The sequence below is a fragment of the Tyto alba genome, unplaced genomic scaffold (genome assembly GCF_018691265.1).
Source record: "Tyto alba isolate M040663 unplaced genomic scaffold, T.alba_DEE_v4.0 Super-Scaffold_26, whole genome shotgun sequence".
Taxonomy (NCBI): Eukaryota; Metazoa; Chordata; class Aves; order Strigiformes; family Tytonidae; genus Tyto; species Tyto alba.
The window spans coordinates 4,973,873-5,118,051 of record NW_024881300.1 but is presented as its reverse complement, the minus strand read 5'-3'; the positions used below and the strand labels follow the sequence as shown (position 1 = coordinate 5,118,051).

The 144,179-nt window shown below is 43.2% G+C and overlaps 1 protein-coding gene and 1 long non-coding RNA gene across 3 annotated transcripts; one reads left to right on the top strand and one right to left on the bottom strand.

The window, feature by feature from the left end:
• Positions 1-53,403: 53,403 nt before the first annotated feature.
• LOC116962961 lies at positions 53,404-70,796 on the bottom strand. Its single transcript, XR_004407894.2, has 5 exons — positions 70,640-70,796; positions 69,689-69,744; positions 64,443-64,608; positions 64,090-64,222; positions 53,404-56,672 (listed from the first exon to the last, which is right to left on the bottom strand). It is a non-coding gene; the product is annotated as an uncharacterized LOC116962961 (long non-coding RNA).
• A 1,853-nt stretch (positions 70,797-72,649) lies between these two features.
• Positions 72,650-108,322, top strand: IRX5 (iroquois homeobox 5). Of its 2 annotated transcripts, XM_042797829.1 has the most exons (4): positions 72,650-73,018; positions 74,339-74,744; positions 75,034-75,786; positions 108,251-108,322. In XM_042797829.1, the coding sequence occupies exons 1-4, from the start codon at positions 72,770-72,772 to the stop codon at positions 108,286-108,288; spliced, it is 1,446 nt and encodes a 481-aa protein (XP_042653763.1). In that variant the 5' UTR covers positions 72,650-72,769; the 3' UTR covers positions 108,289-108,322. The 2 variants fall into 2 exon arrangements, with proteins under 2 accessions (XP_042653763.1, XP_042653764.1); XM_042797830.1 differs by lacking the exon at positions 108,251-108,322 and having other exon boundaries at positions 75,034-76,444.
• The last annotated feature ends 35,857 nt before the right edge of the window (positions 108,323-144,179 follow it).

The following is a 144,179-nucleotide window of genomic DNA, read 5'->3' as shown; positions in this document are numbered from 1 at the left end:
AGCTACCTTTAATTCTCTTCCGTTTATAGGCTTCTCTAACAAGTGGTTTGAGAACAGCTAGAAGCTACATCAAGGGAACTTGTATCTGTAAAACAGGAACATTTTCTATGAATTAAGAAAACATATTCAGATGTCACTACAAGCCTCTGGGAGATGGGACCCCAAGCAAATTAACCCCAACTTCCCAGGGACTTCAGCCAAATCTTGCCAAGGCAGAGTCAAGCAGAGACCATGTCATCAAAAACATCTGCACAAACCCCAGTGAGTGGCATCTGCTGCTGGACACGGAGAGCTCTCAGAAGAGTACCGTTACCTTCTCCCTCCCCTCTCATGCAAGCCTAGTCAACAAAAGGATTGTTTTGCAGACCCTGGGGTTAAACTGAGGAACTCTCCTCAGAACTGTTGAATGAGGAGCTGGACACCACTGTTCACTCCCTGGAGCACCGAGAGCTGCTGTTTAATCTTCTAACACGCTCCAGGCAAGGTCATTTTTAATCCTGAGAACAAGATATCACACAACTGATTGGCAAAACCTTTCTAGAACTGCATCAATTCAAAAAGAATTTTCCAACACTTAGCCATAGTTAAAAGAATAGTAGCTATAACTGATTCGGAGAGATTAAAAGGATAAATCACTGAGGATGTTGAAGAAGATAAAGCCAGTAAAGTGAATAAATGTTCTGGGTGTGGAAGGAGACAGCCTGGTTTATCAGCCAACAGCATGGAGTCTCAAACCTAAGGCTATTAGGATTAACGTTGCTCTGTCCTTTAAAAACCCTCTAATCTATTCAGTAAAATGAAAGAGGAAGAATGTGCCTGAAGTGAGGGAATGTTGTGACAGCCCCAGTCTGAGAGCCCTGGAAATGTTGGGAACCAAATCCTTCAATTTGGCAGCACAGAAGTCAAGAGACACCGTGACTGTAGATGGTCTGGAGAAACATTCTTCACACTGTCATGCTTTTTAAGATGATTCTAGTCTGAATAGTCAGTTGTTCAGGTACAGAATTATTTCATTTTGTCTCCAGAGATTAGTTTTAGCATTATCGCCAAAATCAATAGAAAATTTTGTGGACAAGACGGCTGAAAGGGCTACATAAGGAAATATAGTTGACTGATATTAATTTTTGGGGTTGTTGTTTTTTTTTGTTTGTTTGTTTTTGTTTTTTTTTAGGCAATGCAATTATAAAATGTTAAAACTCTGAGTTTGTGTTGTTTCAAATCTACTGATAAAAACAAATCACTTGCTTTCTGCCTTGAATACAGGGAAGGAATTCCAGCACATACCCCTTTGTGGAAAATAGCTACATTTGTAGGAGATGGAGAGCCAAGATTGGCACTTCCCTTTGGTCCTGGAAAAAAAAAAAATCCTTTAAAATATGTCCATTTTGGGCTTCCATATATCTGGAAATTCACTAATCACTTCTGTGAGTAGCTCAGCATGAAAAAAAAAATACTATTACTCCCTTCCACAGCTTTAGCAAGACAGGTATCAGCATGGCATATTCATATATCCCTCCGTGGATTTATATGTAAATACGCAAACATCTTCTTGGAGGTCTCTTATTTTCTAAAGAGCCCTTTTGGCAATTTGCTATTAAAGCTGTATCCGTACATATAATACTAGGCTGCCCTTTGGTCTTCGTAGAGAAAAGAGGCTCTCATAAAGCTATCTTCCTTTTTCCAGAGGCTCACACAAAGCAGCAATGCTTTCAGGGGTAACAATATTCTTTTTAAAGCGACTTCTACAGATAGTAGCTACTTTTTCCACAAGTAGCTTATACAGCGCTTAAAACAGGCTCTTTATGTAGAAAGATGGAGTGTGATAAAAATACCATTCCTAATCTGAAAATTTAAGAGACACTGGATGAGCCAGTGACACATTTGGGGGTTTCACTGCCAGGGAAAAGCACTCCCCCTCATCTCCTGGACCACTAAGAATGGTTTGGGAGACTAGTCATTATTTCCTTTTGTTTTTGACTCCTGTTAGATCTAGTAGAGCTCCACTTGGCATGTACAATTTCCCCCTGGGTAAGCAGAGAAAGAAGCAATTAAGCACAAAATGCTAACAAGATGTCTGAGTGAGTCAACTGTGTTTCTAAAGTATCTGTGGGGTTTTGTACACCTATAAAAATCATTTCTAGGTCAGAGAAAAATAAAAGTTAGGGTAAACCTAGAAAAAAAGTGTTGTATTAGGATATTTATATAAACTGTCATTCTTGTGTTTTCCCCAAACCTCATGTGCTCTAAGCAATCAATCAACAGCCTCCACAATCAGACTTTGAGTCCTGATGGAGTAGGAAGATGTCATCCAGGGAGGAAAACATGTGGAAAATCTGTTAGCCATGTGTGTCATTACTGATGTCAACATTTAAGCAAATATGCAAGAACTACCTAAGATTCCTACAGACCTACTGCAACAGAAATAACAGAGAAAGCTTTGCCAGACTAAATTGTGCTACATTTATCTCAATCTTTTCTCCAGTTACTGGGTTTTATAGGTCTGTAACACAGGTATATTTTCTAGGATCAGGAACAGTTTGCACACTGCTGTAGCAAATATTTCAGGAGCAATTTCTTAAATTAATGAAAGTTTTCAGCTTTAATTACTGCCACAAAAAAATGAAAACAAACTTGTATTCTTATTGCTTTCTGAATGTGAGCCATTATATAATTCATTCCAAGTGGCAAAAGCAGCATTCAGATTCTACGGATTCCTAACACAGTTTCACAAAGTGAGAGTTAGAACTGCAGATAACATCAGCAGCGATGTTGCATTTGGATCACAGAGAGGTTATAGCAATTTTACAAGGAGGGGGAGGAATCAGCCACTTTTCATCAAAATATTACACAAATATTGATGAAAGTATACTCTAGTTAGAAATAGGATTAAGCATGCAAAAACTCCACTCATTTACAGCCATGTACAAGACAGCAGTGAATGTTATAGGATATATGTTAAAACTGAGAGATTAGAAAACCATAAAATTTGGATTAAACAAGAACAATGTCCAAAGCTTGGAAATAAGTTGCCCTACACAAAAGCTTATAACAGGCTGCATACATCTCTCTTATGGTAACACCCAAACGCACAGTCATTAAGTTTTTAGAAATCAAACACAGAGTCCTGAGCAACCTCAAATTTTAAGCCACTAAATCTCAGTAATAGTTTTTAAGGAGAGTTCAAAAGCAAAACAGAAAAGTCGAAGTCCAAAGGTATCACAATGGCAGATCAAAGTGTGAAAAGGGATTAATGGCATCTTCAGCAAATGAAGTTTAAAATTCTAGTGTATTAGAGAAGGTCTTTTTTGAAATGGTAATAGCCTATACCTGAGCTGAAAAGACAATTAAGATAGTGTTAATTTTTTTTATGGTATCTGGCAGTAATATTTTTATCCTGTTAATTATACAGTAGACAGCAAATGTATATAATATGATAGCTCCATGCTGAGATGACATGCCTGCTGCCTAGTTAAGTGGCTACATTTATCCTATAATTAGCTCGCAGGAATGTGATTTGCATTGCATACCTAAGAGTATATATAATGTCAACTATGCCACAAAAGCCTAAAATGGAAACTGACACTCTCTTAGCTTTGACCTCTGGATCTAACAAGGTGATGCCTCTCGTGACCTCCTGCTCTTTGTATTCAGCCACACACAAGAAACGCATTGAAGTAATGCTAAATGTATGACAAAATGTACAGAAATTTAAAGTCAGGGCAGAAAATCAGGTCTGATGCTTCAGCCTGAACTCACCCCTTTCCAGGTAATAAGGATAATGATGGTTGAAAGGCAGCATTCTGTGATTTATTGGCATCAACTTTGAATATGTTTGCTCTTGTAGGTAGAAGACAGCTTTTCAAATTTTAGCAGCATTTCCCATATATATATTTAACTAGCATAGGAAATACGTAGCTTTTACTACATAACTACCTATATAAAAACTTGTTATTAAAACTCTATGTTAATATCTCCTATATTTTCTGAAAATTCCATAAGGGGGTAAAGTGTAGAGGACTCCACTGCTATATATACTGCACATCTGGGTGAGCAAACACCTGGAATGAAATCTTGACCATCTAGTTGAAGACAACTTTGTCAGCAATTGTAGTTCTGCTAATGTCAGTAAGGGACAGATTCTGTTACTCTCATTTCAAGCAAGCTATCAGCCTGTTCTGAGTTATCCCACCGATTTCAAACTATTTGTCCATATGTCACAGCTTTTTGCTTCTGGTCCAAGAACATATAGCACCACATTGTTTTGAGAAGGAAGGGGAAACCAAGCAGCCCCAACTCTGGGGCTTCACTGAGTGGCTTAAAGCCTTATCCAAACATGGCACACCATGAATTCTAGTTAGCTTTGTCATCCTGCAACATCATTAGAGGCTTCAAGGTCTTGGAAGCTTACTCCTAGCTTAGCCCTTCCCACTGCTGGGAGAATCTAGATAAGCAATAAAAGAGGTTGGTAACCTCACTAGCCAGAGCCCAGCCTAACACTAGCTCTGGAGAGAGAGTACCTGGGAGATCCTGCCTTTGCATCGTGGCCAGAAATGTGAATCTTCACAAGCAGAGAATCACCAAATCAGAAATAACAAAGCCAGGTGATAGACACCATCTCAGAGGAGCACACAGAGGAAGGAAGGATGAACACAGGGCATGCTCAGGGGTTGTGGGACTGCATGAAATCAAAAAGAGAGGGGAGGGTGAGCGACACAGTCACAAGGGAAATGCAGAAGGGACCTGAGAGAACTCCGACATAACCACTCTCCTGGGCAAAAGCCTTCTCCATGAAGTGCTCCCTGCTTGGGAGCCCAAGTTCCTGAGACAGTGCTGTAACAGCTGCTACTAATAACAATAGCTACATAATATTGGCACACGCAATAAGATTTTTACTTATATCTGTGCAAATAGTTATTTTTGATTCCAGAAAATCCATTCACCGAATTTTTATTTACTTTTCCACCAAAACACTTACACCTTAACACAAGGATTTAGGTGCTTTTTGATGCACTCCCATTTGATTGATACTAAGTCACTTAGAACTCCTCACACCAAAATTTCAGTCTTTTCACTGCTTCCAAGCTGTGCTCACTGCATTTCAACCAGGTGCCTCACAGGTTTTGATGCCATATGAAAATTTACAAGGCATTCTCCATTAAACATTTTGCCTTTTGATATTATTTGATTTCTTGGCTGCACAAATTCTCCAATGTTATGTGCCTTTAACAGTTTGGCAATTTCTCAAATATCTGTTATTTAACTGTGCTTCGGGAATCTTTGTTTCATAAAAAAGCTTACCTTGGTGCGGTAGGTCTTCTCCGATCAAATGTAGCTTACTACAGCTCCCAGGACTTGGTCCGATACAAAACTCAGGGCAGCTTTTACACTCTAACTGAAAATTTTGCTTTTTGAAATAAGCCTATTACTCTGTCTCTTTCTTTTTGTCCATGATGAAATGATAATCTAAACTTCTCTTTTTAAAGTATATAACATGCTCTCAAGTATGTGTTACTACATCTGTTTGCTTTATTGAACAGCTGAAAAACATTTAAACTATTATTCACTTTTTTATTACTATTCACTACATTTCTGTGTATGTTCTGGCCAATTTTTTTTTTTTTTTTTTAATAACAGCAATAACGTTGATTGTTACAACACCACCTGGTGTTGCTGGCAGCTGTGTTCTCTAGGACAAATCTGGAGATATCTGGGGTTTCATTTAAAGCCCCAGTTCCTCAAGGCATGTGATTAGATAATATTTTTTTTGGTTTGGTTGATTTTTTGTTTGGTTTTGGTTTGTTTTTTTTTTTCTTTTTTGTTTTTTGTTTTTGGTTTTTTTTTTTTGGGGGGGGGGGACGGAGGGCAGCAGGGGAAGGGAGGTGTATGTTTACTAAAAAAAAAAAAAAAAAAATAGAAAAACGAAAAAAGCTTAGTCTTGTGAGAAAAAGCTTCTAAATGTGACCCCAGTGTATCCCCACAGAATTAGAAACATCAGGCAACTGAAGACCTCAGTGTTTTACTATTCTTCATTTCAGACTTGTCTAATGATTTCAGTGCATCCTTAGACATGGAATATTCCACAAACTACACATGCATGCTTAGACATGCAGTCACATTGACTTCACACACATTTTGATGGGCTACAAAACCCAGTAATTTAGTAATTGTCATCAAAAGAATGCTTATAATATAAATCCTCCTTGCACCTTCTGTCACCCCAGCAGCTCCTTTGAACCAGCAGCGTTTTCGAAGAGTAAAGAAAAGCTAAGATGCTACTGTGAACATTCCTACTGACACTTTACCTACTTCAGCAACTGATCCTGAAAAATGCACAGAACCACTGCCTACAGGTTATCTTTTTGCTGACAGGCAGCTGCATAAGAAGTGACACCCTTGAAGAGAGCCTCGAGATCCAGAAAAATCAATGATGTACACAATACTACAATTCCCAACGTATCCAACAAGATCAGGTGTTGAGCTGCAGCCCCAGTTCAACATGAGGCATATAATAAGCAGTGAAGTTTGCACTGACTTCATTATATTTGATGCAAATGACATACAGAAGAATCAGTGGTCTTTCATATTCTCTTAGGACCTCATTCTATTAAAATACAGCTATATTTTTCCACATCCATACCTTTTTAAGATTCTAATTTGCTCCTTTAAACAAGTCTCTTCAGTTAACCCAACAGGTAAACCATTTCCAAAATCCCATAACATTGTTATCTAAGAATCAAACAGCAGGATGCTGAAGGATTTGTTTAAACAATAGCTACTTCTTGTCTTGATGAAGCACCTCATTTTACATGTTGAAACACAAGCAGCTTGATTAATCTTAGCGGGCACCAAAGAATGTAGCACAATTTCTACCCTATGGGAAGGCATTTGTGCCAGGTGGTAGAAACATTCACCATGAAGACAAACGGATGGTTTTCAATAACGTCACTTTTCTCTGGACCTGCAAGAAAAAGCGTGTGAGACTTCAGTTCTGAACTTGATTCTCAGTGGCTGAAAGTCAGTCTGACAGGGTTTATTTTTTTAAAAAAAAAAAAAAAAAAAAAACAGCAAACCAAGCTACCCACATGCCCTGAATTAGGCACATCCATTTAACTACACAAGCCTTGTTTCTGGCTTGTTACACAATATTGTGTCCTCAATACCTACAGGCAGCCCCTAAGCATACAGCCCCTCTCCTCAGTGGAGTTCTGCTGGCAACATCTGGACCTCAAACAGAAGGAACAGTCCCCCGGCTTCATGAATTTCTCAGTTTCCCCACCAACCAGTTCACTGCCCTGTTGCCATCCAAGGGCAGCTACAAGTTTCCTGTGGAACGTTTCCCCTTGACTTTACTTGGTAAGCTCCTCAGTCCTCCACTCTGCCTGAAAGTCACCATTTGGCCATTAAAATGGTTTATAAAGAGCAACTTTCCTGCAAAGCCAGTCTGGATGTGTATAAAGGACATTGTACGTCAGTGCCAAGGTGAGGTACCTCCAAGTACAGTTAAGATGGGGATGGTATGGATAGACATCCCCAAAATGATACTTCCCCAGCATGCCCCTGCTAGCTCTCCATTTTCACAAGGGTCACTTTCTGTTCAACAATGGGGATAACAAAATATCTGAAATTCAGTGAAAAGGTGTACATCAAAGTATCATTCTGACTACCTAGTTTATACTTATATCAATATTTAACTGGAAATCAGTCTCACTTGACAGTGGGTGAAATATATTTTGTGCAGTATGATACTGCCCCCAGGAAGTCTGAAAAATAAATGCCATATAACATGTTTCAGATACAACGTGCGCACACACCATGTGGGTAAAGAGCGAGGAAGAGGTTACGGGAAGCTAGTCTCAGTTTGTAGAGCACCTGAAAAAATGTTGGTTTTTGAAGACAACCCCAAGGGGAAAGCTTGTGGGAAATCTTCTAAATGGTGTGAAAGAAATACAGCTTTAAGATCTGCTAGTTTAAACAAACATTTTTGTTTTGTCTTTAACTGGAGCTAATGAAGTGCCCCACTTAGTCTGAATCGCTAAAGGGTTATAACAACTAATACCAACATAGCCTTAGGTCAAGAAGCGTGAGCTCAGCAACTACCTTTTAGTATTCAAGAGCTGCTGCAAAACAAGCACGGAAATCCGTTGAAGCTGAAGAAATAGATCCACCTTCAGCTCCACTTTGAATTCGGCTGTGTTTGCTGAAGAAACAGGAGATGGTAGGAGCTACGATTTATCACAGCAAACACTCCAGTCATTTATGTAGCTGATGCTGAGATATGTAAACAATGCTCAAGATGATAACTATGTGTGTGTGTATATATATGCATATTATACATCTTTTATATATATATATATATATATATGTTATCAGTATTAAGCAGTCTAACAATTTTCTAAATTATTGGTCTTTTTCCATGAGATGACCTGGATACTATGCTGGAGAAGCAAATCAACTGAACAGACACAAATAACAAGCAGTTCACATTTTAAAGATGTTAATATGTTATTCCAATATGAAGCTGAGGACTAGCACTGAACTTGCTTTAGTATTAAAGTTCAGATGCAGATTGCCTTCCTTACAGGAGAAATAGTGTTGAGAAAGAAGAACAACAGTTTTATTTCTTCCTCCCAGAGAAAGTTTATAGCAGTGATCTCTAGCTGATGAAGGATACTGTAAGACCAGCTTTGGTTTTTGTAACCTAACATGAGGGCTCCCCCATTATAAGCAAAATTAACATACTATTAAGTATCCATTTAACATTTTTTACATGCATATACATTCACCATCGAAGCCCAGTATAAAAAGCCGCTTTTAGCACTTGCTGTACAGGAGATCATTTGTGATCGCTTGTTCGATCTGAAGCTATGGTGTAACCAGGGATCCTAAGGCAGCGTTTCCACTGATCGAAGTCACACATTGCTTGTTAACAGAATTAGTGTTACCAGGACAATTCCAGCAAGTTGGCTAGAGGCTTCCTCAACCCTCCAGTGTTTTGAAACATTCTCCCTTGTTGCACTTTGCAATTTGGAGCAAGAGGTGAGGACTCCCAGGCTTTGCTTAGAATTGATTTAACTACACTTTTACAAACACCATTTCAGGAGCTCAACTGAAACTATATTTGCTTTACAAAGTCGTACCATCACCCAAAGCAGACAAAAATCATGTAGGACAGTTCATATCTAATAACAGGACTGCAAAAGCCAGCGTAACGCTGGGAGAACCACAACTTGGTGACGGAGAACTATCAAACTAACTGCACTGTCTTCCCTAGATGGGTACAGCATATGTGTATAGTTGAGAAAGCTTCATATAGATTGGTGGCTGATGCAAATAATGTCCAAACTGTTACCTTTCCATTATTTAAGAGGATCACTTTCCTTTAGCCAGCTGACTGGCATCAAATAAATACAACCACACCAACCAGAAACTCCTGCTGCCTTCTGAGCACATTGGCCACAATCTCATGGGAAAACCAAGCAGTTACATTTTTGCAAAATGTGTTTCAAAACTACCAGCCCATTTTATATTTTTTTCACATAAGGAAAACAAAACAAAAAAAAAACCAAAAACAAAAAAACATTATAATTACTCATTGTGCATGTGCACAAGCTCAGCAAAACTATATGCACAGTTGATAAGGCAGAGCTAGGGCACCTCAGGCAAATATTTCGATTATGGCATGTGGCACACACAAGGGTGTGCAGGTAGTGGGTATTACTGCATGGAGAAGGTGCTAACAGAACAAAGCACTGCAAAAGCCTAATTCTGGGCTGGCTGCGTTTGTGTCTGGGAAGTGGAGAAATGCCTAAATACAGTGGTTTTAGACGGCACCAATAGGCAGCACATAAAACGCTAGAAACGCCTTTGATCTTGGCAAAATTAGGAGATAGGACTGTATTTGGGTCAACCATCCCTTCCTTTTGCACCCTTGTAGAAGGAAAAAATCTGAAGGAAGAGCAGCACAACAAAGACAGTATTGCTCCTTTGAATAGAGACAATAGAGGCAAGCATCTCTAAAATAAAGATATTGTGATTAGGTTATACATTCTTTTTTTAAAAACCTGCATTAATTTTGATTTATATTTAAATAAAAATGATTAAATTTTATCTTCTAAGATGGAAATGTTGTGATAAATACTGGCCCATGGCCAAACTAATCTCTAAAGCCTACAGCTTACAGCCCCTGTTGTCTTGTATGGATATTTGAATGGCAATGGGTTTTATCAGTATTTCTAAAGGCACTCATTTAATTATGTGGTTGTAAGAATTTTCAAAACCCCAAAGAATTAACACTACCAATACATATTCATATTTCTCAAATTAATTCAACCTGAACATTTGAAAATATTAATTTAAAAAACACATTCATTTATTTTTATTTCTGTAAACACTCAGAGCTCTTTTCTGGTCTCGTTTATGCACTCATTTTATTTTTGTATAAATACGAAAAAATGATGTAGTAAGTTCTCTTTATGTTACATAATGCTGGCAATTGATCTATTTACAATGCAGTACGTTATCCAGGAAAATTAACCCGAGAGTGAAGGGAGCCAGTAGCTCACGACAACGGGCAAGTCCTGCTTGCTTAACTCACATGTGTGTGCACAGGGGAGCCCAATTCTGGTCCCACTGGTGTAATTCCACTGAATTCCATGCTGCAGCTACCGATTTACAGTGCTGCAAGACCAAACCTGGGTCAAGCAACTTCCCTGAGACATTTACACATCAGGGATGTAAAGATGAAGGTTACTTTTTAAAGGGTTTAGTGACACAGGAACATGGACTCCTTCAGCATGCTTGCTTCCTGGGGAGCTTTTCCAGATGATGGTCATTTCTGTGCTAAGTGCAAGAACAAAGACGAGAATGCAGGGCAGAATATGACCATTACTGCTCTGTTCCTGGTTGACTTAAGAGCAGCTGCAGACTTCAGATTTAAAATAAGTCCATCAAGGGCAGTGTTACTTTTATACAAAAGCCAAACACAATCCTATTCAGCACAACAACCAAGTGCAGGATCACCAACTCCCAAACTATAGCCCATGCAGCATTGTATTTTGTCACAGAGAAACGTCAACAATACACTGATGTCCACCCTGCCCTACTTGCACAAAACAAGGGCCCCGCACAGCCACTCGCTCGGCTCCTCCCCACTCCCCGGGAGATCAAAGAAAAGTAAAGCTCACGGGTCAAGAGAAGTAATTTAATAACGAAAATAAAATATCATCATCATCACAATAAAATATAATAATAATTGTAATGAAAAGGAATATAACAAAAAGAGAGAGCGGGATAAAACCCAAGAAAAGCCAAGTGATGCCCAATGCAATTGCTCCATACTCGCTGACCGATGCCTGAGTGGCCATCCGCCCCTCCCAACCAACCCCCCCCAGTTTATATACTGAGCACGACATTCTGTGGTATGGAATATCCCTTTAGGTAGCCCAGGTCAGCTCTCCTAGCCGTGGTCTCCCCCAGCTCCTTGTGCACTCCCTCACTGGAAGAGCATGGGAAACTGAAAAATCCTTCACTTAGGATAAGCCCTACTTCGCAACAACTAAAACATCAGTGTGTTATCAACATTATTCTCACATTAAGCCCAAAGCACAGCACTGTACCAGCTACTGGGAAGAAAATTAACTGTATCCCAGCTGAACCCAGGACATGGCCTCACAAGACTGGAACCACTGCCCTAGACTGTGTGGGATATGCAGTTAATATACAGGCTTTGCTCTGCTGCATCGACTCAAATTCAATCCCCTGCATAGCACTGCAAAACAATTTGTTTGTTTCGCTGAAAGCTATTAAAAAAAAAAAAAAAAAAAAAGATTACGTTGGTCAACGTAAATAGATTTTTAGGGGTCATGTGTGTATTTGATTTTTGAATAAAGAAAACAAAGTTTCAATGTAAAACAAAGCTTTGCTGCGATTTGGAAAACTAAACATTGTGGAGGACCCAGAAATTATTTTATACATAAATGAAAAAGCTTTATAAATAAAAAATATTCTCACCGAACAAAACAATTGATGTGTTTTACTTAAAAATGTTAATCAAGTCTAACTGAAAATTTGGGGGTTAATTTTTTGCCAAATTGTTCACTCTGTATAATTAATTCTGATTTCCCATGTTCTACACATAGCCTATAGCAATATGGAGATTATCAAAACTGAAGCCACAGCACCACTCTTTGCAGGCCCCTCTACACAACAGCAGTCTTATATAGCTGATATGTTAGAAAATACAAACTTTCCTGCTTGAGCAATTATCTCTCTGACATCACACTCCAGGTATGCGATGTTGTGTCTTTTGACAACTGTTTGCCCAGTTTGACAGGGCACACAGGTACCTTAATTAGGACTCTTTCTTCTCTACAAGCTCGTGTACAATTATGGCATCATTTTAACATATTTAGTACACGCAGGAGAGAAAATGACATTATCGCTTTTTAGTTGTCACTTAAACTAAACAATTCACAGGTATATATGGTTATTTCTAGAAAAAGGATTAGCATTTCTATTAGCAAGCAGAAACAGCAAGAAGATTAAACATTTTCAGAAACACAAAATCTTCCCTATTCTTTAGGCATCTACCCTATTTTAAGTTCAAGAGTATGTCAAGATAACTGATTTTTTTTCTAGGCTTCTTATAACCCACATACTTCTATCAGTTTAACATAAGTAATAACAAAACTAAATTCCCTATACTACCACTAAGGCTGCTTAAAGGACTTGCTTTGCTGCAGAAGCCATGACATAGGGGACTGAAATCTCTAATGAAATGCCTCGTACATTGATTTATGCAGCTTTAGTAGTACCATTAACTGAAAATTGTTCTTTTCATGGGCTTATAGAAAATCTGGTGGCTGTCATTGTTCATGATTCAGTGAGAATACTGGGTCTAAAATTACCAATGCATTTGGGTGGATATGGGAAGGATGGAAATCTGTCCTCATTTTGTGTTAATATTTCATATAATAACAAATATAAAACTTCCATATCTAATAATATACTAGGTTCCATCACTAGCACAGCTGTCATTAAGTAATCTCTTTAAAAGTCTTCCCCTTTTAGAAAAAAAAAAAAAAAAACAAAACATTTTTTTGAAGTAGTGGAAGTACTGGCAAGGTATATTTTTTTGGGAAAAAAAATATACGCATACACATGTATATATATAAAAATATTTATATAGACACATATGCGTGTGTGTATATATATATATACACACACACACAAGAATAACCAGGCACTAAGCATTTAAAATTGTATTTCAGACACTAATGCAAGCAGCTAATCCTATTTACATTCATATTAGCCCTGGGTATCTTTTTCCCTAAGATTTACACATTTGTATGCTTGCATGAGTTGAACTGCTTTTTGCATGATATCAGTACTTTTGTAATTTAAATCTATAAAAGGCAATTTCTTTTAAATATACTTCCTAACAGTGGGTGAAAGAAGCACTAAACTTATTTGAGAGCTGTACACATCAGTAAACATGTGCACTGAACTCCAGGCAATGTGCTGTGGGAGAATTAATCTTATACTGTATTAGCTAAACAGAAAGATTCTGGGACTCAAAGTAACAAGCACGGAAAATGTCCAAACGTTTTCTTCCTATTACCTAGAAAATGTGTATATTTTTAGGATTATGATTTTAAAATCCAAGCCCTTTTTTCAGTGAGTGGTTAATTTGATATTTCCATACCTTACTCATCTTAAAATTTCTAACAAAGGTAGTCCATAAATAGCACTAATTATTGTTACTGGTCTCTGACTACCCTTCCTCCAACCTATTACCTTAATTCTGAGCAAAATCACAGGGACCATACTTTTATTTAAAAGTCTATCATCTGCTTGTACTCCCTACAAATATGTAAAGGCCAGAGTTAAGGATAATCTCAGTGAAATTAGCAGGAATTAGAGGGAAGTCTTTTTCTTAGAGACATGAAAAATCAAGACATTTGTATGAGAAGGTCTTCAGATATGTTGAGTAGGACACTACCTGAGTTGTAAGACTTGAAATGGATTGTGCACAGTAACCGATGATGCCTTTTTGACTATTTCCTTGATTTTATAAATTGTTTTCTTATGAAACAACAAAATTCAAGCATGGGGGGAAGAGACTGATTTTGAAAACCCCTTCATAAAACAGTCAACAAAATGAATTTTCATCTCCTGTTGACATGTTCCCCAGAGGCTGGTGAACAACACATTTCTGCCTTTCTTCTGTAGGTCAAGTCTATCTACTGTCCCTGGTCTCCTCTTCTACTCTCTCCGGCACTCCTTCCTTTCTTCTTCCTGGACTCAACGCTCTTCTGCCCAAGCACCCCTGTGCTCTACCCACCCTGACATATTTCTGTGAACCTCCTGGCACTCTTTCCTTTGACTTTTGGAGCCTCTCTTACATGCCTTTCTCTGCCTCACCCATCTTACTTGTCAATGCCATTTGATAACAATGCCTTTATAACTGTTACTGTGACTATTTATGCATAAAAAAGATGTTGGGAACACATTGGAGTCAAGTATTCTCAGATTCCTAATGACCTTCTCTAAAAAAACCCCAGACATTTGCAAAAAAAAAAAAAAAAAGAGGGGGGGGGGAGGAGGTGGTGAAGATTAATTGCTCCCCCCGCTCTAAATTATACCAGCACAACCTTCACCTCAAAACAAACCAGGATATATTCCCCAACATAATCTGATAATGTGTTACCACACATAAATGCATACGTGTGTGCTTCTATTTCTTTACACCCAAAAAAAGAAAAATAAAAGATCACATTGCCTACAAGAGTACAGTTGACAAACTTTTCATGAGTGAACAATCTAAAAGTAGATGTACATTTCAAATATCATCTCGTCATAATCTTCAAAATAACAGACACATACTGCAAGGACGCAGCTCAGGGCTGCAAGTCTCAAGAACTGCATTTAACCACAACAGCTCCGTGTTATTTCATGTCCTTTCTTGCCTTACCCGTAAAGGAGTCAAGAGCACAATTCTGGAAAGAAATTCATACATTAAGAAGGGCTCTTGCATGTTGCCTTTGAGGAATATGGTGCATCCAGAGCTGGTTTAATGTGACTCCCTTTCTATCTACCCTTTAGGAAACAGCTCCTCAGAGCCGTTCTCTTATTTTAGTCCTAGCATTTTAGACTTGAAAACTGGATGCAAATATTGTTTTAGCAATTCCCCAATCACCCAGTGAGATCAACCAGAATTGATCTCAGCTCTTTGAAATTAGTGAGTTTTACACAGTCTTCCTTGTGTGTCAGACTTTTTTTATTTTTTTTACTCCCCCCCCCCCCGCCTTTTCTTGGGTGAGGAGGGAGACAGAGAGATGGGAGGAGGTGAAGAGGAGTGGTGGTGAAGGGCAAACCAGCAAACAATGGACAGTGACTCTTGCTAGTTTCAGGTGTCTGGTTTTCTTCCAGTCTGTTTCAAGTACAGATATGGATATGAAGTCACTGGCAAACTAACACCCTCAACTTTAGTTAAAAGAACTATAAATCTGAAATGAATGTATAAATAATATGCAACTGTCTAGACAGTATAGGTCACTTGCAAAGAGACTGGGTCAGGAAAAGATTGTCCATCAGTCAGACAACCATAACTGATTCTGATGCTAAATAATGCTTTAGATATTCAGTATTCTATATATGCGAAAGGCTTCACTGAGCATTGGATCTTCCCAACCAAAGTAGCCTTCTACTTATACGTATCTTTATGCAACCGTAAGAAAATGCACATGCTATTTAAACATTAAAATTAATGCAGAAAGAAAAAGCTATTTAGCAAGGGACTGGAACCAACCTATGTAATTGGCTTTTGGTAAAGCAAAAATAACTATCACACTCTACCCTTGATAAACAACCTAATCTTACGATACTGATAGAATCTTAAAAAGGGCAAGAATTAAAACTTTAGGCTGACAAAGAAACTTATTTCCACTTATAGAATCAGTTCACAGATATGTTCAGGGAATTGTGTGCCGTATAGCCCTACTTTGCACTCCCGCATTTCAGAGCGTGATAACTCTCAGGTATCTCAAAATGTAACCATGCTGACTACACATGCTTTTGGAATTATTCTGTGTGTTGTAATGCATTTTTTGCCACTGTTTCAGCAAGAGAAGTAGGTGGTCTTCAAGGTAATGATACTGCCAACCTAATGCTTTCAGGATATACAGTAACTTTTGGCAGCAGTGGGTATATAATAGCCAAGACCTAACAAAATATTTCATTTATTGGCAACTTATAAAGCACATTTATATATTTGCAAAAAAGGAAAAAGGAAATACAGGGGTAATAAATCTGGCATATGGACCAGCTGGCACAGCTGAAAAGCAGGTGTTCTAGCTGCAAAACACAACCAGGGGCTGGATGCGAGTCCCAGTCCCAACCCAATCACATTCCAAGCAGGTCCTGTAGCTCAGAGGATGCAGCAGATCACAACCTCCTTCCAGAGGCGGTTTGATGTCAAGGAGGCTCCACTTGGATGCATCACTGCATGCCTGTGCAACATGCTGCCAAACACATCTAAGAACATATCCAGGTACTCGGTAATAGACTTCCATCAAACCAAACTGCAATATCAATAGTATAATAGCTCGTTATACTGGCCATATTACAGTGTACCTTCTAAACCCTACTGGTGTTTATTCTGAGTGGAAACACACAGGTTATCCTGATATTCAATTGTGAAACCTGCCAGTATGTAGTAACTATATTTTTCAATGGATATAACTTGATTTCCTATGGAAAAAAAATTCAATTGTCTTGCTATGTTTATATCTACAAATGCTATCAAACATTTCTGCACAGAAGCTACAAATTTGTGGTCTGATCTTAGGTTATGCAGACTTACCTTAGTTCAACTTGAACACAAGACATCAGCCCTAATAAGAATTTTAAATGCTACATGCAAACAGAAAGAACAAAAATCATGGAAGTTAAGCACAAAGCTTAATCCTGCGGTGACGAGTAGTGACGGTTGTACTCAAGTAAGTGGCTTTATACCCAGCAGCAGTAACAACTGGCTTTGAGTTGCACATGTGAATCTTGCAACTTATGCCAAGCGGAGAAAAACTCGGCACTTCCAAAAATCTCATCTACAGAGCCAGGTCGCGAAGCCCCTCGCACATGCACGCTGCACTCTGAGACCTGGCAATGAGTGCAAAACCCTGATCTGCAAATCTGAAGTGAATTTCTCATGTTTGAGGATAAATATGTTGGCAGGAAATACACAGTAACATGCCCAAGTTTCTTCTAGGGCTTCATTGCAAAATCTTTGCCCATTTCTATCAGTGGAGTATCGTTAGCCCTTTCTCTCTCTTAACTACACTTCTGTATTTTTCTTCTAAAACCAAAAATGCTTGGAAGTCAATATTACAATATTTGAAAATGAAAGACCTGTTTTTAATCAAGGGTAAGAAAATGATGAGTACATTGAAGTTATCATTTAAACTGTATGAGCTAATCCTGTCCTTAATTAAAGAGACATCTTTCATGTTAAGAAAAAATAAAAGCAAGATAATACACAGTTAAATTAAAATGTTACATTTTGGAAAGGTTTTTCTGCAGGTTTTGGAAGGAAGAGATTTCATGAGATATCCTATTACCTGATACTACGGTTTGTTTCTCCATTAGCAACTTATGGGCAGAGATTTAAGGCTCTAATGCAAATAGATTATGCCAAAATAGCCATTTCTGAATAACTTCACATGTGAACACTTCTATTCTGGAATAAGAATATAGTTTTTCAGAATTACCCTAGCCCTACTTTAAATTCAGACCCTGCATTAATCCCAATTAGCTTTCAAACACAGCCATCCCTTAGGCTATTAACAGCCTGATTGTGCCTGGTATTACAAACTTATGTAAGAGCCCTCTCCAGCCATTCTGCCTCTAATCAAATTTATTCTGAGTTGCACTGTGGGGAAAGCAAACTCGGGCTTACATTGTAAATGATTCTGAGTCTTTGAATCCCCATTTTTCTTGTATCTTTTTTATAGTGATCTCTGTCAGTTGTTCAAAGTGGCTCTGTCACTACCATCAGGTATCCCTACTCCATCTGATTGATTTCATAAACCAAGGTTCAAACGTGCACTGCTGGATTGGAATTAAACGTATTTAATTTGAGTCTGTAAAACACAGCTCTAACAATTTAGAGAGTATTCTGGGGGCAGTAGAGAGTCTTGAACACTGCAGTGCAAATGGAAAGGTTTTTCCTTTTGGACATGTCGCTATCATTTCACTTTTTCAAGTATTGTCCAGTCAGGCACATAAAGAAGGTTTGAGGTTTTTCTGGCAGTTCTTGTTTTGTTTTGTGGGTTTTTGTTTGGTTGTTTTTTTGTAAAAGTCAAGTAGAAAAACAATATAAATTGTAGTTGGGCTTCTTTGGAAAACATCACTTGTCTTAAAGTGTACTATTTTCTCCCAGATGACATAGCTACTTTATAAACAGATTCTAGTAAGTAGCTCCAACCTTGAAAATGAAGATGAATCAAGACAGAAATGTGAATTTACAGTACAGTATGTTTTTATAAAGTTGTTCTCTTCACAGTAAGCTTTCAGGCCCTTTTTCATAAATGGATATTCCTTAACAAAAAGTACCTTGGATCACATATACAGCATGTAAAGCAAAGAAGCACATAACTTTTACACATTTTTTGCTAAATATAGACAACCTCTGGAACCCAAGTTCCACTTGAAAAAAAAGGAAAAATAAAAAGGAAAAAAGGGAAGAGTCTGTGTTACTTTACTCAGTGTAACATTAAACAAGTTTCAAGTAAACTCCCTCCCTCAATACTTCTTACCCATCGCTATATCAGTATAAACCTAGCTCATTACTGACAGCAACTTTAAAGTATGCTTATTTCTTAAAAAAGAAACAACAAAAAACCAAGCAAAACAAACAAGGAAACAAACCAAGAAAACCAAAAAAAAAAAACATAACAGCCACTAAGCAGCCGGGAAAGCAAAATTTTGCAATCTGTTGAGAAACAAGAGGCGGGAAAAAAAAAAAAAATGCCAGAATTGAAGAGCTAGCTGCAAAGAAAGTATGCTGGAAAAAATTTACATTATTAGACTGCCCTCACACAAGGGAGGGAGAACACAATCAGAAATTAGGGTACATTCCTGTGCAGTCTCTCAAAGAGGGTTTTCCCCTTCAGTGTAAATTGTACAAATTACAGAAGTGTACTGAAACATTCAAAATTCTAATGACCGACTATAGCATGAGCTGTCAAGGCATTTATGAGACCATCCCCTTATCCTTACAGTCTGAACTGTGGTTTAGCACTTTCAAAACACACAGCATCAGCTAAAGGCACTCCTGTTCAATGGGAACCAATGCCCAGCACCTTTAGAAGACCCATGCACAGTTAAGAACAATGATCATCAGCTTCTGTGCTGGGAAAAAAAAATCCCAACCAACCAGCCTTAACACCAACCTCTTAAAATACACTGTCCAGCTTAGCCAGAAAACCAGCGATTCCAGCTCGGTCCTGTGACAGAAAGCTCAGAGGTGCCCAACTTCAGGAGACAGATCGGGGCCCTGGACTCGGAAAGATACAGGAACTTCCTTGCAAAACAGAGGAAGATGCCTCCTGTTCTCTTCTGGATTTTTGTACCAGCAAGGTGCAGGCACTTATTTTGCCCCTTTGCAAAGCACCTAACTCCCCCGTGCACGCAGGGGTGGCCCTGAGCAGATGTGACCACTGCAGCGGCATCAGTCCTTGGGAAGAAAGGAAACCTAAGATTGTTACTTCTAATAAAGCTATTTCCAAGTACCTCCTGACCACACAACCCAGAGCTTAGTCCACTCCACATGTGTTAGAGGCATTCCCAGATGCTTACACAGAAAGCAATGCCCTAGTGGCATTGACTCACATATTTTCACCTATTCCTTACTCACAAATATCCTATACTTGTGTACACATTGGCACAGAACAGCAGTATTGCAGTAAGTTCCTAAGTATAGAATAACAGCAAACACTATAATGTTATGAGCAACTGAAGAACTATTCACTTTATGGTTTGGCTTCAGTTTATCATCAGCTTAGAGCTCGCTGCTGGCCAGAACACCAGTGCCACTGAGCAAGGGGACAGGAATGGGCAGCTGAGGGTGGAGGACCACGGCACACTAGAACACTTCAGCTTAAACTGTTGTGAAACCAGACGCAGTGGTTGCATCATTGCAGCTTCTGGCTCCAGAGGCAGGAGCAGCTTCCTGCTTCATTTGCGGTTTTGTGCATGTCCCTACATTTTCTCCCACGGGGCACCACAAGTGTGCCATACTTGCACTGCCAAAGCCACTTACACTGCTGTTACTTTATCCCAGAAGACTGAAAAGAGAGAGCCAGAGCAGACAGGGACACAAACTTGATCCCTGGCAACAGTAATGTCTGTTCACATTGTTGAAATCAACTCTACTCCTTTAGGAATGTCAGGGCATGTGTGTGCATATTTGTATCTGTTCTCTCACTATTCAAACAGGGACAGTTATCCCAAAGGAATCAGGGGATAGGGGATGGAGTTAATGGCACTGCTATTCTCTACTTGCTTCCCAAATTACATTTAAGCAAGCTGACCAGTTAATTGTTTAAGCATTAAAATTTGGCAAATGAGAAGCTCTTTTTGAAAGAAAATTTTATTGCCATTTTAAACTAAATTTTAAAACAACACTCGGGGTTACTGTATATATGCAATTAATTTATTTCTTCCTAGTTAATTTAGTTACCTCTGCCAATACTGGTTGGTTGGTTTGGGTTTGATTTTTTCCTCCAGATCTATTCACATTTGATGTACGTGGGGACCAACCTACCTTTATGATCTAGAGTTTCTTAGAGTTACTGTTATCTATCAAGAAGAAGCAAAGCAACATTTAAAAAGTCAGTGTTCTATGCTTTCTTAAGATTAAATTTTTCCTTCTAGTTCAGGGAGGAAAAAACCTTTAGCTTTAGTATTTCTTTCTATATATTTTCTTCCTCCTCAATCCTAATACTGGGGTGCGTTCTACAGTCTTTTGGGGAGGGGGTTGCTGGTTTTAGCCAAAAAGGATAACAATCTCCTACAAATTCAGTGGTGGAGAAAGAGGTGCCAACTTTGCTGCATGTAAAACATAAAGGCAATGTCACCAGGTGACCTTAAAAAAAGAGAAAGATTTATAAGTGACAGAGATCCACATAACCAGAGGCATAAGAGGAAACTCTCTGGCAAAACTGCTTTGAGTTTAATGGTATATGGAGCATCATGTTGTACAGTCATTTAGACCATGATCTCAAAAGACTCAGCGAAGTTATTTTACGCAGTATGCCATTGAAAGTCAACACATGCAACGTAAAATTAAACATGAGTAATCCTTTGCAGAACTGAGGCCATATTTAGTTAACCTTTTGCAGGGAGAAAAAAAAAATCTTTAGGTTATTTTCTAAGATTCTATTAAGTCCTGCTGTATTTTAATAAAAATGAAGATTTTGTTTCATTTTTGCTACTCAATATTTACATGGTTGAAAGGAAAACAAAATATTAATCCAATCTAATCTTTTTAGGATCAAAACCCCAAACAACACGTGAGAAATGCTGAGGAACACATAAGCAAGAAGGAAGGTCTTTTATATACAGCCTTGCATACAGTCAAATCCATTTTAAGAGTCTAACCTTAATGAGAGCTTTAGAGATTAAGAAAAAAAAACATTTTGCATGTAGAATACATTGAAAAAGAAGTTATCTTCAAATTTATGTCACTATCAACAATTCAAGGATAACATTAGGAAATCACGATTGCAGAGATGCCAGAAAAAATTAGTCAGAATGCATTATGCTGGCAGATCAATCTGCTTCCCCAAACCAAGAACGTGATCTGGACAGCAGAGGAAAGGAAAAACACAAACCATATTTTTAGGACAAGAAACCAACAACAAGAGACTATTTTGTATTTTTAAAAATGTTACAAGCTTTCGATTTCTGTTTTGTTCTTGGTTTGGTTTTTTTTTTTTTTTTTTGTTTTTTTTTTTTGTCTGTCTGTTTGTTTTTTTTAAAAAAGGAGAAAGAAAGAAAATGCCAGCCCAGTAATAAATCCCAAAGTTTAAAACAAGGAATGCGCATTTCACCTCAACTGGCTGTCTTGGAGCAAAGGGCCTCTCCCAGGGACTACACTGACTTGTCCTCACACCGCCATAGGGCAGTTCATCAGAGTCAGATGAGTTTTTTGGGATTTATCTGAATGGTCACCTCTACAGCACCTCTGCTTTGGCCACCGAAATACCACTCTGAAGCACAACTTCTGAGGACACCATAGTTGTTATTCTCTAAGAAGAAAAGTCCTATCAGGATGCAGGGTCCATCTCTTCACCACTGCACCACCTCCTGAAAACAAAGTTGTTCATCAAACTATCAAACTCTAGTTAACATATGTCTACAGCTACAGCTAATTTATTTTTTGATGTTTATTGAGCTACAAACAACAATGAAAAACATGACAGAAGCTTAAAGACAATGGCAGTAGCATTCTAGTCTGATCTTCTATCTATCTGTGGAAATCTTTAACACATGAACATAAGCTGGAAGAGCTCAAGGAGGTCTCCAGAGAGCAAACTAATGGTGCATAGACAAAGGGAGGCTTTATGAGATTTAAACATCCCTTTCCAGTTTGACTATCAATTGTGCTATGTCAGTTCAGTAAACAGTCAATGCTCAAGGTGAAAGGTACTTAGGAAGAATATTGTGCATTAACATTTTTAATAATATGGAACAAGAAGTTTTACCAAGATGCCTTCAGGAAACCACAATGAGTGATGTCAGTCAAACAGAAGGAATATCTAAAAATCAATGAACACAAGGGAAATATTAATTAAGCAAGTATAGGCAACAGAAGGGAAGAGTCCTGAACCCTCATGTTCACATGAGGTTCCCATAACTGATCAAGACAACAAGGGGACCCTGTCCAGAACAACCCAAGCAGTTCTGGCTCTCAGCCTGACCCTGTGGCCCATCAGTGATTCCACTTCAGCAACCAAAGGCATTCAGGGAAAGAAGTAAGTCCAAATTCATCTCCACTTTTGGCTTTCTCTAGGCAAATCAACTAAAGCAGGCTTGGTCTCAAATCTCCATTCTTATATGGGAAATAAGGTACAATTTTAAGTCAGGCATCTCAACAAAGTGGTAGTAAAATAGATAGCTGCCTTTGTCCCTGCTACCACGCTCCTTGTCATACACTCTTTCTGAAAAAGTTACTCAGCGGCTTTCTGACAACAGGCTCTGAAAAGAAATGTGTGATCTAAAGCAAACTGAATGGAGTGCTGTTCTTGTCAGAAAGGGATCAAATCCCACATCAGTCAGAGCACAGCAAACTACCTTCCACGCTGTCAGCTACGATTTGCCTGTTTCCTTCCAGCCAACTGTCCTCAGAAAATAAACATCACTGCACAAAAAGAGATTTGAGCTGCAGCACCAACTCAGATTTAGCTTATTCCCAAGCCACCTGTCCCAGATTCACTGGATGCTGGATAATATGATAGAACCCACACAAGCCACCACACAGAAGATAACTGCATCCACACTGCCTGCTACAATGAACAAAATTATGTATGGCAAGTTTAAAACTCAATAAATTCATTCTCTTTGTCCACTGACACAATGAGTTGGACACTGCTTCTCTAAATTTCCTTCTAAATGAATGCATTTCGCAAATTACTTTTCTCCAAGTTGTTCATACACAGCTAATTATATTTGTTTCAGAAATACATGTGTAGAATGGTCCTGTAGATTATATGGCATTGGTCTTGTACAAACTTCCCTTTTGATTGAAAGAAACAAGAGGAAAAGTCATGAGAGCTACCGAAAACTCTCAGCAGGAGGGAACCAGAGCTGACAAAGACACTAAAATACATTTAGGGCTGCTAAATCTTCTGCTCTTAGGACAAAAGTGAATGTCCAATTCACAAGGGATCAGACAATTAAGTAGAATTTATATTTAAATTCCTTGTTACCTTTACAACACCACAGTGAGTGTGCATGGACATAGTTCTAGTTGTGAGATGACTGTTTTGCTGGTTGGTTTATTTATTTATTTCTGTGCAGGGAGCGAGGCGTGGAGCCTTTGCAGACTCTGACCTATCTATGTTGCACATCATCCCTCTCAGAGTACAGCTAGTGCTCATACAAATACTCGAGTACAGGGGAGTACGTGGAGACCCAGCTTGCCATCCTGGGAACTGAGCTCTCATGTTTAAAAGCACAGCCAAAGCAGACACATTCTTAACTTTAGGAGAAAAATCCAAGGGGAACTTCATTTTAATTTTGTAGTATTCATCCCAGCATCCTATACTGTCTTTGGTTTGTTCTCATTTTTACCCAAGACACCATAGCTCTGATCAATGCCACAGAAACATCTAGGAATCACAGCTCATATGGTAAATTGTCAAAATAATAAACCAGATCGTAGCTCACCAAGGTACTTCTGCATCTTAGTTGAAGCAGGAGGTTCCAGTTCCCATAACATCCAAACACTCACAGAACTGCAAAGTTCAGGCAGTGCTTTTTTGGCAAACAGACACTCCACCCACTGGCATCCATTAGATATGTTGCTCCCAGAAGTCATGTGGTTTGCCCATAGATAGCCACTTCAGTTTATGAAATTAACACTAAAAAAAAAAAAAAAAATCTCACTTCTAGGAGAAACCCTGAACAAATCTTCAAGTCTACGATGGGGAAAATGTGTTATTTATTTGTCTTGATTCTGAACACATACAATTAACGCACTCACACTCGTCTTAACACACATCATTAAAATGGTCTTTCTTATGAGCAAAACCATCAGCCTGAGCTTCTTCTCTATTATTTTATATGTAAACATACATAACTAACTAGATATTTGGAGTCTAATAGTCACTCTTGTTGATAGAAGACCTGTATGCATATATTGTCTGAGTGACTAACAGATTTTAGAGAATGTGTCCCACTTTGACCTCTCCAAACTTCTATCAGTCCATTTCAGATGGCCATGTTATTGCTTTTATGAGTAATGGAGAATTCTGGTACATTCACTTTTATTAAACATATATAACTCCCTATACAGAATACACGTATAAATACAGGGCCAGTGCCTAAAGAGCATTCTATTTAATGACAGTGCTGTAATTCACAGTCCTATTTCTTGCATCACTGTTGCAATTCAAATAGGAATAAGTCTTCATGCAACAAATACATATATACTTATTATCAAGATATATATTAGAATGCTGAACTGTTTCTTGGTGGGATCTCAACTGCACTCAGGAAGCCAGGACTTTGCCCATTCTCCATAAATAAATGGGCATGAATTATAGACACCTGTCTCCTTCCACCTGCCCATTTAACTGGAAAGGTTCACAAAGCTGGCAACCGATCCATATGGTTCATGTTATTGCCAACAAGATGCTAAAAAGTTTACTCAGTGACCAACCTAACCGTTTTTGTTTGCTTTCTCATCTTCAAATCCTTTCTTAAATGACTCAATATTTCTTCTATTATTCACATTTTGCAACGGTACTATACTACCATTTGTTTCAACTTTACACTGTTATATCAAGCTAATTTCACAAAGGTATTTGAAGAAATGTTCTTTTCCCAGATACTGAATATACTAAGCTACCTCTCTGTGAGCAGAGATAATAAGGTATCTGAGTAGGTCAGCTATTTTACTCTTTTCTGTTACATTTCAGAAAAAAAAAAAAAAAAAAAAAAAACACCCACAACAAACCAAACCCTACAACACAATAAATGCTAAAGCTGAGTGCAAGGAATAAGTTCAAAAGTAAAATGTTCCCCAAATCCAGTAGGTATCTGTAACAGCAGGTTTCACTTAAAGTGGATATCACTTTACTGGTTTTAACAAACTTCAAAGTAAGTGTCCTAATGCTACTCATTTTGTATGTCTGTTTTACATCAGTCACAATTCTGTATCACGGTTTCACTTCTGCCTGATACTTATCATAAATTTTTGTAACTGGAAAGCACACTTAGTGTATGGATTAAATTAAGAATGGTTTTACAAAGCAGCATGATAGCAGACATTTATGTTATTAACTCACTTTTTTACATATCTGCTGATATGTTGTTAGGGCATGTTAAAATATAGTATGGTAATCCATACCACGTACATCAGCAAGATAAATACACTTAGCTGAAATAGAACTGATTTCTGGTGCTCTGATTCTATGGGGCTCAGTTTCAAATCATTGAAATATAGAAAAAAAAAAATCAAATAAGACTATTAATTTTTAATCCACTACACCATTTTAATTCAATGGAAAATTACTAATTTTAATAAAACCAAGTGTCAGTACTGATGGTGAAATCTTATACACACAGAAAGTTAGTCTCCTAGGAATGCAGCCTGGAACTGATATCTTGAATACTGAAGAGATTCCCCAACATGGAAATTTTACACAGCCTGCACACAGAGTGGCCTGGATGATCTCACAGCTCTTGGTCTTTCTCACTTCAAGGAGCAAGACTGTGTGCAACGTCAGCATCCGCCAGGCAGTTTAGCAGAGTTAAGCACACACCTGCCAGTGAACTCTAGGCAGCAAAGTTTCTCTGTTCCTTTAGAAAAAGTCAATCCTGGAAGAGATGTTGTGGGTCTATTGTCTATAAGGATAACAGATAGAGAAGGATCTGGGAGTAGGGGGCTGCCCTGATCCTTTTATAACTCTTTATTTTTGGAAGAGGACTGAGGCATAATAACACTGTTGTGTTCCCTCAGTGACCTTACTGTTTGGGGACAGAGAATGGCCAGCACAAAAAGTGCGAAGTGGATTTAAGTAGCTGTCATTAGAGATGAGAGAGCTAGCACATCTGCCCACAAGACATTTTGAGTTCAGACGTAGCCTTGAAGTGATAACAATATAATGAGCCATGGGGAAAAGGCACACCATACACCTTGCTGAAGGGACACAAAATCATCCCATTTTTTCAGTCACATTCCTTCAGGTGCCAGCACCCCAGAGGCAGGGGAGAGCTGCAGAGGTACATTTTGCTCCATTTCCTATGCCTTTGATTCAGTCTGGATAGGATATTCACAGCTGTCATTCAAAAATTTCCCTTGCTTCATCCTGAAATCCGGTTTTTCCGAGATTAAGGAGCATGTCACTCTAAGCAGTTGCTCGCTAAATAGTTTCAACCTGGAGACCTTTTTCCCCAACCATCTCCCAAAATGTAGGCTCATTAACAAATGGTGTAATTAAATCTATTGTAAAGCCTTTAATTTTGCTAGAAATACTTGATTCTGCGCCTGGGCTGACTATCCTGTTTCCAACTCCTCTAGGACACACACACGGTATACACACAGTTGCTGGTCACCAAGGATCAGCAGCAGTCATTTGTAGAAGGGAGAGTAAAAATCTTCCTGGCGATCCTAGGAGCAAATGGTCATATCAGATGCATTTCCAAGGCAAAATTAAATTGTTCCTTAAGGCTGTAATAAAAACCAGCCATTGAATCTTATTTTAGGAGCATTTCATTGATCCAAGAGTATGAAAAAGAAAGGCTGAACTCCATTAGAAGGAAAAAATTTAGCAGGCGCACAAGTATTTGAGCTGCAGGACTGAAACCTGTTGTATTCCCCTCTCCTCTTCCTCCTCACTACACAGGTCTTGCCCCTGAAAGCAGACAGAAAGGCTGAAAGTCTCCTGTCCAAATGCATACACCCTGCTGCAGTGTCATACATATTCACCTGCCTTTAAATAGCAGTCATGCCTTCAAGGACTTACGTCGAGGGACCCAATAAATAGCAGACTGCACCGAGGCTGCAGCGTTTAACACCAACTCTGACACTGGCAGAACTTGACCACAGGCCGGTTGTCCTCCCTCCTTCATGTACAAATAGGGAGGGAAAAAAACCCAGCAGACTCTTCCCTCTTTGCAGAAGTCCAAAGTGCTGCAAAGTCACCTCTGCAGTACAGGTGAAACAAGGGACTTTACCTTTGAATTCAAAAAGCTAACAAAATCTTCTAGGTAGCCATCACTGCTGTTTGCCTCCACCCAACACCCTTAAACTGAAGTTGCTGCTTGACCACAGGTTGATGGTACAGCAGGAACATCGCCACGGTGTGAACACACAGAGCGCACAATAGCAGGAACTGAAATTATTTTCCTATAGCGTCCTCCAGGTAAGCACAAGTATAGTATTTCAAACTGTCAGCCATCAACAGTTAGACATATCCAGGAGTCATAGTTGCCCCCATACAGGAGGAATTATGATTTATTGTAATTTTGAGATCATACAACAGTTATTTAGTCATTTTAGAGTACAAACAACTACTTTAATAAGCTTACAGATAAGTTATTACTGCGGTGGAGAACTCCTTTGAAACAGTAATTTAATTACTCCCTCCCTTGAAACATCTACAACATCTAGCATACATAAAAGGAGGCAACTCACGTAGTAACTTGTCCAACAGTTATAAAGATATAGGGAGACATGAAAAGAAGATACTGAAGCATGTATAATCACAGAGTTCAACAATAATAGGAGTCAAAATGATAAGATATCAAGGATCTTCACAGTCTTTAAACACCGCTAGAGGCCACATTATTAAAAAAAAAAAAATATTTTTGACTGTCTGTATCAGTACTTTGACTCCTATTTAGACTGTATGTTTTTCAGGGGCAGTTTCATCTGTCGTCCATGCATGCTGTTCCACATACGAGGCCCCTAACCCATAACTAACGCTCCTAAGTGAGTTAATGCAATATCTGTATCTACAGATATCTGTCTACATAAATAAAAGAACACTAATAATAAAGAGAAATACAGCTGCAGGTTGTACCCCCTTTTCTTACAGCACAGCTACACCACCAGCAACTTGCCTCCAACAGACACATCCCGCGTAAATGTAAACCACCCAGAAGAAGTGCCACAAGGTATGGAGCTGCAGTAGTGCTGGGCTCGCCGTGCACCAGCCACCCCGATACAGCGGGAGTGGGAGCCAGCGCGGCTGTATCCACACCACCTGTCTGGCCAGCACTTACAAACACCATTTCTCAGCTGCCCTTTGAGATTTTGTTTCTGCAGCCTGTTCCTAGAGATGACTTTTTCCCTGCCCCACACCGAGCTGCGGAGCCACGTGAACAGGTGGGGACATACTCCAAGAGAGAGGACAGAAAGCTTGCACAACTGACATAAGGTGCAAGTTCAATTCAAAGAGTAAAGACAATGCTTTCAAAAGATGAAATTCATCTACTTCTACAGTCCCATTCAAGCAAAGAATTTCTACTGTTACACAAGTACTGTTACACAAGATGTTTTTTCCACATAAGAGAATGACTTCCAGTCCCTTTTAAAATTCAACACCAATACCAGACATATTTATTTTGCAGGCTGGTTTAGGAAGAAAGCAATTGTCATCATCAGCATTTGAATTCATTCCAATAGAAGTCTGTGAGATGTGCACCCACCCCAAAACACGGCTGAATTTCTCAGCTACATCGTGGTTAGAATTGACAGACAAAACCTCACAGACAATCCTGTGTTACATAAAACACAATCTACCCAAATGCCCCCCTCAAAGGTTATACCCTTGTGCCACGTGTACAATCTAATATAATTTCCTGGCTCACACACTATTTCTGGTGCCCATAAGTTTTGTACTAATCACCCACACCAAGAGACTTACTGTTTGGAGATACTGCTTGCATGTGTAATTCATGACATACGCTACTTCAGTAACAGTTAACGTGTACAAAGCGCATAAATGCTTAACAAAGTAAAATACTGCTTTGTGCCCAGAATGAGGGAGACAAAAACACTTGGAAAGCAGATATGTTCTTCTGAAAGACAAAACCATGTTACAGTAAATATCCATTCCTATTAACTAGGAATGCTATCATTTATGTGTCCATAAGAATTTGAGTAATTTACGTGCAAATTTACATTTTCCTTTAAAAATAACAAATGCCATTGTCATTCATTGCTCGGTCTTGAATAAAAACTACTGATGATTTGGGCCACACTTCCTGCCTAACAGTACACGTGAATAGGAAAAGTAGTGCTGGACAAGGAACTTAGCGACTGCAGACTACATGATGCACCCTCGCATTGAGTTCCTCAGCCACAGACACCATAGGATACACAGCCCTTAGTTTCCCCATGAAAAATCTCTGGGGAACAAGAACCACTAGCTTTTAAGAAAAGCAAGGTAAAGCGATGCAACTGTGAGACAGTAGATATCAACTGTCCAGTATAATTTTCCCTGGGCATTCGTTATCTTACAGTCTACAAACCTTCTATCTTGTTCTTACTATGTATGCACCAAACATGGCTCACCAGGAGCCCTGAAGGACTCCAGGTGACCAGCGTGAGGCAATACAAACTGCTACCTCTTTAGGGATAACCCTTGATTTCAGTATCTATTTTGATCAATGCACCAATAAAGGCCAAGTCTTAGACTGATCACTGCAACAAGTGCTCTAGCTGTACCTGGACTCCAGGAAAGCCCCAAATTCAGCATGTTAGGAACCCCATCAGATATTCCAATTGCCTTCCTTAATCAGCCACTGTCGACTGGACCCCATTCATATCGATCATTCATTCATGACTCAGATGCCATCAAGCAAGAAATAGGAAAAGCAACAAACTTCCAGTGACTTGGTCAAACAAGTTAATTGCCCAGACTGTGATAACTTTATCCTTAGAGATATTATTGCCAGTTCTCTCAGGGGCCCCATAAACTTAAATGGCTCTTCAGATAAGGATCAGCAGACTTCCACATGATGCTAACCTCAGAGAGAAGCATCTCGGGAACGTGGGTCAATCACAAGCCTCTCTCCTCCCACCTACAGACAACCCAATACCGCAAGGTACAAAGAATTGGGCAATAACAAAAGTTACTTCTTGCCCCAAACACCCATAAAATAACAGAGAAAAGGAAGCCATGCAAAGGGAGGTGTAGCAATTTTTTTCCATTCTATTTTTATATTTCAAGTTTATGGCGGTGAAATGGAGAGCTTACGCAATTATTTTGGATGTAGGGCCTCCATCTGTCCCAGAGACAAGAGCCCCGTTTAGCAGTACCTTGTAAGTTTAGGTACTTGCAATATTACTTCAAAGAAATTCTTGACACATGTTTTGTCAACATTTCTGAATGCAATATTTGAAATGAACCTTCTGTAGAAACAATATATAAACAAACAAACCTGGTAGGATGAGAAACTAATCTTAATGCTTAAAAAAAATAATTGAGGCAAGGAATTCTGGATTTGTTCAAAGAACTAAACATTAAAAAAAATATTCTACTTTTCAGGTGAATTTTAGTAGTAATTTTTTACAAATTTGCAGTTTTCAAAAGTCTGCAAACATTACCTTGCACGATACAGTAAAAGAGAAATACTAGATTCATTGGTGGAAACTAAGCATTTGATACACATTTTAGTTTCTTTTTTTAAACTCAAGTAGGATAGTTCACTGACTGTGTAATAGTCCCTCCCAAAGTAATTTGCTATGATGCTAAAGATGGTCCCAGAATATCAGAGGCAAGATTTTATTTTATGATAAAACTAAAAAGCGTATAAATTATGGCTGGCAAAATAACCAAGGATAACACTAATTTATGTAAATATGTACTACACAATACAAAGAAATATTCATTTTTGAGGAGCATATAATAAGATTAAAAATCCTGCTGATTAAAGCAAATGGCCTTTTTAATGTATTTTGGGTTAGATGAGGAACCTTTCCAACATGAAATAGAATTTTGTTAAATTCAAAATATAAATAAAAGAAAATTAAAGAATTAATTAGAAACAACAAGCTGTATTTCTGATCACAGCCAAGAATACAAATCAGATAAGATAAAAAGGAATTTTATATCAAATATTGTCTATCACCCACCTCATCTGCCTGTGTGATCACAACTTCTGGGATGCTCCTGTCATCTTTTCATCTTCACGCTGAGCTTCTTTTCCTCCATGAACCGATAGATCCGAAGAACCACAGTCTAGCACTTCACCAACACACTCCTCCTCATCTTCTGGAAAGTCAATGCTGACTGAAGTCTCAGCGTCTTCTACAAAGGCTGACAGGGACTCTTTGTTAGCACCGTGAGCACTGTCAGAGGTTACCTGAGCCTCGTCAAAGGTCTGGTGTCTCAGGATGACAAACTTTGTTCCCTGTTGAACAAAGAAAAGACAAGACATAAAGGGCCTTTCAATAGGACACTGACTTCTTTAGCTTTGCCATGAACTATATTTGATACATAAGGGATCCTAAGCATGTATGATGCAGGAGACTATAACATTTCAAAGCTTGTACAGTATTTTTCTCAGGGAAAGGATCCTGCAAAACAAAATTATTACAGCAACATTCATCTATTTCCACAGAGAAATCCGTCACACACAATCAAAAAAAAAAAAAAAAGCGCCTGCATACGTTCTGTATGAAATAAATAAGCAAGCCTCAGCAAGAGGAAGAATTTTTCGAATGCGCTCGCTGCTACCAGGAGGCTCGGACCAGGCTCCCGCGTCGGCGTGGCGCGGGGTTTGCTCCCCCGCTCGGGAGCGCCTGGAGCGGGCTGCTGCTCGCAGCGCAAGCGGAGCTGCAATCCGCCAGGGAAGCGGCTCCGGCTCTCCAGGAGGGATGTCAGAGGGGTATTGGCTCTATACTTAAACCCATCTTATTAGCATTGTGTTTATATACAAAATATAACACATTAAGCATCCAAGTAATTCAAGCTTAGGGCAGTGTTAATAAACTCCTTCCTTTCCCACATATTTGATGTTCCACCTCCCTCTAAATTCCAAGTTTCGGCACTGGAGGGATTCCCACCTAGAGCATGCAGCGTACATCTCTTCAGCCTGCAAACTTTTATTGCTGCATGTGTGAGAAAACGCAACCCATGCTATACAACCCTGTTACCCGACACTTGATTATAAAAATAAATGAATTCATTGCAATTATTATTCTAACTGCTTCTAATTCTGGCCTTGGAATAAAATAGCTTGACATGACTTATTTTTTTCCTTCCAAAAAAAAAAATAAATGGCAGAGTATGACTTTACAAATGACACCGGACATAATTTACTACAAAAGGGAAATGTTCTTTGACTAAAATGACATAATGTTGATTTCCATGCAAAGCATGGTCTCGAGGATTTACAGAAAAGACAAGAATGACCACATGTAAGTCTAGAGTTTCACTTAATAAATCTGCGTAGCAGATTTACACTAGCCAGTTATGTGCCCCAGTAAAGTCGTGATGACCTCTGCTCACTCACGGAGACCAAAATTGACATCTGCATTTGGGAAAATTTCAGATCTTGGGGAACAGCAGAATAACCTCAAATACATGCAAAACTCACCCAAGAGGAGCTTCACCACAATATAATGAGCAAGTTCCCCCTTCATAACAGTAAATTAGCAAGGTATCTACGTTCACTCCTTTATGTGTGCTGTCCAGCATCAAAGTTACTGGTCAGAAAGCAGCTTCGTTGATTAAAGTCTGAACAACAGGTACCATTGATCTACTACATATCATCATGGTACAGTTTGCAATTACGTCATATCCTGACCCACAAAATCAGTATGAACTCAGATTAGATCCATACAGTATTTCCTCAGGATGCTGCAGATGTCCAGACACTTCTGACATGTTAAAAGCAACATACAAAGAAACAGGTCCAGTCCAGTTCTTGCCATCCACCAACACGAGTACTGGAGAACAAGGTCTCCCTGGGCTGTGATGTGCAATAATAATGTTGTAGCTGTGATAGAGTGAGGCTATGAGTAAATAAAATCTTGTAGGAAGAATTATTGTCTTTTATTGATTAACTATTCAGCAAGTTCTGAACTGGCAAGTTCCTGGTCACAGAAGTCCTACTCCAGCTCTGGATCCCAAAGGTCAAGGTGAAGACGCAGAGTAAGTACTGCTCTGAAGGAAAAGCTTCCTGAGGAATTGAGGACAGATTACTGCTGTGTTGCCACCAACAGGTTTCCATCCCTCCTCACTCTCAAGTTTAAAAAAAAAAAAAAAAAAAAAAAAAAAAAAATATCAACGAAGCAGGAATGTTTAAGAAGATCTCACAGCAGAGGAAAATGAGGAAAAAGAAACATTATGCCAGTTAGCTAAAAGTTCTCTCTGCTGAGCACTGCCCATGGCCTGACCAGCAGCACATAGCTGCTTGAGCAGAGTCCTCGGCTGAGCTCTCTGTCCAGGTGGCCTGGCAGCACCCCGGTGCCCAGCACTGCCACCCAGCATCACCACCTACCCGCTCACAGGCAGTAACTGGTGCAAGCTGGAGAAAAAGTAGCAGTTTCCCTCTAATTAGAGACAAACTACATCCATCAGGTTCAAGGGAGCATGATGCCTGACAGATACTCTGCTCGCATACAGGAACAACGGGCACCTGCCCAAAATCTCCCCTTGTACAGGGGAAGAAAGGGAAATAGTGATTAAAACTGTGCTACGTTTGGATCTTTTAACTTTAAAGAGATATTTCAGCCTCACCACAGACAATCAGGTAAGAGCTGTCTTTACATTTGACTGTAACTTTAGAACAAACCAGTAAAAGCATCATCAGTGAGACTTTAGTAGATAATGCATTGATTTTTCAAATGCCAAAACCCTAGACTGTTTTTTTTCTAGGTGCCAAAAATCCTAAGTAGAATGTGCTTCTGCATATGGACGTGATGCCACACCTAACAATCTGGAACAAACAGCACCTTATTTTTAATCATCCTGGTGAGGAAGTATTTTCAGACAGAAAGCACACTTTTCCTAAAGACCTATTCAAATGTACCAGAAAATGCCTTCCTAATTACAAGTTATTTATTCTATAGTTTGTTTTGCACATTAATTTCTACAGAAAAGCATCACAAAAACCTGCACTGGGCACCTTAGATACATGGAGTAGTTTAAACTAAATTCCAGGCTTGTGTAAATGTATTATTTACACCTATTTCAATCACGTAATCTGTTTTGATCGGCGAGTTCACTGTTAAATACTAGCAAATCATATGCCCTTACATCTTTGCGAACGATCCCATTTGCTGTCAATTGTGTAATACGGGCAACTTTCTTACTAGTCAAGCGGAAAAGACGGGGAGGGGGGGAAATCCTGCGCACCCAGTGTGTCACGGCACTGGAGGAGTGAGCATTAAATTAGAGTGAGAGGTTATAAGTCTGACAGAAACCTGATCTGTATTCCCTAATTATGGAGGCTCACTTCCACAAAACTGACACAAATGTTAAGCCAAATTAAATGTTGTCTAATTAACTATCATATACAAGACTTCAAAGTGGGATGTCTACATGTTATTTAGCGAAGTAACTGGAACACGAGGACTCGCGAATTATCAGTCAAGGCAGACCTGCCATCCCAGCTAACTGTTACAAGGTTAAGCCATTTCATTCCCACACATCCCTCCTGTTCGCCCACTGCTCGTAATATTTACAGAAAAAGGCACAGCAGTAAACAGTGTCGCACAATGAGGTGGGGGGGTGGTAGGGCACGATTCGATGGCACTGATCTCCCCGATGAGCTGCCAGAAGCCGTTATGAATGGCCCGGCTGATGGGCTGATGACTGATAAAGAGAAAAAAAAAACACCACCAGTGCTGGTAATTCATGAAAAACTACAGCCTGCCATGACAACTACAAGTGCCAAGTGACAGCTGTCAAGGTAAGTGGAGTTTGGCGATCCTGCTTTCTTAAAGGATCACATTTGCATTATTTTTGGGGGGAGGGAAGAATTTAGCATGCAGATTTTCAGATCTATTCCCTCTCTTGGGACTGAGAGGACAACACTGATTTACGATGCTCTTAATTTGAGTGTAATCATTCTGCATTTTGAATGGAAAAAGAGAGACAAGTATTTACTTCCCTCATTTCTGATACCTGTTCTTGTGCAGTGTTAAGTAAGACCTTCGCATGGCATCAATATGAGGAAGAGCCTCAAGCACGGGTGAGGCTAACTCGGTGACAAGGTACCGAGGGCTCTGGCTGGAAGAGCCCTGGGCGCAGGAAGGGAGAGAGGTGGAGGCAAACAACGCTACGCCGAGGTACGGGAGAGCAGCAGGAGATGCCCTTGGCGGGGGCTTCATCATCTGTAAGACAGACATCCATCCAGATTAGTCTCAGTACTAATAGATCCTTACCATAGTCTAGAACTGGAAGGAGCTGAGCAGCAGACAAAGCAACATCTCAGGGTGGGTCAGCAGGCCTTGGCACGACTGCTTTCCCACCAGAGGGGGGAAAAGCTCGGCTGCCCCTCTGCATGGGTAGTGGGGCTCAGCCAGCATGGATCCGATTGATTTGAATGGGTTTGGTTCGTATCACAGAAGGAAACAGCTGCAGCAGTCCGAGCAAATCAGCCACCATTTCCCATACAAATCACTTCTCATCCTGTCTTAGCTTCCCAAAACCATGATTTTGTTTGTTTAGGAGCAGCCAGATTAAAATGCAATAGCCAAAGCACTGGAAAATTGATTTGTGAACATTTTAGAAGATCTACATCAAGCCATGGTTTAATGGGTAACACTGACCATGCACAATACAAAGACACAGAGCTCTACTGTTTACATGCTCTCAGAGCATGGTAGGAAAGGCATGTCACAAAGAAAAAAAAAAAAAAAAAAAAAGGCAAAATTGGGCAAGGAAAGTGTGAACAAAGCCTGTTATTAAACATAATTCTCCCTAATTGTTTTACAACTGTTAAATTGACAGCATAAAAGGCTCTACTATTATTACCAGCTGTAGTCTATCTCTCTTTATCCACCCTAAGCTTCCAAACACTCTAGTTACTCAAAACCAAATTGAGCTAAACATTCAAGCTCAAGTCAAACAAAAAGGAGGATCTTGGAAGTTTAACACCCATCTACCCCCAAGAACAAATACAACCTTGTGAGGACCTATCTTTTCCTGTTATCTCCAGTAACAATCTCCATCCAGGCTGATTAAAGTTTGCACTGAGCAGTTTTTTGAACTGCAAGTGGTAAAATTCCTGAGGTCTCATTCCTACCCAATTGCAGCCAGAGACAGTCTTTCCACATCACTGTCTCCAAGAGGTTGGTGTTGGGAGCTCGTTCTCTATTTTCACTAACCGTCCCATAGCCTGATGGAAACCAACAGCGCTGCAGGACCCGGCTTTAAAACTAAGCACTTGATCTTGCCCACTGGCTGATGCGGTTGGATCCTGACCCACAGCTGCTCCCCCAGCAAACCCCGGCTCTTGCCCCTGGACAGGAGGGTGGTGTCCATGTCCAAGTTCCACCGGCGCCATACGATCACTTCACAGAAAGCAAAATATATTATATTAAGTGCAACACCAACATGGAATGAAAAGTGGTCGAGCACAAACTATGAGCAGAGGGGAGCCCACTGGCTCATTACAAAAGATGAAACTCATCTCCCCTTCCCATCAATAGTTCAAAATAGCTTCAAATGTCTGTCTATGGCAACCTGTCTGAATGGGATGCTGCAGACAGCACACAAATGAGACCATGCCCTGGGGGGCATCTGAAGGGGTTTTTCATTCTCTTATGCCCTGCAAAAGAGTTATTTCCCTATTGTTGGTAACACGGGGATAAAGAAGTGGTGCAGGTCTGGGCATTTTTACATATGCTGCTGCAACTTTCCATTTCTCAACATGTCATGCTTACCAAAAATAAATAAATAAATAAATTAAAACCACTTTGCTTTTAAATAGATACTCTAAAAACCAGTGTCTGCAGAGCAGAGCGAGATGGAATAAGGAGAAGACATCTATTTGGGGAAGTGAAAAAACAATGGAGAAACAGACAGCATAAAAATGAAAACAGGGGTCCATTTTTCCACTTTCACAGCCCTGAGACTTCCAAGATCAACACAAACACGCAAGCTTTTTACACCTGAGTATCGGCATACATGACCTGACTTGTCAAACAAAAGAAACATTAAAAAAATGAAAGCATTTTCTCAAGGGAATCAAACACACCCTTGTTTCCCCTTTCACCACAGCCCTCTGCTCAGCTTCAGAGCCTTGCCACAGGGACCTCTCCTTCCCCTTCTCACACACACCTCCCTCCTCCTCCTCCCCACCACCGCCGTCCTCTGCCGACCCCAGCCCGCACAGCCCCCCCGGGCACGTACACCCTCACCCTCCTTCCCCCAACCACAAGTGGATCTAAAAATCTTCCTCTGTTGTGTTTGCCAACCATGCCAATCACTTAAATTCTGTAAAGGCAGGGATAGCAAACAGACTCGCCCACTGTTCTCTCCCCCGTGCTTGAGATCCTACATCTCCACTCTATTGGAATTCCTTGGGAGAACGACAAATAATGCACAACTAATAGTAGCATAATCCGACATCCAAAGCGCTTTGGAGAGCGGCCTGCTGACAACTCTCAGGATCCCTCTGGAGCCACCAAATACCTTTTGTGTTGACTGAAAACACTGTTTGCAGCCCAATGAGCAACTTCCTGACATTTGGGGGTTCCCTGGCTGCTCTTTTCCTTCACCAGAAGTTTTTATCCAGACAGAGTTCCTGGACTTTGTAGCTTTCTCCAGACTCCCCAGATATCCAGCAACCTGGTCAGGACCCAGATCAGTTCAATTGGGTTCAGGTCAACTCTCCCATGTCCCTGTAGTGCCCAGGGCTTTCGGGAAATGCTCTGCTCACTGCTAACATTTCTTGACAAAACAAGTAGGCACTTTTCTGTCTAGCCTGTTGCAAACAAACGTGACAACCCACTGCTGATCTGCAGGTTACAGTTGGAAATGATGAGAATAACTTTTTTTTGAACGGAAGTGCCGGAACAGGTCCCTTCCCCATTTGTAGCTAATACCTTCTGAATGATATCCCAGTTTAAAATATCCTTCCTATTTGAATTAGAGATCCAACATAAAATTAGTAATAAGGTATTTGGAAGTATTGCATAAAGACTCAAATTGTAGTACAAGAAACTGTGAGAGAAGAAAAGAAGGTGCTCTGATCATTAAAAAAAGTTTTTAAACAGAAAACCTCTAGAAATATATAGCTGAGAGTTTCTTTTTGCCAATGAGCATTAAAGAGGGGAAGCTGAAAAACTCCCATGCATTTGACTATTTATAAAGACACAGCAATCTACTGAAATGCTGAAACAACTTTACCAACTTAAAGTTTGCACAGACGATACCATACACACATGCTTGTGAAGATCTAATACATGTAGCATAGCACAAACAACAGAAGTCTTCTGTAATATGAAGAAAAAAATGGACGTATGAAAGCCTTCCTGCAGTGAAAAACTGCTAAGGTCACCAGCCACCAGTATTCACTCTGTAGTAGACAGAGGAAACACACTGCAGCCCACAGCCTGCAGTCCTCGTGCTGGTACCTGGTAGCTGAAATACTCTTTTCTCTTCAAGCAACAAGCAAATAAAGTGTGTCCCTTTTAACTGGCTCTTCAGAGCATCATTGCCTTACATTTTATGTCAAGACAGCAACATTACTGAGGGATTTCCATATCCATAGTATTGCGTTACAAAGGAAGTCCGAGGCCAAGTTTAAGGAAGGCTGCGCACTGATCTCCTGTAAAAACATCCTTCCCAGCTTCAGCAGTCCTGCCAATAAAGAGCATTTTGTACCCTGAAAATGTATTTTCCTAGTGGCCATGCAATCATCCCCTCTTTGGCCCCCTCCCTCCATCTTCTCCCCAGTCTAAGATTTCTCAGTATTGTTCTGTGCATTTTTCTCCTCCTCTGAGTGCTGTAAACAACAGCCTTAAATTATCATATTTTTCAAGACATACTTTTTTTTTTCCAAGTTATTTTAGAGAAACATACCTCAATGTTTAGAAATTAGTATTCTCAATTTATATATAGCATTTCAGTTCTCCTTAGCTTGAGCTCAGAATTTCTATGGAGAATAACGTGCTAATCCATGCATTTTCATTCTTGTGCAAATGATATGCCTCTCCTTTCCCATCCTCCCCCCAAAAAGATTTAACAGCAATCTCAGCCACCCAAATAAGTTTGTAACATTTTATTACAAACTTATTTCAACCTACAATTATCAAATAACTTAATTACCATAATTATATATGAAGCTTTACTGTAAATTATGATTAAACTGGGGTGCTGAAATAAATGCTAATATACTTAATTGTGGGATGAATTATCTTGGCTTCATTGCTATTCCTCAACAGCAATTCTTCCAAATAAGCATGACTGAACAATGTCTTTACATAGAGTTACCCAAGCTCATCACACAACAAACAAAACAATTTAATGTTTCAAGCAGAGGGCACATTTTCCCTGTGTACCTCAACTTCTAGTGAGTAGCTATTGATTTCCAGGGGAAGCTAAAGGTTCTTCACTTTGAAAGTAAAAGTTTAAAATTAACCTAATAATGGTTGAAACCTATTCTCTTCCAATGCATTACTAGTAGACATGAGATCCTCCTAGAAGCGTGGATTGAAGCAGAGAGATTGGAAGAAAGCAGACGCGTCATATTTCGTGTTGCTAAAGTTGAGAAGTTACAGCCCTAACAAAGCAAAAGTCAACAAGAGACAGTGATCAAATGTGCTACCCCCACTTTGTCTTGTCCAACTCCGCAGCAAGCTGCCTGTTCCAGTATTTATCTTTCTTGAGCTGAAACTGAATTCTAATGGAAGTTAATAACAGATATTACAATGTATGTGGGAAGAGGTAACTACCAAAGAGCTTGACCCTCATAATCTGTCTCACCTGAGCCCGGATTTCTGCCACTGCTGCAACACTCTGTATTAGCCAGTGCCTGATCTATGCTGTTAGACTGTTTAGTATATGTTAAAGGTAGGTATGGTAAATTTGATTTGCAACCCGTCTCATTTCATTTACGTGATGAAGCCATTGCAATAAAATACTTCTGACATACTACACTGGCCTATGACATGATGCCAATGGAAAATGACATGCCCCACCATGCTGAATATGATAACATTTATCCGAATAACTAATATCTCCTAATAATTCTAAATGTAGCCAAAAAACATAGGAAGATAAAATGTGGATTGAAAAAAACCACCCCTTTTACCAGCATCTTCCTCAACTCCCTTCAAAATCAACACAGGGCTCAGCAGGTGGGGTCAAGACACTTTCAAAAGGCATTGGGAAGTTTTTATGTATCTTTTTAAAGTAAACATACACGCTCAATTCATCATAAACTAGAAACATTTCAATACTTATTTTCAGTATTATTAATGAATTTCTTTTCTGCAAGTCCTGGAACAGCACAGAGTACATTTAGGTCCGTGATAAAAATTAACTTGTCAGCCACAGTCTTTATCACAGCTCTGAGGAGTCAAGGCCCAGGTCCCAGAAGTTGTACATGAATCAACATTAAGACTTCATGGACATGCAGCATTTTCCCCTAAAAGACCTGAGAATACTTTATAAGCACTAATGAATTAAGTGTCCAGCATTTCTGCGAGATAGGGAAACACCATCCTTCTTTTACGGACTGTGGGCAGAAAGAGGTTAAGTGATTTGTACAGGGTCACAAAATAAATCTGTGTAAGGCAGAGCAAAACTCATGTATTCTGTCTCCAAGTCACGAGCTCTGGTGTGAGACCATTCCTCATCTCCTCCTCATGTGAGAGCTAGTGCTAGAGTCGCCAGGTGTTTGAGACAGAACCTCTCATGCACACAATCCCCATCTCCTTCTAATTATTCAGATTTTAGAAAGATGCACATTTTTACATACTTTCTTCCACGACAAAATTTTCCTAGCCTTAGAATTTGCAGAAAGGTCAAAGTAATTATGTGTAAATGTGTCGTACATGTTCTAACACCCTACAGAAACCAGTCGGGACTCTTGAAGGCCAAATTGAGGAGGCCTCTGTAGGAAACTGGAGAAGGCTCCATCGGAACCATTGCAACTGGGTTGTCGTCTGCAGACAATTCCCTTGGAGACACGCATGCTTGCAGACCACTTAGTGGATCCCAAGAAAGCAGCAAACCCCGATGCTGATAAATATTTTGTTTTCTTCACCAGTTCCAGTAATGAGATTAAATTAAAGAAAATTTTAAATTGAATACCCAGGGCAAGAAACCAACTTCCTGGTACTCCGATGTATTAAGCAACGTAATCTCCCAGAGGAAGCGGTAGAGCCCAGATTGCTCAGAGCGCTTAAAACCAGACAGGACCAAACAATTAGTTCCCTTGTCCTAACCGAGACAGACAATTTCTCACCTGCAAGCGGGCATTTTTCCAGCAGACAAGCTCAGCCTTTAACAAGATAGGATTTTTTTTCTCCTTTGTGCACTTAGAAACATGACGAGGCAGGCACAGCCAGTGGAAGGGCGTTTGGACTGCCAACAAGGATCCTATTAGCTTCCCCAGAGCACCCACTCCAGCACATACCAGGAGTAGATAGGTTCACACACTGGGAGGTGGGACACACTTGTCAATAACAAAACTGATTAGAGAAGCAAAACAAATCCACATAACCTTAAGTGAAAAAGCTCATCTGTTAAGTGCCTCCATGACGGTGTGCATGCAGTCAAGCTAGATTCTTTTAAACAATTTTTATTTACTATCTTGCCATATTTAATCAAAAACAATTTGATTCATCCAGTTTCATTAAACCATCCATTATCTAGGAAAGGCCAGTTTAGACTTACATTTCAGTTTGAAAGCACTGAAGAAATCTATTTGTGATATGCTAGAGCAAGCAGACTAGAAGAAAGAGTGACAAAAATCAGAAGGGGAGGAAAAAAGCAAACAAACAAACAACACACCAATGCTGCTTATTCTCACTCCTGGCAAGCCCAATATATTTAAAACACATGCAGAAATTCAGAACTACTTACAAAGTGGACTTGAGCTGATGCTGGTGAATATCAAATGAACTATGAATGGTTTTGCAGTATGTAAAAGACATACTGGAAGACTGCTACGATCTGCCAGACAAAACCAGCCATAGTAAACTGATCCCGAGAATCTCAAGGACCCAGCTGCAGCACTAAACCCCACCGAGCAGTGTGGGTCCTGTTACACCCGGCTAAAAGGTTGTGGCTTCAGATGTTCGGTTTTGCACCAGATTTTAGAAACCTGAAAGAATTTCTCAGATGCTTTTTCCAACAAATGTTTTAGCTGAGGAGGAAAAGGAGGGGTAACAATTTATATGATGTTACCTGTTCAGGCTGTTGAAGGGTCTTTTTAAACTTAAAAATGGCCACTGTGCATTATTTACCATGACCTTTTCATCACAACGTTTTGTCACACCAATTGTTCTCAAGCCACAGGGACACTTGCACCACAGCAAGTCTTTGCTAGGGAAACACACTTTGCCTGCACTGCCACACGAACTCTCCTGTAAAGGTAATTCTTGTCTGGGGACTGTAAGGAGAGGAAAAGATGACATAAGACCAACTATGAGACTTACAATAATGGAAATTTTCTATCATGCTCTTCTTGCACTTTCTGCTGGTCACATTCCACAGATTACCTATTCAATCATTATTTTATTTTTTTTTTAAAAATATTCACTGTTAGATGTCAAAGTTCAGAAACAAAATCTAATAACTGCAGAGCACCCTGCGCTGTTAGTGTCCAACCCAACTGGAAGGTACCCCGGTGCACTGCCAGAAAACATCACCTTTTCTTCTGCCTAAACAACACTACGTAAGGCCAAATAAAATGCAGGACCAAACAAAACCCATGACCACAAATAACATTAGCCAGACAGGGAAAGGCAACCCTCTGCTTTGGCAACATAGGCTGTAAATAGGTCCTTCGCATGTGGGCTGTCTAAAACAGCAGGTTGCACCAGAATGCTTAGTGGCCTTAGAGACACTGAAGTGCAGCAAATAAATGACATCAGAGCAGACAGCACTGTTGAGGGAGCTCATCTGATTTCAGATGTAAAACAGAGGCTGTAAACTGAATCCGGCAAAAGCCAAAACAGGAGACAAACCCAAAATCTTTTTACATCCTTTATTCACAAGCTATTGAGCTATGAAGTAGGAAGGGCGGCTTCTTTCTGTGCATTTCCAGAACTGTGCTGAGACACAGACCCAGGGCACTGTGCACGCAGGTGCTTTTCAATACCTCAGACAAACAGACCCCGACCGCCTCCTCCAGCTTCAGAGGGGCCCTGAACTGCAGCTGTACTGAAGTCGGGGTCCTCATCTGGAATCATCCCAAACTGCTCAGAGCAGAACGATGAGCCCAACAAATGGTCTTATTGTCTCCTCTCCCCCACGGGCACCTAACCCTCCGTCAGAGCGCTCGGCACACCCGCACGCAGCCGCAGGAGGAGCCAGGCTTGCTCTGCCAGAGCTCACCAGAGGATCTACACCACAAGTACCTATCCAACAAGCCAGGGGTTAAAAAAAAAACAAAAAACAAAACAACAAACCTCCTTCTTTTCCCCCCAACCCCCAAGCCAACCCGACACCAGAAAGTGATCCTGCGTGACATCAGCAGGTAACCCAGAGGCAAAAGCCCAGCCAAGCCTTCCTTTCAGTTCTCTGAGACTTCATCCGTTCTGTTTTCTTAACTCAGGTTGGTTGCATGATTTCAGCTATTTCAAACTCCAGCAACAAATGTGCAATGTTTCTTTCAGGCATACTAATTTCCATTGCTATAATGTGTCTGATGGGTCAAACCCCTACTAAATCATGCTCATCGTAAAGCGATACTACCATCACATAAGTTCAAGCCTTTTAGCGCAGGCCTTTCATCAACTCATAATGCTGTCCGTGCAGCAAAATCTAGACATTTTGAAAAGCCTAATTCTAAGTTAGGGCTATGAAATGCTCATTTTTCTCTTAAAACCTCTTTTTATCACCTTTTCTTGTTGCCCTGTGGTGTGTATTGATTTTATATATTATACAGCAAGAGAGATAATTGTGTGCAAAGAGCTGTGTCATTTAAGAAAAAGGAAAATAAATAAGTCTATCTGGCAAAACCAAGAGACAAGCTGAGTGAGTAGATTTCGCCCTTCCTACAATAATACACAGCGGTTGCAGACTCTGCTGTCATCCAAATTATAACAATTACTAAAGTAATCATTAAATTACAAAAATACATCAAATTCTCAGACTTCCCAGGGACCCCGGGCACTTGGCTAAACAGTCATCTAGCATTCGTCCATCCTCCACAGTAAAACGAAAGGTGGGTGTCCCCTTTGTCAGTATATCATGAAAACTGGACCAGGTGGCTAATCCTCCTCAGGGAACTTGAACCTTGGCAAAGCATCTACCAGAGGCTGAACAGATGCTTAGGCACTCATTAACCAATTCATTTCACCGTCACACACACACGATGGGAGTGTAACATTAAGAGCCTCACAACCCTGCTTCCACCCCCACACCCGGGAGCCGAGACCAAAAACCTGCCCCTTACATGTTCAATATGGCCCAGGCTGGTAACGCGAGTTTAACTTTTCCAACTGTCTGGAAACACGTAGATCAGCCACACAACACAGCAGGAACCCAATTTCAGAGTTTTCCGAGCAGTTGGATGCAAGTTTTTGAATGTATTTTTGTGGTCCAGCTTCCCCCTTTATAATAAAGCCGTAGCAAAGGCCTCTCTCCCTGGGCCCAATCCTGCAAAGCCCAGTTGGGCGAGCTGCCAGCCCCGTTGCACTGGCGGGCTCATCGCTGCAAGCGGGACACCCGGCAGCAGCTGCAGAATCGGGCCCTGAGGACTGCAGATAGCTTGAGGGTGACCTGAAACTTCACAATACTCTTCCATGGCAGGGTGGCTCTAATGCCCCTAGCAACCACCTGGGGATGGGATTATTAAAAAGAAAAAAAAAAGGAAAAAGAAACTCACAACAAAAGACTTCGGAGATATTATGAGGAGATCTAAAATACTACAGGGTAGTGTGTGTAGAAAATATAATTTCAATAATATAAATACAACAGGGGATACAGGCAGCAAGTCACAAAGAGCCAAGCTGATTTTTCTGTGGCATACATCCATCAGTACAATGCTGTGATGTTTGGTTTGGTCAGTTAGAAACCTCTGAAAATCTTAGCTATGACTGATACCACATATTCACCTCTGGGATGCACATCTACTTTTAAAAGGGGAAACAGTGTTAGTGCAAGCTCATATTGAAAAACTTAGATTGAATATTTTTATCTATTTTTATTTTCTGAAAAAAAAAAAAAATCTTAAACAGTGAAATACAATGAGGTGTGCTAAAGCTAAATCCTGCCTTAGACATCAGAGGCTGCTAGACCTGGTGAGGCTGGACTGGCAGCAAGTCCTAGAGAAAACTTTTGTTTCACTTCTGCCTGTCGATCTTCTTCCTACTAGGCAGAGAGCTCACAGCACACTGCTGTACTCGCCAGGCACCAGCCGAGGTTCTATAGAACCTCAGAAGTAACTTTGAATGTCCTTTGGCTAGGACTAGCCTTCTCTAAAGTTTTTATATTTTAGTCTATGCTTTAAGGTAGAAGTTGGTGATCGAGTAGCTTGTGACTTGCTTCCAAAGATATGACGCTGGTGGATTTTGGAATAGGAAAGCATTTTATCCTCTACCTAAAGGATGAGAAACCAGCAAGGGTCAGAGATTGCCTTTGTGTGTTTTACAGCACTGGTCACAGTGGGTACAGAGATGACAAAGAACAAAAACAAAACAGAAGGGGAAAAACGCCTTTACAGCTGCCAATCTCCAGGCAACTAAAGCCTGCAGTCCCCCTCCTTCCCCCCCATCCTCAGAGAGAGACCAACTGCTGCAGGACTTACAGGAATTGATCCTGGCAATGACAGACAAGATCCAAGCCTCAAAAACCTTAGGAGAGAACAGCTTTGTAGAAATGGACTTTAAAAAAATAAAACCTAACTTATCCCAGGCCAGAGCAGAGACTTCCTAGATCGCTGACACGATAGTCAGCAATGGTGCTACTATCACACCGGTGCAGCTGTTTGCTCATCCACACAAGAGGCTCTGCACAGCTTTTAGAGGGCAGGACAAGAAGCCCAGCCCAGGTGCAGCTCATCCTGCTGCGAGGCAGGACCCCAGCAGGGTCCCCGTGCCATCTACTTGCATCAAAGGAAAAGCGACAGGGAGAAATGCCGCGATTATATGCCAATACAGCTGATGAGAATTATTTACACCCAGAAGTAACTCACAGTTACATCAAAGCCTTGGGTACCCCAGTTCTGTGCATCACGTGAGAATTACAGAGCACAAGGGGTTTCTGGTTGTAAGTCTCTGGTAAGCAAGGCAAAGCTCAGAGAGCTGAAGCAGCTGGGCACTGGCATGCAAGCCACCAGGGAACCTCAGAGATGCCCCACATGCCTTTGGTGCACACAAAGGGTGCGCCTTCCTATACTTGGAGCCCAAATTCATAAACCTGTTAAAGAAAAGTTCTTTTTCTCAGAAGTACAACCTGTTCAGGAAGCATACAAAATGGAAGCTCCTACTCCCATGGCACCACTGCTGCACCCCAGCAGATCATCAACAGAAGAGAGGTGTTTATTTGTAACCTTGACCTTAACTATTTTTCGCTTACCTGAATAACTCCCACAGGTTTTAGTGGCTGCAGCCAGGTACCTGCTTGCTCTTCACTGCTCCCTGTTACTCAGCTCCATCGGTGGTTACTCATCACTTCACTGGAGTTCAGTAACTTCAGCTAACACCAGACACTGAGGGGAACCTTCGGCTAAAGAGTCAAAACTACTTCCAAAAGCCACACCAAAAAAAAAAAAAAGAGCATTGCTTTTTAAAGCAACCAAGGGAAGCTCTTTCCTTCCAAGCCTCCCCCAGAGCAGGCAGAGGAGCAGGAGCCTGAAGCGTGCTGGCAGGTGCCATTTTATACCCCCGGGGCGTGGGACAGGTGCAGTGGGTGCTAAGTGTGTGCAGCTGGGAGGCTCAGGGCCTGGCTGATGGCAGAATTGCCAACACCTGGGCAGAAACACCAGCACCTGGGCTGGGGCAGCTTCACCCCTCCCCAGCTCAGCCCAGGGGCCATTTGTCCTGTAATTATTATTTGAAACATCTCAGGACAAAAACCCGTTTAAATTTCAGAACCAGAGATGAGTCTTACAGGCTTTGACACTGTTTGCCAAGTTTTAGCGCAAAGCAAAATTATTTTTTCTTTCCCCCCGCAGCATTAAAATAAACTTTCTCTGCAGAGTGACCTGCAGCAGAAACAAGTGGTTGCAAAGCAGCAGAACGGCAGCTGGGTGCTGCACTGCAGAGGCATAATGCCGGTCCTTACCTGCTTCCATCAAGAAACAGGCTGTCCTGGTCCAGTGCTGTCTAGACAGAATGTCCTTGCTACGTGTTCAGCCTGGACACAAAATCTATCCTGCGAGCAGGTGCCAAATGAAACAAAAGCATCTTCAAAAACAAGCGTTCCATCTCTCCTGCCTGATTGTCCCATTTCTAGAAAACAAATCGGTGCTTTAAGAAGGAAAAAGCATGCCTTGCTCAAATACAGCTTTTCTTTATTCAAAAGATACGCAACTGGCTTCAAGCTCTCCTCCTTCCCCTGTCATCCTCCCCCCCCCCCCCAAAAAAAAAACCAAACCAGAACAGAAATGAAGTCAAATATGTTTTATTACTTATTAGCTGGTAACATAATACCTTCTGACAAGCTGAACAGTTGTAGCAGGCGGCTGTGGAAGTCACTACACAGCCTGTTTAGAACGAAAACAGGAATGAGAGACAGCTCTGAAAGGGAGTTTTGGAGCAGAGCTCAACCATCCTACCGTGCCCAAATGAAGTACTTTTATCCAGTTAATTTAGTGAATGAATCCCTCTGGGTCTCCAGCCATCTACCACTACAGCTCATTAGAGCCCAATATCCGACTTTTCATGTTGTATCACTGAAAGCACTTACGCTTAAACCATAATTAAACTTAAAACAAACAAGCTCTCTTTTCCTCCCTGGGCAGCCCCGGGAGCTGCCCCCCAGCCCCTGCCCGTGCTGACAAAGGCACGCACCTCCACGGCGTTATTTGGGAAAACACCACACACTTCCCCCCGCCGACAGCGTGACATTTGCCCAACCATTCATCCTGCGAGCAATTAGAAATCTAAATACTGGGTGTAATGCCTGGCTATCGGGATTTAAACTCGCAGATCTCCTACGAACGAGTAATGCGGTAAGACTTGCTGTCCGACGAGGTGTCTTATTGAAATATCCCAGGCTGGTTCGCTTGTCACAGCTGTCGTTTCAGCCATTTGCACTTACACTGTATTGCTTTCATTACAAAAATAGAAATTTGTGTCCTAAGTGCTGTTACATTACTAATGCTAAATATTTAATTCCCCGGGGTTCTAATTATGGTTGAGCACTGGCAACACTGATTCTACTTTTTAATAACAACTGTAAAAGCAATTTGAGCATTTTTCAATTAATTAAATACATAGTGTACGAGTAACCTCTTGTCATTTTGCCCTCCAGGACCTGAGCTAATTTGTGTGGAATAAAATGTTTTGAAAATTAACTGATATACTAGCCTGATCACTGTTGTTCTATTAAATTATAGTCTGCCAAACAAGTGGTGTATAATAGTTACATACCATACTGTTTCCTTATTTATGACGGCGTGGTGGTTTCTTGAAAAAACTTCCTGAGCGCATTTCTCGAGAGCACATTGGAGAGGCCCTAATTAGCAGGCAGGAGATGGTCTGTGTACCCAAGCATCAGCAGACTTACTGCATGGTGAGTCTCCAGCAATGAAAAAGAAAGCCTCTCTCCATTCTTCAGACCTCATTTTCACCTTCTTTCACAGCTGAAATTAAAAGTGTTAATTAAATGACTTTCTCCTGCATAAACTCCTATGGATTAGTTAGTAGTTTACACTTTAACACATGGGAATTGACTCGCAATATTAAAACACACAAGTAGTTTGGAAACCAATTTTTCATCTTCAGCTTGCAGAACCCAATACGAAAAGATCTGCCCGCAAGATGAGTTTGTTGGAATACATGGACAGTTAAAAATACCTACCCTGCTCACGCAGACATCCAGGCATAAAACTAACTTCTACCGCATACCTAACATGATGTTAAAATTAAAATATGTATTTTCCATTTATACGGTCCTAGAGGTTTAGAACACCAATACACAGCAGTGCCTTATGTATCCTGGTAAGGGAAACTAACCTCTTCTTTTCCATGCCTCGCATTAAAAATAATGCAAAATCAACAGGGAAGAATTAGCAAAAAAACGAAAATTTTGAAAATATTTTTTCCACATTTTTATTCGTAGCTGATGAATGCACTTTCTGCAGGTATTTTAACAGCGCATTTTATTTCATAGCGTGCAATAACAGTAAGTCAAAGATATTGCTTGAAAAGTGCTTAAGGTTTAAACATCGCAAAATATACACATAAAAGTTTGATGGTTTTAGCCAAATAATTCAACAGTAAATGCGAAGCTCTACTCTGGAATCATACAAAATATGGATGATAGATAAAGTCAGTCCAGAGTGCACTACTAAGACTTTAACACTGACAAAGCATTTGGGGAAGAAAAAATGTCTTACGTACGCTGGTACCACAGACTTTCCAGGTGACAGTTGCCTGCGACTTCATTACTGCTATTTAAAAAGATTTTGCAAAAAGCACCTCCAGCCACTGCGCTACCGTATGGAGACTTTCTCTCTTAGCAGGGCCACGGAGACAGCCGCATGCTGAACTGGAAGCATTCACAGGAGAAGGAACAGCACGTTGCCAGCACGTCGCCTGGCTCCTGCACCCCACTCATCCTCGGGCTGCCCCGCGCAGCGCCGCTCACCGCAGGGCCACGAGCCGGCTCGGCCTCCGCGCAGGCTTGGAAGGGGGAGACCTGCTTCTGTGGTCAGGCTCCGGGGTCACTCAAAAGAAGAATCTGCCCCTCCGATATTTCCCAAGGCTGCCCCCTCTTTCAGGAAGGTACTTTGTGCCTGTGTCAGCTCCGAGTGCTCGGCTCTCACCGAAGCCCAGGGCACTGCAGCGCACCTGGCAGAGGCCTCCACACCACTGGGCACGTAAACCAAATACATGTTAAGTGAGGTTAAAAGTGTTCTGATCTTGAAACTTGAAGGTTTGTTAACTCTGCCTGAAATGCGTAATTATAGCTTTAAAAAAGGAATATCCAAAGTTCTCTAAAGACATGAACTGTTAGCAGGAAAGGCAGACTAACTGAACACGCTCAAACAGACATAAAATTGTTCCAATACACTGGGAAAAGAAAGGAAAAAAAAAAAAGAAAAAGAAGATCATATCACTAAAAAATACAATATTGGTAATTACAGCTGTTTAATAGACTTTTTGAGGATATTAGTTTGCAACGTGTTTGGATACTGCGTGTTGTAATTACAAGTCTATTTTTTCACAACTGGGAAAGCATTACGCATGCGGAACACTGCACTCATCATACTAGTTAAAATGAAGCCAAGCCTCAGTTTGCATTAAGTAAGATTCCTTACTGGCCACACCAAGACACTCACACACTAAGAGCTGCAATTCAAACTAAGTAGGATTGCATTTCAGTTTTAAGAAAATAATTAAAAAAAAAAAAAAGAATCAAAGAACTGCAGATTTCTTTTGGCACCAAGCAAATTCAGATTCTCAGTCAGCATTACAACACTATTTTTTTTCAAATAAATACTAAATAGAATATACAATCACTGTCAAATAGAAGTGTTCAGGTCTTAAGCATTTGTGTGTAGGTGTGTGTGCATACATAAAACGTACACATGCACAAAACTTGAAGACCACAAGCAATATATTGCAATAATACCTCTCTTCTTAAAAACAGATTTATATAACAGTGTAAAACTTGAAGTTATCTTTACTACTACTAAAAGCTCCTCGGTATCTCTAGGTGTCTGAGTTCCATAAATCCTGGGGACATTCTGCTCACATACTGAGTTTTAAGAAATGTGCAGCATGTGTCAACTTCAATAAAAGCAGTACAGTTCTTTAATTACTCCATTCACCCAGCAGCTGCTTTAACAGAGTATTTTTCTGAACATGTAAAAATGTAAAATACCCCAAAAAATCAGTCATCTATGTGTAATGACTACTCAGCATCTAACAATAATGGATATACTGAAGGACAAAAACGTGAGTCCTGCCAAGCCCATAATTCTCAGTGACTGACTGCAAAGCACTTATAGTCAGCATTAAGCTTTTAAAACTCTAACCCTAATCAGTCATAAACAGAGAAATAAAGACCTCATGGTTATTTAAAAATCTTAAACACTAGCACATAGCTTCAAGTAATTGTTCTGCTTTTTCTGATTCATACAGCATTCTTCCCAGGTAAAATATGTATTTCTGCATGAACACAGGCTAGTACATACAAGTTAAAAAAATAACACCACCCATTTAAACACATGAGCTAATTATACCTGGCATTTTGGACTTCGGTGGTAACATACTGCTTGCCACAGAGCAGAAAACATCCCATTAGCCAAAACCAAAGGTGCAGAAGATTCAGAACTGTCAGTGCAGACAACCTCTCCCCTTCTCCAAATGCTTATGCCCCCAAGTCTTTTCATGGTACAGGAGAGCCAACGTCATCTCCCCAGGCTGTAGAGAACTTGGAACCGTACGACTTCCACACATTTATTTCAACCTTGGTGACAGCACAGCAACAAAAAGCTCATTAAAAAGAAACAAGGCAGATAACCGGATGCGATCAACCTGCGATCATTTTTTTGTAACGTCCTAGTGACTGGGTGCCAGCTAGCTAATCTTAGTAGAGAACAAACCTAATTTATACACAGCAGGATGCTGTCAGATTATTTAAAACCTAATAATTATTTCTAGCAGCAAGGCAACATTACACTTGGTAGAAGTATATACTTTGTAGAAGACATTTGCTCTTAAAAAAAAAAAAAAATGTTCACATGCTGTTTGATTAATTTGGTGTGGGGGGAGGATGGATGAACGAAAGAAACCCACCTGAAGCCAATGAAACGTAACCCACTGCAGAACCAAGCAGTCAGGTGAAAGAGGATCTTTGAAAAAGGCACGGTGTTGGGAGACAGGAACCTGGCCAAAGTGGTTGTTAAGCGATGCCCCCCCCTCCCCGATCCCTTTTTAAAGAGAAGTAACTTTGAGTAACTTTTCAGTGGAAGCTGCTACGCTGTGAAGATATTTGTTACACCGAGATGCCTTCCTCCCTTCCAAGCCAAAAGGATGGCTAAAATGACCCAGCCTGACCCCAGGGGTAGCAAAAGGCACAAAAGCCTGAGAGGAATTCCTCTACCCCACCCAGCCGTTTGTTTAGGCATATACCTCTATAAAGACATTTAATCTTCATTCAAAAGATGCAAATTCCACTATTCCCTTTCTAATAATTTCTTAATGATTCATTGCTCTTATTTAAAGTTTGCACCTTAATCTTTCTCATTAACTGATTTTTATCTCTGTACATTGTCAACACATACTGCCTTGAAAAGGTTTTGCTCTGTCTGGAGTATGAAATCAGTCATATAAAATCAACTGTCATATCACAGATGCAAAGATTATTGTTCAGGAATGCCCATTTTATTCAACCAAGTTTGAACTGAAGTTAAAGGAGTTAGAAAGTAACCGTATGGTACCAGTTAAAAAGGTAAACTATGTTTTGTCCAACATATTTGTGGAGAGCACACATAGAAATCATAGAAATTATCATAATAAACACATGATCCTGTGTGGAATCCTGAGAGATTCATACTGAATGCAGCAATCACCAACAAGTCAGGAAGTCTAATTGAAATTAACCTATTATTTGGGCTATTTATATATAAAAAAAAAATCTGTCTGCTCTGAAATTGTATTTTGTTTTCTTTTTAGCAGTACATAAACAGTATGACAGCCTTAACTATAGTATTTGATCATTTTAAGTGCTTGGACATAAAATTTTACTCATTGGCATAACATATCCATGACAGTGCTCTACATAAGACATATGTTATTTTGCAATACTGGTTTAACTATGTATTACCACTTAAGCAGGCAAAAAAAAAATTATTAGGCAATCACAAGTATTTCAATAAGTATTTTAACCTCAGTATTACAATAGTCTATAGTAACATAAAAGAATTATATGAATTACGGGCCGACTCAGAGAGCTGTGGGAGCTCCCTTCCCCTTAGCTGACGGTCAGGGGAGGCATCTCACAGCCCCTCGGTGGCGGGGCATCGCTCCGGTGCTCGGCCCAGGGCACGGCCCTCGCACCCGGAGCCGCACCCGCCTTCACCACAGAGTTGCAGAGACCGGATCGGGGGCAAGCTGGGGATTTTGGAAACGATGTGGTTGGCGCTTTGCCTCCTTAATCTATGCACGCACCAAGCAGCGCGCTGCAAGTACAGGCTAACAAGGGTAAGGAAGAGTTCAAGTGAAGTCCAACACTTTCTCAACATACAGCAGTGCAGAGCCAAGTTAACTCAAAACCTGGTAGAAAAGCAATAGGTTTCACACACTGTCATATCATAGCTACTTCTTTTTTACATATAATTTTAAAACATTAGCAACCTCTTAGGTTATGTGCATTCCCAAATCTCTTTAGAAGCCTAAGACCTGCCGTGCCTCATCTCTTCATGTCCCTATTTTTCAGACCGATGGTTCAGGGAGCAGCAGATGCGGGCTTCGGTCTGAGAGCACTGTGATAAGGTCACGCTGCTGAGGATAAAGCAGCCAGGGGAGGCAGGTCTTTGCCTGCAAAGCAGCACCTTCCCCTTACACACCAATTTCTTTGCAGACAGAGTAAGTTATTTTCCTCCCTTACATATGGCACGTAAGAGAGGCCGGTGCACGCTTCCTCATTCTTTAGCACAGGGCCAGCTAAAAGATACAGCATGCAATGTCAGGGGAGCTGGAGGTTCAGTCCTTTTTGTGACTGAACCGAGTTCTTTTCATCCAGCAGTGCCCCAAGAGGAGACACAAGCAGCGCTGCTGCGCTCAGGTTTCGGATGGATCAGAAAGCCTCTTGTTCTTTGTACACTCAAGCCAGCTGCGGGATGGCAACTACACTCCCCAGCCTTCTCGCAAGAGGGTCAGTGTTGAAGGAGCTGTTTAGTGCACTGGTTTTGCTCAGTATGCCTTCCAGTAATAGAGATCAGCCGTACCGTTCTGATTTCGGCACAGGGAGCATTGAGAGCTTGGATGCCTCACCAGACTCCAGCATCTACTCATGCAACGCCAGCGAGGCTGCAGTGGACAGGGTGGCCTCTCCTGCTGGAGGTGTTCCCCCCTCTTTGGGGAGGCAGCTCAGAGCACCACGTGTCAAAAACCTATCTCTCGAGGCATGTGTTGGCTGAGGCAGCCTCTTTGATGAGTAAAGCACAACAGTGTGTTCTCCAGATAATGGAAACATTTGTACCATGGACCAGATACACCTTCCTGAAATAGGTGTCCTGTCACATACGCACACTCACACCGTCTCTCTCCACTCAGACTGGCACGCACAAGAAGTCAAAGAGCACAGGTTTATTTTATATTATCCAGTAGGTCTCTGAACTGTGAATATTATACACGACAGAACTACACAGCTTCCTAACATGTCCAGTTTTTACCATACCTTAAAGGTGTCAACTGCACCTGCTGAAAAGACTGTGCCACCACCAGCTCCTCAGCAACCCTCTTGTCAACACAGCACCTCTCCCAGACCACACCGGCCGTAGAGCTGGTCTAAGCATCCCCCGCCCGTTCCTCAAAATGACCCAGGGTGCTAGTTAACTAATATTTGATAACATGATTAACTCTGGCTGAAATCAGCCTGGGTGTGCTCAGGGAAACAGTTCAGTTTGCTTCCCTAGCAGGGGCAATAGCCTCTGGGAGAGAGTGAGCAAGCAAGCGTGCATGAAGCTGCCTTCTTTAACCAGCACAGCTGCTGACAAAGGAGGCTGTATCTGTTGCCTTCTCTGAAGTTAATCCCAGCAGTTTAAAGCAGACTTGTGAAAAAAACATGAATCTGAAGTTACTCTAAAATGCTACTCCAAGGACACATTAGTTCCACTAGAGTCAAAGTATAAGCCAGATGCAGTAGGTCGAGTTCTAGTCAAAGAGATTGGAGAGAAAGTAAGAGCTAATAATTCTTAATTTGGCATAACATGACATTCCCAACAGCTTCTGTCTCTCCTTCCAGTAATTGCATCTTGGCAGTGTACATATTTAAAAAATCACTGCACAAAAGACATTTTCTATTGGGAAAAAAAAAAAAAAAAGCAAAGCACCTTTCTTTGTAATAGTGTCATTCTGAAAACTGAAGACGCTTTCACTGAAAGGAAAAATACGCCGATCAAAACACAGAGAGGACAAAACCTCATTCATTCCTTATTTGTTTAAGGATTACTAAAAAGAAACATTTTTGCAAGGGGCTAAGGCAACAGTAATTTAGACAATAATAAATTGAGCATTGTAAGAATAACTGTTCCATTGAATAAAAGAACTCTGGCAAGAAACTTTTCACATGGCATTCAACAGACATTCAAATAAATGAATGAAGTATGCAAGTTAAATTACTTCAAAAATAAAGACTTTCTAGCAGTTTACCATAATGACAACATTGTATAGAAAGATACAATAGCTCTTTGTAGCCTAAAAATTGTCAGTTTTATTTTACAAAGATGACTTCCAAAAGCATCTTGTCACGACAATCGAGTTTTGAGGAAAAAACAACCTGTCATTTGATAAATAGATGAAATTTACTGTCGTTAAACCCACTTAAGCACTCCTCCTTCCTGTTATCCTTCTCATCTCAGCGGTAACTGATAAGATTTCAGGGAGGCTCAGTCATTGATGGCAGGATCTAGAAAAGAAACAATTTTGCATACAGTTATCATTCACATTCACAGCTTCTAGTTATTGTATTTTATTAACCTGCACTTAATTGTCTTCTTTCTGCCACTGGCATGAGCACAATGGACCATCTACTTCATACAAATCACCACTCACTTCTGCAATTACACCTTACACCATGAAAATATTGTAGTGGTTCCATCCTGTCACATTAATAGTGCATACAAAGGTAACATTAACAGGGCCCCGTTATCTCACCAACTATGAATTGTTAATACCAGCCAGTGCATTAGCCAGTAAGAATCAAACATTATTCATTATCGTGCAGTTCATTACTTATGGTACAAGGTTGAACTTGAAACCAGTAGATTTCTCTGTAACTTCTGCCAAATATACCACTTGCCCACAGATACATACCACTGAAACAGGTGAAAGACCACATGCAACAGTTAAAACAGATTAACAAAGAGGGAAACTACAACTGCATGTTTTCCCTAAAAAACATTGTCCAAGATTTTGTTTGGCTAAGCAAGCAGCTTCTTTAAGAGGAAAGGGGAGCACAGATTGGTCAAAGAAAAAGACCTGGGCCTTGCATAACCCCCATGCATCCCTGGAAGGCTGTGTGCATGGCAACCCCACTTCCAACATACAGAGTAATTAAATGTATTCCCACATTAAAGCTACCATGGCACACCTCCACCTTGGCAGATTTCTAGCTGGCTTTAATCTTTTCCATCCCCCACATGCCAGGTTCCTCACACCAACTGGCCTCAGCGACAGCTCACTTTTTAGTGCCATACAACACCTTGACGCAAACAGGCTTTGCCCTTTCTTCCACCTTTCCCTAGACTACACTGCCATTTAGTCACCGCGCTGACGTAGCGACTACGCTTTCTTCAACTGTACTGCAGCTGTGCATCTACTGATGTGACAACAGGAAACGAGGACCTTCATCCCTACAGGAACATAGCTGCCTTTTTGGTTAGCAACTCGCATCCTTTTTCATGCCGAGGACAGAGCATATGGTCCTTCGAAGGGACATCAAAATAAATCTGACAGGTCAGTGCAATCATCATACCGAATGAATTCAAATGATGCCATATCTAAAATGAAATGTGTGCACATAATAAAGATTCAAATGACAAAAAAAAAAAAAATCCCCTACCCTTTATCCCTCTCTGAATTATTTATGAGTTCTGCAACTCCAGCTGTTGCCACCAGCCCAAGGACATTACTTCATTTTGGGAATGACACTTCATATTAAAAGATAAGTTAACAAAACGTAACAAAGGACACTCTGGACCCTCCTTAAAGGCCACTGCAGAGCATAACACATCTTTTCCCAGTATTTACAAAGGAAAATAATCAACAATCAATTCAACTTGTGTTTCTCAACCTGTTTCCATAATTCCAGACACAGTTTTCAACACTCACGCATTAAGTCAGCCATGCCTTTTTAACCACTGCAGTTAGGCAAGACTCTCAAAGCATCTTGGATCCTCCTCATATTTTTGTAGGGTTACCCTCCTCTAACCGTAAAATACATACCACCATACCAAAGACTCTGCAATAGTACTGGCACTCAAGTTAGTGAATCCTTTTAGTATACAATACGGTCATTCCAAAAAAATGTGAGTATTCTGCATACGTGGAATTGCTTTTGATAAAAGCAATTGTTTGTTCATAAATTAAAACAAAAAGAAACAACAATTTCAACATGTTTAGTTTAGGGCAGAAAGAACTGGTTTCAACTAACCATGACATTTAGATTAGCAAATTCACATAGTGCTGTCTGCCCACTTACAGACTGCTCTGATTCTGGTTCCATCACATATTAGTTCTTAGATTTCAAACAAACAAATTGAGGGGAGGAAAGCTCAGCCAGCAAGCATGATTTCCATTACCTACATTTACACGTCCTGCCCTCCACCCACAGCCCTTCCATTAACTAAAACAAGTTCATAGTTTATCTGCAAAGCAGAGAACATAGAGGAGGAATAAATAGGAAAAAGTAAAACAAAAAAAAAATTAAAAATCAACCATTGGTTTTGCTTGCCACCTTATTCATAGTGGAATCTGACAGTTAAATAGGTATAGAGATCTGTTCTGTTACACAAAAACACCCACACCATTAATATTGCACCAGCTTCCTACTACGAGAACATACTGAGACACTGTCTTCATGTCAGGCCCAGAAGGAACTGATATGAGTCAAAAGTGGCAAGTCTCCAAGTGTCGAGGGACATACAACCCCCTAAATATTAGCCCTTCATGATTTACCAGCAGCCTCTTCTCCTCCACGAAGCGGATTACTCTGTTCTTACCCATGACCTTCATTTCACAGTGTTTTCTGCTTTTACGTTTAGCTAACTGAACAGCAGTCGAGCTTATGCTCTGCTCCTAGGAGATCCCAAATGCCACAAGAATTTTTAACTGATTAATGACTTGGGATTGTTGTTCGTTTTGTTTTGTTTTTTTCTCCTCCACAGTCACCTGAAAGTGGAGTAGCAATTGTAGCAGTTCTAACTCTAGGAGATGTGTGAATAACAAGAGCTTCCAAGGTATCATCACCAGAAATCTCCAGTATCACCCACAAAGCTTGCAAGCCATTTGTCAGCTTCCCGCAGCCGAGAATGCACCATTTGCTATTCGTGCCGTGCAGGCAAGTCAGGCCTGAACCAGAATGCCAGGCAGGCGGGTATTTAATAAGCAAACATATCTTTGGGAAAGGTAGCAATGCAAGAGGTGTTACCTGCCCTGCAAGTGAAACAAGACAGTGGTTTGCAAGCAGAGCCCACTTTGGTTTAGCTGTCAGCAGTACCTCCAGCAGCATCTGCTTTTGTTCAGCTTGGTACCACCGAGCTCATGCATTGTTATTCAGGAAAAAGGAGATGTAGTTAAAGCAAACATTTATTTGCCCTTCAGTTTGCATCGGAACTGGCACCCAGCCCTGAAGAGTCTCTCTCTTCCTCACTACTGTGGGAAAGCTACCGAAAGAGGACCTTCCTTTCCCATCTCCTGCTGTTGGCCAAAGAAACAAAAGGTCGAGAAACAATGAGAACAGGCAGAGAACTTGGGTGTGTAAAATACCACCGAGTAGTTCAATGTTACCATTTGAACCTGAATTTCTAAGAGCCCCCAATTCTCCTGTTGTCACTGCTATATACTTGAGATTATTCCTCCCTCACCATTAACCATTCTCTAGGTGTTACACACAAGCCCACTCAAAACTACAATTCTTTACAGTTGTAACCCACTCAAATGTACAACACATAACATTTTTTTTTGTAAGATAAACAAATTAAAACAGGAATATCTCTCACATTCCAGGGTTGCCATTTAACTCTCAATGCCACAGGTTCTCTAGTGCCTCCTGAAATACTTTATAGCTGTGCTAAAGGAATGACATTTGCAAAAATCACCTGTGTGCTGACAGGAAAACATCCTTCTGAAGATTTTCACAAGCTAGTGGGACGCAATTGAAGTCAGTCCTCAGAAAATAAGGAAAGTCATCTTCGTGCCCAAACATGCTCACTAAATGCTTCTGGCTATGACATTATTTCATAATTGACACATTATACACAAACACCACCTGAAGAAAGTATCTTTTTGCGTATATCTGGATTACACAGCTATTTCTACTCAGTGCTTTTGCAGAGCCTTCCCAGGTTTGCACAATGCTCCTGAATACAAATGACAAATTGATCCTTTCTGATGAGAGGGTTTTTTTAGCGTTCAATATTTTTAATGTTAAAAAACGTTGTACCCCAACATGGTCTTTAATCTAATCCTTACCCTGAACAATTGAAGTTCATCCGTATTAATCTAGTAGATGTTTTTCCACACCATACCTATGCCACTGCATAAATTACTGTAATTTAAATGAATTACTCCTTGAAAATTCTCATTTGGTAAGAAACATGCAGTGTTACAAGACACTGGAAAGAAAAATGTGCACTACGGTAACTAAGTTTTATAACACAGTATATCTAGGTTCTCATAAACCATCTATTCTAAATTGTTAAAGGACAAGAATATTAGACCGATCACATAGAACACACATCAATATGTCCAAGAAGTCAATAATATGAAATTAAATCTACAGTTTATTTAGATACATTTCCATGCCCATATATGCAGAATCCACTTTAAAAATGCCATTAGGCTGGCTGAAGAATATTATTGCAAAAGGCATTAACACCAATAGTAATTCTATCTCTGCCCTGGATAACTCGCATTTTTCTCTTTAAACATCTGATCTACTGAAATGTGTTGAAGAACAAGAATTTGGAGGGGGAGGGAACAAAACCCAAAACCAGAAAAAAAAATGAGTTCTTTTGTTACGTTATTCCACATATTACTACTGTTTAAGGATGACTTGTTTAAGGCTGCACATTTCAACTACCTAACAGTAAAGAATGAAAAGCTTCTTGCTACAAGCTAAAAAGAAAGTCTTTACCATGCTCCTTGAAGAGCTCATTTTCACATTACTCAGGCTTCATTATGCTGAATCAATATTCGTTTAGTCACTGGGGTTATTGACATATTTTAAAATAAAAGTATACCCTTCAGCTACTGCACTCATTACGGGTAATTTGTCTTGTCAGGGAGCAGGGAATATTATCCCAGTCTTTCAGGGGCTGACAGCCCATGGAAATACCTCCCCTTGGTTACAACTGTAAATAATTTTAAGGTAAAATATTGAAAAATCAATGACTGTTTCCTGCAATCTGTCACAAACAAATCAATCATAATCTGCACAGCCAGAGAGTATGATTTGAAGGAGATGAGAGCAGATGTAATTCTTGGCTGGAATCTCTCATTTCAAAATCACTTCACATAATGGTGTCATCATTTAAACACTTAGCAGTCACTGCAACTGCCACTCATAACATCTAGTTGGACAAAACCGCAAGGAAGAGGAGGAGAAATGCCATTGATGTTATGTAAACAAACATTTCATTTAAATGGTTGCAACATTAGCAAATTTCACAGGTATAACAGTTAGGCTTGTCCCTCCAGGTAAATCCAAGACACTTTTTTTTTTTTTCCCCCTCTGTGGAAGATGGTCTATAAATTAGCCTCCCAAAATGGAAAGCATTTTAAAACACAACTAGGCTTCACAAAAGGTGAGCAATAATATCTGGTACTAATCCTATTTCTAAAAATATTTAAAATTTCATTCACTCCAAATTGCTCACAGCAGAATAATGCATTGAATTCTCAAGAGATTAAGAAAGGAGAATTGTCTGAGGTACCTTTGTCTTTTTAAGAGCAATAAGGATTTCAATGCTTCTTTGTCCTCCACATATTACATTTCACATCTAATTTTCATTAAGCACACACCTACCATACTTTAGTGTAGGTAACCACTGCAGAGTACAGGGGAAAGAAAGTCATAACCCACATAAATTAAATGATAATATATTTTCATCTCATACTCAAAGAGATTAACTGTTGTATATGGAATTACATTTGTATAAAGGATCAATTTATACATAAAGAATTAACTACTGTGCAGTCAAAATGCTATAAACTAATCTCTGTAAATGTGAATCATTTGTGTAAAACTAATCTATTTTTATAGAGTAACACTAATGCTTGGACTGAAATTATTTCCTCATTTCTTCCTTCACCTCACCCCAGACTACATTTTCACCCTGACACTATACAGTGTTCGAGAGACTTCTGTGCAGATCAGTCACAACAAAAAAGCAGCAGACAGGATGAAATTGTTGTGCAACTGCAACCGGGGGCCTAAGCCTGCATTCCTTGCACAAACAAAATTCGCAAATGCTCATGGAGTGTTTCACTCTGGAGTCTATAATTTGAGCTCTTAATCTTTAATGCGCAGAGCCTGTTATCACATATTCATTTTAATCACATTAACCTTACCAACTCATATTTCTGAATATTTATCTGACAACTGTGAGACTAAGAAAAAAAAATGCAATCAGAAAGATGAAATTATTTTCTCTTCTCTTGGAAAAAAAAAAAATAAAAAAATCCCTTAATACTGTTTTTAAAAATGAAAGAATAGGGCATATTGTACATTTAAGTAAACCTCTCCAAGGTTTGCCTTCCTTTAAAGCAGGCTTTAAGTCTTTTTATCTTCTACATGGAAAACACACATCTCTAACTATTGATACACATCAAAACCACTATTGTTTGTAGCAGCTGGACAGATTCTCTTTCTTTGCAAAATAAACTATTAAAAAAAAGGAAACTAAAGTCTTAGCCCAGAAGAAACAGTTACTGCCTTAGAGGCTAAGTGCATGAAAACTGCAAAGAGCAGCCATGAAGTGAATCAGCTTACCCTGGGAAAAGGCCACGCTGTTGTGAAAGGGAGCAGGAGGAGGAAGAGGGTGAGTAATTGCTAAAAACAAGAGTAGCTCCTAGAAATGAGTTGCAGTACCTCACTTTTTCCCTGAATGAGATCTATAATGAAGCTATCCGGTACAGAGACAGCCTCGGGCTCATCAGCCCTTTTAAATCTCCTCACTGGCCAATGGACACCCACTGAGGGAAGACCCTGCTTACTACATTAAGCCATTCTGGGAGGGAGGAGTGTGCAATACCGAACGTGTCGGCATCCTTCCCCACTGCCATTCCCCTGAGCCAAGTTGCTATTTCTCATGACAGTCATCTAATTATGTGGGTCAAGAATCACAGAAGATAGAAGAGATCCATTCTTCCCACATGCCAGTTCTCCTGTTTGTAAAAATGGAAGGCAACGACTCTTCCCCTCTGCGTGGAAGAGTGCCGCAAGGCACTTAATACATGTCAATAATTAAGCCAATCACATTTCCCAGACAACACTGTCAGATCTTTTCTTGCAATATTTGAGAACTATTGGACCCGGGAGGGAGCTCCCACTAGTTCCAGACAGAAGAAGACTTGCAAATTCCATCCTTGGATGCAAACGGTCACAGAGGGCCGCACTACAGTGGACATTTCGCAACCGCCCCCAGACAAGGGAAGCCCCGAGAAGAGTGAGCAGCACGTGCTGCAGCACTACAGGTGCTTATGGAGAGGTCACGGGTCAGCACTACGAGTGCTATTTTTTGCTATACAAAGCATTAAGATGCTGTAACAGCTAAGAGGACTGTGAGGTCTTCCTGGCTAAGAAGTTGAACTAGCTTTAATTTCTTGAATGAAAAGGTTATTTTTCTTCATTCCATCTTTCTCAACAAACAAAAGAACTATAGGTTATGGAAAGAGATGGAAAAAAATGAAAAACACTGGCTTAAAAAAAGCTAGTAGCACTTCCTCTAGCACCCACCTTCTCCATTTACTGCTCTCATTCATAATGTTCATTTAAGCTACTAGTATATGTTCATTTATTTAATGCAGATCCACATAATCACTGAACAATAAAGCAGTGCAATATTACATCATGCAATATTACACTATTATCAATACTCTACCTCATGAAGTTTATAAAGTCTTCATGTTTGGGTGTTACAAAAAGAAGAAGAATCCTGCTTTGAAAGAGCTCCTGCCTTCCAACTCTGTTCTTTCCTTCTTCAGCATTGCTTAGAGCAGTCTCACTGAGCTCATCTGGAGAAGACAAAAAAGAAAAAAAAAAAAAAAAGCATACTTCTTATAATGCTTGTCATCTGCACCACATGATTTTCTTAACAAAAACAGGACTAAAGCTGATATATCTGGAAACATTAATTCTGCATTTTGTTAGAGACAGAAGCCAGTACCACAATGGAAAAGTGCCACTACTGTAATGCCTTAATGAATTATAACATACACAAAACACATTACTTACCATTAACTCTGAATAGGACTTAAAGTGGTTTAAAAGAGCTGCAAGCCCACATGCATTCCAGCTTTGTATGAGGTCTCTTCCCGTACTCAGGTGGATAGAACATGGGATGGACTGCTGGATTCACCTTCCCATCACGGACCTCACTACTTCTGCTCTTCAGTGCATTCTATAAAGACAAAAAATGGACATATGGAGAATGGGGAAATGGAACAAAAAGTTGGTATTTGTAACTAATTTAGACAGCAGGTTGCGCTTACAAACAAGGATTACAGACTGAGCAATGCAAGGGTTTCCTCACCCGTTGATCTACCATGTTTGTTAAATCCCACAGACACCATGTTGGTACCACATCCCACTGGACAGTGTTCAATTCCGTGTTTTCCAAGAGGGGCACCACAAACAGGTGCCTATGGGTATCCAAGATCCATGGAATATGGAAATGTAATAGCATTTATCTAATGAATTAGTAATAGCATTAATAACTTGCTTTTGCTCAAAAGCACAACAGTCTAATAAATTATATGAGTATGGTCACCAATTTAAATCTGAACATTTCTGAGAAAAACAGATGATTCCAGTTAGGTAAACAGAGGCACAGAGGTCACATGAACAAATCTAAGTCACAAGATGTGCCACAAACTGCGTGAGAACAATTCAAGACACCTACTCCCTTCCCTACTACCAAGTCTTCCCACCACCTTCTCAGCCAGTATAAAAGCCCCAGTCACTCTGCAGCCACCTCTCAGGCAACTATCTGGGTGACCTCAGTTTAAGTTTTACTTAACGACACAGTAGCACAGTTTATACCACAGAGAATAACAGCTGAATTTTAACTGAAGCAATAAATTAAATTCTGAAATAAACTTAAGAAAAAGCAAAGAGCAAAAAATACCTTAAAAATAACTTTTAAAACCTAGGCTCTACAGAGCTGTCCTCTTCCCAAAAGACACTCATGGGACCGAACGCCTACACAAGCTGGGAGAGGGCAAGGTCCTCCCTAGACAACAGCCAGGCAGTCCACACAAAGTAATTCTTACACCGTCAATATCATAAAGAAGTTGTAGGCACCTTTATATAATGACAGAGTATTCTTAATAAAAGCTTCAAGCACGTTTTATAGCTGCATATTATCCAATGAAACCAGTAATAAACAGCACTGTAGCATTATTTAGTGCAACTCCAATACGCCAAGAGTCGCAACCTCACTTTTATTTATCACACAGGCTAAAATGTTAGTTCTTGGCTTTACAGTAGCAGCCAAGCCTGTAGCTATTTTATCCCAGCACACTGCCATCTGGATATTGATACTTTGCTACGGGATATGAAAGAAGAGCATAGTTACCTAATACAGCTTAATTGAAAACAGAGGACCAACATATTATACCATGCATTATTCTATACAAAATTAAATCTGAAGGGCATGAAAAGTTCTGTAGATGTCAGCAGAGAATATTTCAGAGGTAAATGCTGGATTCTTGATCTGTGATAGAAATGCTGAGAAATTCTGTGAAAAAGATGTACTTATGAAAAGAAAAAGCTAGTTTTCACCCTGTTGAAGAAACAAAAAAAAGCTCAGAAAGGCGCATTTCCTTTGGGAAGAGCAGGAGACTGATTACTCACAAGTGTATTAGTATAGTAAACTCTGTCATGATGATCCACATTCACCTTAAAAGGTCTGGCCAGCTTGCCTTTTTCCTCAAACAGTGATCTCTCTTAAAAAAAAAAAAGGAATATTCTGGCTCTACGAATACATTCACTCTAATCTGCAGAAAACAGCTTCAAGAATCATCCGCACCTGCATTATCCACATTAAGGAACAGAAACTAAAAAGTTTAATATTACTAACAATCAGAAATTACGAACTGTTGAAAAGAACTCTTTGGGTGTAAGGCTAGAAAGGCTACCTGGCGTTACATTTCTCCTCAGAAAGGTAATGACGAGCTCTCACAAATACCAGTCATGAGGACTGCAAATATATATAAGTAAAGCAGATAAAACACAAACCCTTTTGAACACAGCAGTGCTATTAAAAATCACCCACCTCTAACACTGGAGGCCAGATTCCAGCTACAGGAGCTCCCACCATGCTGCAGCACCTGCGGTCGAAAGGGAATTCGCCACTGTACAGAAAGCTACAGGCACACGAGTGTCCCATAAAAGGGCCCAGGGAGCCACAGCCATCCTTCCCGCAGAGGTGATCCTCTCACAGAAAGGAGCCAACTAACCGTAGATGTGGCTTGCTCTAAGTGAAAAACTTGTTTAGACATGAAAGAGAGCAGTTTTTCATTTTTTCCACTAAAGTCAACCTTTAAGAAAGTATTTTCTGCATATGCCCATGGAACTGTAAGCAAAATAAACCCTAAAGACATTCTTAACTTAATCCATATTATGCCAACAAATTCAAGCAAATCGGGCCATTTAAGTTAATTACAGGAAACTTCAAGGGAACTGAAATACAGTTTCAGGTTCTCCCATGATACTGTCAAGATCTTTGGAGTTACATGTTCAATACGGTAACTACAAGCTTAAAAGTCTTGCCAGCTGCACTTCTGTGTATGGTTTTACTCCACATGCTAAACAGGTTTGCTGATGCAATTTAAAAAAGGACCGAGATTGATAATCAGGTTTCCTTTAGCAGACAAAAAGTGATTTTACGTAGAAAGGCTTGCATTTAAAAAAAAAAAAAAAAAAAAAGTTTATCCCAGCAACCCAACAGCTAGACACTGAAATGAAGAGTTATTCTAGGTGTTTGCGAGTTTACGCCTCGGTCTCAGACTGCAAACACACGGCGCTAACAAGGTGAGTCTTGGGCAAAGTCAGAGCAGGCAGAAGAAACAACAGAGAAGTTAAGAGTGTCTGGCAGAGCTCTTCTTGAGACGATTCACCTGGGCTAAGAGCCACCAAACACCGGCACTTCCACTGCACTTACTGACCCTGTAACTCCCAGCACTTCGTCTCAGGGAAGCCAGCAGCAACACGCACAAGTGGTATCTGCAGGAAAGCGCCCTTAAGTTTTACTGCCGATGCTTCAGTCAATATTTTAGAGGCATTGTTTTAGCTCTTGCTCAGCATAATAATATATTGATTCAACACAGAAAAACACGAGCCCCTCCCTCCCCTTTGCACGCTAATTAGTTTTACTTCCATGGTAGTGCAAGGGTGAAAAAGGAAATTTTTTTCTCTTCATGATTAATTGAAAAGATAAATTTACTTTGCTCTGTTATTAGTATGGGTTGTTAATACTTTTAAATACACTGTATAAAACACCTCATAGCAGATGTTTCCAACAGCAACTTCCACTGCCATCCGAGTCTTAGTATTTTGTTTATTGGGACAGCTTTAAACAGAACAGAGTATCTGGGAAAGTATTTTTTAATCACTGTGATTATTTTTGCTTGGTTGAATTTTTTAAAGTGGACTCCCTTTAACATCACATACAGATCTCTTGGTAGTATATTCACAAATTGAAGTGGAGAAACAAATTATTCTGTAAGTGTCTAAGGCCAGCTATATTGGTAAAGAAATATCAAAAAGGTTTTGAGAGAACAGCCTCCTTCTCATCTACTACTGTTAAAAGAAAAAAAAAAAAAGTTGAAATGATCTCCTAATGCATCTCCCTTCATAATTCATGCCGAAAGATGACATTTTCTCAGGATCTTAATTAAGATAATGATGAACACCTGTGTCGGCATTCTTTGGCAAGACAGCATTATCCATCATAATCTTTTAAGTACTCTCAAAAAACCCCAACAAAATCATATGACGGAACCAATCTGTTGCCTCTCCTTGCACTAAGTTTTACATCTCAGACACACACAAGAACGATTAGATCTTTAAAGACTGCAATAAAAGCAGGATCGTTAGATTTTAAAGTTTCAACAGAAAGTAGCTATTAAAGTAATTAAATTAAGGTGCATCATATCCAAGACACCCAAGTTTAACTCCATCCACTACAAGCCACCTGCAACCAAACCACTTACATTAGAGCCTACCAATGGCTGTACTTTCACAGCATAGTTTGCTGTTATTTTCACAACCACTCTACCTCTTTTTTTCCTCCTGGAAAGAAAATATTCACAGCTGATCCCCATTACATGTTCATGCACTAATTTATTAATCTATTTTATGCCATACCACATATGTTTGCACACCCTAAATGAAATTATGCAAATGAAACCAGTGTAGAAAAACAAATATGCAAGTTCAAATATTGCTACATTTTGTGTCACCACATTTTGTGCAGGCATCTCAAATCCAAGTTCGCTTCACGTCAAAAACCCTGTAGGAGTCCAAGTACTAAAGTAAGCAAAGACCATTTTAAACAGCTTTACAGGATCAGCCCATCAGACTGATGGCTATAAAAATAGTGACTTTAATTATTTATTTATACAAGCTGAATTTAAATTCACAAGCCTTAATTTAAATACAGTGAAGAGTGCACAGCCAGCCTGTAAATCCTACCCATCATTAAGAATTGAATGGTAAATGTTTCTGCTATGGCATTAACGGTTTAGCTCCCAAAAAATTATGACAAAAATATATAAAGTACAGAATTTTAATATCAACTTGCACTTGTATCATTTCATTGGCAGCTATAAAGCAAACACCTGATACCAAGAACTTATCCCTACCTCCAAATGTACGTACCTTCAGTAAAACTGAAGGGAACCGCAAACATATCCTCAAGCCCCACATTTGTTAACAGAACTGATAGAACTACATAAACAAGAGTCTTGAAACAAACTTCTCACTTCGCTTTAATCAAAGGGCTGAAAAGTCTTGCAAAGCAGATTAGTTTTAGGCTTTCACATTTTAATATGCTTCTATTGGAGGAAAAAGTTGCTGTGACTAGTCATTCAGTAGAGCTATCAATGTGCAAATAAAGCAGAAAATAGAGACATCCTTAAGAAATGAGCCTCAAATTTGATAGAAAGTGAAGGTGACAACCACAGCAATAGAACTATAAACTAAATGTTTCAATATCTTGAAGAATTATCTACAGTTCCTTTAAAACTGCAAAGAATATAATAGTGGCATATTATAGTAAGAATGTCAGTTTGATAGACACTTACAATCCTGATGGCATAAGAGTCCTATCGCTACCGTTTATTAATCAACTCCGGTATTACGTTGCAATGCATGAAAGCATGCACGAACTCACCAGTTTCCAAAACGCACGTCTACAGAAGCAAGATTACTAGAACATCAGAAATAAAGAAGGTAATTTTACATGACATTAACCTTACCTCCTTCGCAAAAAAGTCAGATGCCAAGGAAAGATGGTTAAAACTTCTGCTTCTCCCTACAAGGAAATGGCCAAGGAAAAGCGGTTACTTAGTCTACTTACATATAAAATGAATGTTAAATGTATAAACCTTTACCAGATGATAGCTCACTCCTCGAACAAGGGGTATTGTCAGAGGTTTATGAAAGGAGCGCTTTTGAGTGGAAAAAGAGGTGCGGTGCTTCAGAGCAAGAGCTAAAATTAACCCAGGGACAAACATCAGTGACACCGTGCAGCTGAAAACTGATGAAAGTGCACACCTGTGTGGAATGAGCATGTAAGAGAGCGTGCGACCCGGTGTCAGACCCTTCCCGGTTACCGGGGGCAGAACCCACGTGGATTTTAAAGAGAGAAAACACCATACGCTTCCACGTTAAATATATATATATATATATATTAAAAAAGGAAAAATATGCCAAAGGAGGGAATCGCCAGGCAAAGCTCTGCTCGACAGCAGCGCCGAGGAGGTGCCGAGACCCACCTCGCCTCGCCGGGCTTCCGTACGCCGCTCCCGCCATCGCCGCCTTACCGCAGGGCCCGGCGCGGCAGCACCCTCCGGCACGGCACGGCACGGCACGGCACGGCACGGCACGGCACGGCCCGGTCCGGGCGGACACCGGCGCGGGCAGACACCGGCACGGGCAGACCCCGGTCCGGCACGGACAGACAGACCTCGGCACGGACAGACGCCGGCCCGGCCCGGGCAGACCCCGGCCCCGGGGGCGCGGCCGCCATCGGGCCCAGCGCCGCCGCCTCCCCAGGAGCGCGCGCCCGGCAGCGAGGTCCGCCAGGGCAGCGCCGAGGCCCGCCCGGCAGGGGGCGCCCCAGCGCGGCGGGGGCAGCGCCGCCCTGAGGCCCCGGCGGCCGGCCGCGGCGGCGGAGCGACGGTGACGCTGCCGCCCCGGTTCCTCACCTCGGCGGCCGGCGGCCGGCCTCAGACCGGGAGCGAGCCGTCCCGACCCGCAGCCGCCACGGCCGGGCCGGGCCGGGCGGCGGCCGCCCACGGCCCGCAGCGCCTCCGCGCGCCGTCCTGTCAGCGCCGCCTCCGGACTCCCCAGCAACCGCGCCGCGTGCCGCCACCCCTCCACACCCCCGCCTCGCCGCGCTGAGGGACAGATCCCCAGGCCAATGGCAGGAGAGGCGGACCCGCGGCCGGCGGGCGGGCAGCCAATCAAGTGCCGGGAGGGGCGGCGGGGCCGAGGCCTGCTGGGTAGTGTAGTGCGGGTCGCGCCTGCCCCGCCGCCTCCGGCTCTGCCGTGACACCCCCCACACACCCCCCGAAAAGTCTGCGTCCCCCCCGGCGACCCTTCCCGCCGAGGCGCCGCCGCCCGCGGCCCCGCAGCCGGGCTGCGCGGGAGGGCTCAGCCAGTGCCCCGCCGTTTGGCTGGGGGGCTGTGGCCGCCGGGACGGAGCTCCGGAGGGAGGGAGGGACCGAGATGGGGAGGGAGGGAGCGGGGCGGGGGCGGTGTCGCCTCCTCGGCGACCCGGGGAGCTCCTGCCCCACACCCCGCCTCGTCGCGTCCGTCCCGCTGCGGCCGGCGGCGAAAGGAATTGGGGTCGGGGAGCTCAAAAAGTTACTAGATTAGAAAAATAAGATAAAAACTAATGAAATCGCCCCCCGCCTCGGGAAAGGCACGGCGGGTCCCGGGTGGCCGCGGGCGCGGAGCCGCAGCGGAGGGCAGGGTCCGCGGCCGAGGGGGGCAGCGCCTCGCCTCAGCCGCCAGGAAAAAAAAAAAATACAAAAAAAAAAGCCCCAAAAAACCCCCGAGAAGGGAATAAATCGGGATCTGTTCCTGTTGGGAAATATATCTGGTGGAATCAAAAGAGATTACATCTCCTGATCGGCGGGGATTTATCCCGGTTCATATGGTTTTAATCTGCTTTCGCCTCGACCCTTTTATGAGCCGGGGAGGGGGAGGATTCCCGGGGTACCCTTCAGATCCGCGGGCAAACCCTCGTCCTGAACGATTTCTGCAGACCCACCTCCGCCCCCACCGCTCCCCCTCCGCATTCCCTTTCTCCCGGGTCCGGCTCTGGGAAAGACGAAATCCCACCCGCCCCGCTCCGGGCCCCCCGAGCCCCCCCTGCCCGCTCCTGGCCGCGCTCCCCCCGCCGCAGCTCCGCTCCCACAGCCGCCGCAACAGCTCCGGCCCCGACGGCGCGACCGGCTCGGGCTGCGGCGCAGAGCTCCCCCGCCGAAAACCGCGGGTTTTGTTTGGCACAGAAAAACTAACACCACCGCGCACCCCGCACACCCCCCGGTATATTCCACCTCCGGTGATTTAGTGGAGGGAGGGGCAGGGGGCAGAGAGCAAGAGGAGGGGTGGCTGCGCAGAGGGGGAGCCGGGCGGCTAATAAATCTTATTAAATATCTATTTTTTTTTTCATATACTGATTGGCTTGCATTCCGGCGCAGCGCGGCTCCGCACGGTATTTAGCACATGCAGAAAGTTGGAGCTGATCTTAAATGGTTCGGAGGTGACTGCAATCCAGGAGCCGGCGCACTTGAGCCTCTGAGCGCTGGGGAGGGCCGAGGGAAGCGCGGAGCCCTCCCGCTGGTTGGGCCCGGCCGCGGCAGCCCAGCGGGGTCCTGCCAGTCCTTCCACTGACAACACCCCGCGAAGGAGGAGCCTCGCCGGGCCGCGCAGAAAGCGTCAGGAGCTGCAATTTCCAACTTAGCATCTTGGCAGGACCCTTCGGAAAGCGAGAGCGAGGAGGAAGGGGGGGGGGGGGGAGAAAAAAGCCCCCCGGTGCAAGGGGGAGAGAGGGAGCGAGGGGAAGAAAAAAAAAAAAAAAAAAAAAAAAAAAAAGAGAGAGAGAGAGAGAGAGAGGGAAGCGAGGAGGGGGAGAAAAAGGAGGAAGCGGTGCCAGGCTGCAGGCGAGCGCGGAGCAGCAGCCCCGGCGCAGAGCAAGGTGCCGCCGCTGCCCAGCTGGCGAGGGCGGAGAGGCGCCCGCGAAGCCCCGGCCGCAGCGGCCCCAGCCCGGCAGCGCGGCGGCTCCCTCCCGGCGCCTTGGGCTCCCGGGTATATGTGTGCGCCTGGCCATGTCGTATCCTCAGGGTTACTTGTACCAGCCGTCAGCGTCCTTGGCTCTCTACTCCTGCCCGGCATACAGCACCAGCGTGATCTCCGGACCCCGGACCGATGAACTTGGGAGATCTTCTTCGGGCTCCGCTTTTTCCCCTTATGCCGGATCTACCGCCTTTACCGCCCCTTCCCCGGGTTACAACTCCCACCTCCAGTACGGCACCGACCCGGCCGCCGCCGCCGCCGCCGCCTTCACTTCCTACGTGGTAAGAGCAGCCCCGGGCACGGCGGCATCCCGCGGGCGCCGACACCCCCCCACCCCACCCCGGGCCTGCTTTTTGGTCCGATTTTATTTTGGAGATTCAGGGGGACAAAAGAGAGCGCGGCTCCCCGCCACGCCGCCCAACTTTCCCGCATCGCCGCCCCGTGCTGCCGCACACTGTTGCTGGGCGGGAGGGGAGCCGGGCGGCACGGCCCAGGCCAGACGGGGCTGGGGCGGGCGGGGGCCCATTTCATTCCCTAAAAAAAAAATATATATTTTTTTATTTTATTATTTTTTATATAAAATAATAATCGCAATTCCACAACGATTAGCTTGTTGTGATTGAAAAGGGAACGAACCCGGTAGCGGCCGGCGATGGGAGAAATCCGGGCGATAAACCCAGGCAACTTTCCCCCCGCACGGCGATAATTAGGCTGCTTAAATAGAGCAGAGCTCTAATCCCGTGGCCGCGACCTGCTCCGCGGGCGCTGCGCGGAGAAGGGAAGGGGAAGGCAGGGCACTGCGCCGCCGTGCGCGCCTGCGGAGCACCGCGGGGCCGGCCCGGGGCGCCGGGCATCCCTGCCGCGGAGCTGCGGCCGCCGCCGGTGCCCCGCAGTCCCCCCAAAACCCGGGGAGTGTTGCTCAGGTTCTTCCCTCTGTTTAGGGTCTAGGCAGAGTTTCACAGTTTCTTCTTTTCTGTCTTGCCTTTTCTCTTCTCTTTTCTCTTTTCTCTCTTCTCTCTTTTATTTCTTTTCTTATATTTCCTCTTCTCTCTTTTATTTTCTTTTGTCTCTTCTCTCTTTTCTTTCTCCTCTCTTTTCTCTCTTCTCTCATCTCTTTTTTATACTCTTGTCTCTTTTCTTTTCTCTTTACTTTCCTCCTCTCCCCTTTATTTTTTTGCCTCCTCCCGCCCCTGGCCTGGCAGAGGAGCGGCCCGGCTCAGCCACCTGGCCCCGGCAGGTTGCCCGCCGCGATCGCAGCGCGGGGACGAAGGGAATGGTCCCCCCGCCTTTTTCCGCCCCCACGCCGCGCTACCCACTTGCTTTTTCCGCGCCTGCATTCGGGGAAAAGGCGCTGGATCGCCGCAGGCGGCCAGTGGCCTCCTGGGGCCGGAGCCTCCCGGCCCCGGCGAGCCCCCAGGCCCTTCCGCCCGTTCTCCCGGGAAGGAGCCGGGGGAGAAGCCGCGCAGGGCAAGCGCCGGGGGAGAGGCGGCGGGGCGCGGGCAGGGGCCGCGGGCAGGCCCTGGCGCTGCCCTTGCCGTGTCCTTGTCGCCCCGCGGCCGCCTGACCTCGCCCCGCCGGGCCGCTGTCCCCTCTCTCCCCAGGGCTCGCCCTACGACCACACGCCGGGCATGGCCGGCTCCCTGGGCTACCACCCGTACGCGGCGCCGCTCGGCTCCTACCCCTACGGGGACCCCGCGTACCGCAAGAACGCGACGCGGGACGCCACGGCCACCCTCAAGGCCTGGCTCAACGAGCACCGGAAAAACCCCTACCCCACCAAGGGCGAGAAGATCATGCTGGCCATCATCACCAAAATGACCCTCACCCAGGTCTCCACCTGGTTCGCCAACGCGCGGCGGCGGCTCAAAAAGGAGAACAAAATGACCTGGACCCCGCGGAACCGCAGCGAGGACGAGGAGGAAGAGGAGAACATCGACCTCGAGAAGAACGACGAGGACGAGCCCCAGAAACTGGAGGAGAAGGGGGACCCCGGGACACCGGACACAGGTAGGGCAGCGGGCTCGGACGCGCCCGCGCCCTCGGGGCTGCCCCCGGCCCGTGTTGTGTGTGTGTATGTGTGTGTGTGCGTGCCCCCCCCCCCCCCCCCCTCCCGGAGCGGGCAGCCGGGGCGGGGGGAGCCGGAGGGCAGCGCTGCGGGCCTTGCGACGGGGGGTGGGAGGGGGGGAAGCGATGGAGGGGGGGGGGGGGGGCGGCGAAGTGGGTGGGCGGGTTTGGGGGCGCAGGGCGAGCCCGAGAGCTGCCCCCCACCCCTCTCCTCTTCCCCCCCCTCCCCCAGGAGCGGCGGATCCCAAGGCAGCGCCGGGCTGCGAGCGCCTCCAGGAGTCCCCCGGCCCCCGGGAGGCCGAGGGCGGCCTCAGCGACTCGGATTGCAAAGAGCCGGCGGAGGAGCGGCTCGACGGGCCGCCCGCCCCCCCCTCCAAGGCGCCCGGCTCTTCCCCGCTGGGGCCGTGCCCGGCGGGCCGCGGGCTGCCGCCGGCGGGCGGCGAGGAGCCCCCGCCGTACCGCCCGCCCTCCGCCGCCGCCGGGCCGCCGCACGCCGCCGACCTGCACCCGCTGCTGCCCGCCGCCACCGGCGCCTCCGTCATCCACTCGCCGCAGCAGGCGGCCCTCGCTAAGCCCAAGCTCTGGTCGCTGGCCGAGATCGCCACCTCGGCGGACAAGGCGAAGGAGGCCGGCGGCGAGGCGGCCCCCCCCGGCCCCGCCGTGCTGGGCGGCGGCGGCCCGTCGCGCTCGCCTCCGCGGCCGCGCTCGCCGGCCGCGCAGTGCCCCTTCCCCAACGGGGCGGTCCTGCCGCGGCCGCTTTACTACACCGCGCCCTTCTACCCCGGGTACACGAACTACGGCTCCTTCGGGGCCCTGCACGGGCACCCCGCCGGCGGGCCCGCCGCCGCCGCCCCCGGCGCCCACTTCAATGGATTAAACCAGACTGTCCTCAGCAGAGCCGAGAGCCTGGCTAAAGACACTAAAATGATCCGGAGCCAGTCCCAAGTAGACCTTTGCAAAGACTCACCTTACGAACTGAAGAAAGGTATGTCCAACATTTAATATCGGCTTCTCCTCCTTACCCCCTCCTGGGACTGTGGTTTTGTTCTTTTTTTTTTTTTTTTTTTTTTAATTTATTGAGAGAAATAATAAATTGCTTTGGCAGTTATTTTTCCACTACCAAAAGAAAAACAAAAACAGAAAAAGACCAGCTGCCCCCTCCTTGCCAGCACCCCCTTCAAAAGTTTATAGAGTCTATTGGAAAGGGCCGGGTGGAAACCGCCCAGAAATGTCTTAACCAAGTGAAAAGCGAACGAGTGACACACTCTCTCTCACACACACAAAGAAGAAAGATTTGTATTAAATCTTATTCTGTATATTTAATGTAGCTTTTTGTATTTAAATTGATAATACAGTATCTTTGAAGTAAATTATGAAATCAAGACACCTGTACAGGCATTAATGTTGTTTTCGTAATATAAATATATACATTTCTGTGTCTTTTTCCGAATTGTTTCATAGTTTTAAAATATATATATACAAGTTTAATTTAATTTTTTATGCCTATTGTTTTTTTTTTCCTTGGGTGTGAGCTAAACTATAATACAAAAAAAAAAAAATAGGTTATACTTACTAGATACAAAAAAAACTGCAGCCGCCTTTGTAAAATGCAAATATTTAATTAAAAGAGATTTTTAACAGAATCAAAACCACTCTGTTTTTGCAAGGGGCAGATATGTGTATAGCTGCGGGGAAAAAAAAAAAAAAAAAAAAAAAAAAGAAAAAAGACAGACACGTTTTAAAAGAAACGTGGGGCTCCGTTTAGGACTTTAGGGTAGTTCCTGAAGCCTTTTTCAAAGTGACTGACGGTTTCTAAGAGGTCGAGCTCCGGCGGCGAGAGCCGCCCGCGGGGCCGGGGAGAGGCGAGCGGCAGCGGGCCGGAGCTGGGGCCGGGGCCGCTGGTTCCGGAGGGAAAGGCTTAAATCAGGCCACGCACAAAAGCACTTGTTAGAAACACCAAATCGAAGCGCAGTCCCATCTTTTAACCTAATTACTTCCAATCAGTGTCGCGTTTTATGCAAAGCAATCAGCTGGTGAACTTTGTTAATGAGTTCGATTTTCTGCCAGATTTACCCCGCGTCGCTGCTGCAGAGGTGCAGCGGCGGTGCCCGGGGACGGGGCTTGCACAGGCAGAGCCGCTCGGTCCGGAGGCCCCGGCCCCCCCGCCCCTTCCCCCTTTTCCCACCCCCCCCCCCCCCCCCGGCGCTTTGCCCCGCTGCTCTCGGCCCCCGGGACGGCGCGGTCTGGGCGGGCGGCCGCGGAGCCCCGCGCAGGGCCGGCCGCGGGCGCGGTGCTTCCCGGCGCTGGCAGGTAGGTGTCACACTCGGCCCGGGTTTGTCTGGGCGGTGCGGGAGCCCCGCGGGGCCGCCGCGCTCCGCTCCGCGCAGCCCCCGCCACGACGCGCCGCGGCCGGGGGGCTCCCAGCCGCCACGCGTCCCCCGTGTGCGGGGACAGGGACCGCCCCGAGACCTCTCGGCGCCTCCCCGCCGCCGCCGAGAGCGGGGCCCCGAGCGCGGTGGGTGCTGCCCAGCGGCACCCCCAGCCCTCGCTGGGTCCCCGCCGGTGCGGCCATCCGCGCAGCCCCGGTCCCCTCTGAAGCGACAACGGCGAGGAACCGCGCCAGCGCTCGGCTCCGGGGACGGGGTTTCCCCTGTTCAAATCGGATTTGGGGGGGTCAGTTGTCCGCCAGCTCATCGGCGCTGTTAACGTGATGGGAATATTGGGAATATCACCAGGACCACTGGAGCCGAGGCACCCCCTCGTTTTGTTTGTTTGGGTTTTTTTCTTTACGAGACAGATAATTATTTTCTAATCTCTTCAACTTTGTCAGCGACATTTATTAGCTGTAACGGGTTTATTCATGCATATTTACGTTTTACAGGACTTTAAATAGTAGTTTGTATTTTATGTTTGAAAGATGCAGTCCATGTTCACTTGGTTATTCGATCTTTGTAGATAATCTGGTTTAAAATCAAAATTGTTTCAAGCTGAATGTGTAAAGAATCAAATATTCCTGGGATAATAGTATGTTATTTTGTCACTTTATAAATTCCAGCTGAATTTTTAAAAAACGCTCGAATTCCTCGCTTGGATCTTTTCTTTCCAGCTGGGGAGACCCGCAGGAAGGCGTATTTTTTGCGCAGCTGTGAGCTTTATTGCACTCACCTGCCTTGCTTAAAACGGGGGAAAGTTGGCGAGGCGAGGGGCAGGGGCAGCCGCCCCCCGCCCAGGCTCTGCCCGGCCCCGCCGCTCCCCGTGGGCACCGCCGGGGCTGGCCGCGCTCCGGAGACAACAGGTTCCCCCGGTGGAATGACTATCTCCAAATAAATAGGTTTTAATTATTCATCTAGCTATGGATTTTTTTTTTTTTAATTGTCGCTCTACCTTTCCCCAGCTGATCTTCCTATCTCTGAAAAAGCTATTTTGCAAAGCAGCTTAGGAGCTTCGCTCGTTCAAAAGCCCTATTCCTTATAATCGGGGCTATTTTGAATAGGTCTATCAGCGATCTCAATACGGTTTTCGTTTGATGTATAAATTCCTAAGGGAATTAACCGTTTCCTTTAGGTTGCAGTCTGTCGCCTATTTTAAACCATAACTATTATTGTAGCCCCATCGATTTCATACAACAATTTTATTCTTCACCCTTTTCCCCTGCCGCGGGAGATGTACTGTACAGCCTGTCTGTAAAATAAGCACGATTTCCCCAGTTTCTTTTTTTATAACAGCAGGGGGGAGGGGGCAGCGTCCGCCTTTTTTGCCTCTGGCATGTTAATTTGTTGTTCAACAAAAATTTTTTTGAGGATGTCTTAAAATAAAAATAACGTCTGCTGCCAATTAAAGTCGCTGTAGGTTACTGGGGAGTAGCCTCCGGAGAGGCCGGGAGCGACGCTTCCCGCTGGGAGCGGACCCCGCCGAGGCACCGCGCAGGGCCGCGGGCCGCCCCACGGGGGCTGGGGGGCAGGAGGGCGGCCGTGCCGTGGCAGGGCCGTTTGGGGGCAGGCGGGGGGGAAGACCGGGGCTGGCGGCGGGACCCTGCGGGCCGGGCTCCTACCAGCGCGCCTGGGAGCAGGTGCTCGCCCACGGGCGCAGGTGGGCACGGCCCCAGCCTCAGCGGGACGCCGCTCCGCGCCCGCGGGAAACTAGTCGCCCCTTTCCGCGCTGCCGCCGGCGCGGGTTTGAACGGCGCAGGTGGCAGCGGGGGTGCGGGGCACGGGCCGCCCCCCTCTCGCAGGTGACAGTCCGACATCCCCCCCCCGAACCTCCCACCGTGGCCGAGAAGCTGGTTGGCCCGGCGGCGCCCACGCGTGGGACCGCGGGAACAGCTCAGTCCACGCCGCGGACCGAGAGCCTGATGGGGACGTGCGGAGGCTCCCGGCGGAAAGCCGCAGCCGCTCGGGCATAGCGCGCAGCTCCCGTCGGGGGGGACCGGCGCGGAGCCCCCCTCCACGCCCGGCCGAGCCAAGCGCCCTCTCCCCGGGGAAACCTCCCCAAGCGCCCCGGGGCCGGCCGCGCCCGTCCCGGTGGGCCCGAGAGGACGAGACCCCGGGCGGGGCTGGGAGCCCGGGGCTGCAGCCAGCGGTCCCATCCACGGTAAAGTCCCTTTCGTCCTGGAGGAAAAGGGACAGAGCTGGGGGTGCGCTCGGCAGCCGGCACAGCCCCCCCGAGCTCCAGCGGGGGCGGCGGGACCCCCCTGTACCTCCAGCCCCGCTTCCCAATCGCGGAGACGAAGGGCGGGAGAGGCGGGGAGCCTGGCGCAGCCCGCAGCCCTGCTGCTTCCTCTTTCACGCTTAAAAACAAAACAAATCCTAATTTAGACCCTCAACACCCCGGACCGTGTTTACATCCCCCCCGCTGCTCTCCCCGCGAGTGTTGCTTTTTCAATTGTCCCGATTAACCTACGGGGCTCCCGCGCGGCGCGGAGCTTCCGCGGCGGCCGGGACGGCGCGGTGGCGTCTAATTGGCTTATTGGGCCTCTCCCCCCCCCTCCCCACCCCCCCCTCCCGACACACACACACACACACACACCCCGGTAAGAGGATCTGAACAGCATCTTCTCGTGTCGTGCCTAGAAACTACTTGAAAGCCCGTCCGCCAAGAGAACACGGGCAATCAGGCGGTCAGCAACTTTAAAGGAGGCGACTGAAAAATATCACGAGGGTTTGCAGTAGGGAAAAGTACAGGAACTTCAACCTAAATCATAGATGAATTAAAACAAAACAAAACAAAACAAAACAAAACAAAACAAAACCAACTCAGCCCCACGGCCCAGCACACAGCGCCGGTCCTCAGCCGCGGGTACTGCGCACCCGGCGGAGCGTTGCGCCCGGCTGCGCGGCCAGCGGCCGCCCCAGCAGCCGCGGCCGGGGCGGCTCAGAGCGGCACGGCAGTGCCAGGGGAGCCCGCCCCCCCGCTCCCCTCTTTCTGTGACCTGCCTAGATTATTAGTAAGGACATCTGTGGCTGGCAAGGGAACAAGTGTTACCAAAACCAGAACCGGCTGTTTTTCCAAATGAGCAATATGTTAATTCCTCATCCCCCTCTGGTTTCTTTAAAACCTGGCACAAATACATCAATAGCGAAGAATAAGGAGCCTTTGCAGAGAACAAGTGGCAGTTTTGAATTTACCTTTTGTGTGCGCCTCAGATGCAATCTTGAGGCATTTTTTCCCCTCTCTCCCACAGAAAAAGAGTGTTAATCTGCCCTATCTTGGGACCCAAAAGGATTGGAGTGGAGTAGATATTCACTGGAATCACATAGGGGAATAAGGGTCTTGCTTTATTGAATCATCAAATCCCAGGAATGAAGCTCTTAATTAATTATGGGTGCTAAAAATTCAGGCCAGCTGTTTCTTTTTACTTGGCTCTGACAGAGAAAGACAAAGTCTACATCGAGATCTTCTAAGGCGCATTCAGCATAAATCAGCGCCCTCGGCGGCGCTCCCGGCCGCGGCGCGGCCCGGCGGTGACAGATGGCGCATTGTCCCCGCATTCCTCCACCGCGCCTCCGCGGGCGCGGAAGCGGCGGCGCGGGGCGGCCCACGGGCCGTTCTCTGCCGGGGCCAGGGCTCGCCCGGGGCCAGGGCTCGCCCGGGGCCGGCGAGGGACGGGCCGAGGTGCCGGCCCTGCCCGACGGGGCGGCCGCGGGAGAGGGCCCCGAGCCGGGCGCTGCGCTTCCTCGCCCGGCAGCGCTCCGCGGGAGCCCCCCGCTCCGCGGCAGGAGCCCCCGGCTCCCCCGCTGCAGGCACGGGAGCGCCTAACGCTGACCGGAGGGGACGCCAGTGCCCCCGGCATGGGCGCTTCTACTTCTCCTCCAAACGATAGATGCGCGGCCGCGGAGGCGCGGGGTGCCCCGGGGCTGCTTTCCCGCAAGGGGCTGGGGACAGCCGGTGTCGCAAGGGCGCGGAGAGCCGCGCAGGAGGTGCGGTTCCACGGCCTGGACGGGTCGCTTCGCATCCCGCGACCCATCCCCCTCTCCTTTCGGGGTGCCTGCGTTTGTTTAACACCCGTTACTCAACGGGAGCGCCCCGCATGATTTTTACGGCTGGTTTGCGGGCGCAGGGGCTGCCCGGGCCCCTTTAGCCTCCCCTCGCTTCGGCCCCGCGGCGGCGGGAGGCCGGAGCCGGGCCACCCTGGCAAACCCCCGGGGGCCGGGCCGGCCGGAGCGGCTCCCGGCGCGGGGCTCCGCCGGGCGCTGCCAGCCTCCTCAGCCAGAAATCTCTTCACCTCCAACTACCAGAAAATAAATGTCCTCCGCACGGCGTTACTCATCTGTTATAATTAGAGCATGTGCGAACTCGCAGCGTGCCGGGAGCCCGGCTCGGGCTGCTGCAGGCACTTGTGCAATAACCATCGCTTTCTGCCGCGGCGGTGCTGCGCGGCCAGCCCGGGAAAGGGCCCGGCCAGCCCGGGAGGGGACCCGGAGAGCCCGGGAGGGGACCCGGAGAGCCCGGGAAGGGGCCCGTCCCGGGGCCGCGTCCTGCCCGCGCCCGGTGGGCCCGGCTCGGCTCGGCCCTGCGGCCGGGACGGGCAAGGGGGTGTCTTGGTCCAGACACCTCTTTTGCAGCGAAATTGGCTTTTATTTGCTTAGAGCAAACCACAGACCTCTCCACGCTCATGCCTGATGGATGCAAATGTAAATGTGCACTTATTTAATTGGATCAGGTCCCAAGATAAAAGAGATAAACGGCTCCCAGTTTGCCAAGTTATTTTCAGAGGCATGCAGTGATGTGTGGAGGGAAAGTTAATGAAGAGGAGAAGAGACACACTGTACTTAAAATACCTCGGGTCTAGACTCGGGGAGGGGAAAGCCTCGGACTCCGCCGCGGCGGGCGGCTCCGCGCCCCGGCCCCGCGCAGCGCCGCGCAGCCGCAGGCACCCGCCTCACCTGGGCCGCGGCGGGGCGGGGGGCGGCCGCGCCGCACGGGGCGACCACTGCTCTGCCCCCCTTCCCTCCACCAAATTGTTCGCCGTGACTGCCGTCTCCCCTTGTTCCTCCCCGTGTTCTACATCCGTATGCATGAGACATTAACAGACGGTTATTGATACAAACACAGTTTTTGTTGCTAAAGGCCTTCCAAAACAAATTCTCCGGCTGAATGCCAATGTATGCATGTTGGCTGGTGACAGCTGATTAGTGAAATGATTTACGGCCAAGTTAAAAAAAATGATACTGTCAAAGGCAGCAATTTGAAAAAAAGATAAGACAGCACAGCCTCAAGGCTTCCCACTGTAAAGCCACCCAACAAATCTAAACCTACACTACAAATACCTGAAACACTCAAGGAATCAATTGGTCGCAGATTAAATACAGTCTCTACTCTGCCTCGCCCCGGTAATCCGCAGCTCTCCACAGGAGCAGCCCCTCCATTTCTGCCTCCAGCCTCACCTGCGGCAGGGCTCGCTCCGGCCCGGGCTGCCCTGCCGCCCCACCGGCATCCCCACAACTGGAGACATAGGCCTCCTTTTTGTTTCAAGACTTTTTTTTCTCATTAATTGATTAAAAAAATCCCTCCTTCCCTCATTTCTCTGTAGCTCTTCTTCATAAAGAAAGCTTTTGCTCTGCAATAAAGTAAGAGACTTTGATCCCAGATCATCCTCTTAGGCCTTCCAGCTGAAATCAGCGGAGAAACTATGTGGAGTTATTGTTCGCACTTGCTGCACTTCTGATTCAGAAAGGGCTGATTTATTAGCTTGTCAAGGGAAGCATTGTTCAGGAAGGCAATCAAAAAGCACTTACCTAGCTAAACTAAAATTACTGCCTTTTCAGTGGCTAATTTGTATAACTCCCATGGAGGAACTTGGGAAGTGTTTGATGAGGCATAAAATGATGATTAATGAATTTATTGGCCTGCTGCTCATCAAATAGGAGTAGTATATCTTTCCTCTATTGGGCGTTGGGTCTAATGCTACATGTCTGTGTAAAGCAAGTCCAATATGATCTCCTTTTTAGCCCCCTTTTAACCCCCATGACCTGAAGAATATCTCCGTGTAACAGAGGCAACATCAGGGGACTGCAGAGACAAAGAGCCTGTTTGATAAAATGGTAAATGAGAAACGCGAGGAAAGTTGCTGCAGGGACAGATCTGCTCGGTTTTCAGCTTTCAATCACTTTGACTACTGAAGTGGGAAGAATGTAGAAACTAGATAAGGTGCGAGAAGCGAAAAGAAAATGACATACCAATTTTAACTTTCATAAAGGATCCAGCCAAACAACTTCATTGCTACTTGAAAGAACGAACGAGTGCGGGAAGTGCCGGGATTCCCGAGCGATCAGACATGCTGCAGCCCCTCACCACCCAGCCACGCAGGGAGAGACGGGCAACGTGCCCCCAGAGTGGCCGGATCCAGGGCTAGCCTGTAGCCTAAGCGGTGCTCTGATCGGATTTGATGCAACCATTTTGAGCCCATAAATGTGATGGGTTTTCCTCCACTGAAATAGCTTGGGGCTTTCTCCTCTGATCGGTGTCTAATGCTCAGATGACTATTTTGGGACTAAGAGCTTCTGAGAGAAATGACACACTCTCCCCTTCTTAAAAGCCCGTACTAAACTACTTGCTCAACTGCATAAACAGTGCCCACCTGCATACCTAAGTGACTGACAAGGTATCTTACACTCTACACACTGCCGCTTTGAACAGGTTAAGAACCCCAGAAGATCAGAAACATTGTTGACATTCTCAAAAACGTGTTAAAATAAATTTGCCTGAGATTTGGAGGATTGAATCAATTTAGCTCTTAGCTTCCACGCACTGTTCCCTGCTCCTGCAGCTCGGAAGCTTGTTGAGGGATCCGCAACTCGCACATCTCCCAGCCAAGGTGCACATGCCTTAGCTGGAGCCTGCTGCCAAAAAGGCAGCTTCTCTCATTACCTTTTGGGGCTTTGCAGAAGTACCCTCAGGCCTGCATGTCAGCAGCCCACTGTGCTGAAGACTGAGAAGGTGCAACAAGAACATTTTGCAGAACTACCGATGTAGCGATCAACACTCGCTGAAATGATGTGGTATTTCAGGCTCCAGTAAAGCTCAGAGGAGCAGGAAATGGTAGCGCAGAGGTGCCTGGCAATCGCAGCAGCTCGTCTTCCCTTGGTGCCTCTGCACGCAGAGCCAGAGCACGACCCGCTCCGCGCTCCGTCAGAGGGGCGTCAAGAATTAAAAGCCGGCTCTAGGTGAAGCAGTGGGAAACACCTGCCTTTTGCTGCCTCTTTGTGTTACAATTCAGACTTGTGTGGTTTTCCCTTTCTAAGACCTGTTCTGTTCTAGGCTGCACTAGAAGATGTACCTTTCTGAAGACCTCCATGAGCTGCATAGAAACTCTCTGAGGCTGGCCAGAACCTAACCCTGACCCCACCAGACCAATGGGCCACTGTGGTGGTCTAGATCTCAGATTTTGTGGTCTAGATCTCAGTCCTGGGAGGCAAGAGAGAAGCTCTCATTAACTTTAAGGACTTTAGCTCATATTCTCTGTGAAGGGTAAATGTGGCTGCCCCATGCTAGGTAATAATTGTAATTTCCAGCATTCTTGTTTGCAAAATACAAGGTATATAACATACCAAGAACAGTTCATTTTCCAGATCTGTTTAGAAACAGTTTCTGAAATGGCAGAAGAAATAAACTCCTGACCAACCTTTCAGTTCCCACAGTGGAGGCTGTGGGAACAAATCAAAACAGAACTTTCCTGAGACTACACATTGGCTTCCTTGACAAAAGGAAAAAGGCACCCACCTTATGTTTACAAGATCAGAAAACATTTATTTTAATGCTACCAAATCGGTATTTGTCTGAGTTTTAGCTGAAACAATCCCCTGGAAAATAATGTTTATAAATGCCCTCAAACAAATAGCACTCTCCTGACACAAGCCTACCATCAATGTACCGCTCAACAAGTTTTATCTGCAAGTCCTTGACCTGTGACTGCTTTTACAAAGGCTCTCTGTTCATTAGCAATTTCAGGTCACTTTAAGTACTTGTGTCATGAACACATAGCACAGCTGTAAAATATATGTATTAAATACCAGCTGCGTTAATATAGGGGCTTATTTTCCTCCACTTGGCTCCCAAATGCAACATGATCTTACACGTTGATGAAAAAAGACATAGTTATATTTGCATAATTACAGCAATATTGTAGGTCTTTAGTGCAACAGACCTAAGAGGCTGATTTATGATTAAATATGTATGGCTAAAAGTTACCGTGCTGGGTAGTGTGCATAGCATTAGACAATGACAGTTTTGGGGCATAATTGCTTTAATGTGGGCAATTAAGACTAAGTGCATGTGATTTTAGCGTCTGCCCTACATTCCTCTGAATGATTACAATGATCAATACACATGATTTGTAAGTCGCTTCCTATTGATCGAATGGTAAAATGTTTGACCTTCCTTTGAGGAAGTAATTTGCTAAATTATGACACCACGTAAAGTCTTTCTTGGTTCAAAGGTGAGGGGTAATGGTGCTCAGAATTAGAGAAAAGAATAAATCATTTTTCCCCCTTTTCCTGAAAGTAAGTCTCTGTAATGTCCCTGCCAATTTGCTGACTTCACCTGTGGAGGGAGGAGTCTAGCACACTCGTCTTTGAAATAAACAGAGGGAAAAAAAATGAATTGCAAACTCAGTCCATCTTTACAAGAAACCCTCTTCACTAACTTTATCTGTTTACACTTCTATGCCAAATCATCAGGAAGCTCTTGACCGCAATACCTCTGTCGTTTGTGAGTGGCTGGAGAAAAATGTGCAGCAGCAAAGCTGCAGAAACGGAGCGGTGTGCAAGTGCTGCGCACAGCTGGGACACGTGGCAGGGCTTCCCGGGCTGCCTGCCAGACTTAATTCTGCTTTGCATGCATGGTACCGGATAGCCTCCGCTATATCACATTAGCAGGTACAAAAAGAAAAACAACAAAGTGTTCATGAAAATATGTTAGCCGATGAACGGTAACTTAATTATGGCTGAGGCACCTCCTCCACGCTACAGTTGCCATCCTAAATGTACACAGTAGCAAAGCAGATAAAAATTAATAGGTACTGATGCACTGAGATGTGCCCTGCTCCAGGGGCTGTTCTGCGCTGCCTAGGAGAACGGTGATTCTCTCTGACCCCAGCAAACCACACATACAGAGCAGAGCTACCACCGAAAAACTGTATTACTCAAGGGATTCTGGTACCCTAGAAGGGAAGACCCATACAGACCTCCCTCTCCCTTTAGGAGCCACTTCACCGGAGTGTTCTCACACAGCAGCAGTGCTTCCTGGCATGCCCTCCACAGAGTATATGTGTGCTTGACCAAATTCAGTGTTATAGATGTCATAGCTAAACACTAGAAATTTCCACAGTCCTTACCTTTGTGTTTGAATTTTCTGGGCTTTCAGCTTGTAGCACTTCACTCCCTTGGGCTCTGGTAGCAGTGCAGCCATGCATGGCCCTCCTCAGCCCAGCTAGACCGAGTGAAAAGGCCTAAAGTAGCCAGCTGGATCTTGAGTCTCAGGGTCAGTTGCAAAAGCCCTTTCTTGATTTGTTATGTACACCAATCCAATTGCACCACCTAGGCAAAGTCAACTGTCCAACTAACAGCTGTCCAAAACCTACCTTCAAGCTATGCAGATTTCATTTTTTCAATCTAAACCACAATGCACAAACTTGCCAGATTTCATCCTTTTGCACTGAACTGCTCTCTCAATTGCATCTCACAGGCAAGCCTTCACAAAGTAAGCCACTCTTCCCCCAGTAATACTCCAGCATCAACAGACACCTGCATGAAGGCTTCCACAATCATACTCCAACACCAGTTAGGCCCTGCATCAAAAATTTCATGTTCTCCATAAGAGTCCATCCTACAGTAACAGCTGACAAATATACACTGTCCTCACCAAAGCCAAACACAGCAACAACTGGTGCAAAGTTAAAATCCCACATGCCATGCGATATGGCAGCTTTGAACTAATGCAGAGGTGGGCTTAGAAGCTGCAAATCCTACGGTTTAATATGGCATTTTACTGGGGAGCGTGTGCTCTCCCTGAGAGAACTGTACAAGCAGAAGCTGTTTAAGGACAAGACATGAACTGTTTTTCAGATCTCTGACACCAAGAGTAGCAAGTGGTACCTGTGTTGTGGCACAGGGGTTTCCTGACCGTTTCTTTCCCTGCCCAATCAGGTGCTGCAGGAAAGTGAGAGAAATATTTAGGACAGGATTAACCACCTCAGTGTCCCTGTCCCCAAGCACAGTGAACCCGAGCCTACGGACATGCTGGGACGCTGCTCTCCCCCACTTTACTGGGATGCGTTACCTCAGCATTTTCTGCTCAAAACACCCCTTTGGACGTGCTCCAACGTTCCTACCCCACCATCCCCTCCCCGAGGTACCCCAGTGCTCCCCGTAGAAGCCTGCCCAGTGCCACACTCACCCCGCATTACCTCCGCGTTTCCCGCCGCAGCCCTGGCAGCCGCTGCCCCTCACACCCCTCACGCCCCGCGCCGCCTCAGCGCCGTTCCCTCAGCGTCCCCTTTGCTCCCCTGGCCTGGCATCACCCTGGGCCCCACTGCCATTCTCCGAGCCCAACAGTCAGCCCGGGGCTCCCGGCCCTCAGAGCCGCCCTCAGGCTTCCTGCCTCATCCCGGCCCGGCCCACAGCATCTGGCACACACCAGCGGCTGCAGAGGCCCCTCTCCTGCCTGGGGGGCTCCCCCGGCCAAAAGCAGCCAGCTGGATCTGGAGTCTCGGGGTCACTCGCTGAAGCAAACTTCTGATTAGCTTTCCACAGCTGTCCAACTGCACCACACAAGCACCCCCAACCCTGCCCCCAGGCTGCCGCTAACAGGTGCCTATAAACTGTCCACAACCCACCTAAAAACTGCCCAGACTTCACCCATTCACGTTAAGCTGCTGGTTTACTCTCTGTGCTGCATCTCGCACACAAGCCTTCACAAAGGAAGACACTAATACTCCAGCATCGGCAAACTCCTGCACGTATATTCTCCCGCTCTCCCTGAGGGTCGGCTCTACTCTATCCGCTGACAAAGGCCCGCTGCCCTCGCCATGGCCAAAACGCTCCAGCAGCTGGTGCAAAGTTAAGATTGCACCAGTGGATCAGCCTGTTCTTTTCCACCTTATCCAAACCTGAGGCATCCCCAATCTCCTCTGCTGTTCTCAGCCTCCTCCCCAGCTTCTGCACGCCCAGCCTCAAGAGAGGAAAGCAGCTGAACACACACGATCCTTGTGTACAACGGGCTCGCTCCCATGCTGCTGGTAAAGGTAGTATAATGGACAAGAAGGACCGAAACGCTGAAATAATTACAATATGGAAGACGAAAGATGAAACATACCACAAATCATGTAGCTAGCAAAAAACATCCGATTTACTGGTTGCTGTGCCAAGCGCACATACCATTATGCAATGTCCCACTCTTAAATCCTTTTTGTAAGGAGAAGTGAGCATCAAAGAGTTTGTAAATTCCCCAAAACAGCAGTATTGAACAATGAATTAAAACTACAAAGCAGTTAGAATTCATGGTTAGAAAAAAGTTCAGTCAAACAAAGGGTAGACGCTTGTTAAGAAACTGAAGGTAAATCTGCTTGCCAGACCTGAGAGGACAGCCTCTTCTGGAGCTCACCAGCCACTGCTGAAGCATCCCTTGGGGGAACTTATTTTTTATAGCCAGAGATGATGCTGGGACACCATTTACAGACAGACTTTCTGGGATGAACAGGACTACTCTGGAAACTCAGCTCTAAGAATCCTCGCTTACCCACCCCTAACCCTACTCCTGTCCTATGCCTGAGCACCAGAAGTGAAGCGTCCGGCTCTAAACCATAATCAGCTTGTATCTGGATTTTGAACATTCCTTTTAGTTTTCTTCCAGGGCCTTAATGATCACCACAGAGGATTAAGGTTCCCTAGATGTCTCATTCTTGAGAAACCTTACAGAACAAAGTTGTAACACTACACAGTATACTATAGTCACTTTGCTGCAACTGAAAAAAAAAAAAAAAAAAAAAGACACAGCCATGGAGAAATAGTAAATAAATAATTCTGCACCCAAGTTCCTATCTTCTTATTGATGGAGTCATTCCCTTGGCAGTAATCCATTCTCAGCAGGTTCCCATGCAACTAGTGTACAAGAATTTGGGTCCCATTTGAGCTGAGCTAGAGCTGGTGGTTATCACTGGGGATTGCATCAGGACAAGAGGATGGGAAACTGGTGGTGGCAGTACAAATCTTAAACACGAGAAGAGAAAGAGTCCTAGGCAGGGTACCTTAGTGCTGAGAAAGCTGTTTATGCTCCATTTTGAAAAATTTTCCAGCCCAATGTATTCAGATAGATGTGTTTTCATGAATTCTCATTTAAAATAATTCTTCTTTGCCTATCTCCTTTTTTTCACGTCAGATGAGTGGATTTACTCTGAATTTGAATTACGTGTTACCACTCTTATTCTAAGAACGTGCAGAGACCAAGATATCCACTACCTCATGAGAGACTTGCTGAGGAGCCAACACGAGAAGATGAAAGCTGCTATCTGCAGACCAAGACATAGGAACCGTGTCAGCTTACTGACACCCCTACATGTCTCCAACCCATCAAGATAAGTCTATCAGAGGAGGAGGCGGAGAGGGATAGAAGTGCATCTTAGACAAGCACAAATTGAAATTGAGCCGTAGATGGGCACTGGGGCTGCAGAAGGCCCAAGGGTGGTGCCGAAGCTGGGGCAGAGCCTGGCACCCTGGGCACCAGGAACTGGGCATGAAAATCTGAGGAGACTTATGGGGGACATCTGCCACCGGCACAAGGCCAGCACAAGGCTAGTGGCTCCTGGCAGTGGCCCGGCCTTGGGTTGCAGGGGCAACCACAACCCACAACGCAGCTTACACCACCGGTGTGTAACAGATACATCTGTGGATAATCGCACGAATTGTACCAACCTGCCGGCTGGCTGCTGGCACACCAGTGCACACAAGAAAGAGAAAGAGCACAGACTCTGATGGTGCACTGAGGGAGGCTGCGCTCTCTGCCACCGAATCCCTGCCAGAGGAGAAGCCGGGACAGCTCAGCAGAGCAGAGACAATAATGGAACAGCGAGATATGTTCATGTTGTGGTATCACTCTGCATGGGGAGACAGGAGGAGAAAACAAACTAATTAGTCTCACATTGCCTCTCTATGGGCAGAACTGAACATCAGGGCAGAACTGAACATCAGGGCCTCACCTGCCTTCGTAACATAGTTTTCCCCATTTTTTTTTTTTTTTTTTTTTAAACACACTGTGCAGTGGAAGTTCTGACCTTGAACTGGGAATCAAGCCATTGGATATTCTTTGCTTAAACTCTCCAGCTGCTGAGATCTGATGTTAAGCTTTTCAATTTAAAAGATAAGAGCCACTGCCATAGTTTTCTCTGATTTTTTTCCTGGAAACCACGTTCCCAGGTTTTGTTCAGCCTGAACTTTCCAGGCTCTGAAGATGCTCCATTTTCTCACAGGTCCACTACAGAGGCTTCATCTGATCTGGAGGTAGCACCTGTATCTGAGCTGGCATCTATCAGGGATTCAGTCACCCAGAAAGAGGCCTCTGTGGTGTCTTAGACCCCTCTGGGGCATCCAAGCTGTTCCCATGGGACACAAGATCTTTGAGACCCATGCACTGGGTCAGCAGCTGGTGTCCAGGGAGGTACTGTAGGGCACCTCAAATAAAAGAAAAAGGTGTGAGTGAGTGAATCTCAGCCTTAAACACTTCATAGTTAATATGCAAGAAAAGGCACTTTACAACATGATTCATTTCCTCCTAAAAATCAATGTCAAAAACTAATCAGAGGATTGACACACTGGAAGTGCTGATCTTGCTCTACTGACTGTGAGGAGAGCCCGGGGGATGACATCAGGTGTCTGTAGTGGACATCTAAAGCTAGGTGAGATGACTTCACCCAAAGCTACATACAGATGGGCCCCTCCCTGCTAGTTACTTGTCTTCAGAAGTCTAAAGTAAACTTCGGTGATCCAAATCTAACAAAAACCAGATCTACCTACTGTAAAATAGGTACAGCATGAATTCTTTTTACTGATTCCAGAAATTGTGTTTATGGGTATTTAAAAGTAATCACTTGTGAAAATCTTTTCAGTCCAAGTATATCTACTGCATAAATTTAGGCACCATTATAGTACATGATAAAATTAGATAGTGGTTCCTATAATAAATGGACAAGATCTCAAAACTCTTAGTTACATTGAAACTTTACTCATGAACACTTCCATTGTTTTTTCCATAGAAATATTTATGGAATAAGATAAAACTCTATGACCCTTACTCAGGAATGCCCATAATCACATAGTTAGCTTTAAGTGTAGAGCAACTGAAGCTGATGAGACTTCAGCACACAATTAAAGTGCACTGTTGAATCAGGACAGGTTCCTCACACAGGACAGTATGTAGGAGAATCTGGGCCAACAATGTAACTGTTTCCTTAAGGTGTGAAGTAACATCAAATATTTGAGGAATCAAATGATGACATTAAAACTAGCATTTGCATCACTAAGTTTCTAGTTATGATGAGGAAAAAAAAAAAGGGAAATATTAAAAGGTGTCAATATAGGAATGGGAAGAGAGAAACTTTGAATGTAGAACTAGTAGCTGGATTCGTGGGATTTTGCAAGTTCAAAATGCAACTGACACGTTTCTTCGTTGCTGTTAATTTTGTTTTGCCTTCATATTAACAGCATTGCTTTGATGAATATTTTTAAAAATAAAATAATGGCTACACTCAGGCTGCTTTGAAGTATTTCTGAGTTGAATGACTGGTAGCATTTATTGATTTCATAGTGTGACACTAGAAGGTTTGATATGGGATTTTAAAAAATGATATTTGAAGTTAAAAGAAGACATCTTGATTAAAGCCAGAACAAATTGTTTGGCTGAGATTCAAACTCTGGTTCACATGCCTTTCCAAGCTTGTAGATTCCCTTGCTTGCTAGAAAAAGCCCATATGCTTTCAATGGATGAGTTAAAAATTCATGCCATGGAAGAGCAGGAAACTGCTTCAAAGTTGGGAACCAACGGAACAGCTTAAACCATAAGGGAAAAATATATTCATAGACGTTAGATATAAGAATGAGGTAGAAAGGTCTTGTGTTTAAGGGGTTCAACTCTGAGCCACAGACAGTGTGACCTTGAAATAAATCCCACAGTCTTCTGTGCATTCGTTGCCCATATGCAAACTACTGATAATACCGTTCTCATCTTCTACTTTGCAGGAAGCTGTGAAGATGAATACAGGCTATATGATGCTGTAAGTCATATGGCTGTCTGGAGAGACGATCAGTTGGGTTATCAGTTTAAATCTCAAAGACTGTGATGAATGCTACTGATCTGGTGGGGCCAATCACTCAATGCCAACAGTCTTCTGAGTAATTCCAGTTCAAAAGGTACCTCAGAGACCCCACCACACAGGGGAACCGAGTCGCTGTGCTGGCCACTTCTACTGAAAAGCTTGATGTACTTATGGCTTCTCAAGGAGAGGGGGGGACATCTAGTAAAGGACCAACTCATACCTGAGGGCTGCTCAGTACTTCAGGATCCAGCAAAGCCCTGCAGCTACCTCCTCCTCTCCAGTCCAGTAAACCAGGACACTGTCCTGTGTGGCTCAAAGAAACAGGGTTGGAAGTAGGAGTTCTTCAGAATGAACCAGCGCCACTTAATCTTCACAGAGATCATCTGCCCAAAAGCCACTTGAGTCCTTGGTTCTTTAAATAACTGACCTAAAACACCTGCTCACAGGGCAGTTTCTGCATCTCAGGAGAAGACCATCACTTCTTTTCTCGACCTTCTTCCATTGGTGGTGTCACTGGGGATGAGGCTGACTTTTAAAGGAAGCATTCACTATTGCCATTTGAGAGGGTCATGAAGAAAAAAATACCTTGACAGTTTTGCAATGGAAAATGTAATAACTCACCAGCAGGCTATTGACCGAGTTGTTAAACTCTGGGGGGAAAAAAAACCTGTTAGGTGAGCTGGTTAATATCAAGGCTCACCACTCACTCCTGCATACTACAGACCATGTCAAAAGCTTTCCAGTAATCAGTAGAGCTTAAGAAAAGTCTCTGATTAATTTTTCTTTCATCTTTCTCTTTTCCATCTGGTGTTAAAGATCAAACCTTCAGTTCCTCTACTCTTTTAAGCCTTGCCTGTTTGACAGCAAACTTCTCATCCATCTTAAATCTAGTGTGGGCTAGAATGTCTTTCAGCAGTGGCTAGAGGGTAGATATATTATCAGATACTAACCATATTGCTCCCTCTCTTTTTACTTTAGCTCTGTATTTGTTATTATAGGATATATCTGGGTTTTCTGAGTGTTCGGCTTCTATCCCTCCACTGCAGGATAGTGCTGTGCTGCTAATGCTTTGCAATTCACTGCATCATCCCTTTCCAGTTTTGGAATGTCCTATCTGTGCTTTGGATAGCTTCTTCCAACTTTACCAGCAGCCCAGGATACCCGTCTCCTGGGACTTTGACCATCTGTACTCTTAAAGACACTATGATGTGGGAATGAGGGTGGCTTTGACAGTGCTGGGGCTGTAAAGCTTTAAACTGCACTGCTGCCAGCTGCCTGCTGGGTAAAGACAGCACCCTCCCCTTTGACAGAGACCGCAGTAGGACAGGGATGCTCCTTCAGAAATCCTTGCCTTGTCGGTGGGGTATGCGTAAAGGCTGATGGAACCACTAGGTCTGACTTAGACCTGGCCCTGACCCTCCACCCACGGTACTCTCACAGCTATTCCTTAGTAGCAGAAGAAAAGCAGCTGTAATTATTTGCTACGTGGCTTACACAAAACAGAAGAAGAGATAACACCTCCCCAGCACATTGGGGGCCATTGAGTGCCACCAGTTAATGATATAGAGTATTTGGATAACGGTAAGTAGAAGAACATCAAGATGAGTGCATTTCTCATTATTTCAAAATTGGGCATCTTTTCAGGAAGAGAAATCCCAGTTTCTTTCTGGCTGTACCACCTACCATCACTTGTGAGCTATGACTTCACAGTCCATGTGAGTTACCAAATCCATTTCAAGCATATTTATCAGGCAAGTTATTGTACCAGAGATTCATAAAACGTCTTCATGGCTTTGCAGAGGGAGGCAAAATGTTTGAAAAAGAAAGATGCTAAAAGATGTGGGAGGAGGAAGAGGAAAGCCGCCTCAGGCAACTTACACCAGAGTGGTAAAAACCACCTTGTACAACAGCAAGCCTGTCAAGGCCAGGTTTTTATTAGTGAACAGTGCAGCCCAGCAGCAGCAGATCTGCAGACACTTGATGTGCACACTGTGTTTATCTCGGGGGATTTACTTCAGATTAGCTCTAGTCTGGTCCTCTGAACTGAATGAGTATATTAGGTGTAGTCCTGGAGAACATTTTCTCATGTGGTTTAAACAAAAGGAATAAATACAGTTTGTGTGCTCTCAGACCACTCCATGGTATGAACCACAGAGTAATAACTGGCAATAATCATGAATTTTTCTTCAGTGGTGCTCTGCTGACCCAAAGTTATGCATTAATTACACACTCTTTCTGTAATGCCTGTCATAGGATATATTTATTAAGCATTTGTGCTCAACAGGCATGACACTGTATTGGGACAAAAGCTTTTTCATTCAACCTACCATCTTCCTCAGAAATGTTGGCCTGCAACTCCATGCCTACGTGAAACAGGGGGATGTAAACATGCTTTGCAAACCAGTCTCAAATCTTAAATTTACTGAAGTAGTAATCAGGCTGAACTTGAATAGAGCTGGTCAGTGAGGAGAGTTAAATGGGGTCTCTGGGGGAAGAATGGTATGATGTCATATGTTTGCAGACCTTTCCACCTTGCTGTTCTGAGCCTGGACTAAAGAATTGGAGTGCTATCGCAGCACGAGCAACACCTTCCCACTGCGAAGAGTGTAAGAAAGCACCTTTGGAAATGGTCAGTTCTGCGTCAGAACCAAAGTAGCTGCTGTTTGACGCTGATCAGTACCCTCATACGTCAGGAGAAATGCAAAAGTACATTATTGGGCAGATGTAAACAGCCTGGATTCATATCCTGATCTCTAGTAGTTAGAGACTGATTTTCATCCTAGAACACGAGGTTCAATATCATTTTCACTATTTGTTGTATTAATTATAACATTAGGTACTTCTGATTTCCACATAAGCATCTAAATCTGAACCCTAAATCTCAGTCTGAACAATTTGCTGTGGCAGACAGGCCCACAGTTAAATCATATGTTGTGTTAAAAAGCATTTCCATTTATCAGTGCTGAATTTCATACCTTTAACTATCAATTTAGCTGACACTGGAATTCACTTAAAACATTTCTTCACAATGTAATAGATCCTATATGCGTAAGTTCATGCTCATATGGTGAAACAGCAATCAATTGTATTTACAGTTATAAACACAATTACTCTGCAGCAGCACTGCTACAGTTCCTGCAGCTCATGTCAGTGTGGAGGCAAGGATTAATATTAATGAGGACTGAGAGATGGGTGAAAATAATAATAAGTGCAAACATTCTGATTAAACAGGAGGAGCCTCTGAAACACTAAACCAACTTTGGAAAGGAACGACTCCCTGCAAATTCTGTTGGCTCATATCACTAAATTAGGGACCTGAATCATCCATCACTACAATATTTTAGTTTTAAAGCAGAACAGCTTTGATCGCAGGACAGTTCTGCTGATATAAAAGCCTGAGGGACATAACTGTGGGTCAGACTTCCCATTTTTAAAAATTTGTTGGTTGTATGTTACATGCAGATTACAGGCATGTTTTATGTTACACAGCTTGCCAAACTGCATTTTATTTGCTAAAGGGAACTGAACTATGAAAATAAATGAGCTATTTTGAAGTTAACGATGTGCATAGGCTCCTGTTCAAATGCTTGGAGAATACACTACCTTTCCATACAAAATTTAATTCTGCAGATAATACTTGCTTGGCAAATCATGTCATCATGTCTTTTAAAAGTGTATTTAATCATCTCAGGAAGCTTAAATGATGGCACATAACTCCTTTTTGGGTTGCAAGGTAAGTACTCACTTTGATAAATCTAAGTTTCCCACAACTTGTTTAGCATAGTAGCCAATTTATTTGCCTCACAGAGGTGTTTTCAAGATTAACTGGTTAACAGTTTGCACTACTTTGATGTGTACAGTCCATATAGTTATTATGATTTATTTACCATGTTTGGTAAAAGTTTAAAATACTCTTTCCCCTCATAACACAAACTTCTGTTTCCTTTTTTTTTTTTTTTTTTTAAAAATTTCTAAGCTACAGTTTCAGTTTAGGGAAAAGCCATTTCATTCCTTGTTCTCTGAAAGCATGGAGAGATGTCAAGTTTTTCAGAGCTGATGTTGATAGCAGGAAAACCAACACAATCTGGGCAGTATCAGTATCATCATAAATAAAAGAGTCGTGTTTTGATTTTGTGCTATAAATAATGAAATAAGCACCTGATTTTTGTCCAAAAAATTAAGAGACATAATTAATTCAGACATGCTTCAGGGTAGTTCTAACGTGCGCTCTTTGTTCTCATGTTTTTTTTTTTTTTTTCTATTTGACATGGTTGCTAGGGTGCTATTGCAAAATAATACATAGCAGGATCGTTATTACAGGGTTACATAGGTCTGACGTGGTATCACTTTGTGAACTTCTTTTCTCCTTCAGAACCTGATAATTCTGCCAAGCTGGGTGTGATCCCAGCCTCCCACACCAACATATTTTTATGAGGTGGAATGAATGAATGAATGGATGAATGAATGGGAGACTCCTGTGTGCCCGGAGGGAGAGCAGAGGCTCTGGAGGCCCCGTTATCCCCGACACGGCGTGCAGCGCAGCACGGCTGTCCCTAGCTCAGAACAGAGAGATATCTCTCAGGGGGATGTCAGCAGGAAGCAAATGATGCCTACACGTCTCAGTGCATACAGAAGGAAAAGCAGCTAGTTCTGCAGCTGAAGGACCAGAGACATTTCCCTGGCACTTTTAAGCTTCTGTAAAGGTCTATCCTTTGGAGAAGGTGCTAGAGCAGAGCCAAGAGCAGACCGTGTGGCCTGGGTTGGGAATATTGCTTAACCAACTTCCTTCCTTTCTGAAACAGAAATACTTCACTGTCCTTCTGGAAGATCGCGGTTCTATCCCAAGTACTCTCTGTTTCCCAAAAGCTTCATATTCCCTTCACATTATAGATGCTGTCTTTAGGTCAGTAGGAGTCGGTGAAACTCCAGTTCAAGCCAATGAGTTTCATTAACCTTCTCCTTTGCTGCTTGCCAAGTGAAGATTTATTATTTTATCAGCTTATACTTATTTGCTAGCACTTATGAAGCTGTTGAAGTGGTTGTAGTCTACTTTGACTCCTGCTTACTGGCAACTGCAGACCAAGTCCTGAGAAGCAGAAGGAACGTGAGGCCTGCTACAGGCTCCACAATTAAGCATCTCTTAAGTGATGAGTTAAAGGAAAAAAAAAATAAAAAATCTGTCACTCATAGGCAATTATTTTGTGGCTCTTACAACTAATTGTGCCAAGTCAGATTCACATAGATGAAGACAGATTATAAAAGTGACTGATTTTAACTATGCATCAAGGAAATTACCCTTAAGGTAATATTCTAACTTCCAAAGCCCACACGTAGCAAACAAAGTGCAGGATTTCAGAGAATCTACATAACTGATAATATTAGCTGGTTTTCCTAGTCTCAAACTGCATCAGATAGGAAACAGAACACAACTTGTGTGATGCAATTAACAGTAACATTTACTCTCATGCACGTGCACACATATGCACATGCGCATGCTAGAATGGTAGGTCTGCACAAGAGCAAACAAAAGCAGGCAGGGATTATGGGGCAGAGGATTCACCATCGGCTGTAGCTGCATCTTGTTGGGTTCCTAAGAGAAATCACAAGCTCTCAGGTGGCACCCTCTTTGCACCTGCATGGCTGTCAGCTGAATAACGCAGGGCAGAGCACCGCAGTTCAGTCCACAGTCCCTGCAAACTCGATCACGCGACCCTGCCAAACAGCTACCGCGTCTACTCACTTCGTACCTGGGATAGCATTCCCCCAAGCCATGTCACAGAAAGACCATGCAAAGAACTCCGATTTCGTGTTCAAAATGCATGCACAGCACCCTGCCGTTCTGAGCAAGTCTCTTTACCTTACCTTTACCTCATCATCTTTATTTTTAGAGTAACTTTCAGAGAAAGTTAAAAGCAGTGCCTTGCACTCCGTGGCTATTCTCAGTTTTCTCTCGTAGCTTTGCCCCTGCAGAGCAGTTAAAATGATGGAGCAGCTCCATCATGCACCAGGGTGGGGCTCACCTCTGTGCAGCGGGGATTCAATGGTAAATAGGCCTTCTGTCAAAAACTTGATAAATTTATTCTGAGCATACAGTGGCTCTATTCCTCTTTAACTTACTAAATCTATTTTCCTTACCGAGCTCAAGCCAACTGCAAGGAGTCCAATCTTAAAGTTTAACCATTCATTCCCATGTCTGAAAAAGATGCTCTTTTCTTGGACTGCTCCAGTTCAATCTCATCTCTCATTTACTCTGTCTAGTTTCCCCTTTGGCCCGTGTTTTGCCTGTCATTTCAGTTTCTCTCTGCATACAGAAAATATCCTGACACAGAGGCTCTGCTCTTCAGGCACATCCAACTGTAGAGCAGGGCTCTCTCGGGCAGGGTACATTATCCTCCAGCCTGCCGTGAGCATCCCTTTGCAGCTATGGGTGCAGTAAGCACACCCTCTGCCAACATCCTGGAGCCAGACCCCCATAAATGTGCTGCTGGCTCCCAATTTATCTCTCCAGCCTTCCTCTAAACTCAGTCTTCCTGTCTCAGGATAAAACTCCTCGCTCAAAGAAATGCATCTTTACTATTTCAACCTAACTTTTCCTTAATTGGGTCGAAAGGTTAAATAGAAACTGAGCACGAATTTAATCAGAGAGACTTATTATGTATTGAAAGATACTTATTATATTTCTTTTTAAATATCATGTAATACAGACTTTGTGTTTGCTGAAGCCACCTCCTTCATTCTCTCTGCCAGCCAATATTTTGAGCAGTCCAGCAACGGTTTAGGCAATACACAGTCTTTAACATTGCTCTTTAAATTGTAGTACATATTTTTATGCATACTCTATTTTCCATTCTGAAATGACAATATAAACCTCTTTCATGTAGCTGAAACATGACCTCTTGTCTCTATATTTAACTCATCCAAATTATACCTGTATGCTTGCAAAGAAGTTTAGGAAGGATATTGGTCTATTCTAAGACCTGCAGGAAATAAATATTGTGAAATATGCTTTTCATTCCCTTTGTTCTGAGGTTTTATGACTAAATGCTGTGCTGGTAACACAGGTTTATCAGGAATGCCTGACTTGTCCAGATCTTGAACTCTAATAAAATAATTCAACAGAGCAAGAAAAGAAAAGGGGGAAAAAAAGGAAGAAAAAGAAGAAAATAAAAACAAAAGAGAAAGAGAAAAGAGAATGAGTAAGCCAACAACAGTATGAAAACTCTAATTGTTATTTGTAACATAAGGTCAGTGTTTCTATCACAGCTATAAAATTTAAAAAGCTGATGTTGAGCTGGTAACATCTGCTATGTATCCCATGATTTCAATATTCCTGTTCACACTAGCTAAGCCTCTGGCCTTAATTATTTAGGTTTGGATCCTACTGGTTTTGCTTTTTTTCCTCTGAAGACAGATCCTCTGATTGAAAAATACATTTTGCAGAGTTGATTGACATGGACAAATAAGGTCCCTAAGACTGCTGCTATAGAACATGGTCTTTGTCTCCTATTTTACAAAATACATAGAAAGAGGTAATTTGCAGTTGAAAATCAGTAGGTAGAATATATTTCTGATGATACGATAGTGACTCAGTAATTAGAACAGTTTGCAACAAAATCTAGGATGATGGAAGCCTAATGCAACCTGCAGCTTTATTTGAAGAACACCCTGTTAGTGGCCAAGCATGTCGAAGCCCTCCCTGCATGCTCCACTGGCAGGAGTGTTCCTAAAGGACACAGTATTCACTTCTCAAATCTCAACATGAGAAAGGCAGGAATAATTTTAAAGCTGCTCAGAAAATAATACTGCAGGCAACTAGGCTGAATATACATACATAAATACATATTTAGCATAAGCAGATTCAGTTGAAGAGTCAACTCCCAAGATCTTGTGTGTGGATTAAAAAATGCCATGCCGTGAACACCTAATTCACCTCCCTCTTTTCTTGGTTGATACGAAGTAGGTAACAATTAAGACTGTGTTTATAAAGCCCGTCTGGTTACAGCTATCCTACCTGAAGAGGTGCTTGCCCCATCCTCCATCTGCTCGCCACATCCCTCTGCTGCAAGTTGTTATCCCCTCTCATCTGCTTGCTTGGCTGCTCATATAATTGCTCCTTAACTCATTTTGGTCACAGGGAACCACATTAATAAGGACCTAGTACTGGCACTGTTAAAGCAACCTGCCTTGTTCCAACTGAAAGAGGTTGAGGCAGAAGACAAAAAGTTAGAGGCGACAAAAACTTAGGGGAGGGGGGTAAGGGAACGAGCGTGGGACAGCAGCTGAAGGCAATGCGTGCACACACTCTAATTAGAAGCAGAGAATATGGCTTTGGGTATGTAAACAATTTTCTCCCATTGGCCTTAGCCCACCAGAAATGAAAAAGACTGAATATATAGGTCACCAAACACTACATAAGACTGTTTACGTAGGGTAATTTGGAAAATGTATCAAGTCTGGGCACATATTTTAAAATGAAACAAAACAGTATCTTCACCATCCCTAACTGACCTGTTTTAGTTATGTGATCGACTGCTACTAGAACAATGGCTTTCGGTGCATCCATTCTGCAAGTAATCCTGCATTCTCTTCTGAATTTCTAAATTGGTTGAATTGATTGCCAGAGGAATACCAGCCAAAAGCGATACACGTCAGAAGATCACTGTATCATAAAAATAACATTTGGTAGGAATAGATTGTGAAACATAAATTAACAGCCAGGGCATGTTTTGGTTAATATAACACTCCTAAATCTGCAAAACTGCTAAAATATAAACAATATATATTTATTTTTTTTTTTTTTTAATTCCAAGAGTTCTGTTGGTGAGGAAGTGAACCTGAACAACTCCAAGTAATAAGAACATGCTCTTCTGAGATGCTACTGATGTATCACAAATTGGTTTAGAAACCTGCTACCTTTTTTATTGTATGAGACATCCAGAGCATTTTATGAACACACCTCAGAGAAACTTGGCAGAGGCTCTGAGAAGCAAACAGAACGTTACTTGGAAAACATTAATGACCTTTATAACACCTGGTGTTTGATCCCAAGATAAACTTTCAGCAGCATCCGCCCCTCAAGTCTTCGAGTGCTGCCAGCAGAAGACAGAGATGGGCGGATTTTCTCAGGCAGAGGTGCCAGGTGGTCTGGGTGCACTCGGGGAGGAGCAGGGGGGCTGACCTGCACCCACCACACTCCCAGTGCTTCAGCAGCTAAGCAGGCTGGTGCCGGGATGCACTGGCCAGGGCTGGTGGGACCGTGTTGTTAAGGCAGCTGCCGCCGAGCTGCCTCTTCTGCGGCTTGGCCACGAGCTCTGCCGTGTCTGAGCTGTTGCAGTCTAAACCCCAGGGAAGAAATGACAGTGTTTCATCCTTACTTGAAGCTGTCATATTTCACAGGACTCTACTTTAAAGATCCCATTTTACAGGGTTTGCAAGGCTTAGACATGGAAGCAAGAACTTCAGATGTGCAGGAAAGGCTAGAGAGCCTCAGGGAGAGTCCAAAACTTGGGAGACCACCTTGTGCCTGCCCCCAGCAGTACTGGAGCTAGACCAGTATTTGGAGAGGAAAAGACTGACAGTAGGCCTGCAGCTTCCCTTATCCCTCCCTGCCAGCCAAAGCCCAAGTACAAACAAGAAATCTGCAATAATAAATAAATTTTAGTTGGACAAGCCCTTGGCAGAGTTCAGGGTGGCTTTCCATCCTCCTAGGTCAATGATCTGCTACTAAGCTACACAAGTGATGTTCCAGTTCCTTGGTCTGGTGAACTTTCTTATTACCAGCTACAGATCCACCATGCAATATCTTGCCATTACTGTCCTGCACAAAGAAATGCTAGGGAGATCAGGTGGAAGCCACATGTTCAATTGGTTTTGTGACTCCTGTATTGGGACTTCAGTCCTTACTGTGCAGCAGAGGAATCTTCTACATGCAATCAGACGTGTACTGTTCATACGAGATAATTGTCTCCTTAGCACATTACTCAAGGGCCTGTATGCTGTATCACATGCCCGATGCTCTTCAGCTCAGGAGCTGCCTCTTACACCATGTGCTGTCTTGCATAGCTTTAGGCAAGATGTTGTCCAGGAAAATCCACCTAAAGTAACATAGCAGAAACCACCCCAGAAATATGTATGCGTTTGTCTTCCAAAATGATCTTACTGAAGTACAGAGCTGGTTTAAAACAAACATGTTTTGTCTCTGCAAAGCTCATCCATGGTAGTAAGTCAATGCATTTCCATTGCCACTTGGTGTCCCCAAACCTATTAGCAGCAAGTGCTGCCGTGCAAGCTTGGCAGGGCAGGTACAAGCTGGGTGCATAAATGTGATCTGATGCTTGTATTTTGTCTTGCCAGGGGACTGTGCTGACACCAGCTAAACTCATGATGTGTGCCAGGATGCTGAGCCCTATCCTGCTCAGCCTACACCTCCTGCCGAGGTGGCTAGCTGCAAGAGGAGTACACATTACACAACGCCTTTGCAGCATACAGCCCGTTCCCAGGTCCACCAGGCCTCCAGAGGAGAGGAAATCCCTAAATGCCAGGAATGCCTTGGCTCTTGCGTTACAGGCCCAAAAGGAAAGCTCAGCCTTTGAGCACTCCTTCCTCCTTCCCATCTATACTGCAGACCTAGTTAGAGCAGTTATATCATCTCTGGGAGTAATCCGTAGGAGATGGATGCATTTTACAACAGGGATGACTGCTAATCAAAATCCCTAAGCTTTTTCCTTTCTACCATCTGTACTTTCTCTCTCCACAGCTTCAAAACATCGTAACATCAGAGTCCTTAACGCCTTAAACACCAGGAAGGCGTGCAGCGGGACCAGCGCTCTGGTACTTAACAAGCATTCGGGCTCCAAATTCCACGAGGAGTCTCACGTATCACACTTCCCTCAAGAATGTGAGCAGGCAAGTTGGCCAGACAGCTCTGGCATTTGGACATGGGTATGGCCTGATCGACAGCTGAATGGAGTCAGAGAGACTCCTTCTGTTCAGTACAGCCAGTTGTAGAGTCAAAGCCTGTGCTGCACAAAAGATCTAATACCATCTTTGCAGCGTATTCATCTCCATGTACCCTCAGTAACTAATTATCAATTCTGAAAAATGCCAGACATGTATCTCATCCTAGTGAATTACTGAAGCCCCCCTGCCCCATGGTCTCTCACCCCAAAAAACCCAAACCAGCTGGAGCTACATGGTGACTGGGATAGGGAGGCATCAGCCAGCCCCTCAGGCTGTCCCTCCTCCTCTGAGTTTTGAAAGGGCCGCACTCTGCCTCCCCTTTCTCATGACAGACACGCACCTCCATGCGTAAAGGGAAACAGTAAGGAAGAGCCATTAAGGAAAAGAGAGGGGAGGGAGGAATTCCTTTTATTTCCTCCTGTTGGACTATCTTCTGTATCTGACAGCTTCACTCTATATTTTCAGTCTACTTTCTCTTTGGTTCTAGCACTTCTCTCTCTCTGGCTCCTCCTCTATATACAGTGACAGAAAAAAACCCAATAATTTGTGGCTGTAAATCATCAGGAAGCCTACAGGTAACATGCTTTTGAAACTGGCCAGATTGCAAGTTGAATGTGCTCTTTTAATACAGTGAACTGCAGAACAAAATCACAGCTGCTCTAAGAGCCTATAGATTGTTTTCTATAAGGCCATATTAATATTTTATATCACTGTCATCTCTGAGTGTTCTTAGCTGATTTGTTATCTTGCATGATCTGGAAGAAGCAGTTTGGCAGTACGATGTATCAGTGGGGGCAATGCGGAATAGTACTTCAGCAAGGGGTGTTGCACTCGCCATGCAAACGAGTCTCTTGACCTTGAGCTTCCCCAAGTGTGCGGTGTCACCGAGCGGGTTCATCGCAGTGTAACACCACACACACAGCAGTGCTGTGGAGGTGGCTGAACAGAAATCATCCACCCCATATATTCTTTATGCAGAGAAGCCTATCTTATAATTGCTAAGCGTGTGGCATTTTTTAAGGCAGCCCTGGCTCCAAAATATGTTATTCTGAGATAACACAGTATGACTCAACACAGCAGCATGAGACAGAGGTGACATAAGCAGGTAAGTTGTCAAAATAGGTGTCAGATGGAGTTGTGCTAAAAAACATTCAAGATATTTGCTTCTTAGTTTTTCTCCAACATGCATCTCCCACACAGTTTTAAAAATTTACCTTGAAGTGCCTCTACATAATCTAATGTGATGAAAGAGAGAGAACAAGAGTGAAAGAACGAATTGCAGAGTTGTTACAGATAATATGCGACATACAGCAGATACCAGCACACAGCAAATAGCCCTGTTTGCTGACAACCTATATTGCTTTTGAATAGTTTGGCACAAATTGCCTATACATGCAGGAGGTGTATTTTCTCTTTTTTCTTACAGCTCGAGTGATTTGAACGGTAAACTGCTCGGTGATCAAGCTAAATGAAATAAACCAGTCTGCTACAACAGTATGAGATTTGGCACAAATCAGCAATGCCTGTTTTCTTGTAGGACACACTGTCCTTCCAACCTTTGAAAGGAAGTGACATTACCTCCTGCTCATCTGATTGACATGTATTTTGAGATACATATATCTGTATTACATGAACTCACTGTACTACACTATTTCATTTCTTAGACACTCATCAAAGATAGATTGATGCTTTTCTGCATTTCTTCGTATCTAGAAAATAAATACTTTGCAATGGGATGTAAGATCACCCAGTCATGTTTGTCACTGGAATAGACCGTTTGTTCTGCAGAAGCACCTGATACTGTAGAAAACTCCATCCAGACGTGATTTCAGCTGACATCAGGGAAGCAACTACCACAGGACCGAGGCCCAAAACTAGTTCAAAATACCTGAGTTTGAGAAACTTAAAGGGTTTATCGAAAGCTCTGTTTTATCATAGATTGATCTTGATAGAACATGTCTATCTGAAGCCCATTTGTATATAAATAAAAAGCAGCAACAAAGATGACAACCTAATTTAGAGGCATGGTGAAATGGGAAGTCTACTTCCATCCAGAGGATGAAACACAAGTAAACCTATAAGTTTAGTAAGCAAAGGAAATTGGTTTTAGAAAGCAGCATTGCACCTCTAGGAAACCGTGCATCCTTGACAACGATCGATTCAAGGAACCAGAGAGAGGGACCTCAGTAAAGTCTGTGTGCTCCTCTCCAGGTGGATGTGTGTCTGCTCTGCTCATCCTCACGCCACCACATCCAATGTAAATGCTGTGTAGACATGTTAATGCACAATAATCTAAGCAAGGCTTATTAACTCAGGCTCAGTTTTATGCTGACCATGGCTTTCTGCACAACGTTGGGTGGCATCTGGCTGGCTTGGTGCATGGGCTGGTGTAACCAGTGCCTTCCTGCAAACACCACCCAGATGTTCCCCCACCAATGTGCAGTCCAAAAAGGCAAAATACTGTATGGTTTGATGGATCCTGTTTTAACCACACCCCAAAGGAGCATTAGCTGGGATTTTGTAGTCTCTGGAAAACTACTTGTCCCCAAAGCCACTGGCAATAGTTGTTGCCAGTGAACTCTTGTTGCTACAAACAGAAGCAATAGGGATAGTACTGCAGTATAATTTCTGATACGTGGCTGGATTATGGAAAATAACAAACACTGCAGAGACCTGTGAATGTGCAATAGGCAAAATGAAGCAATCTTAGAGCAATTACCAAGAGGTTGATAATGATCCTGTTCCTGCACGCTGCCATGGCAGAGTGTATGACTGACGAAAAGCCCAGGAAGCAGGAAGGAAAAGGCAGTTTGTGCAACATCTGCCAGGCTCCCATATGGCATGTTCCAAACTCACTATTGCCTGATGACAGCACGTAGATTAGGGCATCAGTGTGGGTTGAACTGGAACTGATCTTTCACTGACTTTTGAATAACTTCATGGCACGGATTAAGAGGGGTGTGAAATTCATCTTCACATCACTGTTAATCCCTTGCCCATAAAAGTTATTCCAAACTCAAGAGCATTAACAAAGGGTATTTTGAAAACATACATAAGGAATTGAAACTATTTAGAGCTTTTATTTATACAATCCACACTCAGCATAGTGCTAGATGTATAATTTCACTCTTTTGTAACTCTGAGTTCTTATTGTACGTTGTATAAACGTGTATTTCAAGCCTTGGGAAAGGCTACCAGTAGCATTTTTTAACCCTTGTAGCATGATTAAATCCTTAGCTCTCAAACAGTTGTTTCCATCTATTCAGCTCAGAGCACTCACAAGGGCTGGGGCATGTTTACCACCCCAGCTAGGGAAACCAGAGAGCAGGAAAGTGATGAGGAGACCAAGTTCCCCGGTTCCCACACACCACATCTGCAAAAGTCTTTTTTTATGGACAGTCTGAGGTACTGACCCCAACCCCCAATAATGTAAAAGCTATTTACATCTCATGTTACAGCTGCACTTTTAGTACGACTGAGCAGCTTGCAACACCCAACAGGGGTGTGCAAAGCTAGTCTGTCATCACGCACGTTTCCCTCAATCTTTCATTTAACTTTCCCTTGCCTATGAGATTGATAACTGGTATTTGTGCCGGTCTCAGGGACAGGAGTCGCACAATGTTATGTCAGGCAGGGACAGGCGAGCTTGCTCGGCATCATTTGGTACTCAATGAAACTTTGTAAGTTGGAAAGTTTCATTTGAACTCGAGCATAACTGAGTTTGTCTTCCCTTAAATAAGGGCTGACAGAGAGAATAAATAGAGGGAGAATGGGGGAAAAAAAAAAAAAAAGAACAAGGGAAAAACCACCTAGTCTACTAGTCCTGTTTAGGTTCTTTAGGACTATCCTGTCAAGACTTGCTGACAGATGAGCTCTGTTGAGTCTTACAGTGGTGATTTAAGATGTTACTGCAACCCTTGCTCCCCCCACCCTTCTGCTAGAGGTTACAGCCCACATAATAGGATTGGCAAGAAAGGGTATTTTCCTCTCCCTCAGCCATTCCAGTTTAAATTCTGGCATATTAACTTAAAATATTTTGATGCAAGGCACTGAAGGATGGGACTGGAAGGACCGCGGAGGTCACCTAATTCATGCTCCTGCCTGAAGGCTGGATCAACTGTTCTGTGTCACACCTGACAGATACTTGTGTGACATCTTCTTAAGCACCCCAGTGTTGGAGATACTACAGCCTACATGATCCGCGCAGCTAATGAAAATACTGAAAAGTACAGGGCCTGCAGCAGATTCCCATGAAAGCCCACTAGTTTTAACCCTCCCTTCATTTTGCTAGCAGTTATGGCTTTTCAATCAATTTCCTAGATTTCAGATGTAAATAGCATGTGGGATGATGTCAAAAGCCTTACTAAAACACTGTATGTCTAACAGCCTAACGCTATTTGTTAGGCTGTAGCCCTGTGACACAATCTCCATTTCCAGAAGCCCTGTGATTACTCTCATTTCTTATAGGAACTACAAGGAAATTCATCAGGCCACTGATGTCCCAGCTGCATCACGTTTTCTGCATTGGTCTAACTGTATCCCACTATACTTACAAATCTTTGATTTTAAGTCTACTCTCCCCTCCTCTTCCCAGTGTCTGAAGGCATACTCTTCCTAGTGTTTGAAGTGAAAAACTTGTGATTTAGCTAAACAGGTTTCTTACTACCCTTACTCTCTTTTGTTTGCACAGGAACACTCTGCACTTGTGCTCTTAATACTGTTTCTTGAAGGATCTCCTAGATCTGTTTAACCCTGGTTTTCCTTGGACAAGATTTCATGACCATGAATTTATCTTCCCGAAAGCCTTCCTAAAACTTTTCTTTGAGGCTACATGACTGAAAAGTGGTTCCTGTCTATTGGATATAACATACGCAGCTGTTCTTTTCCATGTCTTACACAAAAAAAAAGCTTCAGTATGTTTCAGTAACTGCCTAAACCATCCGCACCCTTTATTTTTCAACGCATGTCTAAGAGTCTTATTTCTCTGTTTCTACCAGATCCTGTGCTCTAGAGGAGTCAACTGATTGCTCACAGAGGACATTATAACCTGGATCTTCCTGGCTGTCACTGCATTCTCACGTGGTAACTGCATCCGTATCGTTCTCCCCCTCGACAACGTTAACAAATGGTCTCCCTCCCTCTCTCGCCTGGCCCTCGGAGCAGCTATGTGCACTCCTGAGACCCAACACACCACATCTCCCCGTGCTCCTGCACAGCACGAGCTGAAGTGCCGACACACGTCCCACCTTGCCAGCACTGCTGGGCAGCCTGGAGCAGAAGAGCATCCGCAGGCTGCGGGGCAGCGGGCTGGGTGGGAAAAGGCGCCGGAGGACTCGCAGCCCTTCCTCTGTAAAGAGCTCTTTGAAATTAAGTCTTCCTTGACGAAGACTGGGTTAAATTACAGGAGTGAGATCTTGTCAAGAACAGCAAACAGAGCCGGGTTCCCACGCAGCGCCTTGTGCCTGCGCCTCAGTAGCGCGTGGCGGACGCGGGGGACGGCTGGGTGGCAGGGCCCGGCCGTGCTGCTCTCGGGGGGACGCGTGTCTGCCCTAGAGAAACGTGCCCAGCCTTGTGCTCCGCTCCCTTCCCGCTAGAGACCCCGAGCCGGGGTCGAGCCGAGCACCTCCCACTGCCTCCGCGAGGAGACCTTTAACATCGTCCTGCCCCCGGGGTGGCTTCCCACCTAACGGGTGGATGTGGCAGTCCGTGGTTATTGCCCAGGCTCTGGGAGCTGCTCAGGTGATTCCCAGGCATTCTGTGCTTCCGCATCATGGGGTTTTATCAAATGCCAAACTAAATTTGCCTTCGCCAGGAGACGAACTAAAACGATCTCTAGAAGTATTGGTATGCACAACAAAACTTTTACATCACTATTAGCAAAGCAGAATATTTCTGTTCCCATTATTTCAAGTTGAATAATTTAATGTTCACCCTTTTTAAATTTACCACTTTTAAATTAAAAACTCATTAAAATGTTTCAATAACAGTTAATATTAGCATAGCAGTAAGACATACCAGTGGGCATTACCAGGAGATAATTGACCTGATCTGTAAATTGGTGCCCTTGGCTTTACCTCTGGATGTCAATCAATTAAAGCAGTCAATCATCTCCAAGTAGTGCCTGCCTCAGCAGGTCTTATTCCTTAATCATATAACTGTTGAGCTAATACCATTCATATTTCTGGACAAAAAATTCCACTAGGAATTCCCATTCATTATCACATCAAAATTAACAAGATCTTGAAATGCATATTATATTATTCATAACGTAATACCCTGCCAAATGGAAAACATCAAAATATAACTCCTCTTCTTTCTTTTTTTTTTTTTTTTTTTTAAGCATGCAGTTGTTAATTAACTATTCTTCAGGATGATCAAGTAATTGAGATACAGGTTTTAGATCAGGTTCACAGGGAGTATATGGTCAAGTTAATGAGTCATGAAGAGACTAAAATGTCGCTATAGAAAATGGACTTCTGCTCAGCTGATATTAATTGCAGTGGCACCAGTGAAGTCAATAGCTCTATGCCAATTTACTTCAGGTGAGGATCAGGCCTTATATTTACAAGAGTGTGGAATTTAGTGAATGACTTTTAATCTTCTATATAATGAAATTTAGTACACGTCATTTTTTTTAACTCTTCAGATTCTGCCTAAAAGCCTTTACTTGCATGAATTCTTCTACTTAAGCTAATGACTTGGCAAAATATCACATGAATAGAGAATTAAATGGATCTGCCTGTGCCAGTTAAAGCTAACAGACTCAGACCCTTTGTGAGTTGAAAGCTGACTATATATATTAGAAAAAATCCTTGCCTTCAGGACAGCAGTGCAAGCAAATGGAGCATGGGTCCTCAGTCCTGAACATATTTATTCATGTATATTACTTGCTGGAAGGGGCTTGTGAGTGTCAAGCTAAGCACATACATAAGCATTATCAGGATCAGGGCCTTAGCTTTCTTTTCAATTCAGGGAAGTAAACGTGTCATTTTGAACATTACACAGGGTGTAAATCAAATCAGCTTGATCATTATCGAAGTGCAGAAAACTTATCGTTTTGAAAGGAAGCATCTTGCTATTTTCTCCATAATGAAGCAGCAGACAAAACATTATTAATGATAACTGTGTCTGGATTGTGCATTCAACCAAGATAAAAGTCAACATGTTTGGTAACATCAAAGAAAACCTGATACCTTAAGTATAAGAAGATTAGTATTTACAGTGATCTGTAGGGTTGGATGTTCCAAGAAGTCGAGCAGACACAGCCAGGAGGGACAATTAGTAAGAAATTGGCACTGGGATTCTCTCCTGTACTTGAAATCTGGCACTGTGCATAAACACACATTTTAAGATTTAGTTCAAAACTTCCTACTGCAGCTAGCAAGGCGATGTGGCCTAAGTGGGACTAGGCAGAAGCGAAAGTTGTTGCAACACGCTGGGAAAACAGAGACAGGTTCTCCCATTGGCACAGAAAGGTGTCAGGTATTTTGTACGGAGGCTTCAAGGACAGCATCTCCAGCACGTTCTATTAGACTCACCCAACCGTTCTGGACACGCCACTGCAAAGCTATCATGTGAAAGTTCAGGGATCTAGAGAATACTACATATAACATACATTCAGGTCATAAACCATCCTATAAATACAAGATACATCATCTCAGAATAAAGGGCTTTTTATGTTAACCCACCTTTTTTTCAGAGACAAAGTAAAATAAAAGTATCATTTTATTGCATTCACATTTACTTCTAATACTTTTGCCCTGACCTCAGCACCAGAAATATGGACAGACCCCGAACTACCTTTATGCCTAGTTGCTGGAACTTACAGGCCTGCTTGGAGATTGGCAATTAGCTAAATACCACGTTAGACATTTTCTTCCTCCTTTTGATTTAAGGGGCACCAGCAATGCCGAACACATCAAAATTCTTTTTAAAGTATCCAGGAAAACAGGAAAGATTGGAAAATTTCTGTGCCTGACACTTGTCTTAAATGTGTTTGGCATAGCTCATTGTGAATGAAGTCAAATCAGTAATCTTTACGGGTTGATAAAGGAAAAACTAATGCATTGAAGATGGAAAACCAGGAACATTTCTGCTAAATTTGACATTTGCACCTCACATTATTATTGGATGCAGCATTACTTTCACTGCAAACCCACTGAAATCAATAGGAGGTATTGATGTATCGAGCCCTGGAAATTACCTTTTGATGGAACATCTTTACAACATGAAATGGATCTTCATGATATCTCTCTGCAATAGATAAGTGTCACTAGATCCAGTTACAGATGAGAAAAAAGTTTAAGTGACATGGACAGGGCGCACGCTAGAGGTAACCCAATGCACATGCTAGAAACGATTCCCTTTTAATTCCAGTTTCAAAGACAATTAATTGCTGTACATATATATATATATGTATATATAAGCATTGACTCTTTTCTTCTGCTGTTCATGTCCCCTCAAATATAAAAGTCAAACTATAATGACCATGTGTGTCATCGTGAAAGCCTCTAAAAATACTGGCTGCACTATTAGAAAGCCATATTTAACTCCTAAACCCCTGTTCATTTAGGTCAACATTGTCAAAATTTTTCAGTGCAAAACCCTTCATAATAAAGAGAAATTGTGAAGTAATAGTGATGTGCTTGTGAGGTAAACGTAGTGTAGGCCCATATAGGATCACGAGTCCCTGCAATAATTCAGCATTAGAGAAGAAACGATGTATATAGTTACTTCTAATATAATTTGCAGACAGAAACAAGGAGATGGCTAGTTTTTAAAAAGACTGCAATTCAAAAATTTTCATTTTATATAAATATTTTAGAAATACTTCATGAAGAGCCTACTGGTACTTCCTTTTTCACTAGTGACTGAGCATGGAGAACAGGAACAGAGTTCAGTTTAACTCTGGCATAACACAAACTTCATAATGTTTTAAAGGTTTATATCAGTTTTCCAGGATTATATAAACTACCAAGCCACAATTACACAACTCATGGCTCTTTCCGTAATGATTCTAGTTACACAGTTATTACACTTGTGTTTCTTTTTGGCTGAAACATATTAAAGATTTGTCCGTGCAAAGGTGTGTATAGGAAGTTATTCTCATTGTTAAAAAGAAGTAAAAAAAGAAACTAATCTCTCATAATGATACTATTCCTTACCTATAACTAAAATGTAAGATTCTGAATCTACATTATTAAAATGCATTCTGATGCGTTTCTTTTGAAATAGTGGTATAATTTATCTTTTTGGATTTGAAACTCATGCATTAAGATGTGTCTTCATCACATTGTAGTGTTAAAAGCTTCTGGGAAATGCAACATTATCTGCATCACTGCACACCATAACGTACTGGTCTAGGCGTCAGGAGGGTGATGGGTCAAACCTCTAGCACAGTTCAGATGTTTGGGTGTACACCTCACAAGATCAATATGAACATTTGGGTCATATCTGAACAAATCAACATTACTTCATTTGCAAAACTCAACTGAAGGAATTCTTAAGAACAGCATTTCTCACATGAGGTTTCAGTAATTCTGCCTTTGTTATGGATATGGCTATAACAGCCCTTTGGTATTTGGGCAGAAATCTGAGTAGAGTGTTCAGAAATGTGTAGCATTTAATATGAATCAAAGTACTCTGATAAAAAAATTTGGCCCTTTGCTGGTTCTTAGGTTTCCATCTATTAACCGAGCAGGTTTCTCCAGCTGCCAGCATGAGTTACGTTGTTTAAATAGAACAGAGCATTTCTGGGGAAATCTTGTGCCTCGTATCTCAGCAGGTGTTAAACCTCTTTGTTGGGCAGTTTAGGAGCTCATCATATGTGACCATTGGTTATCAAAGATGGACCCAACATCAAAACATGAGACTAAACACTTTAATTTTTGAGATAATACGAATCCAACTCTGAACTTTACCACTCGAACCTTCCACCACATCAGGGTCAAACCAGAACTCAATTCAAACATCCTCAAATTTCAGAGATGCTTGGTTTCAGCTCTGATTCTGGATCTAAACTTCATGGCTTTGATCCACTTGTTATGAAGTCTGATCTCATCCTGGATAAGAAGCAGCATTACTCAATAAAGAGAGTTAATACTAGAACTGTGACATTGGGAAAACCTGCTTGACAAGCAAGCTTGTTTAATCAACAGAAACAGGTTGCCAAGATCAGGAGCCAGGAAACAGTTTAACAAAAATCAATGAAGAAATTACAAGTGACTAATAAATTCACACAATGAGTATAAGCAGCTGAAACTAGAGAAGAACCAGAGATAAAGACTGTAAACAGTCTGCGTGGAGGGCGGCATCTCACCGCTGCTGCGCTGATAAAACCACAGCCTCATCGGCTCTGTTAAAGTGACTGAGTTCCACCTGGTTAAAAACCAGGGGATTTAACAAAATCTGCTGTAGGTTGCCTTTGATGGTTTAATTGCTAGTCTACTTTTCCCCACAGTTTTGACTTTAATCTGTTTATCAGTTGCTCACCTAAACAGAAGTATCTGACAGAAGATCCCTCTTTTTAATACCATAATTGCACCACGTGAAGCCAGAGTTTGAACACAATAAGTCACAGAAGCAGCTTTTCTGGAGAAAACCAAAGATGACCTGATCCCAAAGCAGAGAGGTGATTTACTAGAAAGGTGTTGCACAGACCAGGAAAAGAAAAAGCTAATTTTCCTTTTGGGGAGTTTGAGGTTTTCACCTTCCCATGGAGCTGATAGCACTTATGGAAATGAAGAGATGAAGAACAGCTATGTCATAAGCCGTGGCATTTTTTAATTTTGTTTTTTGTCTTTTGTCCCGTAGGCAAGACAAGGTATGGGCAGTGGTTAAAGCACTCTTCTGTCCTACAGCTGTTACAACACAGTAAGTTTGATTTAAGTTTGCGTTCCGGACCCTTATTTCTCCAGACCATAATAGGTGTTGCATAACATTTGCCTTGATGGGAAGGACAGAGAAGATGACCACAACGGACATGGATTTGATCACTAGAAACACAGTGTGCTATACAGAGCCCTGTTAAACATGTGATTACGTTTTAGCACTGTTTGTGCATCCACTGCATTCCTGTATTTCACCCTGCCCCAAGGCCCGCCAGGGCTGTGCTGTCTGCAGCTACCCTGCACCTCCCTTCGCCCGGCCCGCAGCGTGCAGGGACCTGCACCGCGGAAACGCCGCTGGCTCACCCCGCCGGGGAGCAGAAGCTGAGCGGTGATTCCTGCTAACCTGTCGGGTCAGCGTTCTCCCTACAGCAACAGGAGGGCAGGGATGGTCATCTACCTATTACTCAGCAAGCCGAACAGATCAGTGAATAAAATGACTGCAGGCACTTAGAGGCAGAAAAGGTAGAAAAATGGCAATCTGACTGCAGCAGGCTTGAGCAAAAGCAAAATGTCTCCTTCATTTAAATACATAACATTTATTTTTCCCAGCACCTGGAAATTCAAACAAGCCCCATGTCAGCTGTTTCCTGGAAACTCCAATAGCATTAGATATACCCCTTGCATGCTCCCCCTTATCTGGACACTTCCATCTCATATACCCAACACCATCTCTGGAAGCTTTCCCCAGTTGATTTAGTAACAGTTGAAACTTGCTACCAGTCATCAGACAAGTTAGTTTGGATCATATGGCAAAGGAAGTCTCAGCGCTGTCTGAAACACGTTCAGGGACGCGCCGAGCCCTTTCCCCAGACCCCGCCGAAAGGCCGAGCAGCACGGCCCGCTCCCGGACCCGTGCATGCAAGGTCACTTCGGGTTCAGGGAGAGCCTGGGATGAGCAGCGACAGCCCACGGTCGCTTCTCACCCACCTTTCTGAAAAAAGCGTTATCCGGGCTTTCCGCTTCTCACCAGCTCTAATAAAAATGCTGTTTCCTTGCATTTTTCAGCAAGGGCCTGCTGTCTAATAGGAGGGGAACTATTCTCTGCTTGGGATGTTAGAGTGAATCAACTGCAAGCATATATCCAGCTATAAATTTGACTCTGAAATGTGTTGAAAGGTTAGATTTGTAAAAATGTAGGCAATTTGACACCTCTAGATCAGAGCAAACATGAGGCCACAAAATCAAGCCTGCAGACTGTTGGTTAATTCCAGGCTCCCAAAAGTGTCTCTTGGAAACTATTTCCATGGGGAGCAAAATAACGAATGTAATTGGAAACATTGGAAAAGCAATGGGGAATGGAAGAGGATAAAGAGAGGCGGAAAATACACACCAAGATGCATACATAGACATACAGTATAATTAGCTTCAGTCTATTGTATAACAGAGTCATAACAAATGAGTCAGCTCCTTAGGTGGTGTAATTAGACTTCAGTGGACTAACACCAATTTATAGCAGCTGATAATTATGATATATAATTATATGGAGTGATTCTGATCTGTATAAATTGTTAGTAAACTTCTATGAGGGCAATAAGGTCAATCCCGTGAAAAAATTGTGCAAGTGAGATACAAATCAGATGCCCAATAAAATAATAAAGTATCCTATGTTCACACGGCTGCTCTTATCCCAGACAATTTTTTAAATGAACTTTACATAGACAGGAATTGCTTGGGGCACCATTAAAATGTGGTCATTTCTATGATGCTACTCAGCTCTTGAATAGTTGCAGAAACTGTACACGCTCGCTGGGAACAGCAGGGCAGGAAAATGTTACATTCATTTAAAAGTCCAGGGGAATTACTGGCTGGGAAACACTGGGCCGTGCCTGACTTAAGATGGGGTCCTGGATCTGATAGCTACATGCTTTCAAAACGCATCACCTAACAACACACTGGAGCTCATTGCCTTTTACCAACTGAAACAATCATCCCCTTAAAAAATCGGAGGGGTGAGTGGTTACCTGTAGCTCTCTTAAGATCTCCAGCATGAAACGAGTGCAGAGTCATACCTCAGGCCCTGTCTACAATATTACATCTTTCAGTCTAGTCCGTGAATCTTGCCTATTAGTAAAAAACCAAAGAGAACTCCAGAATAAGTTGTTGGATTTCATATATTGCCAGCTGTGAAAGCAAGCCAGGGTTCCTCCAAGAGCAGACAACAAGCACATCAGGAATTGCTTCTGATGTCAAATCCATGTCCTTATAGCTGACCTCATTAAAGGCTGTATCTTGCTCCCACTGAAACCGATGGCAACGATTTCTACAGTTTGCTATGGGATGTCTATGTACTAGTCAGCCTTGAAAGTCAAAAAATACTTGGCTATTTCTCTACCCGCCACTTCTACCAGACTTCTTGATGTATTTTGGGGAGGGATGAGGTCTTCTTCAAGCATAGATATAACTCCAGAGAGTGTCCCGAGGTACTATCAGTAAATAGGAGATGCCAAGGACACGTGCATACTCTCTCCCTCTCGTAGAGGAGTGAGAAGGGACCTGGTGCATGGTGACCACCACACACACAGACCCAGGGGCTGCCCAGCTCACAGCACTGCTGCTCTCAGCTGGGAGGCTGCATTACAAAAGCACCACCGCTGGGGTGCTAGAACACTCACTGCTTTCAAAACAAACTCTCAGCATCCTTTAATTTTTCACCCACTGTCTGATATCAACGCTGTTCCCCATGTAGGGGTTCAAAACCCTAAACCATACCTCGCTGTGCACCTACACTGTGCTGAGCCGGTACTGCTTTGCCACTTGGTACACAGCAGCTCTGCATTTCATAACGCACAGCTGCACCTCTGCCTGCCTCAAGAGCTTTTGCACTTTGAGTTACAACACGTGTGCCATGCTCTCTCCTTCCACCTTCTCCCTCCTCCACGAAGGGTGCCAAGACAGGTGAGAAGAGACAGCAGAGATAAGTTTCTCATGCTCAATGAGAAAGAGAGAGCTAGGAAGTCAGGAAATAGAAAAAAACAACCAAACAAACAAACAAAAAACCCCACAAATAACAACTCAGCAGCAAAGTAAAGCTACTGCATCTCCCCTTGGCTCTCCTGTCCCCACCCAAGCGTAAGGAAGCACCACGCCAGCAAGGAACTACAGCTCAAATCTCCTGATAAATCAAAGTTTCTCTGGAGGGAGTAGAAGCAACTAAAAAGGAATGTAAATGATCTTTGACCAATGACTTTTGTCTAGTTGTGGTTTCTGGTACAGTATATGTGGTTTCTTGTTTGGTACAGTAATGAGTGTGTGTACAGCAATGTGTTCGATGTGCACAGTGCTGAGAGATTAGAGAGTGAAGGATGGCATGGGACATGTCAATATGGATCTGCAATGATCAAAGGAGGCTGTCTCTTCTGGGCACAAGTCTGGGTTGGGTTACAGAAAAGGAAAAATGTGAAGTGCTTCTTAATGTGTTTTCTCTGTATTCTCTGCTCTAGGATCACCGTAAATGGAAGAACATCTTCTCCCCTAATAATCTATTTCCTGCATGTGGCTCCCCTAATAAATATATTAAAGTTTTGTTTGAAGTATACAGTTTTCTAGGAAAACAGACTTGCCATTGTTTAAAACAATAATAATCACAAGTGCTGTTTAAAAGCTGAAGTAAGGTTATGCGCATATCTTTGCTCTGACTAGTTATCAGCCATGGATCTTGTACTTGGGTAATTATTAGAGGTTTCTTTTTTAAAGGGATGATTTACTTACTCTGTATCCCTGCCAGATTTTCTTTCTTTTTTTTAATATTTGAATTTTATACATTAAGTAGGGCATGCTCATTTTTCTTCTGCCTCTGCCCTCTTTTGAGTTATGAATCCCTTCAGTGAGTAATGAGCAGTTGGCAACTTTTATGTATAAGAAGATTCAATGAATTCCAAATACACTACATGGACGTTCCTTTTCCTACATAAAAAGTGTAACATTTTTATGAATTGGGCCCACAATGATCTAGCATTAAATCACTGTCTCCTTTCTTCTCTGTGCTCTATTTAGGCTCAGGGGACACGCAGTCGCAACGTGTTATAAATTCAACAGAATTACTAATTAAAAAACCTACCGTACAAAAATAGAACAAAGGGTGGAATTAGAGCCAACAGGATCTGAGCCAGTGCAGTGGTCCCAGGGAAATGGTCTGGGCTGCAAGGCAGGTGATCTGATCCTCATCTGGGACTAACTAGCATAGCTCTCTTGCTCCAGATGATTTACAGTCCTACAAACGCAGCCCCTCTGCAGACTTTCGGCAGTGGGCGCCAGCAGGGCTCCTGGCCTCCTGTTTCCCATTCTTTCCCCAAAGTGGATGAGCAGCTCCCATCAGCGCCATGAGAATTAGAGCCCGTAGGAAATGAGCAGCACTTCTGGTCTCGCTCAGCGGCTCGGCAGGGCTTGGAAGGACCGTGGAGGATTTTCACTCATGGAAAGGTTTCACACCATGCGATGGCCAGCAATCTGGTTTGCCGGGGAATCATGCTGCTGGGCACTGAGCCCTCTGCAGCACTGTGAGAGCATGGCCCAGCTAGCACAGACATCAGGGAACGAAGAGTTCAAACAAGCAATTCTTAGGGTCTCAGCAAGAAAAGGTCCTGTTTCCCTCCTAGCCTTCCTAGTCATCGGCTCTAAAATGGAAGTGTTCAATATTAGGGCAGAACACAAACTCTGGAAAAGCAAAACGTGCAAGGGTGCACCGAGGTATATTCTGCAGTGGATAAGCTAATCCTTCTTTCCCCACTTCCAAGTATGAAAAGGTACCCTACAAACAAAGACAATAAAGGCTGGAAGATGCATGCAAGCTGGCTGGTATGTCTATCAAAACAACACATCCTGAACGCTGCCTGTTGGCAGACACCGAGCTGACCGGTGGGTCAGAGTAAAGTATGCCTTCATTCTGCCAAGTGTATTTGAAAATAATTATATAGGAGTGATATTTACAAAAAAAAAATGTGCCTGGGATGTTCTAAGTTCCAGCAGAACCAGGAAAAGTATCTTATTAGAAATTCAAAGTTGAAAAAGAAATTAATCCATCTTGCAACTCTCTCTGCACGGCCAGGTCTCTCACCCTTGGTTTCTCTGCTGACTTTAGTAGGTCCTGTTCATCCACAGACACCCACCCTGTACTGGGAAGAGGTAGTGAATGAAACAGCTACAAGAGCTTTCAGGTTGTGTAGGGACAAATACAAATTATAACAAGCTGTAAGAGCCTTCATCATTGGCTCAGACTGCACAAATAAAAACCAGCATCAGCTCTACCTGACCCAGCATCAGCTCTACCTGATATATGAGGAACTGTTGTTGTCCCATACTGTCTGTCCTACTCTTGCTATAGCAGCACCCAAACCACTTCTGCATCATGGTTCAGCTTCTGAACTAATGTGCAGGTAACCATAAACAATTTCAGCCCACTTTAAACCTCTGTGCTGTAGGAATCAGTGGCTCAGCAGCTAATTCACAAATGGCTCAGTTGACCATGCAGTGGGGACACAGCAGATAGCTGAGGGCAGTGACCTCATCACTCAGCCTCAGCTAATCTGTCCCCATTTGCCAGAGACTAGAAAGAAGACAAAAAAGAAAGGGCTACTGTCTGATGTCCCTTACAATTCAGCATCGCACATTCAAAAATAACTAGCCCTCCAGAATCAGAAGATGAGTTAAAAGTCACAAAAAATAGAAGCATTTCTGGATTCTTAGCTAAGTCCTGTAAGGCCATAAGGTTCTTTTACTGAAGGGTTTTGCTATGACTCTGAACCAAAAGCCAAATTGCCTGACTTGTCACATAGCTCAGTGTTTGGCAGAGGAGATGCTACTGAAGCCAAACAGCACAAATCATACCCAAGTGTTTGTTATGCACAACCCATTTCTCTCATGGCAAAGAAGTTTCACTTACACTCTGAATTCACCTTTCCCCACGTTTTCTCTCTTTTTTTTTTTTTTTTTTTTTCTGTGTAAATTCAGTCCAGAAATCTAATATATTGTGATGGAAGTGACTGGGTAAAACCCCGCCAGAAGTACAATGAGATTCACGCAGGCACAGGGTTTCTGCACGCAGAAGTGTGCAGCTCACCTGGAAGTGGCTCTGGTACTCAGCACAAGGTACGGGGCAGCAAGCTCTTCCCAGATGAATTTATTAACTACTTAACAGAGTTCTAACGAGCAGAAACTTCGGAAGGAATGCAGCAGAGAAGATGCTGCCATACAAGTCTGCCTCTCCTATGCCTTATGACACTGGATAAGTCCCTCCTTTCCCCGCTGTGGCCATCAGTCCTCTCACATTTGTCCTGTTTGCTCAGGCCATGCACGCCCGGGGCAGGGACTCCTGCTGTATTGCAGTAGGTGGGACCTCTGGGCAGGCTGAAAGGCAATGTGCTGCATAATACTCCTGGTCACACCTGTGTAAACCTAGAATAGCCAAAACCAGTGGAATTTCTCTAGGTCTCCATGACTTAGACTGAGATCTCCATGATCTCCACCTCTAGACATCTATGATCCAGATCGCCATGATCTGGATTCACCATCCAGTCAGCCAAGTTCCTCTGCTCAACCACCCCAAAATCTAAACCTATGACAGAGAAAGAGGTTTCACCCATGCTAGGGAATCAACTTTATAGGAAACTACTATTTATTATTCCATTAATAATACTATCTCTTTACTTTTTAAATTGCCAATCTGTCGTCAACCTCTATACTCCCTTGTGATAAAAAGTCAGTCGCTGTAGCGCAGATGAGGTGCACGCCCTTTTGAACATGCTTTTGTTGTTTTGCTCTCTCCTTGCCACATGACACCTGGCTCACATCTCCTCAGTTTGCAGAGAAAAGCGTGGACATAGAGAAGTCACTCAAACACCCCTGAGCACTCTGAAATTTAGAGAATTATGCCCTTTTGAAAACCCACTCTCCCATCAGTAAAGCTTGGAAAAGCCAGACAGCTGGACTCGGTTTAGTGTAGTTTAGCCAAGATGTCAGCCCTCTTTAGGAGGAAAATACTACTCAGTGTGAGCAAAAGTGGCACCATCTGGTCCAAAGCGAAGAGACCTTTGCAGCACGGCCTGAAGGTCGAACCCTGTTGGACTCTGAATCAGAAAGAGCTGTAGCACACACAGCTGTAAATGGAGAGTGCTCCAGCAAATCCGCCATCGAGCGCAGCTCCAGGATCTGCAGCCAACAGCCCTAATTGAGGATTTACTTAGGCTGCAACCGGTCTTCTGGAGTGATGAGAGGTGTCAGTTTTTTTGAAGGAGCAAGCTCTCTCTTGTCCCCATTGTGACCAGCAGTTTCTCAAATCTTGAGCATTTATTCAAGCGACCAACCTTCAGTAGCAAATGGCTCGCGTTTTGATGTTTAATGTTGCAGGGATAGCAGTAGGCAGCTTTTCTTGTTTTCAGCTCTTTTAGCACACTGTTTTGCCTAAAGCAAAATACGGTTTCAAGCAGTCTCACTCCACCAGTACTTTCTCCTTGTCTCAGCTAACAGCACTTGTGTATGTATTAAAGATGTTGCAGCAGAAGTTGATGCTACAGGGCTTGCTCACTTATTTCAGATAGTCAGCAATCCAACTTTTTTAAAATGCACTTTTAATACAAAAGAATTATTTGTTCCTTTTTGTTTTACAACCCAATTTCAAAGCTTGCGAAAACTTGGGGAGGGGGGAGGGGAGAGTCCTGCACTTGATTGAGACATCAACATAACATGACATTTTACAAAGACTGTCAATATGCCTCTTTAAAGAGACACTGCCATATTAGTTTAAGTGACTGGGTTTGCTGAGATTTCTTTAAGGTTGACTTAAATGTCAGATGCCATTAGCTCTGGAAGTTCAAACAGCCTACCACTGTGAGCATCTTGTGAAGTGGAGGTTGAAAGGGTCACAGGTAAGCAAAGCCATGCTAAAACACTGCCTACCATGCCTATGTAGGAGTAGCTCCGCTATGAAATGCAGAAACCAAAGCATCGCAGACAGAGGGTTTATGCCAATGTCTTCTCAAATACGACACCAGGTCTAGATTTGTACCTCTGCAGCTTCTAGCTTTCTAGCTGAAGTCTCCCTGCTCTCCTCATCTGCATGTAAGGGGGAATCTGCTTGCATTAAAACTTCAGAACATGTGTGTGTCTTTGAGGATAAGGAAAGTGAACTATTGATTAGCAATTGACAAATGCAATAGAAATTTTATATGGGCCGAGAAAGACCCATACATAATTTATAGCTGTGCCAAATATGAGTGACAGCAAACAGCGGGAGGTTTGAGCACAATATTGATTACTTTAAAAACTGAGAAAGGCACCATGCTGAGGACTGGGAGGATAAAGAGGAGAGGCAACAAGCAGAGAAAACAGGAGCAAAGCCATTAAGGATGTTGTGCTACCAGACACTGCCAGACTAGGAAACTGAGGAGACAGTCAGGTGGAGAGCACTGCTCTCTCCTTTCCAATCAATAATACCATGTCAAAACATAAAATGCATGCTTTTGCTCTTAAGTAAAATGTGTCTAAGATTTTTAAAAGCATTGATTCAAGATGGATCAATGAAGATCTAGGCGTATTTTCCTGTGCAAAAAGGGGGTAATAACACTTTGTAGATAATCACACAACAGAAGAGACTTCCAATGCTGGCTATAAATGTCCTATTTATATTACAATCTTTTTGTCAGTTAAGGTTAAGAATAGTAGGTCAAGGAGTCTTGCATTGTGGAAGGGGGGAAGGCAGACATGTAAATGTGGGAGCACGGGATCTCTTTAAAAGATGAATGCAAGGACAAGACTGAGCTTGAGCAGGAGAGGCTATGAAACACGGATCCTCTTCAACTCCACTTCCAAAGAGCTTCCAGGTGCTTTTTTTCTCTAAACTTCTTAGCAGGTTCAAAACCCCAGGCTCAAGAGCAATGTTCAGCGGAGAGGCAATGAATGAATGTGCTCTTCAGGGCCTGTTCCTGTGGGTGCTGGGTTTCTTCAGCAGCTGCTCAGCTGCAAGGTCCTGGCAAGGCTGGGGCTGGTGTTGAAAAGGCTCCGCTACTGTAACTATTCCAAGAAAATTTGTTCTAGCAATCCTCATCTCCCAAAAGTATGTTTGGTGGTAGAGTATACAATGGTCCTCTAATTAAGCAGGCTATGCAAGGATAATTGCAGCTACAATTAGATTTTTGCCTAACAAGGTTTTGGCCAGCATAGAAATGGCATTAAAACCAAAACAGAAAACACATTTATAACTGGCATCATCTTACCAGCACGGAGAAAGAAATCTTTAAGCAAGAGGAAAAAGTGGACCTAGACTCCTAACTGCCCGCTTCTCCCTCCGAAAGACCCCAGTTTTCGTTCCTGAGGATCAGCAGCAAATTTAAGTGAACAAGACGTGCATTTCAAATGCTCAGAGGGACCCAGAAAAACGAGGACCCGCACCTGCAGAGTGCAGCTGGAGGTGCGAGAGGTGCCCCACCCAGCGATGGATCTCGCTACCCTTGGAAAGCAGTGCTGGTACCCAGAGCGCACACCGCAGCGCTGTGCAGGCCCTGAGCGGGGTATCACCGCGCCTCCCACGGCGACTGCTTCTGCTTCCTGAGCTGGTCCTGGGATCCCGGGCGCACCCGCCGCCGCCCTCAAGGGAAGCGTTGGTGCTGCTGGCGGCAAAGCGAGGCGCTGGGTTTGTGAACTTCACACAGCTTGCACGGGCGGGGGTTCTCGCTTTGATCCATCAGGAAACAAATTTTGGCTTGTTAGGCTGGAACACTGAAATGGGGCACGATGGCAAAGGAAAAGAAAGCACTTCTCTTTCTTCACCAAAACGAAAAAAACCTCTGGAATATTTTAGAACACAAATTCCAGACAGTGACTTAAAGTGAATCCCATCCTTAATCACCCATTCTCCAAGAGGCACTTACCGTTGGGGGTTTTTAAATGCAGGTGAAAAATGGTCTTTTTTTTTTTTTTTTCAGAGATATCCTACAGATAGGTGAGTGGCACAAGAGGAATGATGAGAAGAATTGTCCAGAACCCACTTGAGCAATAGCATGTTTCCAAATCACCCAGATAGTCATAGAAATAACTTTCTTACAACATTTAAGTGTTTTTTTTTTCTCTCTCATTCAAAGGCCCAGTTTTTCCATAACAATGCAATGTTTCACTGTCTTGAACATTTACATGCCCCTGAAGTTCTAATACTGATGCAATAATTCCTTGGCATCAATAAAATATATTCCCTTTGCGAACTCCCGCTGTTTCCCTCATCATCGGTAAAAACTGAAAAGCCTTACAAAAATAATTATTTTGCTGCACACTGTTTTTCATTTTTGATAGAATCTTAACCACAGACTTCTCTGAATGCACATCTAAGAAAAACCTTGTCATTATTTCCACTGACCTGAGTAATTAGGTAGGAGCCAGAACCCCCTGCCTCCTGATTGGCAAGCTGTACTGCATAAAGCACACTTATCAAGTCTCCCCTCCAGCAGCCAAAGAGCACAGGCTACCAAAAGCAGAATGAGAGAGAAGCATTTGGAAAAGCGAGGGGCATGATCTAACGGACTGGAGCTAGAGCACCAGGGTGGGGACGGGCGGCAGAGGGTGGCTCCTGGTGTGGCCTCCCTGGGGAAGGCTGGCTCCAGCAGCACTAAAGCTCAGCAGGTACACCAGCTCTCCGCCTGCGTTCACCACGGTCACCCTTTGCTCGTGCCCCCTCAGGATTCCCTGCCAAAGGGGCAGTTTCCCCCTCCCCGGTATGCACAGGGATCTCTGCTCCAGTCTCCGTGCTCCTGGATCCGGTCACTGTGGACAGTGGTCAGGGAGCACATCTGGCCTCTACTCCTCAATTTTTATGCCGGTGTTATGAAAATTACATTTACCTCTTCCCTTTGCAGGGCTGTGCAGATCGATCAGGCAGCATATATTTCCTGCTTTCTGTAATCTCCCAAACTAATTAGGTCCCAAACAGATACCATGCTGGCAGGCCAGATCCCTCCAGCTTCACCAGTAAGAACAGCAGGTGGGAGAATAGCTCCACACACACTCCCTGCCTGGCCCTTTTCTAAAACTGCTTGTGACACTAATTGATCGGTGCCAGTAGTGATGGTGGCTGAGACGCACACAACCCACAGGGAAGCTGTTCAAAGCCGTGGTAATGAGTAACCTATTGCTGCTTGAAAGCAGAACGATGGGCTTTGAATTCTGCTACTATTACCTGGGATAGCCAGACCTCTGTCCCCTCCCAGTGTTAGAGAGATGAATCATATTTAACCTATTTGAATTTTATGCTAACGACCTGGGGGGGGGGGAAAGAAAAAAAAAAAAAAAAGACGACAACTCACTTCAAACTACTTTGTGTGCAGAGGTATGGCAGAGGGACTTCAGAGAGAGCCTACCTGGGAGGAGACAGGGCCGAGTCAGCACACAGAGGTGCTCCAGGTTGTTGCCAGTGGGGGACCTGGAAATCCTGCTCTGCCGGCAGTGTTGCTCCATGCAGGCAGCGAGCCTCCCCGGCCCCGGCAGCAGGGAATGTCAGGGCAATACGCGTAAGATTCCGATGTTCTGGCAACCTTAGGCCAAAAAAGCAACCCCTGAGAAGCCTTCCCTGAAACACCAGCTACAACAGCCCTGAGATTACTCCAGACTGTGCTGAGGGCTGACTGCCAGCTGCCACCAGCATCAGGGGGGGGAGGATAAAACCTGCTGCTCTTGAGAGTTCATTGAGAATTTCCAAATCAACGCAGTAAATTAAGAAAGCTGAGGAGACCAAATTGAATGGAAACAGTATCATGGGTGCAGCTCTTTTCTGGTCATTACTGCTCATAATTTGCCATTATGCTCAGAGTTGATGCAGCCTTCGAAAACAATACGTGGCTCTGTTGAATGATTTATGCAGTGTGTGCTGCAGCAGACACTGACATTATAAAAAACTTCCCTGCAAACTAGCACAGTGATTAAAAATAGAAACGAAAATATACAACACCACAATCTAGAAATGAGCCAGCCCACAAGTATCCTAAAATACACCTGCATCGCTCCGGATACCTCCAGCAACCACTTTAAAGTATCGCCATTCCTGGAATTACTGCATTTGGGAGGGAGAGGCCTGTGATTCTGGGAAGCTTTGCAAGCCCATGTCATCACCAGAGCAGGAGAGAACTTGTATTGGCTGCATCAGTGGCTCAACTGCAGCAAATACCTCCATGCAGGGAGTGTTTCCATCTGCTCTTGCCCTGCCTCAGCAAAAGATCAGTGTTAAAAAAAACACCAACTGTAGCCAGAAAAATTATCAGGCAATGACAGAGCCTACACCGAGTACTACACTAGTAGATAGAGGCTCTATTTCAAGAACATCCTAATTTGTTCCAAGAACAAAATAAATTGCTCAATTCAACTATCAGTTACTACAAAGAATTAATACCCACTGTAATAAGCCAGCTGCTGTCTTGCTTCAGCCTCTGTGCACAGAGGAAGACAAGTCTGAGTCCTGGCTAAGTTCTCCATCTAGATGACATGCATACAGAGTTGGGGCCTTCATACCCCCCATGCTCTATGGATCTGTGCAAACACAGCTCACCGGAGGAACTTAGCATGATGCTGAAGCTGTTCAAGCCATGGGGACTGTCAGGACCCATAGGGAGCTAGTACAGAGCTGAGACATCCCACCTACACTTACGTTCTCCCAAAACCACATTTTCTGCTCCCACCAGAGCAGGTGACATGAGTTCTCTGCTGCCTCACGGAAAACATCAACTCCTCCCTCCCGGAGGAAGCTTCATCTAGCACAGAGCACAAGCCAGAGCTGTAAGCTACGTTAAGCAGGTTACATCTGAGCTCAGCATGGCGCCGTTCGCTTCTGAATGCAATTCAACCCACTGGCTTTCATCTACAAAGCCCTCCAGGTCCTCGTGGCTCTCAGAATCTGATCTGCTCCATAGCAGAGATCAGCACTCACATCGTTGCAATAAGCCATGGCATCTCTGTTAACAACACACAATAGCAACCTGGGGCACTCGTGGCTGGAGGACAGCACACAAAGTCTTAAGATTAGTTTTTCTCTCCGCAGATTGTCTGGTCTTTGCTTGCAGTGGGCATTGGCATGAAAGACCAGGAGCCTTCCCTAGGATCATCTGGACAATTTAACAGGACTTTGACCTTCTGTCTCCGATGCGGTTGCTGAAGTGCCCTTATAGATTGCATATTCTTGTTAACTGCTGCAAGCATTTTATATTTACTTCTTTGAATACCTAAAATGCTGCCAGAGGCTTGAAAATGCACTGACAAAGTTCTATCAGATGGTAGTTGGAAACACATTTAGGTTCCACATCAGTTAAACCTTTACCTTAGGAATCTTTAGATGACCTTAAAATGGTGGCAAGACTCAAATAAATCTATGAGATAACAAATACTGGTGGTCTTCTCCTGATGGTGCAGCAAAGACAACAAAGCTCAATTCTGTTGGAGAACTGCTGGAAAAGGATGGGTACACAGGATGCACTGGGCAGCAAGAAATCTGGACCTTATTTTCTGCTCAGCGGATGTTCTGCCGATAGCAAAGCAGCAGACAGCCATTTTACCGGTCAGTACTTTCTCCTTTTTTTGGTGCTTCTAAATTAAGTTTTTTTTCTCCCTTTTAGGTTACATTTTCCAGGGCAAGGACTCTTTCACTCTATACTGGAGCTCAGTTCAACAGAGCACCAAATCCATTTGGGATCTTGCTGTACCACTATAACACAAACCAATCAGATTAGAAACAAAAAGTTCTGGATTCTGAAAACACATGTTTTTCAGACTTCAGAGTTTAGTCGGGCACTAATAGTAAAGCTGTTGAATAGCGTATTTAAGACTCAGATGGAAAACAGAAACTCCCACAACCACAAGTTGTACAAGACAATACACATAACCCACTGAACGGAAAAATAGACTGTCTTTATCATGTTAATGATGATTTAGAAAAGCAGATGTTCCAGAACCCACCAAACATTTTATTGCCACTTCTATTCATTTGTACACAGCTTTAATGATGTCTTGCTATATTCTTGATTATTTTTTGCCCCCACATTAATTTATATTCCTGTTCCTGTATTAATCACTGTAGACAGACTGAGGATCGGTACCTATCTGGTTAAATGGCTCTGGGCTTACTTCCTAGACAAGGAGCTTTAAGGGAAAAAAAAATAAATCATTCTGGAAATAGCATCACAGCACTGCTATCCGTAAGCATCTTCAGAATTATTCTGCCTGTTATTTAATTAGCTCAGACAAAGGTTGCAGAGTGCACAGAAATCTATCAAGGGATCTGCAGTAATATTTGGAGATCATTTCTTTTACTGCTTTATCATTAAAGTTTTATGTACTCTTGCAATTGATAGAAGCAATAAAACATTTCTGAAAAATATAGAAGAAGAAACAAAAAAGTAATATACATGAAATGAAACCTTCTCATCTTAAATTCCACTAGCTTGCTAGGTCTGGTGTACAGACTACACTTCACTGGATCATGACAAAGTACTTAGATCTAAATATGTTTCTTCTATTTATCCCAGTTGGAAAATCTAAATAGAGCTGTTTGAGTGAGAGTGAATATATCACTGTTTAGTTTACAAAAACTGTATCTTCCTGCTTCTCAAGAGTTTCGCTGAACATGAACCTGGAACACTGCATACAAATAAATAAAAATATTTCAGTAAGATACAATGCAATGCAAGAAACAGTTACGGTTGTGATGATATATGGGTAAAATTATCTACCAAAATATTTCAGCATTATACACATTTCAAGTGATCTGAACAAAAATCCCAAGTATGGTGAAAATCAAAGTTTGCTGTTTCTTAACTGACAATCAAAGTTCATGTCTTTCTGCAGGATCCTTCTGCAATCCTCATAGTCAAAGAAAACGGAAAGAAGACGCATAATTTCAATGGCATCTCTTTCACTTCTGAGTTCTGTAGAAAACACCGTGGCATCCAGCACTGGGGTAGTTAAATGGCTCATTTAATTTTAAAAATGAGTCTCTTGAGGGAAGAGATTGGCGCTGGGTGAATGAGAAGTGAATCTGATCAGTAGGATCTTTATTTCCAAGTTAGCACACCCCAGAGAGAGCCCAGCTTAGTTCTTAGTTCCTAGGCTAGGTTCACAGATAGTAAAGGCCCATCAACCCTTTTTTTACCCTGTGAATTGGATTTGATGTCATTAAAATAGTATAAATATAGAATCTAGCATGGCATTTTTAAGGGGACATGTCTTGATTCATTTTATTTTTAAGAATACAGTTGAGTGATAATACATGCTAAACTCAGCATCATCAAATTACATGCTGCTAAACTAGTTAGGAAACTTTTGCCAGTACGTATCCATAGTTTAAAAGTAGTTCAGTCAAATACAAACATCAGATACAGTAGCCACAACATACAAATGACAGAATGAACAAATTTTGTTGTCCTGGGAAGTCAGAAGATATTCTACAGCCACAGCTGGAAAAGCAGGAAAACTTAAACAGTGCATTACCATAATTAAGTCAACTAACTGTATACATGTGAGCAGCAATGTTGCATCAGCAATGCCATGATTTTGAAAGATAGTAGGGACAAAATGAATCACTTGCCAAGACTTTTTAAACACAACGTATTTGACAATAATCAGTGAATTCCCAGCATCAACCATCAGCAGCCTCAGTAACATTCAAGCCTTTCTCATGCTTATTCCAATGCCAAGACACTGGCTGCAGCCAGTATCGCCACTCTCACATATAAATCAAACAAAGGCCAATATGTACATATACAGAGTGAGCGTTTCACCCTGCCTTTGACATCAATGCTACTTTTCTTACACATTCTGACTTTTTTTTTTTTTTTTTTTTTAACTAGAAGCCAGCTGTTGAAATCTGGACTCAATTCATCTAAAGTGTGAAAGATCACGTCAAGTGCAGGCAATGACTCACACCAGGAAGAAGGACACTTTGTGATTTCCCAACTATCTGATCAACTATGGTTTTAGGCAAATGACTGATGTCAGATATTGGATTATGTATTTTTGAAAGTGTGCCATAACCAAGTGTAGCAAGAAATTGAGCACACGGCTGAGCAAGGACATATGGAAAAGGTCTTTGTGCTCATTCTTTCTGGAAAAATCATAGCTGAAGAACATGGAAGAGAAAGACAATGCTTTTTCAGTGGAATCTCTTTGTGTTTGGTAAAAAAAAACCTTCATGACATCCAGAAATGGGGCTTGTAAGTGCTTTTGATTTCTTTTTAAAAGCTGCTTCAAGGGAAGAACATGAATCCATATGCAATAGTGCAGATAAAGGAGAATTCACTTTCTGGTGATAGCTGCCACCTCTGCTGGAGAAGCCTGGTGATGGGGCTATTAGGAGGACACTTGGGTTACTTTCCTGTTTCATCACTTTTCTGTTGTGTACAGCACAACCTGCACACAAATTTGGTGTGCAGCCTTAGGCAATTCCTTGTGCTCCCCTGTGCCTTTACTGCCATCTATATCTTGAGAGTGATAGCACTTTGTTTTGTCACAGAGATGTCACAAATCCATTAAAGCTAGAGATGCATTTTTTTACTGGAGCCATGGGTTTGCTGCAAGTACCTGAGTGAGGTAGCCAAAGAGATTCAGAGTGCTCCGTGGACATACTGCCACTGCAGTCACCTACAGTAACTTTAGGACAAAGAGCGACTTAATGACTTCATCACTGGCAGAAAATGAGAGCATGGTTGAAGGATACAGAAACCATTTTTCTGCACTAATACCAGGGCTCTGTGGAAAAGAGAAAGTGAGCAGAGAGAGACCGAAATAAAGCCGTCCTGTCTCACAAGGTGATGTGGCCTAAATTTCTTCTATTTTCTGTATAGAAAGATAGAAAAGTTTGCCTAATGCAAAATGGTGGAGTTTACATCAAGAGACCATGTCCATATGTAGGGCAATGGTCAACACAGGCAAAACTGGTATCTAGAAGACACAGGACAGCAACACCTTCCTGGAGTTCAGTTTTTGGTGTGCTTTGATGAAATATTTTAAGTTTCACTCAATTCACAGCAAAACACCTGAACTGATTCAGAAAGTTTGAGGCACTGCCATTGCAGAATTTCCTGGTTTAAATTTGCAGTGAAGATAACTTAGCCTCTCCCTAGTTTTCAAGTGTGAGTATCCATATTCCAAAATAAAGCAGATCTAAGAAACCAACAAAAACACTGGCAGAGGAAAGCAGCAGTAAGGAGTTTACAAGTAAATGAAATACATCTTATCCCCGTGTATCTATGTGCTCTTGCATCTGTACTTTATTTATCTGTAACTCTTCAGAACTGCAGGAAAAAAATATGGGCTTTGTCTAGTTGGAGGGACTGGTTTATCTCTGCTCCTGACCCTTTAATTTGTCATCTAGCCAGCATCCCCTCAGTGAGAATGTTTCTGGCACTCCAAGGCTGCAGTTAACTTAATAAGGTATGTAAGCACAGTTAGATAAATTAATTTCAAGGTCAAGCACACTGACAATGGAAAATGGATGCAAGTGGCAGGTAATAGAAGAAAATTCGCATGCATACTGATACACTGTTAAAGGCAGATGTTACTAGATAATTTAATCTCAAATGTAACTGATGTTTTCAGTTGCCCTTTTCCATTTAAAGAATTGTAGCAGATGCAAAAATCAAAGATTATTCAAAGAATTAAGATATGAAAAGCATGTTAGATCACTAAATTCCAATTAGTTAAATTAAATTGTATACCATTATCTACCTGTAGCTTTATTGGTAGCCAGCATTAGCGCTCAGCTTGAGCAATAATAAAATTAGGGAATAACACTTTAATTGAATTGCACTTAAAAGGATCATGCTGACAAATGTGATTGTATCTGGCTGTAATGCACACCTTTTCCAACGATCATTAAATCCAATGAAATGAAAGTCACAGAATCTTGACAGCTCTCTGAAATAATCTGTGAACCATGCTGTATCTCGCAGTTCCTAATCAATTTAGAGAAGCCTCATTAAGGCTCTGCAGCTAAAGAACACTTAAAAATCAAAACAAATTACAACATGTTATGGATAACTAGCTAATCATATCGATACAACAAGGATGTATTGTGTTGCAACAATTCATTTCCTTTGTAAGAAGTGTTTGCCATGGATGATTTAGGAATTGTTATTCATAACTGCGATCAGCCAGCCCTACTGTCAAGTTTTTTTATCTTTGCTCATAATAAACTTTTCTTATGCTGTGTCTTCACTGTATTCTAGATCTAATACTGGACCCTATGATTGTATGCCTGTTAATTATTTGTGTGTCTGTGTGTATATTTGTTTCTCTCCTTTGTTGTTTGTGCCTCTCTCTTGAGTATGCAGAAACAATGATGTGTGATTCTGGGAACAAATTAGACATTATCAGATACCCATGTGAATATTTCTTGGCAATTTTTGTTCCCCGTGAGTAAGTACTTTGTTGCTGGATTATTTAACAGCCAATAACTCACCCTCACTCTCTCCTACCTTCGGTGGCTGTTTCCTTTTTATATGGCAGCTAATACAAAATAGTGTACCTTGATGTAACACTTACACATAAGCAATCTGAGCTGGGTAATTTAGCAGATTAATGAGACCAGCAAACAGGCATTTAAAACTGAGGCATATCTGTGGCACTCATTCTTGATCTACTTAGTCAACATGGACTTGGCCAGTCACCTTTCCCAGTGGACTCTTCCCAATCACACGATAAATCATTCTTACTCAAATATTTCTTTTTAAAGATTCCCCCTCAGCCTTAGTTGATAAAAGTCTCAGGCATCAGATGGAGTGCATGGAACCAGATACAAACTCCTTTCCTCCAACATGGACATTATATTTAGCCACTTACTCCTGCTGTTGATTAATGTTCCTCTAGCTTTGAGCCTTTGAGGGATTGTTATAGTGTGACTTCTGCTCTCAACAAAGCATAAAATTGGATATAACACTAAAGAGCCACTATATAATACCATCCTGTTTTCTGTCCATTGGACTGATTTGCATGGACCACTCCAGATCGACATGGGAACAGAGTTTAAAATGCAATATTAGATTAAGACAGAATATGATACTGATGTTAAATACAATTTATAAAGCAGAGGTTAAGCTATCTGAAGAAATATGGCTTTAATAAATACATGCTGTTTCTTTCTGCTTTAAAAGCAGAGCAGGATTCCAGACAACATATGGATTTCTACATACTATTTAAGACAGTTTTTAATGCTTGCCCAAGGTATACAAAGTGGCTATTACACACGGAACATACTGCTCAGCAAAGGCAACAGTGAGTCCATAAACATTTGAGAGGGCATTAGAGATTTAAACATAAAGATAACAGATCCAATAACCAACCAGAGGTTTAACACCAATTAAAGTTAATATTATTGGCATCATGGTAGTACCTAGAAGTCCAGTCACACCAGAACTCTTCTGTACACAGCAGAAAACAGAAACAAAAGACAACCCAAACATCTCATGATATTCTTCTCCAGGAGTGCAAGGAGAGTTTGGGCCATCAAGAAAACAATCACCCATAGTCCCAAGGATCTGATCCAGCTCTGAGCAACTCCCACTGCTGTAACCCCCTTCAGCAGAGGCATGCATGCTTGCCTCCATGCAGCATGGGGAAGACAGGCCCTTTCAATGGGTTAACTCAGCAGCCAAGCGTGTGAGTTCACCTGGGATAGCCTTGGAAATCGTTTTCTTGACCTCTCACACCCCTGCGGCCAATGTTCTGTACCTGCCCTGACTAGTTTCACTGTCTGACCTCCTCTGGCATAATGCACTACGCACACATTTCCATAACCCGTCAGATGTAAGGCTTTATCCTGCACTTACTCTTACCTCTGACAGCCAGGACAAATACCATTAACTGCACCTGAATTATAGTCATAGCAGGGAGATCAGAATGGGAGGCTGTAAGTCTTTGCACTGTCTCGGGCAAGTACAACTGGATGGCTGGTGTATAGCAGGGAGCTGAATCCTTCCACCTCAGACTGCCACCTCTGCCCCTGCAGAAGATGCTTTAAAAGAGTGGCCATTGTTACTAGTGCATAGACTTACACTTAATTTTCACTTTCCCCAGGCGTAAGAGACTGGCACTGGATGCAGGAGTAGGAACACACAACTTGAGTATGCATCTTATAAAGGAAAGAAACCCTAAAGACAAAAATAGAGATTCTGGGAGGATCAACAGTTGTATGCAAACAGCAGTAAGTTTCTCTTTCTCGTTCTTTCAGGAGAAGTCTCCAACCTCATCCTCTAGTGAGGCGTTGAAGGGTAGAAATAAATGTCTCCTTATAAACATCTGCACTCTAAAGAAATATGACCATCTGCTGAAACCAGGACTCAGTGGGACAAGAACAGCTACTTGAGACTGGGAGAACAGTGGGGAAAGCACAGCAGTGTAAGGAAAGAAAACCTGACTGCTGTGTCAAGCATCCCGCTCCATTTTGCTATATGGAGCACTCTTTACATAACCCAGTAATTAATTAGAAACAACACACATTTGTGGTTCCCCTTGAGGCAATGAAAAATAACTAATGTACATGTGCAATAACTTTCCTTTTAGCAAGAAATTTCATCAGGCTATTTCTGTTTCGAGCCAAGACACAGTGTGCACATCAGACAGCAATAGCTCTGAAAAAGGCGAGAGTGGACCCAGTAACAAATGGATTTTGAATATTTTTCTAAACAGGAATCCTGTCGATATTTTGAGGCCTGTATTAGAGTGAATGATGACTAGGTCTGCCAGAAAAAATAAGAAAAAAGCAGATGGGTCCCTGGGATTTTCCATCATCCGAGTCCTTGTTATCACCAACTTAGTGCCATACATGCATCTCCCACGGGGCCCTTCTCTGCCTGAACCTGATGACAGTGACTTTGAGTTTCTTCAGATTCAGTGGGGAGCCCACAACACGGGCAGCACCAGGGCTGCTGAGAAGCTATATAATGCCTCCCCCCAAAGGAGGTCTGTACCTACCAAAGGCTTTCCTGTCCTTTTCAGGTGTTTGTGTCCCACAGAATTAGCAGCCGTTCAGCAGACAACCCTGCAATACGTGGCCAAGTAGAATTTAGCAGATGCACACAGTGTCTCCTCACACATATAATTTCAGTTCACAAAAAGCCGCGTTGCAATGTTTGCTAGTCCTTGACTGCTATATAGCGCCAGTTCTAAGCACAAAGTCTAAACATAAATGAAACTCAGGCAACCAGTATTGCCAAACGCGAATTTTCAAAAACCTTATATAATCACAAGCAAAAAGAAAGGTACTTAACATTTACTTCTGCATTGTCTCTGATTGCTTTTGTAAAAGCCCTTAGTGTTGACTCTAACCACAATCTGAAAACTCTCTCCGTAACCTTGAGGTCTGAGAACTTCATTTTATAAACGGAAGGAGAGGCTATTGCATACTGATGTATTTCTAGAAATAAGAGTACTAAGAAAACCACCAAATGCTCAGAGATTCCCAATAAGATCACCACAGCTGGCAATGCTGAAAAATTACAGAGTTGCAATATAAGCTAGGCCTTGGCTCTGGGCTTGCCTCTGGCTGACCTTGTGAGCTTATGTCTCACGAAAATCAGACTAATACGAGTCATGCATAGCAGGAGATGGGCTGTGTGCTCTCCATACACCCCAACGTGGGACACAGATGGTGCTAGATGTCCTTTTAAGCTCAAATCCATTTCTAACACTGATAGCTTAGTACAGAACTGCTCTGAATTGTTTACAACTTTTCTCTGAAAAAAAAAATTCCCTATGAAGGGAAAATGTATGTCTGTGAAATATAATCATATACATTTTTATTTTTCCATAATCTCCTTCTCTCTCTCTCTCTCTCTCTCTCCCAACTCATTTTCAACTTATTCCATCTCATACCCTTTCTCAGCACCCAACCACCATCCCTCTGAAGCTATTTTCCTGCTTAAATGCTGCTGGAATAATGTTAACAAGATCTTTTTATTATTATCAGATTACAGTTCACATGTGAATCAAAATTGCTTTAAGGGTCTGATCCTGCCACCCTCGAAATCAATTGTGGTTTCATTCAATGAAACCAAAAGGTCTCACTCTCAGTGAGACGTAACTCCAGGTCTAGTGACCATTTATTATTCATAACTACAGTCTGGGACAGACTGATAAATGACCCCTAGCCATCCCACTCAATTTCAAAAGTAGAAAGAACAGGAATGGACTGATTAATGGCTCCAGCAATCTCAACTCTTGCTAACCTTACCTTTACAGGGACACGGAGATGCCTGATGGGTATAATATTCATATAACATACCAATTATCTCTGTAATATGGATTGTTTCGGGACACATTCACTCCAGTTCAATGTAGTGGGGCTGTGGAAGACATCTGACACAGCATGTAAAATTGATAGCTGGAGGTTTGTACTGTCCAGTTTGCTAACAGAATGCAAGTAGAGACGATCTGAATGACAAACTTTGCACCAGTCAGGGTGCAGGTAGCCTTTGCCGCAGAGGGCTGGGCCCAAAGGGAATTCCTGTTCCTTTGATTTAAACAAGGGGTTCTGTTAAAGCAGCAAGAAATGGTGAGATTGCTGGCTGTGATGTGAGAAGACCTGCTTAAAACTTGCAAAGTAGTAGTCTGAAATAATTGGATCATCCATACTTTAGCCAGCCAATAAAAGCCTGGATCCAGAGCATGTCTATCTGTCTGGGTAGCCAACGAAATGTCCCGAATGAGGTTGAAGGAATCCAATAAAGGCACAAAATTACTGGTGAGAGTGCATAACTCAAAAAGACACGAATGCAGAAGTCAATGACTACAAGAAGACTCCAGGGACTCAAATAGGAAGCAAAGAGGAGATTACTAAATTCAGTAAAAGGGAGGGGAAACCAAAGAGAAAGAAGCTCTGCTCTGTAGAGGACAGCAAAGCACTATTGCTGGGAGCATGCAGAGGAAAGATAGGAGCCGAAACACCCCATCAGATTCTTGGCTGCAGGAGAAAAGCCATTATAATTTGGCAGTATCTGGGTAGAGATATAGGGCAACGTAAGAAGCGAAAGAGAACTTTCCTATTCATTTTGCTTGTGTTACCTGAAAAGCTTTCAGCTGGCTCCGAAAAGGGGAAGATGGAAGATTCTGCTACAGGGTGTTCTCTCAATGGGGGGTGGGGCACGGCCGGTCTGGCTGCATATGGCATATACCCTGGGTGCCCGAGAGCCGCCCTCTCGCGCTTGTTCCCATCCTTCACACCGCTCGGGTAATGAGAGCGAAGCAGATAACAGGGGTGACCTACTTCCAGCCACCTTCCTCAAGGAAGCTGGCTCATCAAAAGCTCTCCATGAGCCCAGTTCAGCCTCAGAAATCCAGACAAAGCAGAAATGTAAGATGCCAAATAGCGGACAGGTTGCTCTGAATGCCTGTGAGTGGTCGACAGGTACCTGAGTGAGCCGGGCCCATTAGGATATGTAGGAAACAGGACACTAATTTCAGACTGTCTCGGGATATCCTGCAAGAAGAAACTGCTTCTTCTCCTGCAGGCAGACCCCCACGGACACAAAGAGCACTTCGCCCTCCAAGAGCTCCATGCTGGACTGATATCTAACACAACAGAAGTTGCAGCAAAGCAAGTAATTTAAGAATTGCAGCAAACCTGGTCAAAATGAATAGTTCTGGATTTATGGCAGAGAATCAGTGACAGTAAACCAAAGAGGAGAGGTAGAATAATAAAACCAGAACGTTCTGCAAAAAACCTAAATACACTTTTAAGTGATCTCAGCTGCAACAACTAACACACACCAGCTGTTACAAGGTGCAAACTGAAAGTCTTGGGCAGACCAACAACTTGACCAGTTCTATTCAATTATGAACAGGGCTGCACCTAAGACGTGTGCCAGTAGATGGTGTATTTATTTTAACCAACTAGTTACCTGAACATAGCTAAAGCTCCCTTTAGCACTGCTGCTTTGTTTTGAGCCCACATTGCTTGCTGAATATGCTTCAATTTTACCCTCTGAAGTTTTCCCTCCTCTTATTTTATCCCCTTGTGAAATGTCACAAAGAGGATCATCCTGACCAACATGATATGAACGTTTGGATCATTGAGCGTAATGTGCTATCCATATTTGCACTTCAAAGCATTGTGCTTTTGCAGTTAAATATAATCCTGTGCCATCTTTTATAAGATGAGCAATAGAAATACCAGGGTCTTTCCTCATATGCTGGCGCAACACATCAGCTCCAGGTTTACCTCTTCTGGCTTATCCAAGTCCTCATTTACCTTAACAAATGTCCACGTCCCTAAGACCAAGTGAAAGCAGCTGGAAGCCTATGGATTTCAGTGTCCTCTTGACATGCAGCACTGTTTCAGACACATCTTGGCTCAGGCTCCAGTTCTTGCTTGTTTTCACAGTGGATTTCAAGAATTTGTGAGACGTCATTTCATTTGCTTTTATCTTATGATAGCTTGTTCAGCCCCCTTCACAATTAGACTGACATTTTTATGGCTCAAAGTGGCTGCATTTTTTTTTCTTTTTTTTTTTTTTCTTTTTTTAAAGTAGGTCATGTGAAACATGAATGCGTTGCATCAAGACATCAAGAAGGCTTGGTGTTTCTCAGTTCAGACGCCTGGCATTTGATACCACTACTCTGCATACTATCCAGCCATCACATCCACTGGGTGCCCCCAGCTCACCTGGTGTTTCTTCAGAGAGAGAGATGGAGGGAGAAGGACTCTTTCTCAGAATAACTGACAATTTATGGGGAAGGGACACAGAGAGGAGCCAAGAATCAGGAATTCTAGATCTCACCCATGACTGCTGAATAACACAACGTGACACATCTCCCACCTGACAGCCACAGTAGGTCCAAAACATTTCTCCCGATAGGCAAGGTACCAAATGATGCAGCTACAGACAATATATCTATTTTCTTCTTCTCTGTCAGAAAGGAACAGCCTACCCACTTCTTTAAGTCAAGTAGTAGTATGACTGATGCACATCTTAAAGACCAGCCTTCAAAGTTGATTGGTGACCCATGAGAAAAGAAGGTATGTGATTAATTCTGTAAGATAGTGCATCAGCTGATTGCATAAAATGCCCGAGAAGCAGCAGCACAAAACTTGAAAGCTAAGGAACATGCTCCTGCAACGCACATTCAGAACTTCAAAACACACACACTTGTTGGACTTAAAGGACCAACAACAAAATTATACACCAGAGCACTGAGCTACTTGACTCACAAACAATTAAAGCATTCTTTCAGCATAAATTATATTTTGTAGGGTTATTTTTCTCAGGCAGTATATACAACGAAGTGGATAAGCTCACAGGAGTCGTATCAAACTCTTAAGAGTTCTTTTCCTGTAAGTTCTGGTCAGACTAACTCCCTGAATGTAGGGAGATGTGGTCTGGACCCCCCAAACTGAACACATCTGACAAACTGATGCTGGAGACTTCTTCTCTGGGGCAGCAGGGGACTTCTCATAAAAAGTGGCATTGGGTTGTATGGTTTGGGGTTTCCCAAATTCAGCATGTGGTAATTCCCACCCTTATGATTTTGGATGGGAAGGAAAGATGCTCGTGGATGACAAACCCTTCTCTTTTTTCAAACGTACCTCTCTTCATCCAGCCCTTTTGCAAAAGAATTACAGTTGCACTCATATATTCCAAGGTTGGTGTCTTTCAGCTTCTGAATCAGTTTGGCAAATCCTATTTTTAAGAGGCATTAAGTCTTGTGAATTTATAGCTAACTGATCATACTCTCAGATGGAAAGGCACTCAGGATTTAGTACTAACAGCTACACAGCTTCTCCTTTGCTTCTAAACACACAAACCAATTTTTCCTAACATGTTGTTCAACACAATTCTGACACTTGCAACTCTCTTTGTACCAGAAAGTCAGGACAGACTCTGAGTTGCACTCAATTTTCTAATCGCCTGCATAGTATTAGGGTTACATGTTTACCTGAAACGTGTGAAAGAAACAACTGTAAGGCTGCTCTGCGGAGTAACAGTTCCAACATGTGCATAAACATGGGATCTCACCGCCGGTGTGCTGTCTTTGTCTTACAGCTGGTTTCAGTCCCAAAGGCAGCAAGACTGGAAAGAGTTTGTTCACATCTGGTTACAAAAGACCTTATAAACAAGCCTGATGTGACTCAGGGTTAAAAGGGTATCTATCCTGGATCTCAGAGTCTTCTTCAAGTAGGTTTCTCATTCTGTTTACTCTCAAGCAACATTTTTCAATCTGGCAACAAACAGAATAAAATAGCCTTGGGATCTAGCCCTTAATGCCCAGTTAACGCACGCTGACACTCAACTGCAATTATTTTCCTTTTCTAACTTGAGATACAAAATGTCCTGTCTGCCAAGAACAGCCAAGCACAGTTATGCCTGTCTTTGCTTGATGCAGATGATTTTCCACTGTAGATTCATTATGTCATTGAATTCAGTCACGGGAATATTAACATTTTCACACATGTGGGAACTCATCTTGTGAATGCAAAGCTCATTTATTACAGTGATTTCTTCAGAGGCTGTAGTATGCTCATTTTATAATGAGGACAGATTCTGAACTGGTGAAAGCATGTACATTTACCTGAAATTTGAAGTTTACAGCCAGGACTGTTTATTGGTGGTGATTTGTGGAGATTTTCCATTGTGTTTTTTTTTTTCTTTTTCTTTCTCCTTTTTTTTTCTGGTGTCTTGAGTAATTTAAAATATATTGTAAGAGGGAAAGCTTGGGGACTTTGTAGCAGAGTGGGTTTTGATTGCTTACTCTGAACTCACTAATGAATCTGATCAGATTGAACATTTTAAAGAGAAGGGCCATCTCCAAAGCCACACTGCAAGATGTATTAACACCTTTGAATGACACTTGGGCTGTTGCATTAAAGCCTAAGGAAAGAACTGGCTACACCTTCTCTCCCTGTGTAGCAGAACAGAACATAATTTAGGCATAAATGTTAACTTAATAATGCTATGCAGTTATTGCAGCATCATAATTAGAGCACATTTTTACTTTGGAACATAATGTTAATATGCTTAGAAAGTGCAAACTGTTCATGTTTATGAAACGCTCACCCAGTTAATGCTGCTAGCTGCAACTGTGAGCACAGGCACAATATGGAGTTTTGGTCAGATATTCACAAATCTGTGCAGCAGGAGAAAATGAAAAGGAATCAGCTGCAGTTATGAACACATATTTGTAAATACTTTTCCTTAAAACATCAGCAACTAATTTTCTGGGTCAGCAGAAGAGGGAGCTACATTTTTATTAAGAAGTTTAAAAACACACCAGCTTCTTTCACAGATGCCATAGCTATGATCAGTATTGGAATAAATAATAATAAAAAAGACCTCTCATCTTATTGAATTAGTAAGAGATGGTCTCCCTGGTGGTTGAAAAGAGAAAGCCCAGTAAAACGCTACTTTAGGGTTTCCTGGAAATATGATGAATTTAAAGTTTCAAATAAAGCAAATGTACCAATTCAAATAAATTGATCTTTTTCACCACACGAAGTAGATATTAAAGATATAATTCTCTTGAGTTTTATACCTACGTTGTCATTGATATGACCGCAAAGAAACATTATAATTTGACTTAATTCTTCTGCATGAAAAATCAAACCCTATGTGTATTTGAGTATCCTCTTAATTAAGCTTATTTTAAACACTGTAATCTCACTCTTACTTCCACGAACAAAGCATTTGATTGCATTTTAAAGCTACAGGGCCAGGTTTCCTGCTCGGTGAAAGCTGTGCCTTTTCCCTGAAGCAGCTGTATACACCTGAGCACAGATTAAGAATGAAGTTCAGCACTCAGGGTAAAAAAGATGGACTGCTCAAAACTGGTTCCACATGCACCACACAATACCTGTATCCTGCTGCTAATAAACACACAGAAGTGCTCATATAGCGGCAGGAAGAAATCACAGCCAAAAAGTTAGCATGCAGTAGGAACACGTGAACAGGTAGCTAATAGCACACTCAGGCCCTGCCTGTACATTGAGTTACGCTGTGCAGCAAGAGAGGAGTAAACTACCCCATACCTACACAAGACAACCATGGGGCAAGAGCGTGCATTTGTAATTCACATTCACATGAGTTTTGGGGAGGAAAAGGAGAATAAAGTCCTTTCAAAGGTCTAAAGCAAATAGAAGTACCGACAGCAGCAACAAGAAATATCACTGTTGGCCCCATCATTGCAGAACAAAGATTTAACACATGAAACGCTTCCAACCTAATGGTTGGGAAGTTAAACACCCAAAATTCCTAATCTATCCAGACAGACCCTCACTATTTTCAGGCAAATCTCATTATTTCGGAATGTCTGAAATGTACATGGCTGTAGTGAAAATAAGAAAAAAGACCCTATAGGTGCCAGCATGGATCTTCAGGCTCTTGAAAACAAAATAAAGGAAAAGCTGATCTATAGTTTACTGTCCAAATATGTATCAAGTACGTGTAAATGAGGCAAAACTGCATGATGAAGGGTTAATTTGGCACTAAAAATCATGTGTCCATCATCTCTCTGTGCACGCAGTGAATGAAATCCAACCCCACTCAGTCCAGGGATCTATGCACAGGGGTCATATTTTCTTGTAAAATCCAGCAGATGAGTAGACACATCTGCAAAGGGCTCTGCCAGTGGGTAAAGCACTTTCCAAGCCTGCAGCCCAGATCCACAGATTAGGGGATAAATGATGCCCAGTCAGAGTATCTGACCTCTGTAGAAAAAGCATGATTTTTTTTTTTTTTTTTTCCTCCATACAGTCATCAACATGTGATCAGCATATTATCCGGGGCCAGATGATCTGGTTTGCAGACTTGGGCTAATGCAAGTACAGGCACCCCGAGCTGCCCGTGTGCAAAACACCCGGGCGGCCCTGCACGGAGGCGGTGGGCTGCCCACGGCCCGCACTCGCCTCTGCCAGCCCCACGCTTTCGGTGCAATGCCGGGGATGCCTCTGTCCCCATTTGCAAGGGGCCTGTATGCACAGGCACCGTGCCGTCCACACGCTCTCCAGCTCCAGGCTCAAGCTGGACTGGGGCATGCACGAGGTGCTGCACCCCAGATAAGAGCCCTTCTGCAAACAGCTGCAGCAGGGAGCCGCGCAGGAACCAGCTGTATCGGTGTTACCAGGGACTTTCCATTATCTGAAGTGTTCCAGCTCCACTTTACCTCATAAAACAAAGCTGGCTGTGTTGCTAACCCTCAGCACTGAAAAACCATAAAGCAGGAGTCACACACATAAATCACACCTAAATGCCTTCTGGGTTTTGAGCCTTTAAAGTTCATGTTTTCAGGCTCTTCCTCATAACCATAAGAACTAAAAACTCTCTGTCTTCATGAAAATTGAGATACTTTCCTCACCATTGGAATCCCCAAGCTAGAACTTTAAGCAAATAACACAAGACTGGAGATAAACTCTTGAAGTCTGACGACACTGTTGATTGAGCACTGGTTTCTGGCAGTCTGTGGGAGAGACCAGGTGCGAAGCCCTGTGAAGTCCTTTGGGGAGCAGACCTGAGGTCCCCTTTATGCAGGGGTTTCTGCACTCCACCAAAAGTATGACAGTCTGAACTCTGCGTCTCCACATAACACCCAGCACTAGCCCCAAGGGTCTAGTCTGGAGGTCAGCCAAGTTTTGACACAGATCCCTCTGTGAAGCATATCACGGTTATTTTGTCCACCCTACACTCGTTCTCATGGGATTGAGCAAAACCCTTCCACTGTTCTGATTTTAAAATGGCTCTGTAATGGGAGCCTGGAATTTATCAAAAGGTCCAGTTAGGAACTCCTCTTTGT

Bases quoted from the DNA above. Each gene is read 5' to 3' on its own strand.
- IRX5 (XM_042797829.1), top strand. From the start codon at position 72,770: ATGTCGTATCCTCAGGGTTACTTGTACCAGCCGTCAGCGTCCTTGGCT. The intron at 74,745-75,033 runs GTAGGGCAGCGG...CCCCTCCCCCAG, and splicing joins CCCCGGGACACCGGACACAG to GAGCGGCGGATCCCAAGGCA. The intron at 75,787-108,250 runs GTATGTCCAACA...TTGTTTGCACAG, and splicing joins ACCTTACGAACTGAAGAAAG to GAACACTCTGCACTTGTGCT.